The sequence below is a fragment of the Diabrotica virgifera genome, chromosome 1 (genome assembly GCF_917563875.1).
Source record: "Diabrotica virgifera virgifera chromosome 1, PGI_DIABVI_V3a".
Classification (NCBI taxonomy): domain Eukaryota; kingdom Metazoa; phylum Arthropoda; class Insecta; order Coleoptera; family Chrysomelidae; genus Diabrotica; species Diabrotica virgifera.
In genome coordinates, this window is record NC_065443.1 from 77,786,033 (window position 1) to 77,895,042 (window position 109,010).

Below are 109,010 nucleotides of genomic sequence, written 5' to 3' on the forward strand. Positions count from 1 at the left end.
AAAAGATCTGATATGAATGTTACGTGGCGCGAAAATGGATTTTCATTTGATGCAAAACAAAATTCTAGCTTTATTTTAAAAGATTTTTCCATAATATTTGCTAAATTTGAAGTAAACGCGCCACAAAAGAGTAACTTTGATACAGTTTGAATTTTGAAACTCTTTTGTGGCGCGTTTACTTCAAATTTAGCAAATATTATGGAAAAATCTTTTAAAATAAAACTAAAATTTTGTTTTGCATCAAATGAAAATCCATTTTCGCGCCACGTAACATTCATATCAGATCTTTTGTAGCTGGAATATTTTATGCGCCACTCATTTTTACGGCGTTTAGCGGTTTTTTATTCTTGCATCAGGAGTTTTTCAAAGTTATTTATAAATTAAATGTATGAAGTTGAATGCAATGTTCCTCTATTACACGTCAAGCTTTATAAATGGTCACCTTTGTTGCATTATCTCCCAAATCATCTAGTGTCCATCGAATGTACACTAGATTTTTTTCTATTCGAAATAGATTGAAAAAAAAATATATTGAGATGGCCGGTAAATGAAGTCGGATTGCCCGTTGCCAGATCAAATTTAGCGTCTTAACCACTACAACTCATAAACCATTTGGGGAATAATCGTTAATTGGATTATACTTTTGTATCTTAATAACTTCTCTAAACGGCTTAACCGATTTTGATCAGTAAACATGAGTTTGAAACGTATTGACCAGTAGTATCTGATGGATCTAAGGTCAAGTATGATAACTGAAGCTATTAGGTACAGAAATTATTTAGCTTTCGAAACCGTTTTTCCCACAGAAAATAGGTTTTATCATATTTATGAAGCCTATAACCTAAAAATTTGAATTTTCCCGGATATGAGGTATACATCGTTAGATTCGTCTTGAGTCCTTATACAAACGCTAAGTTATTGGCACAATTCGTACGTTGAAATGTTGAGTAATTGTCGAAAAACCAAAATTTTCAAAGTTTAGTTTTTCAGTTTTTCGGCTATACTGAGCCGTGTGTATGTCTGATCCTGACGGCTTGGACACCATTTGAAAGCTTAAGTCAACACTATTGATTTGATATATTTGCGGTTCTCATGCCTCTTCTTGATCCGAATATATATATACCCCCAAAAAATATGCCGTTTTGTAACTACAAAGTCCTATAGCTGGCTTATGGGTAGTCAAAAGTCACAAACTACACCGGTTCTAAATCGGCCCTGACCCCCTCTTTAAATACAGAGAAAAAATATCAAATCGGTTTAACTTTCAAACACACATACATACATATCCACAAACATTTTCCCTTTTTTAAATAAAAATTGAGTCACATTTCTAAGCTCTATAACTTTTGAATGGTATAACCGATTTTCAAAATTAGACATGCGTTGGAAAGGTAATGATCAGTTCTATTAGAAACCGCAAAGTTTGGACTTAAATTTTCGAAGTTTTTGGGAGTTTTGAGGACCAGAACGAAAAACAGACCCTAAATAGGAAGGGCCGTAAAATCGACACCCTTGGACCAAAATGGATGGTTGACATATGAATGGGCGAGTCTTTTTCTGAACTTGAAGATGGGAGTTGGCACAATTTTCAATTCAGTCAGATTTAGAAAATTGAAAATTTCGTGTATATAATAGTGTCGCGTGTAGGGGGGTGTATTTCTGCGACACTGGCGAGAACTGCCGTTATCTGGTAATCTTTCCGATATAAAACTAACAGCTTCGATAACTAATAAATCGAAAACTATTAATTTTATCAAAAAAATGTATAATGAACATTTTCTGTTTATAATTAATATTTTTACCAGCATTTGCGGTCAAAATATAAAAAAAAAATTTCCACCCTCGAGATGAGGTGGCAACTACCCCCTTGGTAAAAGCGTCTTTCGGCATCATATAGATTTTGATCCTTGGACTATCCACTACTTATTGTCAAATTTTTAAACAAATCTATCCATTCTGTAAAAATTGCTAAGTGAAAAATTTCAGTTCCTGGACTAATTATACCTTTGGAGCTCTATAATTTCTGAACGGCTTACCTGATGTTGATCACTAAACATGAATTTGAAACGTATTGACAAGTAGTATCTGATGCATCCAAGATCGAGTATGATAACTGAACTTATTACAGGAATTATTGAGCTTGAAAAACCGTTTTTCCCATAAGAAATAGATTTGATCATACTTATGAACCCTATAACTTAAAAATTCGAATTTTCCCAGATATAAGGTATACACCGTTAGACGCGTCCTGAGTCCTTCTACAAACGCTCAGTTATTGGCGCAATTCGTAGTTTGAAATTTTGAGTAATTGTCGAAAAACCAAAATTTTCAAAGTTTAATTTTTCAGTTTTTTGGCTATGGTGAGCAGTGCGTATGTCTCAGCTTGATCGCTTAAGGTCCATTTGAAAGCTTAACTCAACCCTATTAATTTGGTTTATTTGCGGTTTTCCTGTCTTTTCTTAAACCTAAGATATTTACGTCCAAAAAATATGCTATTTTGTATCTACTTAGTCCTCTAGCTAACTTATGGGTAGTCAGAAGTCAAAAATTAGACCGGTTCTGAATCGGCCCTCACACCCTCTTGAAACACAGAAAAAAAAATTCAGATCGGTTTAACTTTTCCACATACATACATACAAACATACATATCCACAAACATTTTCCATTTTTTAAATAAAAATTGAGTCATATTTCTGAGCTCGATAACTTTTGGATGGTACAACCGATTTTCAAAATTAAACATGCGTTGGAAAGATAACGATCTATGCTATCCGAAGCCGCAAAGGTCGGGCTTAAATTTTTGAAATTTTTGGGAGTTTTGGGGACGAGAACGAAAAACAGGCTTTAAATGGGAAGGGCCGTAAATTCCACACCCTTGGACCAAAATGGAGAAGTAACATATGGATGGACGAGTCTTTTCGTAAACTTTAAGATGGGATGTGTCCCAATTTTCCATTCAGTCAGGTTTAGAAAATCGAAAATTTCGTGTATATATAGTGTCGCTTGTAGGGGTGTTGTGCGCCACTGGTGAGAACTGCCGTTCTCTGTGGATTATCACACGGATTATACGACATTTGACAGAAGCTCGAAACAAATGACAATCGATGAAAAGCCCTATAGAAAGACGTTCAGTGGAAAGTCCACGAAAATAATGGAACGAAAACTTACTGGAGGTACATTGAAAAACATACAGTCATGTTTACATAAAAAAAGAAGAAAAGTCTCGCAGTATGTTGATTAATTTTAAAACATTTTTATATAGTATGTGACATGACATTTTTGCAGAGGGAAAGATAATAGACTTGGGTTTGTTGTATTTTTGTGCTTTATTTGCTTTGTAGCAAACTAATTTTACTGCATTCCTGCAACCTGCAAACCTGAAGATTGTCCTGGTTGTTTTTAAAACCTGTATTGTAAAGTGAAAGAGGTGTAGTATAAATACCTATATTAAGGTTAAATAGGTTAGACTGCTCAGGTCAAATATGTTTTAATATTGTTTAATAATAAAACTGGAGGTACAAGTTACTATTTGTTATTTACACTTATGTGCTTAAATAAAATAGATTTGACTTAAATTTATTTGACTTGTTAAGAGAAAACTATACTTCCTAAATATCAGTTAAAAGTTTTAATATTTAAAAGAATCACTTTTATTTAACAGCGATTTTATTTTAAAACTATCGTTTAGATAAAACACCACACTATCTTCTTTAATCCTAGCGGCTCTACAACTTTCCAATAAAACACTCGTCTTCCTAACTACTTCCTTCCCGTTCTTTTCTGTATCTTCTTTAACCTTAATTCCAGCACTTTCCTCCTTGGGTGTGTACTTCTGGATGGATTCGCCCTTTGGTAGATTTTTGCATTTGTGGTGCACTTGTGGAATTGTACCGGACCATCGTTTGGCCGCCGACCTTCTCGCCTTTGATGTTTGTATGCTTTGAATCAGCTCCAAAATTTCCAGACGCTCTTCGGCTGGCAAGTTTAATGCTGCCTCTTGAAACATCTGAAATAAAATAAATCATAAAACTCATAAAACGAAAGAAACACATAAGATTAAACAGTGAGCGTATACAGAGTTGGGATAAAGTATGGAACCAAGCAAATATCTTTGAAACGAAAAGAACAATATTTATGAAACTTTGCATGCAAGAACAATGACAAAAAAGTTTTGTTACTACTCCACTTCCGGTTTCACCGGAAATACCCTTAACTTATTTACTTTAAATGGGACACCCTGTATATTTTTGCAGATTTTAAAAGAACTTGTTATTTTTAATTCATACATACCAAGTTTGGAAGAAAAAACTATTAAATCAAGAAATAAATCTCTTTATAGTTAAAAAATAGGTTAATTTATTTATGTTAGACCAATGATATTAAAAATAAAAAAGAAATAATTTCAAATGTTGAAAATGTTTGCTGTTCACATCTTGACAACGTGCAAGCCTATAAATAAATTCGTGAGTCACTTTTTGCAAGATTTCTCCACGTATTAGTTCACATTCATAAATTATTATTCTTTGTCTCAAATCCTGCAAGCATGTTGGTCGCCTAACGTAAACACGTAATTTTAGATAACCCAAAGAAAAAATCTAACGGGTTGAGGTCCGGAGAACGAGCGGGCCACTCCATGAATCCTCTACGTCCAATCCATGGATTTGGAAAATTCACTTCCAAAAAATGAAAATTCACCATAACCTATTATCATTAATATTTCAGTACGATCTTTTCCACTTAAATGAACCATTTTTAATACAACTTATTTCTGTCAATTAGTTCAGTAACAGTTTTACTTACTATACTAAATTCAAATAAGTCATGCCGTGCATGTAAACAACAATTTTAGTCTACAGTATAGATGGTACTCGTTTATTTCCTATTACGTTATATTAATACAAAAAATTATCTACAGACACGTTTTAACAAATTTTCTCTACCAAATTTGGTATGTATGAATTAAAAATAACAAGTTCTTTTAAAATCCGCAAAAATAAATAAGGTGTCCCATTTAAATTAAATAAATTAGGGGTATTTCCGGTGAAACCGGAAGTGGAATAGTAACAAAAAATATGGCAACAGATGCCTTTTGCGTCACTGTACTTGCATGCAAAGTTTTATAAATATTGTTCTTTTCGTTTCAAAGATATTTGCTTGGTTCCATACTTTATCCCAACCCAGTATATTGAAACACTAGATACTTAATAATAGCGAAAATAATATTTTCATAACATATTCCTATGTTATCCCGATAGAGGAGAGGCCTCATCATCATCAGTGGTATCACAACTCGTTATGAGCCAAAGCCTTCTTCAGAACAATCCTCCATGCATTCCTGTCTCTGGTAACTATTCTTCGTACTCTCACTTCAATAGATTTTAAATTGTGTTCTAAGATGTCTTGATACCGCCTTGGTCTTCCTCTGACTCATTATCCCATCGGCCCTTCTTAGTTCAAAAACTTTTCTGACTGTTGCACCTTATTCCCGAAACTTCTATAGAACTAAAAGTTGCAACTCCTGAGCCACAAATCTTGCTCTTTTATTTCTCCATTAATTCTTCTTAGGATTTTTCCTAATCCTAATGGTGTAGCACCAATCGATGCCAAAATGATGAGAGAGCATAGGTTGAGATGGTTTGGTCATGTTCAACGTCGAGACGTTAATCACCCAATACGAAGAATTGCTGAAGTGCAGATTCCTGGAAGGAGTAGGAGAGGAAGACCAAAGAAGACCTGAGGGGAGACGATTAGGCAGGACATGTTGGTAAAGGGGATTAATATTGATATGATCCAAGATAGAATTGTATGAAGAAATGCAATTGGAGAAGCAGACCCCGCATAGGGATAAGGCAAAGGGAATGGTGATGAGGTTAACATTGGTCTTAATAATGTTTTATAGATGGTCACTTTAAATTTTTTAGGTAGTTTTGAGGCTATCTGCCTTCTCAAGCCATAGATTAAGAGGCACTATTCTTCTATTAATTTCTTCACTGACAATATTTTTAGTCAACAGCGTGCTTATCTACGTATATAAAGGTTTCCAGTTCTAAATAGTCAATTACTATTCTTCTAGGTGTCTGGTTGTTTGGTCTAGTCTTCTTCTTCTTAAGATGCCTATCCGTTCCGGATGTTGGCGATCAGCATGGCTATCCTAACTTTGCTTGCTGCTATTCTGAATAGTCCGGTTGTCGATGTATTAAACCACTTTCTCAGGTTTTGGATGTCCAGTGGATGGAAACCACTGATCTAGTACAACACATATGGTTTTTGGGCACTTATATTTAGTGCCATTCCCTATGCCGATACTATTAACGACCGGAATGCATCGGTGAGAGACTCTGTGGACCTAGCTATGATGTCGATGTCATCTGCATATCTGACAACTTGTACAGATTTTTTAAAGATAGTGTCATTTGTGTTAATCTGGAACTCACGAATTACCTTATCTAGAGCAAGATTAAATAAAAGGCACTTCCTTCCTAAAAAGCAAGCCCATCACCCTGGCTTAGTCTATTTTTGCAATGGAAGTATTTTGAAATAGCGTTCTGGATTCTGACCGTGCTCGCTGTTCCTGTAATTATACTTTCAGTTAGTTGAATACTATGAAGAGGTATTTGGAATTCCACCATAGCCAGAAGTTTATATCTGTTAACTGAGTGCAACTTTGAAATCCACGAATATGTGGTGGGTGTCGACGTCTAGATTTTTTTCAAAAATCCTCTTCACTGTAAAGATTTTGCTAAGGTCGGAAGCCGCACTGATATCCTCCCACTATTCATTCGGCGTAGGGAAGCATTCTTTTGAATAATACGTTGAACAGTATTTTCTTTGCAATATTGAGTAGAGTGATAGTCAAGGGCGCATCTGTTTTGAGATGGACGTTGAGAGGTGACTCAAATTTTTTTGCAGAAATTGCTTGAAAATAACTCAAATAATAATACTTAAGTTATCCTCCCACTAAAAATGGTCCGGAACATTGTTTAAATAATCAAAATGTCAAAATATGAATGAAAAATTCGATTTTTTTATTGGTTTTTTGATTATACAGTGGAACCTTGATAAACCGGATTAATCGGGACCGCGGCCGATCCGGGTTATCGAAAATTCGAGTTAGCCGGAGAATATGGTAAAACTTAATAAAAGACATAAATAATAAACAAATACACATTATAATTACTGTACAACTGTAAAATGTAAATACATATTGTGCAAAATGTAAATACATATTGCACAGTACAACTAAATTACGTACAGTTGTATACAGTATTGTTTATTTCTTGGTAAAAACTCAGTCAAAGTGAAAAAATGTTTGTTTTGTTTGATGAAAATCGGTCCGGGTTAGCCGGACTTCCGGGTTATCGGAGGCCGACTTATCGGGGTTCCACTGTAACTTTAAAACTATTCATTTCTGAGAAAAGTTGTACTGACATAAAAGTTGCGTAATTAAATTAATTTCCTACAATATACAATTGGTTAAAAATTTTAAAAATAGTCACCCTTGTTTCAAAATGGCAATAATATCGAAAAAAAACCATACAAAAACAAGTATTCGCATTTTACGTTTTTCAACCATTTATGCTACACTTAGGACCTTCATATTTTACCTAGAAAAACTTTATGATATAGTAAAACAACACTGTAAATTTCATTAAGATCGGTTTAATAGATTTTGCAACATAAATTTTGCAATCCAGCTTTCGCAAAAAAAATTATTTTTTTTTTTAATATTGCAGGACTGAAAATAAAGCAGATATGCTTCTTTCCATGAGCATTTTTCAGTGCGTCACAAATGATAGAAAAAAGGTAAGTCCGTGATAATACACATTTATGACATTTATTCTAACATGACATTTTAGTTAAATCTGACAATTGTCACATTTTATTTGCAATTTGGCATAAAACCAAATCAATTGAGTTTATTGCATTTATAAAATGGTATTTTCTTTGATTTGTATAGTCTTATAAATTGTACAGATTATATTCGTAGATATATTATATAATTAGTAAATAATTTTTTTCGATTATAGCGCCATCTATTAACAACTAGAATAAATGTTATAAATGTCTCCGACGAAATGTAATCACCGACGTGCGTTTTTCTGTCACATACAATTTAATGCGTTAGAAAGAAATCTAAAAACTGTGACGCACTGAAAGATCATCATGAGAAAAAGTTTAGCAAGTTGAATTTTTTTTGCTTATAGAAGTGTACTGTACCTTTTATTTACAATTTGCAAAATTAAAATCGATTAATGACCACGGCGTCAGGAAATTTTTTAAATAAACATTAATTTTTAGTGCTACGCGCAGGACAGCGGTGTTTTGATTTCATACATATATTTTGTTGTATTTTAATATTTTAATTTCACAAAAATCAAACTAATTTTATTATTGTTTGCGAAATATTGTTTAAACAATTGCATATGTTTAAAAATAATAAACTTTTATTCTCTAAGTTAAAATATATGAACAAAAAAATTTTTGCTAAAAAAAGTGGTATTTCAAAGGAGAGTATGGTTTTTATTTTGCAATAAACAAATTTATTTATTTACATCGAAATGTAATAAAAATTAAAATGAATCAATCATTATCGAAGGTCATTGGAATGCCCAATCAGAGCAAACTATCCGCTGCCCTGCGCGTAGCACCAATAATTAATGTTTATTTAAAAAAATTCCTGACGCCGTGGTAGTTAATCGATTTTAATTTTGCAAATTGAAAATGAAAGGTACAGTACACTTTTATACGCAAAAAAAACATTTAACTTGCTATCTGCTTTATTTTCAGTCCTGTACCATTTTGAAAAAATGAATTTTTTTGCGAAAGCTGGATTGCAAAATTTATTTTGCAAAATCTATTGAAGCGATCTTAATGAAAAATTACAGTATTGTTCAACTGTATCATAAAGTTTTTCTGGGTGAAATAAGAAGGTCCTAAGGCAAACCGCACACCAAAGAAACATGAAACGAAAAACATGAAACATGAAGCGTGAAACATGTTTCATGAAAATAAAACACTACTAAACAAATCTCAAGGTCCGCCTACCAATGAAACGAGTGTGTTTTATTTCCATGAAACGTAATTTACGTTTCATGTTTCTTTGATGTGCATATATGTCTAGCATAGATGGTTGAAAAACGTAAACTGGGAATACTTGTTTTTGTATGGTTTTTTCGCAATTATTGCTATTTTGAAACAAGGTTTTACTATTTTTTAAATATTTAACCAATTCTATATTGTAGGAAATTTAATTACCTAACTTTTATGCCAGTACAACTTTTCTCGGAAATGAATACTTTTAAAGTTATAATCAAAAAACGAAGAAAAAAATCAATTTTTCCTTCATTTTTTGACATTTTGATTATTTAAACAATGTTCCGGACGTTTTTTAGAGGGAGGATAACTGAAATATTATTATTTGAGTTATTTTCAATTAATTTCTGCAAAAAAATTTGAGTCACCTCTCAACGTCCAAGTGTACTAATATTTTTACAGATGCGCCCTGGCCTATGATATTTCTATAATTATCACACACCATTATGCCTCCATTTTTGTAATTTGGGAACCGTATGCCTAATTTCCAGTCTGTGGGTGTTTATTTCTGTTGCCATATTTCAGTTATTAGGAGTGGCTGCCGATCATTTTCATTCAATTGAATCTTGTGAGTATCCATCTCGTTTTCAAGATTTTCATTAAGAAGTTTTTCAAGTGATTCGTCCATCTATTTGGTACCTATTTCTTGTTACTTATAAAAGAACCGTCCTTGTCTCTACATGCTATTATTCTGGATTTGAATTCCTTTGGACAGCTCTTTATCAGTTGGTAGAATTTATGTGAGTCTTTTCTGTTTTGGTGGTTAAAAATCCCGTTTAGAATGTTTTCGCAATATTTTTTTCTTTTCCTTCTCAACGTTCTATTTTCTTGTCGTCGAAGGTTTTCATAGTCTTCCAGAGTTAGTCTCGTTCTGCTGGAGTCTCTTATATGCTTAATTTTTGTTGGTTACTAGATCTCCATTCTTCCTAAAAAAACCAATTTTCGTTTCTTCTGGCGTAGTTAGATTTTAAAATGCCTTCAGCTACTGTGTGAACAGCTTTTTTAAATTTAGTCCAGTATTATTCTTTTATGCTTAGATCTTCTTCGATTTTTGATGATGCTTCGTTTAAAATTTACATGTAGGTAATCCTAGCAGTTTCAGATTTTAGCATGTCAGTATTAGTTTGCGTAGATTTTGTGCTGTGGCCTTTTCAGCGTTAGATATACGTGCTGTCAGTTTTTCTTTTACAAGGTAGTAATCAAAATCTATATTAACTCATCTACATGCTCTTACGTCCAACAAATCGGATAAATGTCAGCTATCAATAAGTAGGTACAGGATCAATTTGGTTAGATCTGACCGTTTGGTGATTGCCACGTGTCTTTATAGATATTTTTGTGGGTGAAACACGTACTTATTACCACCAAACCTAATGATGCGGTGAGTTCAATCAAGCGTAAACCATTGGAAGGCTATGTTCGCCGATAGTCTTGACCAACTTTAAAATTAATCTCGCCAATAGTACTTTCTATGATTTCAGGTATTGGCGCCCCTATACACACGAGCTCCTTATTTTGCCTACCAACCCATAACGGAGAAGATAAGGTCAAATAATAGTATTGTTGCTTCCAAACTTTTAAATCCTTCTCTACATCGTCACTACCTACCAATCCGCATAGGCTAGGGAAGTATATTATAAGCCAATTTCTCTAAATGAATTTAAGTTAGAGTAGTAAGGCAAGCCGCACACCAAAGAAACATGAAACGAAAAACATGAAACATGAAACGAAAAACATGTTTCATGAAAAGAAAACACTGCTAAACAAATCTCAAAGTCCGCCTACCAATAAAACGAGTGTGATTCATGCTCATGACACATTTTTATTTTCGGAGAGTTTCATAAATGGCCGGACGTATATTTGTTTAGCAGTGGTTTAATTCCATGAAACGCAATTCACAATCCGCTTATTATTTTGGTAGCAACCAAATAATATGAAGAACGGAGGATACCAAAAATTGGCCAGACTGGATGAGGCTTCTAAAGAAGACGATCATTGAATATAATAACAACATATAATTCCAGTATTATGTCATTGTAAAAAAAAAGATAAAACTCGGCAAAGAACAACTTACATTATGATCAGGAGTTTTTTAAAATAATAATATTTTTAAAGATACTAGATGCAATTTTTTGAAGATAATAGATTAAAAGATGCAGTGAAGTTTGATGTCGGAATAAAAAACAACCTATCAAAAATATATTAACTTACACTGAGTTTTTGCATTGCAGCTAAAGCTTTAAAGATATCACCACTACCTCTATGTTCACCTTTTCTATGTTTCTTATTTAATATATAATTTAGAGGGCTAGCTATCTTTAAATGATCGTGCTGTGGTACTATGTCTTCGCCTTCAGGTTCTGATTCTGAAAAATAACATCGTTTGTATAGAACTACAATAATTTATATATGTCATTTCGTATTTTAACAGTTTAATATTTTAACATATTAATGCAAAAATAACAGCAACAGAGAGATAACGGATAGCAGCAGAGGGAAACAAAAAAAAATCAAAAAACTTACGTTTTATTTGCGATGGAACAAAATAGAAAAGCCGAAAACGGCGGGTTCGTTGGGAAAAATATTCCCATGAGATTTTTTGCATAATTACATTCGTGAGACATCCCAGAATAAGGTTCAAGAAGTCGCCTACTTGAAAAGTGGGCCAAATTTTTTTAACAATTTTTTTTATTCAAATTGCAAATATCAATATATTTGACCCGGAGAATTTTTTTGTAGGTTTTTTGGACCATTCTGGATAAATCCAGAATCAAATTGCAAAAATCAATATTTTTGACCCGGAGAATTTTTTTGTAGGTTTTTTGGACCATTCTGGATAAAAAGGTTTCTTATGATTTTTCTCTAAAGTTGATCGTTTTCGAGTTATAAGCAATTTAAAATTGAAAACAAAACGAAAAATGGCGATTTTCAAGGCTTAATAACTCGGTTAAAAGTTATTATTATGAAAGTCAGAAAGTGACTAAATCAAAGTTTAATGCCCCCCTACAAGATCCCGAAGAAGTTTTTGTCATTATGTTATTACTAAGCTATTATTTTTAAGAAGTAATAATATTGAGCGCCATGCACGTGGTAGGCGGCCGTAAATGTGAGTGCATGTAAGATGCACAATTGGACTGCCGGAGTGGCATCTCTCTCGCACTCAGCATTTACGGCCGGCTATCACGTGCATGGCGCTCAATATTATTACTTAAAAATAACAGCTTAGTAATAAAATAATGACAAAAATTTCTTCGGGATCCTGTACGGGGGGCGTTAAACTTTGATTTAGTCACTTTCTGACTTTCATAATAATAACTTTTAACCGAGTTAAATCGCCATTTTTCGTTTTTTTCAATTTTAAATTGCGTATAACTCGAAAACGATCAACTTTAGAGAAAAATTATAAGAGATCTTTTTTATCCAGAACGGTCCAAAAAACCTACAAAAAAACTGTCCGGGCCAAAAATATTGATTTTTGCAATTTGATTAAAAAAAATTTTTAAAAAAAATTTGGCCCACTTTTCACGTGGGCGACTTCTTGAACCTTATTCTGGGATGTCTCACGAATGTAATTATGCAAAAAAATCTCATGGGAATATTTTTCCCAACGAACCCGTTGTTTTCGCCTTGTCTAAAATAGATTGTGTTGACTTTATGTTTTCCATAGCTACTACCGATAGACAAGATCCAATAACGTTTTTCTTGGCCTTTAGGAATCGTTCATAAAATCTCCTTGTAGAGGGGCAGTCAAGCAAGCAGCCTTTTCTGCTGCTGCCTAATGGTTGACCGCCGCAGTAGCTTCAATTAGCTTGAGGTAAATAGACCACAAGACCTCCTATCAACAATGGCAATTTCAATCTCATGTCATGTGTATATTCTTCTCTTGTCCACTCTTTTTCGCTATCAAATCTACTGCATCTCTTTATGGCTCAGTTATGGTAGGGGGTAGGGGAGCCCAAGCGGAGATTTTTGCAGTTACTCGAGCGCGTCTGATTATCATATGGGGAGAAACTTTGTACCCTGTAAATGTACCTCTACCATATGTTGGCTCTTAACACAGGGGAGTTCGTTAAGGGGGGCCGAAAAAATATCTATCCTTAGAAAAACTCAAAATTGTCAGATTAAGATAAGGTAAGTTAAGTGCATGCAAAAGAGTGTATATTTCAAAAATCTGACGATTTGAGCAGGGCGTAAGGAAATAGGAGAGTCAAAAATTTTACAAAATAAAAGCAAATATTTCGCGAAATAAACGTCAGATCGAAAAACTAAAAAATATGTGTTCAATATTTTTTTAAAAATCTATCGAATGATACCAAACACGACCCCCCACGGAGAGGGGTGGTGGGGTAAATTTAAAATTTTAAATACGAAACCCACGATATTTCGAGAAATGAACACCAGATCGAAAAATTGCAAAACACCTACACTTATTCAATATTTTTGAAAAATCTATCGAACGGTACGAAACACGACCCCCACGGAGGTGGGGTGGGGGGTTACTTGAAAATCTTAAATAGGAGTCCCAAATTTTTATTGCAGATTTGGATTCTTTAAGTAAAAATTAGCATTTATTCGAGACATTTTTTCGAATTATGGATAGATGGCGCAATAATCGGAAAAAGTGATTATTGGAAAATTAAATTAATAAATGGAAAGTCCCCACTAAAATGAAAAACTTTACTTAACTTTTTTGGTTTTAGGACCTAATAATCACAACTCAATAGGTGCCCATAACGCTCGAGTAACTCCAAATTTAGCATACTTTCCTCCCCTACTATTAGTGATAAAACTGTCGTTGTCGTTGAGACTTTATCAGTTATCAACATTTCCAGTTTTTCATATGTTTCTCTTTTTCTATAATATGATCAAATATGTCATATGATAGATAATCTATATTTTTCTGTATTATATTGATCATTTCTGAATTGAAGTTTTTTCGACAATTCTTTCTTCCTTTGATTCTTTTAAAACCTTAATCAATTTTGCTCGATGTTTCATCAATTTTACTGTTTAAACGATTTTTCTCATGATGTTTAAAGGACAACCTACTACTCAGCTTGACTCGAATTCAAACATCTCTAGGTTATCTCTATTGCTGATCAGGAATTCCTTAAACCGTCAATGAAGGTCTTTCTTGGAAATACTAGATTCTTCATCTCGTTCCTCAAGTTGCTCGCGCAACTACTTCACAGTAAAATGTTTTAGCTGCATCATCTGCGAATACATTAACGCTGCTGTGAGAATACACCGCTTCAAGGGTACACCGAGGAGGATAGTTTCTGCATGTAAGAAGATCATAATTTTGTATTTATCCACAATCATAATCTACATCATCTTGATGTATTTTCTGGAGCTGATTTTATAGTCTAGAAAAGCACAGTGCCTGTGTACAGTGACATACAATCTATTTACTTCCCGTTAGCTTTCGGAGTATGTTGTTTCCAGTTATTACTTTCCCTCAGATTTTAGAAAAATTGTGTCTCAGAGAATTCTGCAGATAGTACGTGTAGAGTCAGCTCAGTATGCAACCACTTATACGTTTCCTTCAGAAACGTAGTCGGTACTTGAGACAGAACCTCTTTGGGGAGAACGACAGGATGTCAAGATGGTAGTAGAAGTTAGGTTAATAATATGGATGGTCGCTTGGAAATATAATTGTAATAAAGTGCTAAATAAAGATTGTCTCAATAATTCTACATGGTGGCAGCGAACTTGCAAATACTCCGAGGAATATTTGGCAAGTAGAACCTTCTTCGAAGAGCAGAAATAGAGTTAAATAATTCCAGGGATGGCAGAGAATCAAGCAGGAAGCCATGTGCTTGCCAACATGGCAACAGTATCAGCTCCTTCTGAGTTTAATTTCTCCCTTCCAGGATCATGGAATCAGTGGAAAAAGAGGTTAGAAAGATATATGTCGGTTAGTGGTTTTATAAACAAACCAGAAGCTAAAAAAAATTGATATGCTAGTGTATCTAATGGGGGCAGAAGCAGAGGAAATTATAACTCAATTTAATCTAACACCCGCACAGCAAGTATATAGTATTATTATCGAGAAGTTTGACGCTCATTTTATACCCCAAAAGAACGTAATATTTGAACGATTCAAGTTCAACACACGTAGTCAACAGCCAGGGGAGTCGGTGGATGCATATATCACTGCACTTCATAGCCTGGCAGAGCATTGTAGTTATGGGGCTCTAAAAGATGAGTTAATAAGAGACCGCATAGTAGTAGGAGTTTTAGATGTAAAAGTAAGTGAGAGGTTACAACTCCAAAAGAACCTAACATTAGGGGAAGCTGTATTAACAGTACGTCAAGCCGAGCTGCAGAATTCTCAAAACAGGATTCTTAGGCAAGAACGAGTACAAGAAGTAGCTACGGTCAATGCACACAGAGGTAACTACTGGTCACAATCACAAGCAGAACCAAATAAATATGGACAACAGAACACATGGGGGAAATCCAACAAAAACTACAAATGTACATACTGTAGTGTACCAAGCTGCAACAGCCGAGAAAGATGTCCAGCAAAAGATAGTCGTTGTCGATTATGTGGAAAGAAAGGACATTGGCAAGCTAGATGTAGATCCGGCAGGAATGTAAGAGTAGTTGAAGGTCAAAACTGTGCTGAAAGTGAGGTAGGAATAGAAAATGAAATGGAAAACTTACAGGTAAATAACTTTGATTTTCATCTAGGACACATTTACACTAATGATAAAGATCAGTGGTTTGCAAAAGTTTTAGTTGACAATAAATATGTTATGCCTTTTCTTGTTGATACAGGTGCTGATGTAAGTTGTGTCTATAGAAATATGTTGTCTGATTTCTACAAAAATAAAATGTATGTTTGCCAGGAGTCCATAGGGGGCCCTGATAATAAAAAACTAGAAATTGAGGGTAAAATTGATGTTAATTTGACTTATAATGACAATATGTGTTCAGAATCTTTATATGTTGTAAAAAATCTAAAGGTGCCTATCCTTGGTCGGCCTGGAATTATAAAACTAAAAATGCTTAATATTAATAAAAATAGTTCACGTTATATTAATAACTTAGTATCTAAAAATATAAATGCATTTGGGGCAGAATCAGAGACCTACAGTGCTATCAAGTACTCATTAGAAACGATAGCTGAGTCATTTCAAGGAATATTTGATGATATTGGGGAATTTAAAACAGAAATGAAACTTGAGCTAAAATCTAATGTTCAGCCATTTGCTCAGTCAGTACCACGAGTAGTTCCATTACCACTCATGCCCAAGTTAAAAGTTGAGTTAGACCGTCTACTTCAGTTGGGTATAATAAAACCAATTGAAGAACATACCAGGTGGGTAAGTCCTATTGTTTGTGTACCAAAGGGTGACTCTGTTAGGTTGTGCGGAGATTACACAAAACTTAACCAAAGTGTATTAAGAGCTTATTTCCCACTTCCAAAAATAGAGCATACTTTGGCTCAACTGAAAAATTCAATAATATTTTCTAAGCTCGACACAACTAGTGGTTACTTCCAAATTAAACTGAAACCAGAAAGCCAATTGCTAACTACATTCATCACACCATTTGGTCGATACTTTTTTACACGTCTTCCCTTTGGAATTTCATGTTCTCCAGAATATTTTGCACTTAGGTTTTCTAAGATTCTTTCAGGTATGAAAGGGGTAGTCTTTTATATGGATGATATTTTAATCCATGCTAGTTCAGTCAAAGAACATGACGAAATTTTAAACCAAGTTCTAATAAAATTACACAGTGAAGGTATAACCCTTAATAAAAACAAATGTGTCATGGCTGCTAAGTCAGTCAAGTACTTGGGGCATATCATCACTACTTCTGGGGTTAAAATAGATCCTGAACGGGTCAGAGCAATTAGAGAATTCCCAGAACCAGAAAATAAAACAGAACTTTTAAGATTATTAGGTATGATTAATTTTGCGGGTAAATATATTAAAAACAAATCTGAAATTTTAGAACCTTTAACATCTCTTCTAAAAAAGGACTCAGTATTCTTATGGGGACCTGCTCAAATTCAAGCTCTAAATACTCTAAAAAAATGTTTAGAAAGTTCCCCAAATTTATCATATTTTGATGCGAACAAAACTATTGTTGTAAATTCAGACTCTAGTTGTTTTGGCATAGGAACTTGTCTGATGCAAGAAAATCTAGATAAATCTCGCGAAATAGTGGCATTTTCATCTCGATTATTAAGTCAAGTAGAGGGTCGATACGCGCAGATAGAAAAAGAAGCCCTGGCAATTACGTGGGCAGCTGAAAAGTTTGCTGATTATATAACAGGGGTCAAAGATTTGATTTTTGAAACAGACTCAAAACCCCTTGTTCAAATTTTACAGACGAAAAATGTGGATGAATTATCTCCTAGGTTGCAGCGGTTTCGGATGAGATTAATGCGTTACAATTATAAAGTAGTTTACATCCCAGGAAAACAGTTGGTTGTGTCAGACGCACTAAGTCGAAGTCCCATAAAAAATTCTGTACCTAGTAATGATGAGTTGACAGGTATTGAAGTCGAGGGGTATGTTAAATCGGTAATCCGTAATTTACCCATAAAAGATCGGTTTATAAAGCAAATAATCGAGGAACAAAGCAATGACCCTGTTTTACAAATAATAAAACAATATACGTTGACTTCATGGCCAGAAAAGTCTAAAATTCCTGTGCATGTTTTGCCATATTTTCAATTCAGATATGATATATCATTTTGTGAAAATTTGTTATTAAAAAGTTCTCGAATTATTATACCAGCAGCTTTACAACTTAAATGTCTAGAATATATTCACACAGGTCATCTGGGGGTAGTCAAGTGCAGGGACAGGGCTAAATCTACAGTGTGGTGGATCGGGCTGTCTTCTCAAATAGAAAAAATGATTAGAAATTGTCCCAATTGTGTGGAAAATCGTGAAAATATAAAAGAAACTTTTTACAAAGAAGAATCATGTACACGACCTTGGGAAAAGATAGCGCTAGATCTTTTTAAACTGGATAAATGGTTCTTGATTGTCGTGGACTACTACTCCAGATATTTTGAAATATTTGAGCTCAGTTCCATGACTGAAATTGTTATTATAAATCACTTGAAAGGTTTATTCTCTAGATATGGTATTCCCAATATTGTGCGTAGTGACAATGGACCACAATTTTCAACATTATTTAAGAAATTTGCTTCAAATTATAATTTTATTCATGTAACTAGTAGCCCATACTTTGCACAGAGCAATGGATTAGTTGAACGGGCAGTTAAGACTGCTAAAGAACTAATCAAAAAGAATAGTGAAGATATATTTTTAGCGCTCTTAGCCTATAGGGCTACACCTTTAAGGTGTGGACTTTCACCAGCAGAGCTGTTTTTCTCTAGAAAATTAAGAACTAATCTACCACAGTTGTCATTAAATTTGGAACAATCGGTTGTTAAGGGGGGAGTGTCATTAAGAGAAAGGGAAAATAAGGAAAAACAAGCAGATAATTATAATAGTAGACACCGAGCCAAGGATATGCAACCTTTATATGTGGGCGATTCTGTCTGGATTATTGATATTAGGCAATATGGAAAGGTAATTGAAATTTGTGAAGAACCACGCTCTTATGTTGTTCAAACTAATAGTGGTCAATTCAGACGTAACAGATGGCATTTGGTCCAGGCACCTTACTATACTCCTGATACCAGTAACCAGTTAGTTCCTAAGAAATTTGTTGACGGCAGCGACTTAGCAACTCCAGGCTTCTCCCACAAAGAAAAGGAGAATGAGAATATAAATAATTCCTCTGATACTTTAGAGACTATACATGGGAGTCAGAATTGTGGAGTCGATGCTTCACCAAATAAAAGTGATGTCCAAAGTGAACACTTACCTGTACAGGAACCTGATCTGTTATTGAGGCCTAAAAGGAACATTAAAAAGCCAATTTACTTGTCCGACTATAGTTGTTAAGTTATGTATATTATGTTATGTTATGTATTCATTCTATATTTGCTGGGGTCCTGGAATTCTCATAGAGAGCTCTGTGGCTTACCTCATTTAAAAAGAGGAGAATGTAGAGTCAGCTCAGTATGCAACCACTTATACGTTTCCTTCAGAAACGTAGTCGGTACTTGAGACAGAACCTCTTTGGGGAGAACGACAGGATGTCAAGATGGTAGTAGAAGTTAGGTTAATAATATGGATGGTCGCTTGGAAATATAATTGTAATAAAGTGCTAAATAAAGATTGTCTCAATAATTCTACAGTACGCAGTCATTGTAAAGTAAAATAAAATAGATAGATCAGTAAAGTATTAGATATTTTGCTCATGTGTGCTTTAAGTAATCTCTTTTGCTGTGAAAGAAGAAATTTTATAGTTTTTGATATTACGCGTAACTTTGATACGAGAATTATAAAAAAAAATATGCATTGAAATCCAGATCCCGTAATTCGTTAAGCGTGATAAAGTGAGTACAAAGACATACATATTTGTTTCTTTGTAATTATAGCTTCAATTTACCGTACACTTCTCGTAGACTCTGCCGATAAGGTAGAGTCGAGTTGGGGAAAAGTCCGCACCCCGGTCATAACAGATAATAAAATCCTTAAAATACAAATGGAAATAAACTACTTAGGGCCAATATCTCATATCGAGTTCAACTCCAGTTTAACCTGAACTTCTAGTAAACGTCAGTTTAAAGTCAAAATCGTCTTTCTCAATTCGCACGTTCAACCGATGGCAGTTTAAACTTGAACGATGCGTGAACGGTGGAATTCGGCCGTTCAAAGATTTCAGAACTCAGTTCAGATGATTTCATGGACTACGCATGCGTTGTATTAACACGAAACGCTGTCATAATATAAATGTATCCTATTTGATTATATTAAGCCTAACGATAAACAATAACATTATTTTTGTTTTTATAATATTTATTTATAATTATTAAAATGCCTATTTGACTATAAATACTTAAATTTAACTTTATTCAAAAACAGCATAAAAAGGTAGTTCAAAATGGCGACAGTTTTTTACCTTTTGCCATCTATTGGCATTTCTCGAAAGCTGTAGAACGAGCACTGACATGAACGTGCAATGAGAAATGCATTCCAAACAAAACCGAAAATCACGGGTGAACCTGGTTCAACTGAACAATAGATTACCGCAGGTATGAGAAATCGACCCTTAGGGTCGATTTCTCATACCTGCCTTAATCTATGGTTCAGTTGACCGCAGTTCACCGGTGAACTTCGGTTTTGTTTGTTCTACAGCTTTCGAAAAATGCCAATAGATGGCAAAAGTTAAAAAACTATCGCCATTTTGTACGACCATTTTTATGTTGTTTTTGAATAAAGTTAAATTTAAGTATTTATAGTCAAATAGTAATTTTAATAATTATAAATAAATGTTATAAAAACAAAAATATTGTTATCGTGTATCGTTAGGCTTAATATAATAAAATAGGATATATTTATATTATGACAGCGTTTCGTGTTAATACAACGCATGCGTAATCCATGAAATCATCTGAACTGGACTCTGAAATCTTTGAACGGCCGAATTCCAGCGTTCAAGCATCGTTCAAGTTTTAACTGCCATCGGTAGAACGTGAATTGAGAAAGACGATTTTGACTTTAAACTGACGTTCACTAAAAGTTCAGGTTAAACTGGAGTTGAACTCGATATGAGAAATTGGCCCTTATACTTATATACTTACTTTCATTTAAAATTGAATTAAAATAGCTTCTGTTCGGCAATGTTTTCTGTCTTCTGATCTCTTTCTTATCGTTTGGTCCCTCCAAGGTTTTACTGCCACTTTCAACATTTTTTCTCTGATAAGATGGAAGAGACAAAATATGCCGGTAAACTCTTCCCCTTTCCGAGATGTAAATAACCCTTAAAGTATTTTTCTGTACCATAGAGAGCATATTTTTAGCCCAAGACCAATTTTTATTGACTGAATCGATAAGACCTTGCGCTGGTGTTATTTTTCCGGAATTGACGAGTTCAGCAAAGGAACCTAAAGCTGCTAGCTCATCGTTACTCATTCTGTCTTTAATAGATTCTAAGTGCCAAGATATGGCGTGCGAAGATGCAAAAATATTATTTAGGTATGGTCTTAAGATCGGTCCCAAATACCTTTTACTTTGGTCCATTCCCCTATACAACCATTTGAGTATTGTTTTTACTAAAGATAGATCATCTTCGAATGTAACCAAAGAAATTAATTCTTTATCTTTTCTCATTATATCGACTAATCTGGAAGTGTGATTATTAAAGTTGCTTTTAATTTTTAGTCTATTTTTTAAGATCGCAGGATTGGTTTGGCTGGATAAATATTGGTCTCTAGCCTGGTCCATGATGGTTACTAATATAAATATTATGTCCTCCAAGGGATGATCGTGGTGGTAATTTTGATTATTTAAAATATCTTCCACTGTGTGATCCACCTAAAAAGATTGTAACATTATGACAGTATTAATGATTGGAATTTATAAAACGTTTAAAATTATAAAGATATTGAATTTGTTTGGGATAAGGGACATGCAGGTATGGCATTGGCACTGGCACTGAAGAACTTGATGTGGCAGCCAAAAGTGCTTGTGATACTCAAATAGAAGCAAGGATTAAAAGTAATAATGATTTCTTGTCACTAATAAAGGAAGATACCAAGATCAAATGGTAAACCTTATATAAAAGTATAACAAATGCTCATAACAGTCACTGTTCATCCAACTCTACTGAATAGCATTCCTCATCTAACCTTTTCTCCCTCTAAATCCTATGCTACACTATTACAGACGAACCCGCTTCTTAGAATACCTGTTAAAGGAATATCTCGGCTTAAGGAATAAAATTTGAGGTACCAAAACGTTTCTACTAGTTATCAATGATTGGTTATTAGAATATCCCGGTTATAGGAGTATTTTTGCTTGGCACGAAGGCTATTCCAATAAGCTTGTTCGACTGTACAAGAAGAACCACGAATGAAGAAGTCTTGCAAAGACTTTCAAAACAAACAGAACTAAATAATGACATAAATATGCGAAAACCACAATACCTTGGCCGAGTGATGAGAGTAATAAAATATAGGCTTCTGCAGAATATCAAGCAAGGAACTATTTTAGGAAAGCGTAGCGTTGGAAGGCGATGAATATCATAGTTGTGCAATATCAGGCAGTGCTTTAAGTACCCGTCTATCCAGCTTAGTGATGTGGATTATAGTTACTTTCGACTAATCTTTACAAATCGTTACTTTTGTATAAAGTAATCATTTACAGTATTCGTTACTTTGATTACTTTTGTTACTTTTGTACTTGAGTATTTGTTACCTACCGGTATTCATATGGAGAATCGCATTTCTCAGTACATATTTTGTATTAGTAGGATAATTTGATTACTATAATTACTTTTGTATTTGAGTACCGGTAATCATATCGAGAATCGCATTTCTCAGTATTTCGTATAAGTATACGATCCGATATAACAACGAACTTCACCGACCTATTTAATGGAGAGAAATAATGATATGTAATCAATTATGTTAAAAATTATTAAAACAAGGGGTGCCCGACATAATTTTGTCCAGACTAATTAATAATTAAAAATGATTTTTTTTTATAATTTCTACTAATTTTTTTGGCCCGGGCAGATATTTTTTTAGATTTTTGGATCATAACTAGTGTGACCAACTACAAATCAGTCGAATTCGGGACAAGGCTAAAAAAAATACCTAATATCCGGGACTTTTCAATGAAAATCGGGCCATTTTTTTTAATATAGAACTTTAATATCATTTTATTGATTGTTTAACATTTTTATGTCGACAAAAATTTTTTATGGGATGTGTTGTAATGGTAATTACACTTATGTTAGTTTTTGACGTTTCGACTTAAAATCCGGTAATCGTTCTCAAGAAGGAAAAAATTAGAAAATCAACTGATGTTGGATTTCCATGTAAATACGACCTTAGGTTAATATAAAAAAAATAATTATCAATATTTGATATTCATGTCTTTAAATCGTCTTTTCAGAAGACGAAAATTAAAATAGAGGAACGGGAAAATGTCCAGAGTTTGAGTTTTCGTAGACCTATAATACCACAATATAAAATGCATGCGTTCTGGATGTGGTAATAGGTATTAGTATCGTATTACACTCTAGAAATTGTCGACTTCTTTTCGTTTCACCAATTAAATTTGATGTGAGTTCTTCGAAAAATAAGGTATTCAAAATTTCAAAATAGAATTTTACCCAAACGTTAAAAATTCGGCTGGCCCGGAAGCCTTGTCCGGGACGCCGGGACACAACTTCGTAATTCGGGTCATGTCCCGGATTTTTCGGGCTAGTTGGTCACACTAATCATAACAATAAAATACACATAGACCAAGGCATTTAGGAAAATATAAATGATTTTTAGGGAAATAGTGAAACAGGGAAAGTTTTCAATAGAAAAATGGGTAGAAATGCATAATAGTTGCGGTATAAAATGCATTTAAAAGTACATAAACATTCATCCATGCTTAAATTGAAGAGCATAGGACTCTATGAGTCTCCCTGTCTTATGCCGCTGCCTATATCTATAGATTCTGTAAGTTGTTCATCTATTCTGACTTCTATTTTGTTGTTATGGTAGATTGTTTCACTAGTTTTTGTGATATCTAAGGGAAATTCTCTATTATACAGAAGATGGATTACATATGTGCGGCTTACTCTGTCAAATGCTTTCTTTAAGTCAATCACATAGAAATGCTGGTCTATTATACTCTACTGATGTACGAAAACCCTGTTGTTCATCTGCTAAACTTTTCCTCTGATTCATCAGGTCTTGTAAAAATTTAGTTTTAGTGGTATTTTAGTAAAATTTAGGGTAGTATTTAACAAGTTGATACCTCTGTAGTCTTCTGGCTGTTTTTTATCTCCTTTTTGAATAGTAGAATTAGTTTGCTCGTTCTCCATTCTTCCGGTATTTTATTGTGGTTTATGATTTTGTTAATTAATGTTGTTAATTGTTCTGTTATTGCTGCTCCACAATACAAGTAATCTCGAGTAATCTGTTTGCATCAATTAAGTGCCAAAAACAAACCCTCGAAACTCTAGATGACGTACCTTAGCAGTAACCCTGGGCACACAGGTGCTTCGGAGGTCGGTTCTGATTGCATATTCGTGTTCAGTGACCCCAAATACCCCGAAGTAAGAAAATCTGGCCCTTATTATACTGATTTTAACATGTTTATGCATTTTTCAATGCGTTTTATACACTTTAAAATGTAATAATGCATTTGCACCCATTTTTCTATTGTAGACTTTTTTCCAGACGTCATCATAAATCATAATCCTCAATGCAATGCAAAACGTTGCAAATCTCTAGGTACCTACTAAATTTAAAAATAGATTTATTCCTGTGTTTTTAGTGTTAAATGCCCTGGTCTAATAAAAACAATGCCATAACTACAGACATGTAAAATTAAAGTTGATGATCATAGTCTAGAAATATTATCATTTCTACATTTTTTCCGGTCAATCTAAGCTAGGTATCTTTTTCTAGGCCTGATAAGAATAGTGTGTTTTTATTATTAAAACCTAATGTGTTGCATTTTTATTTTCAAAGGAACAAACATCTGTGAATTATCTACCTCGACAAATCGTATTTTATCGTATACACATCTGTTTTTGGGTGCATGTTTTGTTAAATGATTTACCTCCCTCGGTTTCAGCTACTTCTCAGCGCCCTGTAATCCTGTAAAACTCTTCATAGCCTTGGCCCTTCATAGATAAAATTTTATTTAACTGTACTGATCCCGAACACTCGTGGAATACCGGTCGGATTCCGATGTCAACCGATTGTAGATACAATACTCAAATAGGTACTCACTCTGATACGATTGGGACGAAGTAACAAAGTAATCAGAGTAATCAAAGTAATCAAAGTAACGAGTTCTTTGCAACGAGTATATACTTTTTCAATATCACTAAATCCAGCTTTTAATATACCATGTTTAATTCCTAATCCAACAAATCAGTGTATGATCTATGAATTCGATTTCTCAAAAAAAATATTATTATTAATTTAGCATATAAATAGTTTAAAAAATTTTAATGTAGTCAATAACATATAATCGATACGTTCAACTTCAATAAAATGAGAATGGTAGTCTCTCACGAGGTAGTTTCTGTTCACTTTTAATTTCTGTACAAGAGAAGTGAAACTGAGAGTTAGGCCAGCAAGATGCTATATTTTCTAGATTCTAGAATACGGAATCTAAGCCTAGACCCTTAACGCGACAGCTACTAAGAAGCTAAACACATTCGAAGTCGTGAGGAGAGATAACAAAGAAGGGAAACCATCAAAATACGAAAGCTGGAATACTTAAAGCATGTCATATGTGGTAAGAGATACCACGTACTTCAATTGAGTATACAAAGGAAGATCCAGGATAAGGCAGGAGAAGTATAGGAAACAGAAGAATCTCATGGCTACATAACTTGAAGGAATGGTACGGATGTCGACAAATGAACTATTCAGAGGTCGAATATCAGTCATCTAGATTGCCAAGTACCCCGTCGCAAGAACATGGCATATGAAGAAGAAGAATTGGAAAGTAAATGAATAATAAAAAATATCACAAGGAAAAAATTTAATACATGGCTGATCCTGCAGACTAGAGGAGGTCTTCTGAAAGGAGCAGGGATGGCGGCACCAGCTTGGAAACGGAGACGGCGAAGATGGACCAGGACGAAGATGGACAGGAAACCCAGTGAAAAGACAAAGTGGAAATAAAATGTAAGTAAGAATGTCTATCTTTATTAAAAATGCTTCCCTCGTTTTTATATTTTTATTGAAAATTGAATATTTATTTTTGCTGATTTTTGAATAATTTATGAAGTATCGATTTTTTTTAAGAATATCTATGAATTTTGAAACATGAAGTGATTTTTGAATTGAATATTTTTATCGAAGTTTATTATATATGCTATTCTTGAATTTTTATTGAATTTTGAATCTTTATTGAATTTATTTGAAAAATCTCTATCCGATTTCGATTTTTAGTACGGTTATTTTTGAATATTTTATGGAATATCGAATTTTTTCAAAAATTTCTATCGAAGTTTGAGATATAAACTTATTTTGAATATTTTTATCTAACTTTTGCATATGCTATTTTTGAATTTTTATTGAATTTTTGTCGAATATGTATACTATTATTGAATTTTTATTAGCCAGTTGTTTTTATTATTGATATTTATTGATTCTATAGATACATTTTAATCGATTTTGTGTTAAATTTTGTATGATATGAACCTGAATTAATATTTTTTGAGTGATAAATGATATTTTTTTAATGAATAATGATTAGTGATGACATACGTTGATAAACATTGCTATAAGCAAGAGATTTATTTTTAACGAACCGACCTGATGCGTCGAGATAAGGAATTTGGAGAAGAACTATATAGATAAGAAGAAGAACTAACAATAGTATTAGCTAAATATTATGAGACAACTTGAGACAATAAGAAATCCACTGCTCTTGTCAAATTGGGAAGGTACTAAGTGATTTATAGAAGCTTGAAAGCTTACTAGAGACCCACTCTGTGTTTTGAGAGTACCTATTTTATTCATGATTATTCGTGAATAAACAACGGCCTCAAAGCAAGGGATTGAGGTTGTGAAATTTGTAAAAGAATTTGATCTAGCCAACGATGTTATACCCGCTTCTGTTAAGGTAGATTGTAGAGGTTTCGTGGCTAGTATTGAGTATTATGATTGTTATATGGAATATGTAGAAGAATTGGAACTTTTCTCTCGAGTAAAGCCACTTTGATTAGTCGAACGTAGGCATTGAGGGATAAGTAAAAGAAGTGATTATTATGATGTTATATTATGAAATGATATATTGATGATTAAATGACAAATGATTGTTATATGAAGATGAATTATGTACACTGTAGAAGTGTTATTATGTGGAGAAAAATGAAGAAATATAGTTATAGTACCAGACAAGAAGAAGAAGAGAAAAAAGAGAATTTTTAATAAAATATGTGGGAAAAATGAAAGAAGAAACATAAAAAATGCCAAAATAAACAAGCAAAATTAAGAAGATACTAAGCAAATAAGTAGCTAATCATTGAATTATGTCTAAGAATTAAAGCTGTAAATTTTTTTCTCTAAAGTAATGTAAATTATAAATAACTTATTTTTTGTATATAATGAATTCAGGTTAAATTTTCGTGGAAAATGGAAGTGTTTGAATTAAGGATAGACAATATCTTACAATAAGTGTTAGTAGATAGTAAGCAAAGGGACACAAAAAGTGAAGTTCTTAGAGAGATTAAATCTTTATTATAGGTACAAGAGAGTTATTAGAAGTTTTTTTAGAGACGCATATTAAAAGTTTAGAGAGGTTACATTTCTATTATAGGTACAATATTTTAAAGTTAGTAAGGCGTATATAAATAAATCAAAATAAGACTGAAATAATAAGATGAAATAGTAAAGTAACGTTAAATTCTTTTTTATATACCATTTAATAGAGGTTTACGTAATATTAGCTTAGCTTAGGACTTTTAGGTAGATACGAGATTTTTAGTTAGGTATTCCCCCGCTTATATGAGATGCCTATAGGCACTAAAAGACTATTAAAAGTAAGGATCAATTTCATTCACTGTGGACACTGTTTTGATGAAGTGAATTAGTGAACGAAAAAAAAAAGGACGAAAAGACACGACGTGAAAGTACGTGAACTAGTAATAGGTTATAAAATACCAGTTTTAGTATAGGGAAAATATGAACTTTTGTGTAAAATAGGAAAAAGAATATACATGTTTAGGGAAAAATTGATTGATCTGAAATGTACCATGTTACAGTTAGTTAGCATAGTTAGGAAATTTAATTTTTGAAAATAGTATTAGGTAACCATAAACATTTTGTAAAAGGGAAAGAGAAATATATCTCATTTTAAAACAGGGAGATGTAATATAGTGCGGACAACCTATATAAATTAAGTTGTAAATATCTTTATCAAAATATAATGTAGTGTATTAGCCATGCTCGAAGATAATGACTCCTGACCGTGAATTAATACGTGAGGTTTACATATTATGTCGTGTATAAAAATGCAGTGTAGGTAAATTCAAGAGTTGTTATAATTAGATACTTGATATTTACAAATGTGTGGTATAGGTAATGATTTGTATTTGTAAACAACTATGGTTGAATCACCGTTTATACGATGTAAATATAAAGTTATCCAAACAATAGAGTTTTAATTAGTTTGGACCAAAAAGACATTAACATCACACTATTTAATACATGGCGTAATCCGTAAATACCGTAAATCACAAAAATAAAAACCTGAGCTTGTAAGAGGTATATTTAAAATCACTAAAAAGGGTTATATCACAATAAAACGTTTTCGGAATCAATACTCCGTCCTCACTAGTTATCACAGGTCATAGAAACCCCTTAAGTTGTTTTAAATTGTGAAGTTTAGATTATATTATAAAAATTTTAAGGGGTGTTAAAAATATTGCCAGATTAACTTCCAGCATCACATGACATGAACCATATTGGTTGTAATATTTAGAGGTAGGACCTCACATGGCAGAGCTTAGGGGAAAACTCAGAGAGCTGTGATAACACTGATGTAGAATTGTAAATATTTTACCTTAATTTTTAAGACTCCTGTATATAATTTTTCTTAATTATTATTACGAAAAGGAAATAAGAGTCTCACGCGTAAGAACTCATGTGCGGATCGGCTTGGGGATTTGGAATCGGAGTTATCTGATACTCAAGATAAAATAAGTAGCCGCCTTGACTAATTTTAATAGTTTTCGTTTATTGGAAAAAGTCGGTACATACTTTGATCCAATTTTAATAGGTTGGTTCTCAGGGCAAAACGGAAAAAGGAGATTAGATATAAGAGAATTTGTTTTAGCGTAGGGGTTGTATAGTTAGTCGATTTTAAGATCAGAACCGCGACAGTCGTGTTATTGGGGATAAGACGTAAAAAGACGCCTTAAGACGAATATTAGGACAAGCCGGTTATAATATGAAGAGTACGGGGGAAAAACAAGAAATGTTACATTTTGTACATATTGAGATAAATACCAATAAAGGTTTAATTCTTATGATACCTAAAAACTACTTAGGAGATTCTTAGCAGAATTCTAGCAATTCTTATTGTATCATCTTAATAGAATATGAATCTATATTAACTTATTAATTTAATGACGCACCAAAAAACTTCTAATATTCCTTATTTTTGTTCAGTGGCGTGCGGGCAATCCTGGTCCTTCAATGGGCAAAAATTTATTGCCTTGAATCGATAGCCCAGTGGGTAGTACTCGGTTTTTGCTACCATATGGAGAGGAAAGCCAAAATAATGAAAAAGTGACATTCCTTGTTTTTCCACTGTACTCTTCATATTGATTAGACGCAATGACCTTTAAATACATTTCTTTTTGTAAGAACAAGGACACGTAAATTTTAGTCGCAATTACACAAACACTTTTACCATTACATTTCGTCAATTTAATAGTATCTGTAATTTAGTTATCTATTTTATTAATTAAAACTGTTAAACATCACACGGACTTTTATTACGATTGTCTTTAACGAATCCTACACTGATGATGAAATATTGATTCCGAAAACGGTCTGTTGTGATAAAACCCTTTTTAGGGATTTTAAATATACCTTTTAGAAGATTATTTTTTATTCGTTAAATGAATAATAGTAGGTAATATATAAAGTTTTATTGCGAATTAATAAAAATAAAATAAATAATGGGCATAATTCTGACAGTAAATATATTTCTCAACAAAATAGGATAAACATAATATTTAAGAGCGTAGGCGCAAAATTTTGGGCCAATGGGTTTTAAACGCATTCATTTTTTTCGAATCCTAAGAAAACTAATAATTATTTTTGGGAAATTTCAACGCAGAATGAAAGATTACATTATTACCGAGGGTCGAAAGTACTTTAGAATAAAAAAAAGTTTCTTGTGAATAAAATATTTGAAATTAAAAATCACACTAAATTTTCCCTTTTTTTTCACCCCTGTAACTTATTAAAATAAACATTATAGAAGTTTTCACGTACTTTCGAGCCTCGGTAATAATGTGTTTTTTCATTCTGCGCTTAAATTTTTCAAAAATACTTATTAGTTTTCTCAGGATTCGAAAAAAATTAATGCATTTAAAAAGCATTGGCCGAAAATTTTGTGCCTACGCTCTTTTAAAATGGGATAATTAACTATTGGTATTGGGAATTAACCACAATTTTAATGTTTCGATTTCCACTTAGAATCAGGAAAGCTGTTTTCCAATTTATATACCCAAGACCCCCTAATGATGGTGGTATGCTTAAATCTTTAAAAATTTTCAGATGGTACGCAGTTGCTAGAACGTTGGGAACTCCTGTTCAACAGGATCAAAATAAAAGAAAATTGTGGCCGCAAAAACTGCTCCCCACTTATTTGCTACACATTTTTTAAGAAGCTTGGAAGCAAAATTAAATATATTATATCAAAGGTTAAATTTCAGAACGCCTAAATCCAACCCGCATTAAGAATAGTAGAAGAAGAAAAAATATATTTATAACGATTTTTAAAATTTTGGATTTACTATCAAATCAGAACACTTACCCTCAATATATTCTGTTTAACCACCAACATTTTGTTGAGCAGCATCCCTATATACTCTAATTGTCTGACTGTATATTGAGTATGTGCAATTTCTTGTTGATTTTTTGATCCCGCAAAACAAAATCTTCTACCTCTGGTACCAGGTGGAGGTAATAAACCTTCTACAAGGTCTTTCCATTTATAAAGCAGGATCATCTCGCTTTCTTGTGCTTGTATGATTCTGTTAAAGTCTTCATTACCTGAAAATAAAATTTTAAAATATTGATATGTTATGACTGATCTCATAAATCTGATAGCCCAGAAGCTTAGACCAAAGGGCATAGCCGGGTAAGATGATGAAAAATGTCCCCAACTCGATTAAAGTTCCATATAGGCCACTTTTTAGCACATTATAAAAAAACTCACTTTCTGAAATTTTTATTCTCCTAGGTGGTCACTAGGTTGTAGCATTCAAAAATTTATGTGTGATTTTTTTTTTATTTTTGGCGGGAAATTTGAATTTTTAGAACGATTTTAAAATTGTAAATGAGTCTAAAAAAACTGAGACACTCATTCTCACGAAAAGATATATAACGTGTATTTTTGCACTATATTTTACCAAATGCACTGTATTTTTACCAAAAGTAGCCTATATGGAATTCGAATCGAGTTGAGGGTATTTTTCATCATCTTATCCGGTTAGACCTTTTCATATAAAAAAAATTATTAAAAAAATGTTGGCTCCAATATCTTCTGAAGGCAGTACTTTTTACTAAATTTACTTAAGTATATTTAGATAATATAAACTTTATAATAAATAAACCTATGTTAATTACAAGTTAATTACAATTGTAATTATTGTAATTAATGGTATACAGCCAGCTACAGGAAATTCTTCCTAGTGGATTTCTATGTTAATTGGTATTGCAGTTTTCATTAATTGAATGAATCCGTTCATTTACTGGAATTATCGACATTTTTATATAAAATCGACAAACTCATTAAAAGCACTTTATTTTATGGTAAGGGAGCCCGAGCGGGGATTTTTGCGGTTACTCGAGCACGTCAGAAAATCACATGGGACGAAACCTTATTAGTCAAAGTACCTAATGAAGCTTAAAATAGGACAAAACCTCGCAATTTTTACAGAATGTATCAATTTGCTTGAAAATTTGAGAATAAGTAGTGGATAGTCCAAGGATCAAAACCTATATCATGCCAAGAGGCGCTTTTACCATGGGGAGGGTTGCCACCCTATCTCGGGGGTGGCAATTTTTATTATATTTTGACAGCAAGAGTTGGTAAAAACATTCATTAAAAGCAAAAAGCGTTCTATACATTTTTCGCTATCGAAAGTGTTAGTTTTATATCTAAAAAATCAATGTTTTTAATCAGTTTTCTGCTAATAACTCGAAAAGTTTTATAATAACTCGTTTTATCAAAACAACTTTACTTAACAAATAAACAAAACCTTTTTTTTTATTTTCTTTAAGACCAATAGTAATCGAGCTATACTTCATTATGTTGGCTCTTCTTCGTCAAATGCTAAATATTGTAGTTTCAAAGTCAAAGGACGGGAAAACTATGCATTTTTCGAGGATAACTTGTTGAAACTAATTTAAAGTATTTAAAAACATGTATCTCCAGAAATAACAAAAATCTTTAGCTAAAAAATTAAGTGACTTATAATGAAAAGAATGTCAGTCCCTATTTTTTTTTCAGCAAAAAAGTGATCGTAAACAACCGCCTAATCACCACCCTAATTAAAATTTGTCATTGACCTGATTTGATTTTCTTGATTTATGTATAGTTAATAGGTTCTAGAAGTTTGATCGGCTTAGAATGATTCGTTTTAAAAAAATGGAGTTAAAAGCGAATAACGAGTTTTTGTAGTTTGCAAAAAAATTTTTTTTGCGGCAAAAATTAAGTGAGCTTTTGACAATTAAATCTTGTAATATCATGCAAAAACCACCTTTACCAACCCTTTCAAAGCTACCTCTTTTTGTGACGGAGAACTTTAAAACGATTTAATATTAACAGCCTTATAGATCTTATAAAAACCTGCAAAATTCTTTTTTAACGAACTTTCTAAGATAAAAAATAAAAAGTTACGGTTAAAAAATCAATATATTTTTTTGAAAAAAAAAGGAGAAATCCAATTGGAAGCATAATATTGTAAGTTGGCGGTGTTTTTAGTCATTGGCTTTATTTATTCTTCTTTATTTATGTATTATTAATAGATTCTAGAAGTTTGACTGGCTTATAATGATTAGTTTTTAAAAAACTGAAGCTTAAAGCGAATAACGAATGTTTTCAATTTGGTAAAAAATGCCCTTTTCTTAAGAATAGAAAGATTAGCGTCAGAGATACGAAAAAATGTTTAAATATGAAAGTGTACGTAATTTAATTCCCAACAATTTGGTTTGATAAAATTTGTTCTACGGCAAAAATTGAGTGAATCGTAAATGAGTATACCATCGAAAAACATTGACTTTTTAGATATACATAAAACGAACACTTTTGATAGCGAATAAATCAAAAACTATTAATTGTATCAAAAAAATGCATAGAACATTTTTTGCTTAGAATGAATGTTTTTATTAACTTTTGCGGTCAAAATATAATAAAAAAATTTCACCCCTGAGATGGGGTGGCAACCACCCCCATGGTAAAAGCGCCTGTCGGCATCATATAGATTTTGATCCATGGACTATCCACTACTTATTCTCAAATTTGCAAGCAAATTGATCCATTCTGTAAAAATTGCGAGATGAAAAGTTTTGGTTCCTGGACTATGTATCCTGTAAATATACCCCTGACCCCTACCATATTTTGGACTCTAATACAGTGGCGTTCGTTAGGGGCAGTCCGTAAAAAAATCTATTCATAGAAAAACTTGAAAACGTCAGATTAAGATAAGGTAAGTTAAGTATATGAAGAACAGTGTATATTTCAAAAATCTAACGATTTGAGCGTAAGGAAATGGGCGAGTCACAAAGTTTTACAAAAAAAAGCTAATATGTCGAGAAATTAACATCATGTCGAAAAAATGAAAAATACGTGTTCACCATTTTTTAAAAATCTCTCGAATGATACGTACCAAACACAATCCCCAACGGAGGGGGGTGGGGAAAAACTTTAAAATTTTAAATGGAAATACCGCAATATTTCGCAAGATGAACATCGGATCGGAAAACTGAAAAATACGTGTTCAATATTTTTCAAAAATCTATCGAATGACACTAAGTCACTCCAGGGAGGTGGGGTGGCGGTTACCTTAAAAATCTGAAATAGGAACCCCTATTTTCTTATTGCAAATTTGGATTCCTTGAATAAAAATAAGTAACTTTTATTCGAGACATTTTTTATAATTATGGATAGATGGCGCTATAATCGGAAAAACGATTTTAGGGAATGGAAAATTAAATTAAAACTGGAAAATCCCCACTAAAATGGAAAACTTAGCTTTTTGGTTTTAGGACCTAATTTTCACAACCTAATATCACAACAATCACAACATTTAGTATTTAGTAACAATAGCATTTATTGCTCCCCTACTATTACATAATTATTGGATACTGCAACAAGTAGGGCCGGTCTGCAGGTCATCTAAATGAAATTTTCTCTTACTTGTTCATTCACTGGTCGCATCCTTATTTTGTTACAACCATTAAATTTTTGACATATTAGTAATTTAAAAGTTTTAGTTGTCAAAATCGATAACACTAACCTAATTTTTGTAAAAAGGGGCGCGGTTTTAATCATTTATATTTATTTTGTGTTACTTAGTAGGTCTAAAGGCATGCAAATGTTGGCTAAAAACGAACACAATGTAGAACCTGAATTAAAATCGAATTTATTGAAAGAAAATTTGGAAGTGCAACGATTAGATAGCGATACGAACACCAACAAATTAAAACGCGATGATGGCAAAACCGAGATATCTACAAAAGAAATTTCTACAGAACGAATTTCCACATCAACATCATTAATAGTTCATGGTCCATCAAATAGATCTTCCTCTACGAGTTCAGAGTTAGAGTGGGTAGACAAAATTACTGTCATTAATAAAATGGATAAACAGATGATCCTATATGAATACGCAAATTCATTGGCAATTCAAGCATTTCTAAAAATGTGCAACTTGGGGTATGAAATCGAAGAACGAGAAAATGCTGCTGATATGTCCCCTACACGAACTATTCCATTCATCAAGGTTGAAAAGTGTATAGTTGGGGAACTAGAACATATCATTCATTTTATAAAAAATAAGAATATAAATTTATCAGATAAATTATCACATGGTCAGAAAATCGATTTGAATTCCTATATGGCGTTGGCTAACAATTTAAAGTTAGTTGAAATTTATGTTTGCTGGAGAGATAAGAAAATTTATAAGGAAGTAACAAGGTACTATATATATTTTCTTTTACTTTCTATGTTTTATTATTTTACGTTATAAGCTCTTTCACGTAAATTAATAAATAACATATTTTTCGCTTGGATAAACTATATTAACTTGTATTGAATTCGAGAGAGATATTGAAACTGCAGAAAGTTTCAAATATGTTTGTGTTGTAAAGCACATACGGAATAGAAAAACCAGAAATTCAAATAGAGATCGAAAATGGGGGTCTACAAAACTATTATCAGACAAAGAGTATGTTATGGATCCGAGACATGGGTGATGATAGAAAACAGAAAAAGAACGCTGGAAAAAAAGTCTTTGAAAGAAAAGTCCTAATAAAGACATCTGAAGCTATTAACGAAGACGGAGTATGGAGATCCAGGTACAACCATGAATTCTACCAATTGTTCAAAGAGGGACCGATCTTAGAATTCGTTAAACTTCAGAGACTTCGATGGTCTTCAAAAAGAAAACGTCTTAGGTTACAGAGGCATGGACAAATAAAGACAGCAATATTAAAAAGAGACCTAACTGAAGAAGATCCATCTTTTCTCCTTCGTAAAGGTGCAGCGCCGTCATGTAATTTGTTTGATTATTTCTATCCAATTATCTCCTCCCTATGCATGTTGTTTTGCTTCGGAGAATGAGTAACCAGTCATATCCTTTATTTAGTCCGAACCCGTACTGGCGATCTTCCTCTGGATCTTTTGCGCTTTACGTTGCCTTCAACTATTATTGGTTCCATGCTAGTTGTATGTCCAAAATAGCTCAGTATATTTTGGTTGGTAGTTGTGGTGAGTCTAGTTTTTATGTTAAGCTCTGCTAGTATTGAATTATTTGTGCAGTCATAATGAATGCAGTCTTTAATTGATTCGTATTTCATTTCTGTCTAATGTCCTTCATACACACTGTCCCGCAGTTTTGTAGCCAAAAAAATTGTATATAGGAATTACTGCTGCTTGGGCTGTCTAAATTATATTTCTCGGTTTTTAACACATCTTTATCATTAGTTTATCCAATTTTATGTTTTGTCCGTCTAATGGTAGTTTACCATTACTTTTGATATGTATTAGCAAATCGTGGTCAGATTCATACTATCAATTGTTACGAAATTCCCTTACGTCATTAGTTTTAAGCCTTGAATTTTGTTTCTGAATAAAATAGTCAATTATTGATTTCAATTGCTTTAATTGATATCATTGTGCGGGAAGAATCAATTCATTATTTTTAGAGATAGACTTTGACATAAGTCTCTAAATCGCATTACGTAGTTGATCACTTTTTCCTCTCTATATTTTTCTATTACTGTGCCCTTATTCTTTTTACTCTACTTAAAATTCTACCGTTAAAATCACCCAGATCACACAGATGCCGTCTTTGTTTAATACTAGTTAAGTATAGTATTTGTTAATTCAAATGAGCTACCACACGACCCCTATTTTAAACAAGTAGGGATTTTATGTTGAAACAAATCATCGATTACGTCATCATGCCCAGATGGATGACGTCACTAGTATGATATATGAATATGCCAACCATATCATAATTTAAAACTAAAAATCGGCCTATTTCGGAATTTATTTCCAAAATCTCCCATTCACGAAAAAATTAATTTATGCATCCTCACTGTATGTAAATAATAATTTGGGAGATCTAAAAGATTGTTCATTGTTAAAGAAACATTTAAAAATTTCCTATCAAACTTTTTAAGCCCATCTTCTATTTTAGACTAAAAAATGGATCTGTGTACCCATGGCCATTAAACTGGATTCATACCCTCATGAGACGAAACCAAGCGAATAAATACCTAAAGAGCTTCGAGTGGAACGATAAAAGTTTATCCGAGGTTCTTTATGAATTCGAACGCACTTGTGACGCTTTAAACCGGAGATTAGACGGAAAAACCAGGTTTTTTGAGATTGGCGATACAGAGCTTGATGCCTGCGTATTTGGACATTTATATGCCGTTTTGTATACTCCTTTTCCAAAGAATTATCTAGTAAATTATGTAAAAGGATTTCCGAAATTGATCAAATTTGTTAAAAGAGTTAAAAAAGAGTACTTTTAAAATGTACATTAAACGTTTTGGAAATAATACTTAGTTGTTAATCTAAAATATAGTCTACTATTTTCAATGGGACTAAACCACAATTTTAATTTAAAATACGTTTATTTAGATGGCCATTAAACTGGATCCATACTCTCATGTAGGGATGGGAAAAAACCTACCTAACCGAAAACCGGTTTTTTACTCCGCAATAATCAGTTTTTTCGTTTGTTTTTTGTCCCGGTTATAACCGGTTTTTGCTTTTTAACGTAATAAGCAATGAAAAACCGGATAAGTTACCTCTGGAAAAAATAATTAATTCAGAGAAAAAATAGGGAAGTTTTTTATATATTAAGCTGACATATTATAGCGTCTATAAGCTAGAAGCTAGACAGCTCTCTCTCTTCAATCCTGACCCCCCGGAGGGAGTGTAGTGGTCGACGTGATGTCGTGTATTGTCCGTCTCCAAAGATCTCTGTCTCTGGTCATTTCTTTTAACTCATTCATAGGTCTTTTGCATATTCCTGTAATCTGAGCGATCCATCTTGTTGGGGATCTTCCTCGTGATCTTCGGCCTTCCACCTTTCCTTGTATAATGAGTCTTTCCATGTTTTCTGTGTTGGCTCTCATAACATGTCCTAAGTATTTTAATTGTTGGAGATGAACTTTACTGGAGAGCCGTTGGCTAACTTTTAGCTCTCTTAAAATCGAATTATTTGTTCTATGGTCGGTCCATGGAATTCGTAGCATTCGTCTCCAACAGAACATTTCAGTGGCGTCTATCTTTCTTCTTTCTGAATTTATCAGGGTCCAAGATTCACATCTGTAAGTCAGTATTGGGAATATTAAGCAGTTGATCAACCTCATCTTTAACGCTCTTGAAATTTGACAGTCCTTCCATATTGTGGTCATTTTTGCTGTGGCGACTTTTGCTAGATCACATCTACGTTTTATTTCTTCCTGTAGTGACCCTATGTTTGTAATTAATGATCCCAGATATAAGTATGAGCTCACAACCTCAAACCGATCAATTGTGGTTATATGTGGATGATTGTTATGTAGTCTATCCACTATCATGATCTTTGTCTTTGATATGTTTAATTGCAGACCAAATATTTGACTTTTGTTTTCAACCAGTCGTATAAGATCAATCAGCTCTGCTTGACTATTTGCAAGAAGGGCTGTGTCATCTGCGAAACGTAGGTTGTTTATTTTATGACCATTAATTGAGATGCAATTTTCCCATCCTTCAAGTGCTCTTCTCATAATATGCTCTCCATATATGTTGAATAATTGTGGAGAGAGTATACATCCCTGTCTGACACCCCGTTCTGGATGAAATTCGTTTGAAAGTGTGTCAAGCACTTTAACTGATCCAGTAGTGTGTTCGTATAGTTCAGTTATAAGCGAAATAAGGTGTTGGGGTACGCCCACTTCTTTTAGAATTTGTCATAAGTGTCTCCACTTGACCCTGTCGAACGCCTTACGATAATCTATAAAGCATATGTACAGTGGAATATTGAATTCCCTAGATTTTTCTATTATCTGTCTTATATTTAACAGGTGTTCTCTAGTACCTCTACCTTTGGTAAATCCAGTTTGCTCTTGTGGGATTTCTCTTTGAAGGAATGTTTTTAGTCTCTCGTTGATTATATGTAGCATTATTTTACTGGCATGTGATATAAGAGAAATAGTTCTATAATTGTCGCATTTATGGAAGCTGCCTTTTTTATGAATTGTGGTTATTGTAGATTTTGTCCAGTCTTCAGGCCATTGTTTTGAATGCCATATTAGGTTATAGAGTAGATGAAGTAATTTTACGCCACTTTCTTCTGTGGCTTTGAGCATTTCTGCTGTTATCATATCTGGACCTGGTGCTTTATTATATTTGAGCTTACAGATCGCGAGTCTTACTTCATTTTCAAGTATATCAGGTTCTTCTTCCACCTCGTCAGAGATTTGGTTAACAGGTTCTTGGCGTTGATCATCTTTGTATAGGTCCCTGCAATACAATCTCCATGTCTCTGCTATATCTTTTCTGTTTGTTCTCAGAGTCCCAGTGTTGTCTTCAATGGCCCAAGTTCTGGCTTTAAAGTCTCTTGTTAAGTAACGTATTTTTCTAAATAGATCTCTCGGCTGATTATTCTGATCCATCCATCCATCCATCCAATGGCACTACAGCCCAAATCGAGCCTTGGCCTCCATAAATAAGCTTCTCCAATCATTTCGATTTACCGCTGTTGTTTTCCATGAACGCGTTCCCAGGAAGTTCCTGGCATCCTCATCGACCTCGTCTTCCCATCTCTTTTTAGGTCTTCCAACCGGTCTTCTTCCCTGCATTCTTGCATTCAGCAATTTTCTGGGGATTCTATTCTCATGCATGCGGACCACGTGCCCTGCCCACCGTAATCTCTGCAGTTTAGTGTGTTGTGCTAGAGTTGGTTCGCTATATTGCTCGTATATTTCTCTATTATACCTAATTCGCCAGTTGTTATTTTCCCTTATTGGGCCCAGTATCCTACGTAATACTTTTCTTTCAAACACATCTAATGCATTGGCAGATTTCTGTGTCACCACCCATGTTTCGCAGCCATAACTTACTATAGGCCTGATTATTGTTTTATATACCCGGAGTTTTGTTTTCCGGTGTACGTCTCGCGATTTGAATATGTGGCCCATCGCGAAATAGGCTTTATTTGCCAGCACAAGCCTTCTATTTATTTCCGGTTCTTCTTCACTGCTTGCAACCAGATCCATTCCTAGGTACGTGAATCTATTCACATGTTCTATATCGTCAATAAAGTGTTGTTGCGCCGGTTTATTTGATCTGGTTTGTATGAGTAGTTTTGTTTTATTTGTGTTTATTGCTAGCCCTACTGCTTCTGCACTCTGTTTCAACTCAACGTAGGTTTCTTTCGCTGCAGTCATTGTTCTGCTCATTATGTTTATATCATCCGCGTATGCTGCTAATTGGGTAGATTTGTTTGTAAGTATGTTATTTCCGCTTACCGTCAACCGTCTAATTACATATTCAAGAACAAGATTAAAAAGCATTGGAGCCAGTCCGTCGCCTTGTTTCAGTCCTTGCGTTATCGCAATAGGCAAAATAGATCAATGATTATTCTGATCATGTCTCTCAATTTCTTTGCATATACCCTGGTAGTACTGGTTTTTGTCTGTCTTGCATCTTCGTTTTATTTCTCTATTGAGGTTTCTTAAACTAGCTTTTTTTCTTTCACTATGCACGTCACTTTGACAAAGATTTCTTCTATTCTCAATGATTTGAAAGGTTTCATCTGTTATCCAGTGTTTCCGTTTCACAGGATTATTTATCTTTGGATGATCAATTGGTGTTGTTACGCAATGTTTAAAAGTCTCCCATATTTCTTGTGATGTTCCGTTACGATTAGAGGGTATTATTTTATGTACTTCCTGGAGAAGGTCGTCCTTCTTTCTTAGTTCTATCCTATTTGTCTCTTTTCGTTTGTTGGGCGCTTTAAGTTTAAGCTTTACTTTAGCTACGAGTAGAGTATGATCGGATCCGCATATCGCCCCTGGATATGATCTGACTGTTTGAATTGACGATCTCCAGCGAATATTGGTAAGGATGTAATCTATTTGATTTCTAGACCTATCTCCAGGACTTTTCCAAGTATAAAGTCGACGTACAAGGTGTTTAAATCGACTATTCATGATAAAATAATTGTTTGTGATAGCCAACTCGATTAAACGGTCACCTCTTTCATTTCTCTGGCCTATACCGAACTTCCCCAGTACATTCTTTATGTCGTCATTCTGTGTAGTGTTGCCAACTTTTGCATTGAAGTCGCCACATATTAAAGTAAGCTCTTTATTTGGTATGTTGGCGATTGTCGTTTCCAGTTTTTCGTAGAACTCCTCGATCTTTATGTCATCTGATGTGCTGGTTGGCTCATAAACTTGTATGATATTAAGTTTATGTGGTTTGCCTTTTAGTTTAAGGAGAACTATCCTATCGCTCACAGCTTTAAATTCGACGACAGACTTTTGTAATCTTGGTGAGATCAGAATGGCAACACCTGTATAGTTCTGGGTCTCAGCACCAGAGAAGTAAATATAATTGCCATTATGTGTTCTGAAATGGCCCTCTCCTAACCAATGAGTTTCAGCTAGTCCAGAGATTTCTATATTGTATGTTGCTAGCTCGTTATCAATAATTGCTAGCTTACGTGTGATCGTCTTTAGCCCTTGTACGTTCCACGTACCGACCTTCAATATCTGTCTGAGTTTTAGTTTTTCTTTTTGCAGACCAGTAGCTGAATTTCCACACGATGCCTGGTCATTAACATTTGCGTGGCCGGTGGCCAATTTTGCACTACTTGACCCGGACTCAAGATAGCGCCGGTCGTCAACCGGGCTGCGTGACAACATCCGAGGCATTTCATTCGACGACATCAGGCATAACTTTCTTGGGAATGATTATGCAATGGTTTCCCCTGCCCTATTGCATCGCAGTATCACAACCTTTCTGCTGGTACAGCTCCGCTTGTGAAAATCCAATGATAAGCCGGTTCAGGATAATTTCCTATACGCCTTAACTTGGTACTGGCGGTCGCTGCTGCCCTCCGTCAGGAACGGTTATCGACCTTCCGGTCAAAGTTTGAGGAATTTAGGAGTGTGTGAATGGGGGGAGGCGCAAGTTACGCAGTTTGTGTGTAGGGTGCGCGACATGTATATGCCACACACCCCCCGCGCAAAATGGACCCCATCCACTCGAACACGGTCAAAAGGACTCATCCAACACTCGGGGTGTGGTTGAGATAGGTTTTAGGTAAATAGGTAGGTAAAGGACGAGATGGAAATTTAAGTGGGGACAACGGTCAGTTGCTCCTGCAGTCGCTTCTTACGACAAGGAGGAGATCCTGTGGGTGTATTCTACTTAGTGGCCCGCATCCTACACGGGGGATAGACAGCTAGTAAGTGCATAATACTATTCTTTAAACCTAGTATTGGCTGAACGATAAACACGGATTTCACTCGTATAGATCAACTGTCTTTTGATCAGTATGCCAAAATTGTGAATTACCTACTGTAAGTATAAAGCACAAAGATCATGATAATTAGCAAGAAAAAGATAATAGAACGTCAAGTCTACGTCAACCAAACCCCAGTAGCAAGAGTGATGAACTACAGCTACATCGGTACCATAGCGAATGAAGATTGGACGAATGGACCAACAACCAGGATATATGAGCGCTCATCAGAAAACCTATATTCACTTTCAACCGAATAAGGACATCTCTCAAGAGCCACAACATCGCTCTTAGTATAAAAGTAAGAATGCGACGATACTACGTCTTTTATGTCCTTTTCTACGGTGTTGAATCGTAGATTTTGATAGAGGCGGCTTTAGCCCATGTAGCGCCCGTGTGCAGTCGATGCCCTGGCGCCCTTTGGTAGACGCGCAGTCAAAATGGAATAGTCGAATAGGAGGTACCTACCTAGTACTTGTACTTAGGGTATTAGGTAGTCTTATAATCCACAGAGAACGACAGTTCTCACCAGTGGCGCACAAGACCCCTACAAGCGACACTATATATACACGAAATTTTCGATTTTCTAAACTTGACTGAATTGAAAATTGGGCTAAATCCCATCTTAAAGTTTAGGAAAAGACTCGTCCATCCATATGTTACCTCTCCATTTTGGTCCAAGGGTGTGGATTTTACGGCCCTTCCCATTTAAAGCCTGTTTTTCGTTCTCGTCCCCAAAACTCCCAAAAATTTCAAAAATTTAAGCCCGACCTTTACGGCTTCTGATAGCACAGATCATTACCTTTCCAACGCATGTTTAATTTTGAAAATCGGTTATACCATTCAAAAGTTATCGAGCTCAGAAATATGACTCAATTTTTATTTAAAAAATGGAAAATGTTTGTGGATATGTATGTATGTATGTATGTATGTGTGTGGAAAAGTTACACCGATCTGAATTTTTTTTCTGTGTTTCAAGAAGGTGTGAGGGCCGATTCAGAACCGGTCTAATTTTTGACTTCTAACTACCCGTAAGCCAGCTAGAGGACTAGGTAGATACAAAATAGCATATTTTTTGGGCGTATATATCTTAAGTTCAAGGAAAGACAGGAAAACCGCAAATACACCAAATCAATAGGGTTGAGTTAAGCTTTCAAGTGGCGCCTAAGCGATCAAGCTGAGACATACACACTGCTCGCCATAGCCAAAAAACTGAAAAATTAAAGTTTGAAAATTTTGGTTTTTCGACAATTACTCAAAATTTCAACCTACGAATTGCGCCAATAACTGAGAGTTTGTAGAAGGACTCAGGACGCGTCTAACGGTGTATACCTCATATCTGGGAAAATTCGAATTTTTAAGTTATAGGCTTCATAAGTATAATCAAATCTATTTCTTATGGGAAAAACGGTTTTTCAAGCTCAATAATTCCTGTAATACGTTCAGTTATCATACTCGATCTTGGATGCTGGTCAGATACTACTTGTCAATACGTTTCAAATTCATGTTTAGTGATCAACATCAGGTAAACCGTTCAGAAGTTAGAGAGCTCCAAAAGTATAATTAGTCCAGGAACTGAAATTTTTCATTTCGCAATTTTTACAGAATGGATAGATTTGCTTGAAAATTTGACAATAAGTAGTGGATAGTCCAAGGATCAAAATCTATATGATGCCGAAAGACGCTTTTACCATGGGGTGTTTGCCACCTCATCTCGTAGGTGGAAATTTTTTATTATATTTTGACCGCAAATGCTGGTAAAAATATTAATTATAAGCAAAAAATGTTCATTATACATTTTTTTGATAAAATTAATAGTTTTCGATTTATTGGTTATCGAAGCTGTTAGTTTTATATCGAAAAAATTACCAGAGAACGGCAGTTCTCGCCAGTGGCGCAGAAATACACCCCCCTACACGCGACACTATTATATACACGAAATTTTCAATTTTCTAAATCTGACTGAATTGAAAATTGTGCCAACCCCCATCTTCAAGTTCAGAAAAAGACTCACCCATTCATACGTCAACCATACATTTTGGTCCAAGGGTGTCGATTTTACGGCCCTTCCTATTTAGGTCTGTTTTTCGTTCTGGCCCCCAAAACTCCCAAAAACTTCAAAAATTTAAGTCCGACCTTTGCGGCTTCTAACAGTACTGATCATTACTTTCCAACGCATGTCTAATTTTGAAAATCGGTTATACCATTCAAAAGTTATAGAGCTTAGAAATGTGACTTATTTTTTATTTAAAAAAGGGAAAATGTTTGTGGATATATATGTATGTGTGTTTGAAAGTTAAATCGATTTGATATTTTTCCTCTGTGTTTGAAGAGGGGGTCAGGGCCGATTTAGAACCGGTGTAGTTTGTGACTTTTGACCACCCATAAGCCAGCTATAGGACTTGGTAGGTACAAAACGGCATATGTTCTGGGGGTATATATATTCGGATCAAGAAGAGCCAGGAGAACCGCAAATACATCAAATTAATAGTGTTGACTTAAGCTTTCAAATGGTGTCTAAGCCGTCAGAATCAGACATACACACGGCTCAGTATAGCCGAAAAACTGAAAAACTTAACTTTGAAAATTTTGGTTTTTCGACAATTACTCAACATTTCAACCTACAAATTGCGCCAATAACTTGGCGTTTATAGAAGTACTCCAGACGAATTTAACGGTGTATACCTCATATCCCGGAAAATTTGAATTTTTTAGGTTATAGGCTTCATAAGTATGATAAAATCTATTTCCTGTGGGAAAAACGATTTCTCAAGCTCAATAATTCCTGTAATAGCTTCAATTTTCATACTTTACCTTAGATCCATCAGATACTACTGGTCAATACGTTTCAAACTCATGTTTACTGATCAAAATCGGTTAAGCCGTTTAGAAGTTTTTAAGCTACAAAAGTATAATCCAATTAACGATTATTCCCGAAATGGTTTATGTAGTTGTAGTGGTTACGACGCTAAATTTGATCTGGCAACGGACAATCCGACTTCATTTACCGGCCATCTCAATTTTTTTTTCAATCTATTTCGAATAAAAAAAAATCTAGTGTACATTCGATGGACACTAGATCATTTGGGAAATAATGCAACAAAGGTGACCATTTATAAAGCTTGACGTGTAATAGAGGAACATTGCATTCAACTTCATACATTTAATTTATAAATAACTTTGAAAAACTCCTGATACAAGAATAAAAAACCGCCAAACGCCGTAAAAATGAGTGGCGCATAAAATATTCCAGCTACAAAAGATCTGATATGAATATTACGTGGCGCGAAAATGGATTTTCATTTGATGCAAAACAAAATTCTAGTTTTATTTTAAAAGATTTTTCCATAATATTTGCTAAATTTGAAGTAAACGCGCCACAAAAGAGTTTCAAATTTCAAACTGTATCAAAGTTACTCTTTTGTGGCGCGTTTACTTCAAATTTAGCAAATATTATGGAAAAATCTTTTAAAATAAAACTAGAATTTTGTTTTGCATCAAATGAAAATCCATTTTCGCGCCACGTAATATTCATATCAGATCTTTTGTAGCTGGAATATTTTATGCGCCACTCATTTTTACGGCGTTTAGCGGTTTTTTATTCTTGTATATGTATAAACAAAAAATATATAAACAAAAATCCAGATGCAAATAGTGCAATATTAATTGATGTCGGGAGCCAATAGATATTCATGGCGTCAGAACAACGTCAAGTACCCAAATCTGTTAAAAATATTTAATTAAAAATGAACTTTTTATCTATGAGGTAAGGTTGAAAATTGGTTAAGGTCGATAAAATAATGAACTACATACTACGTATTTTCAGTATTACTTAAAAAACCAACAACAAATTGTTAATATGGATAATTTTTGAGGAGCTCTGACTCCGCTGAAAGTCGCAATAATTGTAGTAGTTTTCTTCTTAGGGTGCTTGTCCGTTCCGAACGTTGACGATCATTCTAGCTATGATGACTTTATTGGTTGCTATATGGAATAGTTGTGTTGAGGTCTTTCTATACCATGCTCTCAGGTTAGCAAGCCAGGATATTCTTCTTCGTCCTGGGGTACTTTTTCCTTCAATTTTACCTTGTAAAATGCATTGGAGTAGCTCGTATCTGTCTCGATTTCTCATTATATGTCCCAAGTACTGCAGCTTACGGGCCTTCACGATGTTTACTAAATCTGCGGTTATGTTCATGCTCCGTAGTACTTCTTCATTGGTGACTTTGTCTGTCCATGGTATCTTCAGGGTCCTTCTGTACAACCATAGCTAGCAAGCCTGAAGTTTCGTTAGAGTTTCTGCCTTCACTGTCCACGTTTCTACTCCGTGTAGACGCACTGAGTACACGTAACATTTAAGGAGCCTTATTTTTGTTTTTAGGGTGAGTTCATGGCTCTTGAACACAGAGCTCATAGTCAAGAATGCACTTTTTCCCTTTCCGATGCGACATCTAATCTCTTGAGTATTTTCCCATGACTCATTGATTACAATTGCCAAGTAGTTGTATTGTGAGACACGTTCAATTCTCATTTGGTTCACATACAGATTTGCTCCAGTTATGTTTTGCTTGCTGATGATCATAAGTTTTGCAACCCTTCTATGGTACTGGAAAACACTATTGTATCATCTGCATACCGCAGGTTACTGAGCTTGATTCAATTTTTATTGAGATGCCTTCATTAATAACTTTTAGAGTTTAGAGCCTCTTCAAAAATGTGTTTTGAGTACAGATTGAACATCGGCGGTGAAATTATGCATCCCTGTCTCACTCCCCTTAAAATTTTGACCTGATCTGTATATTCTCAATCTATTCGGAGTACTGCTGATTTATTCCAATACAGGTTAGCTATTATTTTCAGGTCTCTTCCGTCATCCCTGTCCTCTTCAGCACTTCCATAATTTGTTCATGCCTGACTATCGAAAGCCTTCTTGTAGTCAATCAGGCATGCAAAAACATCACAGCTGACGTCTCTACATTTCTGAAACAATACCTGCACGCTAAATAAAGCCTCCCTCATACCAACAGCGTTCACAAATCCAAACTGATTGGGCGGAATTTGTTGTTCGCATTTTCGGTAAATTGTGGTAGTAATAAAAGAAAATCTTCCTTTTAAATAATTTTAATCAAATGAAAAGCCGCTTTACTTTATATTTACATGTTACTTAAACATGTTACTACAACTTAAATAAAATACTTAATCCATTTCGTCAAAGCTCATTTTGCAAAATTATCCCGCGACACCTGTACAAACGCCTTTGAAAATGCCCAACAAGTCCCGAACAATGGTTCGGGTAGAAACCGAACACTGGTTTTTGAAATAACCGGTTTTTTGACCGGTTATAATTGCCAGGTTAAATCATAAGTGAAAAAACCGGTATAACCTAAAACCGGTGTTTTGTCAATAACCCCCATCCCTACTCTCATGAGACAAAACCAAGCGAATAAATACCTAAAGAGCTTCGAGTGGAACAATAAAAGTTTATCCGAGGTTCTTTATAAATTCGAACGCTCTTGTGACGCTTTAAACCGGAGATTAGACGGAGAAACCCGGATTTTTGAGATTGGAGATACAGAGCTTGTAAATTATGTAAAAGGATTTCCAAAATTGATTAAGTTTGTTAAAAGAGTTAAAAAAGGTACCTACTTCTAAAATTAATATTAAAATTTTTGGATTTAATATTAATTTAGTTGTTAATCTAAAATACACCCTTTACTATCTATCGTCAATGGAAATAAACCATAATTTTAATTTAAAATACATTTATTTTGACGTTTTGATTTTTACTTCGGAAATCGTTCTCACAATGTACCATCAGGTGGGATGAAAAGTTTGTAGACTAACACATAGACGGAACTGCTGGTATTAAATCCATATGAGTTTTAGTCAGCTCTCACCTTCAAAAGCTTCGTGTATAAATTTGACAGCTCTGGAACGACTAGTTTATGAGTTATACCATTTTAAGTGAAGCAACTTGTGTTAGTTAAAAAAGAATGGATAAATCGTGTCTTATTAAAGCATTGCTTTTTAGCGAAAAAAAAATATTGCTGAAGCCAAGCCTTGGCTTGATAAACTATATTTGGACTCTACACCAGGAAAATCAACCGTTGAGGAGTGGTTTGCCAAGTTTAAACGAGGTGAAAGGAGCACCGAGGACGATGCAGCAGTGGACGCCCCAAAGAGGCTGTAACCGACGAAATCATCAAAAAAGTCCACAAAATATTTTGGATGATCGTAAAGTGAAGTCGTTCGAGATAACTAAGACTCTAAAAATATCAAATGAACGTGTTGGATATATTGTGCATGAATATTTAAATATCCGAAAGCTCCTTGCAAATTGGATGCCGCCAGAGCTCACAATTGGTAAAAAACAACAACGAATTGATGATTCTGAGAAGTGTTTGAGCTGTTCAATCGTAATAAAACTAAATTTTTGGGTCGATATGTTACAATTATTGATGAAATACGGCTCCATTATTTCACACTGGAGTCCAATCGACAGTCAGCCGAGTGGACTGCACGTGATGAACTGGTGATGAACTGAGTCCAAAGCGTGGAAAGACGCGGAAAAACAGTCGGCTGACAAGGTTATAGCATCAGTATTTTGGGATGCGCATGGTACAATATTCATCAACTATCTTTAAAAGGGAAAAACCATTAACAGCGATTATTACATTGCGTTATTGAAGCATTTGAAGGACGAGATCGCGAAAAAACGGCCCCATTTGAAGAAGAAGAAGACATTACGCGAAGTATTTTTATAATTCTGCTTAAATAGACAGCTTGGTTTCGTTTCGATTCATTATGAACACCTATGATAGGTGTTCATGTAGCTCCACTAAAGAGGTCTGGAGAAACCAAAACGGACGTATGGGGATGGAGGATCCTCTCTGGACCTAAATGAAACATAAGCTATCTTTAATTTTTCAAAATTATTTTGTTTTATTTGTATTGTGTATGGTGATACGATCACAAAGTAAGTGATTTGTGCAATTTAGAATTGGGTATTTCCGTAAAAAATCCATTTTTCACTAATTATTCTTCTTCTTCTTAAAGTTCCGCTCCTATCGGATATTGGAAATCATTCTGGCAATTATAATTTTGTTGGTTATGCGCCGGAATAGTTACGCCGGAATTAACTAATTATTAGATTTTTTTATTTATGTATAGGCAGTGTTCCACTTATATATTTTTTGAATACTGTGACGCTGCAGGCTGCTCACGACCTGGCCTATTTATTATAATTTTAATGTAAACAAGACCCTTCCTTTATTATGATTTATGATGTTCGATTGTTTTAGACTTCTAAAGTAAATTCTTTTAAAGTCGTAAATATTATTTAACCTTTTTCAAGATGTTGTTGTTTATTTCTAGAACATTGTAATAATGTATAAATAGGAGTTTTTGGAATTAGTAAGTCAGTTGTGAATTGGAAAATGTCGGTGTACTTTGATATGTAACGGGCGCGGTATATTTTTGAATTCGTAATTAGATAAATCATTAGATTTAGTGCAATAAATAAATTAGATATCGTAGTTTGTAAAATAAAGGATATAAATTCAGTGATTTTCATTTGTTTAGTTGTAAGTTATTAAAAATAAATAAAGTCAACTAAAATTAATCATTAGTGCCTAAAAGATCATAGAAAAGTAAAGTTCTGTAACATTGGTGCAGAAGTGGATAATAAAATTAACATAAATTCGCATTAAATACACTAAATACATATTTAAAAATAAATAAATATAAATCGTAATAAAAGAAGGGTCTTGTTTACATTAAAATTATAATAAATAAGCCAGGTCGTGAGCAGCCTGCAGCGTCACAGTACAATATTTAGATAATCCTCAAAACATACGTCAACGACATAATTTCTTCCTATGTGGGATCCGTGATATTCATAATGTTTAACTGTTATAATAATAATAAAAATATATACTAACTTAAAGTTAACTTACCTCTGGTAGACATTAAGGATTCATCAAAGAACCTTGCCATAATAAGTTTTAGATTGTTTGCCTCTATAATGTAGTCATCATCAGACAAGTGACCAGGATTTACTAATAAATTTGACTTTCTGAAAAAATAATTTGGCTGTTTCTCTAATAATAGTTTGGCTACTCCTTTGTCCAAAAGTCTTAATAGGTGAGTCGATAGGTATAAAGGTGCCCAGGATAACATATCGGTAATTGGATTCCTTGAATTACATTCCAAATCTTCCAGTAATATTGTAAGCAGGAGATATTTGGAAAGGATCTTGTAAGATACCTAAAATGTTGTATTTAGTAATGACTTCAGTAACTGTCAAGGCAAGTATAACACTGCAATAGTCGCATAATTTAATATAAAAGCAGAACACAAATATCTTCTCTTCTATCTATCCAAAATATAGGCGATCGTCATGGCAATCTGATCAAGAGAGATTGTGACAATTTGGCACAGCCGTCATCCGATTGAAAGTGGATCTAACTTTTCGGATGCGCGTTTTTCTTCTTGTTTGTGTGCCGTGCTTGATTTTAAGCGTTGACTGTCGTCATAATAACAAGCTGATGAAATTTTTCTCGGTCGGCAGCTACATGATACAATAACCCAAGATACGACACGCAGCGTTCCTAATTTCGTTCAGGTCGCGCATGACATCACGTTGTGAGTAGATCCTTGACATTTCGAATGCATTGCCATTATGATTTGGGGATTTTAGCTTTTAATATCAGTTGTGAAATTTTCGAGAAGTGCTGTTTTGTTTAATATGATTAAATATAATTATTGAGAACATAATCTAATAGTAGAAATCAATTACAAACATGATTTTTTATTATTAGGCAAGATAGGTCTTATTATACTGTATAATACACAGCGTTGCTCTCTACTGTCGTTCTGAAGCTATTTTCTTGTGGCATTTTTCTAATTAACTAGTTTTAATGGGAAATAAGCCACAATTATACCAAAAAAATGATTTTATTAACGTTTCGACGCGACGTCCAAATCGGATGCCGTTCTCAAAATACAAAAAATATTAATGAATTAAACAAAAATGTTGTTGCTTACTAAAAAATTGTTATTATAATTTATTTAATCTGACTCATTTATATCGGCAATTCACACATATATTATACATTTTAAAGTAGAAGACTTTAAAATGATATTGCCAATTGTTCATTCGATTACATGAAATCAACCCCAACTCAAGAATATCCGTCACAAAAAAAATCATAGCATGTAATCTGTCTTTAAAAAGACAACCACGTGAAACGTGACAGTAAAATTCTCGTGTTAGAGATTCCGTACTAAATCACGAGGGAAAACCAGGAAAAAACCTCGTAATACTATCATGACATCTTAAGTATTAGGTCTTACTATTATTATCGTAAGTATTATATTAGAATCTGGTATTAGTTTTGAGAGTAAACTAAAGTAAGACCTCCCGTGACTTACTATGGAATCTCTAACTCGAGAATTTTACTGTCACCGTTGCATGTGGTTGTATTTTTAAAGACAGAACCCATGCTATGATTTTTTTCTGTGACGGATATTCTTGAGTTGGGGTTGATTTCATGTAATCGAATTAACAATTGGCAATATCATTTTAAAGTCTTCTCCTTTAAAATGTATAATATATGTCTGAATTCCCGATATAAATGAGTCTGATTAAATAAATTATTAGAATAATTTTTTACTAAGCAACAACATTTTTGTTTAATTCATTAATATTTTTTGTATTTTGACAACGGCATCCGATTTGGACGTCGAAACGTTAATAAAATACACTTTGCCTTTTCCCGCTTTGGCTAAATTTTGGGATGGGATAGCTTCTTTTTTAAGGCATCGAAAATTTTTAGGAGAATATCCAAGCAGCTCGTGTTTTAGATTGCGTTCATAATCGTCGCTGTTACAATGTGTTGAACAGATACGAGCGTTGTTAACGTTAAAATTGTCTGCACGTTTACGTTTACATAATTGTTTTCACACACATCGCACTTTTTTGTCTTTTGGGAAACTAAAAAACTTGATATTCGTATCGAAACCTTGTGATTGATTGTCCACATTACAACCAAACACGGCACACCTTATTTTTAATAAAAGTTTAACAAATTATAAGTAAAATTCACCTTAAACAAAAAAATAAACACCGTTTACTATACGACAACACTGAATTTAATGCTGTTCTACTCACAGTGTGACGTAGCTACATAGGCCCCGCCCACCGACTCCATGTCATATCTTCAGTTATTGTATCATGGGCAGCTATATGAAACAATTTCTCGACCGTTCGACCTGTTCGTTGTCTAATATTACGAAGACAGAACAGTTGTTTTCTTCCATCCCAGCGTTTTTCTTCGATTTTGCTCTGAATGATCAACCGGAGTAAGCGATATTTAGGTCCTCTCATTATAAGTCCTCTCATTTAGGTTGATCATATTATGATCGAAGTATTGAACTTTTCTCATTTTTATGATGTTGGTCAATTCTCGCTCTTTGTACAGGGTCTCCAGCACACGTTCGTTGGATTTGTGTGATGCGCGTCCTTATCACCTACTTGTTAGTCCATTCTTCATTCATTATGGTGCCAAGGTAGTTGTAGTGTTTCACTCTTTCTACTGGGGTTTGGTTGACAGTAGTTGACAGAGGTGGAGTTAGCTTGGAGAAAACAAACTTCCAAAATAACTATTGAATACAAGAATGCAGCGGAAGAGACTTATTAGAAGATCGACAAAGCGATGAGGGATGATTTCGATGAGGGCTTAAGAAATCTCCTCGGCAGTCGATCCTGGAGTAGATTTACGGATCAGTATCAGTATATTACAGACAGTAATTAATGGAGAGGTTTGCTGATGGAGGCCAGGGATCGAATTGGGCTGTAGAGCCCTAGGATGGAGAATTTATTTTCTGTTATCTTTTTCTTGCTAATTATCACGAGATTTGTCTTCTTTACGTTTATATTAAGTCCGTATTGTTGACTGTGGTACTTACGTGATTTTGTTCATAAGAACTTGGAGGTTTCCTAGGTCCTAGGTTGTCCGCAAATACTATGGTGTCATCTGCACATCTGCTTTATTTCTTTAGCCTGTACCCATTAAGTAGAATCATCATCATCATCATGCTGAACATCAAGTGGCTCGAAAATCCGTTGTGGATCTTGGCCTGCTCACAAAGAAGTCGCCACTCCTGTCGATTCCTGGCAACTTCCCTCCATCTTCTGACCCCTAGAATTTTTAGGTCTTCTTCAACATCATCAATCCATCTTCTTCGTGGTCGTCTTCTACTTCTTGTACCCTCTGGTTTTGAAAATGTTAATCTCTTAGTGTATTCGTGGTCTGACATCCTATCAATGTGTCCAGCCCATCTAAGTCTCTGCACTTTAACGAATTTCACAATATCTGGATCGGTGTATAACTGATACAGTTCAAAGTTGTATCTTCGACGCCATAGCCCATTTTCATTTACTGCCCCAAAAATCTTTCTAAGAATTTTTCTCTCAAAAATACCAAGAAGTCTTTCATCACTTTGAGATAGGGTCCACGTTTAAGCTCCATATATCAAAACCGGTCTTATTAAGGTCTTGTATATATTGAGCTTTACTGCACGTTTTATATTTTTATTTTTTAAATGTTTATGGAGACCGTGAACAGATCTGTTTGCTATTGCTATGCGTCTTTTTATTTCATCGCTTGTCGTGTTTATTGAGTTTACTAGCGATCCAAGATATGTGAATTCCTTGACTTGCTCAAAGGTGTGATTCTTAATTTGAATTCTCTGTTGGATATTTCGGGAGTTTTTAGAAACCAGCATATATTTGGTTTTTTCCTCGTTTACCACAAGTCCTAATTCACTTGCCGCGTCCGCAAGCCTTGTAAAACACTGCACCATGTCTCTCAAACCCATTAAGTAGAATACCCTTTATAATTTCTTACAAATCTTAACTATTAGAGGAGACAAAATAAAGCCCTTCCTCACTTCACGCACGATTTTTAGGTATTCTGTATGTTCACCTTCAATTCTGAGATCTGCGGTTTCATTTCAGTAGAGATTTACAATTATTGCGCATCCAGCAAAACTGGATTCAGGGTGCTCAAGATCGGATGCAACGAAATTATTTACGGCAGTCCTATGTCCAGCAGTAGACTCATCAATGACGATGATTATGTATTTTAACGAAACGACTTTAAATCATTATGTATTACCATTATGACTTCGTATTTGATTGATAAGATGAATAATTCGTCACACTTTGATTGGTATTTGCTTTGTCCTACTTGCCTTGAAAATAAATACATTGTTTACATAATAAGTTATTTAGTACCTGATGTTTTCTCGTACCTCTAGATCGATCTATATCATCTAGAATGAGATACATCATGTCGAGCACAGTCCTTACAGTACTATTGGTCCCATAGTGTGACAAAATCACCTGTTCAGCTGCTGGTACTCTGATTTGCCATGCGGAAGAATGAACCCCGAAACCAACAAGAAAAGTTCCCTAAAAAATTATATTTAATATTATTGTACACAAAATAATTAAATACTACAAAATATTACAAATGTGTTAATACAGCGTTTTATATACATACTTTAATGTCCGACTGGTCTATTATTTGACAAATAATGACATTATTTCGAAGTTTATTAAGTACGATATAACGCCCAAAGGCGTGTTATTGAAAAATAACGCCCTAGGGCCTATTAAATTTAAATAACGAGTAAATACTGTCAAGTTGACAAATAAAACTCGAAGTAAAACTATGGTTACCACAATTACGTATTTCTGATAAATGTACTTACAGTTGAGTCCGCGAGTCTTTACCCGTGCGTCATCACTTAAAGCCTACGAAATAAGTCGGAAATCTATTTCACGCAACAACTGACAGAAAGTGGCTACTGTTCCGATTACGGGTTTTATTATAAAATTTGACGTTATCAAATATATAGAATGTCAAATGTAAGTTTTGCTTCAAAATTTTTGTGCAGAATTGGAGCTACATTTGAAGTAGCTTAATAAATTCTTTTATTATTATTGAATAATAAATAAATAAACAATTTATAAAAAATCCAATAACATATTTTATTTTTGTTATTTTATTCACTTTGACGGAAATCTAAACACAGTCATTTCTTTACTGTGTGAATGACGTTAGTTTTGTATGTTTTAAATTAATTGCCTAAATATAATTATTTACCTTAAAATTTCAAAGCACAATATAAAATTAGTTGTGAAAACAACTGTTTGTGTAATATAAAGAAACTTCAAAACGCAAAAATTCGACAAAAACCGCAAAAAGTTCAACTGACTGACAGCCACAAAATTAAACAAATCAGAAACGTCAAACAAATTGTGCTTAAAATATGAAAACATACCGAATCGTCTTTTTTTGTACCTATCTCTTTTCAATGCACTGAGTCTAGATGGTTCATAAAAATAACATGTGTTGTAACTTAATAACAAACGGCAGCTGGTTTGTCATGAGTTTCATGCATGGAAGAGAATGATGCTAGATAAAAAGTATGTGTTTTATCTCGCCAGGTATTAATGACGCACGGGTAAAGACTCGCGGACTCAACTGTATTTGATTATTTCATTCATAGGAGATTCTGACCAATAGAAAGCTACAGAAATCTAAATTAAACTGATAACTTTTTTGATAATTGCCCGTCGTCAAGCATATTACGTCAGATGCCCTTCGTTGCTACGAAAAAATACATTCAGTGACAATAATGACAAATGTTTTAAAAATTATAAAAGTGATGACTTTCAACCGTCAAATACATATTTATAACAACTGTGTGTTTAATTGTACTAATTTGTACTTACATAAATAAATTACAATAAAATTTTGGTTTTGAACAGTTTTATTCATGAAATAATCGCAACAAATTGCACTCGATCTCTAAAATTAATATAGAATTTTAGAGCTCTTGTGCAATTACTACTGATTATTTCATTCATAGGAGATTCTGACCAATAGAAAGCTACAGAAATTTGAATTAAATCGATAATTATTGATAATTGCCCGTCGTTAAGTATATTACGTCAGATGCCCTTCGTTGCTACGAAAAAATACATTCAGTGACATTAATGACAATTAATGTTTTAAAAATTATAAAAGTGATGACTTTCAATCGTCAAATATTTATAAAAACTTTGTGTTTAATTGTACTAATTTGTACTTGCATAAATAAATTACAATAAAATTTTGGTTTTGAACAGTTTTATTCATGAAATAATCTCAACAAATTGCACTCGAACTCTAAAATTAATATAGAATTTTAGAGCTCTTGTGCAATTACTACTGAAAACTAATTAATTCAAAATACATTCAAATGTTTTGCATATAAAGAATAATTTAGTCGGACATTAAACGTTGAAGGCACCACGGGTATTATAATAGTAACGCTTTCGGTCAACGTATATACCTCTGGCCGAAGGTCCTCGGTCTATACACCATTGACCTCAAGCGTTATTATCAGTAGTAATTGTTTAATTTAATTTAATTTGTTGCGATTATTTCATGAATAAAACTGTTCAAAACCAAAATTTTATTGTAATTTATTTATGTAAGTACAAATTAGTACAATTAAACACAAAGTTTTTATAAATATTTGACGATTGAAAGTCATCACTTTTATAATTTTTAAAACATTAATTGTCATTAATGTCACTGAATGTATTTTTTCGTAGCAACGAAGGGCATCTGACGTAATATACTTAACGACGGGCAATTATCAAAAATTATCAATTTAATTCAGATTTCTGTAGCTTTCTATTGGTCAGAATCTCCTATGAATGAAATAATCCATATAATACCCTTGGTACCTTAATAACTATTTGTATATTTAGAGGTTAGTAACAGAGTGAGATTGCATGGATTTTTGATTATTCATTTGAAGTTTATTATTATACTAATTATTTAGAGTTTAAATTTTGTACCTTAGGTATCGTTAACAATTTTTACAAAAATGCTTTTTCGAAGCTGCCCTCCTTAATCAGAGAGAATATGGAATCAAACTTTGTAGGTTTTTTAAAATACACCTTTGTGGCTTTCGGTTGAATACCAAATTTTTCATTCCTCATTATTTTGTTTTTTGAATATATTTTTAAATATGGGAGTATTTTTACAATAATTGTTTATTATTTGATTATGTTTTAAACCTGTGCGCTTTAATCCATGCTAGCTTTATACGTTTTCCTGTTATTCAATTTGATAATCTTCTCTGAACTCTGGACTTCTCTGATTTTGCACCTCCTTAAGCCGTCTTTAGACTACTGGGTACTCTCAACAATGATTGGGTGTGTGTAAATTTCACCCTTCTCGAGGTGGCCCTGTTGAAACTGAATCCAACGTATCTAAACGATCGGGATTGTCGATAAAATAGCCTCATGTCAAGCAGTGAGACATCGTGGTGAATACTATAAGCCACTAGGGTAACCGTGACGCAAACTGTTCCTTTGGGGCAACAGGTGGCACCCGATCTTAGTTAGGTCTTACCCTCGCAAGCTAAGCTCTGCGAGAGTAGACTGTCTTTCTCTAGCAACTCGTGGGACCCATATCGATAAATAAAAAAAATGGCAAATGGTTTCCAAGGTCAAATTTTAAGGTTTTAATTTCAAAATATATATTTTATTGCTCTTTATTTAATCCGAACGCCGAACGGTCACGAAAATCTAAAAAAATCTCCGAATCTAAAAGGTAAGGGGTAAGGGCCCTTAAAGTATAGAATAATAGCGATGAAAGACGTTGATCTCACGACAGACGCAGAGATTAAGGCTGCAAAGATATCTGGCATCACTAAAGCCAAAATCAGTAAGCTATAGAAACAAGGTTAAGATTACATATTAGCCAAAAGGGATGTAATCAAGGCCAATTTCACTAAGGCTACCGAACGGACAAAATAAATGTCGTCAAAGCCAGTAGAGATCATGAAAAAAATAAAAACAAACTCAGAAGGCCAAAGGTCCAAAAAGATCAATTCGTAGATTTGAATTTCAAAATATATATATATATATATATATATATATATATATATATATATATATATATATATATATATATACATATATATATATATATATATATATCGATAAAAGGTACGTTGTCGCCTCGCGGTGAAAACTATGACGACCTCGCCTCACCCTTTTGTAGTTCTATTTTTCAAAAAATATATGCATATATACAATGAGGGGAACTTTCTAATTAAGAATCTCTAAAGAGGGGAAACGATTTTAAATGTTTTTTTTATATATAAATTTACGATTAAATCCAATGCGCTGTCGCCTCACAACTATATATGACTAAGAATGAAAGCCGGTACGTTGTTGCCTCAGACGGCGTTGCCAAATATTCGAAAATGAATAAAGGATTGAGTGGGTCGAACTTTGGTGCACAGCGAGAGGTAGTATAGGTATTTATTACGGATATAGGTAAAGAAATAGTGGGAATTTGTTCACATGTTCCATTGTTGTTTACATTAAAAATAAAGGATGGTTATTTTTGATATTTTAACCTTCGGATGACCAAGCGGGGGAAATTGTGACCCCAGCGTATGTTTTTCTTTAATAAATTCAAAAGTATTTTCAATTTTTAACTCATTATTTTTTTATTTGACTTTAATATCATTCTAGATATCCTCATATTTTGAAATAAAAAAAAATTCCCTATATTTTACGAATAAAAAATATATTCTGAAGTTGATGTTTAGTAAAATGGCGTCTATTATGTGTAATTACAAGTAGTTTTACGCTAGTGACGTCGACTTTGCAAAGTAACAAGACACTTACTCAACATACACACTACACATGACACTAATACTCATGTTGTGACTGGCTGAAAGACATAAAGTCCATGCAAAAAAAAACTAAAGAAAAAAAACTTTATTTTTTTGTTAATTGTCATTTTTGACCTGGGGTCATTCCCCCCCCCCCCTTGGTCATCCGTGTAACAGAAAAAGGTTGGTCATCGGAAGGTTAAATAAGCTTAAGATATGAACATGGCTTGTTTGGATTATATGTTTAAAAATTTTTTATTAGTAGATATTCCAAAGCTAGTATTTTGCAATAAATTAAGCTAAGCCAAATTATTTTGTGTGAATTATTGCTCTTATACAGTAAAATTATAAAGGCTCTTTACGATATAATTTATTATTTGCAGTAAACATATTATTACCTATCTCACAGAAAAAAGTGTCAACGGTTTATTTAAAAATTTTAATTAAAAACCAGTGAACTAGTATACATAGCTGTAAAAATGTTCCAACAAAACGTATTCTTACAGCAAAGTGTACGAAAATAATCCATAAGGTGGTGAAGGTGGGGTGGTTTTAAGGGCTAAAATGGTTTTCTGAAATTTCTGGCTAAACATTGCATCGTTTAAAAAATTCAACGCAAAAGCTGTGGGCGATAAAAAAATCTACAATTTGTGTAGTGGTCTTTTTATCCTAATCTCAAAAAATTTTGAGAAAAACTCAAAGGTAGGTTTTTAGGTACCTATTTAATTTTTTTCTTCTACAAAAATGATTTCATTATGTTTTGCTTAAATGTCAAACCCTTTAATTGAGGCGTTGGTTAGATGTTTATTATATCTAAGAATAAAAAAAAATTATAAAAATAGCAACAAAAAGTAAAATAAAATATTTCTATATTTTCACTTAAGCATCATATAAAAAACTTACATATGATATAAATATTTTATTTTTATAAGATGTTGAATTTTTGATTTTATAATATTGGAATTCACCTTTTTATCTAGATGGATATACGCCATATTGAATATAATTTGAAAAGTGTTGACACACATGAATAAGGCACATATGAATCTCATATGAATCTCATTCGGAATGTTCCCTTGCTTAGTTTTTTGATGCTTTGAGTAGTTTTTTATTTGCATAGTACTTATCGTCACTGTCCATTTTAAATTATTTACTTGTTTGAGCCAGAACGTTATCTTTTGCAACCAACGCTTTACTTTTTTTAACTTCTTGCATACCTTCAATATTTGGAAAATTAATATTCGTATTTTGAAGATTGCTTTTTTTATTTTCTTCCGCATTTCTAAATCGTGGTGAAAATCTAGTTCTTCAAGCGATTTTCCTTTATATTCTAAAGGAAGAGAATCCCTTTCCATTACTATTAAAAATTTTGACAATTTTACGGTTTGATAAATGTCAGCATGTAATTCATGTCATTCATCATGCATTTTTTCGTCATGCCCCATAAACTTGACAAATTCTTTAGTTTAATTTTTGGACATACTTAAAATTTGTGCTACTGGTGCAATATTTTTGCGTAATTTGTTGCTTGATATAGCTTCAGGGTTTGTTAAATTCATTTTGCTTGTCAATTTACGGATCGAAACATCCCCTTTGTCCCATTTTAGCTTACTGCCTGGAACTGCAAATATATAGTTATTAACGTCGGACGACGTCAGACATGTATTTATGTCTATGTTTTATTAAAGTTTCTATGAAACCTTGCAACATTTTTGGAAGTAAAATAACAACAGCTCAAGAACCTTTACCAGAACACACTGGAATTTTTTGTCCTCTCGTAAGTGCCTTTTCTCCTTCAGTTAAAACATTTTCAAAATCACTGAAGTCCGTTTATCTTTCGTTACTAGTGCTGAATTTTTAAATACTTAACATTACCTATTCGTCTTCTGTTAAAAATAATGGCTAATGCTAGAGCATAGTTAACTAAATTTTTATGTTTCAAAATTATCAATATTGCTCTCAAACGTCTTCTGACACCTCACACCAATTTTAATACTTTCTTCTCAGAATATTTTAATATCACGTACAAGTGGTACTAGCTTTGGCAATTTTTGTTCTTGAATATCTTTGTTAGCGAGAGAAGCAATTTCCAAACTCCAACGATTTGTCAGCAACGTTTTCAAATTATGTATTTATAGCCCTTGGGCAATTCCTGTATTTGTCTTTCTGTTGAACACGTAAAATCAGCTGATCCTTTTAGTATTAAATGGAGGTGTTCATAGCAACATAGTTTTAGATACGTACCCAAGTGCAACGCGATAATACGAGTAGGAGAACTGAAGGTCTTTTTAAAACTATTATATACATATAAAACTAAAGACTAAGTAGTTTCGTGTTGCAACGAAATTGAAAATGGTTATTCATTGTTCTTTATTTAATCCGAACGCCGAACGGTCACCAAAATCTAAAAAAAATCTCTCAATCTAAAAGGTAAGGGCCCATAAAGTATGTCAGAATAATAGCGATGGAAGACGTTAATCTCACGACAGACGCAAAGATTAAGGCTGCAAAGATATCTGGTGTCTCTAAAGCCAAAATCAGTAAGCTGGTGAAACAAGGCTGAGATTACTTATAAGCCGAAAGGGCTATAATCAAGGCCAATTTCACTAAAGCTGCTGAAAGGACAAAAGAGATGTCGTCAAAGCCAGTGAGGCCATGAAAAAACAAAAACAAACTCAGAAGGCCAAAGGTCCAAAATGATCTTTCGTAGATTTGAATTTCAAAATTTATATTTTGTTGTTCTTTGGTTTACTCTATTAACATACATATATAACATACGTATAAAAAACTTTTTAATAATTTACCGTTTGTGTTGCTTGGTGATACAGCAAACAATCTGAATGGCCCAAAGAAATTCTTGAAGGAAAATCTGTCGATGACGGCCAAGAATCAATCCCGACAGCAACAAGAATTGTGACGTCTATTGTTATGTTTGATAAAGCTGGTGATAAGAACTCTATTTTTAATCTAATGCCACTCGGCTCATCTACTATGGCGAGTCTAAAGTCTCTTGGATCTGGAAATCTTGGAATATTTCCTCCTGCAATTATTATTTATTTATTATTTAGCATATATGGGATTTCGACAAAATTTATAAGATTACAATAAATAATAAATAAGTTAAATTAAAATTGGCTGTATATAAAAATACTTAATGATATCCAATTTATTGGCAAAAATCTAGATTGTTTACGTAGTTAATTGACTCGGCCGTCGCAAACAGGAAATCTTAGGAACTGCCCTCGCAGCTCGTAGGATCGCTGGTGGTACTCCTCCGTTATGTGCTTGATAGATTGCACCTCGCCGCAGCTGCATAACGGTGATAGCTGCATACCCCATCTGTGCAACATAGACGCACATTGACCATGTTGAGTTCTGATGCGGGTTAGTGTGCACTAGGTCCTACGTGGTAGGTTTAATACAGGACTGTCTCTATTATGCAAGGTATAATTGAATTTGGTTGAGCTTTCGATCATTCATGAATCCATTTGGTAATCATGTTGAACTCGGTGGCTTCGGCCGATTCTGCTGTTTGTATGGGAGATTTTCTCGAGCGCAGTCGACTTTTGGTTGTATCTTCTATATTATGAATCGGCAGCGTCGTGTTGTTAAGGATCATTTTATATTCTTTGGTTAGCAGATTAAGTCGGCGAAGGTGTGGTGGTGGAATGTCGCTCAGCACTGGTAGCCAACGGATTGGTGTAGATTTGATGACTCTATTAATAATTATCATGGTATTATTTAGCTGAACATCTTTTGAACGTGAGCACGGTTGATTCATATTGGTGCGCAATATTCAGCTACAGAATAAACAAGAGCTAAGCCGGAAGACTTGAGTGCGGATGCCGATGTCCCTATGCTGTGCCTATTGTTCTGAATGATGTTATTTCTAGTTTTTAGCTTCCCAGCAACTGTATTTAAATGTAATAAAAAATAGTTAAAAAGTTAAATCCCTGTATTAAAATGTTTTACTGGTTCAAATATTAATTTTTTTTTTGTCATTGTGATTTTCAGATCCATCCATTTCAGATCAAAAGTGTTTTTTGAATTGATAGGTAAGTACTATTGATACTGCATATAGGTGTAAAACTTACCTGGACCGTAGTAAACATGTTTATCTGGGGGCACTTTTAAAATACTGTAAAGACTATAACTGTCAACTACTTTTCCTGGTATTCCACAAAGGACGGATTCATCAACATGCAATGGAGTACTTGGAACTTCTTTAGACGCTGCTATGGCAAGTAACTCCACTAGACGAGCTTGTACTTTATCTCTGAAATTGAATAGATATTATATAATTTAATTGAAAATCCTTTATAAAAGGTATATCATTTGTCAAAATCTTTTAAAGTTTGATGTAGATCCCCGACATCGAAATCACAGAACGTTTTCAATCTAAAAAATTCGTCATCAGTGCTAGTAGAGGTTAATTACATGCTGAGTTGCTGAGCCACTAAAAATACTTAGGTATAAACCCTTTAAATGTTTTAAAAATATGTTAAATTTACATTATGTATAATTCCAAGCTATAGATAAATTTATCCTAGATATGGCCCTTAGGCATGGCATGACTCCCCACTCGACAAGTGGGTTGCTGATCTGAAAATTCTGTCCTTACATTACGGACGATGGCTGGCAAAGTTGTAAAGTTAACTTCGACAAGGCAACTTCAGGAGGACCAACTTCCTGTGAGGAGATCAACAGGTAATAAACAAACAGAAGGTACGTGCAAGTGTAAGTAATCTAGAGTTAAATACTTCTATTACTTATAGTTCTAACCTTCACCATCATCATCATCATGGCATCTACATCTACACTCCTAGTGGAGTGAGTGGAAGAGTGGAGGACTGCCGCCCTCTTTGGGCTCTTCCGATTCATTTATCGCGGTGAATCGGTCCGCATTAACATTTTGGTTTTACAATTAGTTGTGTGACTTGGCATCTTCTACAATTTTTCTCCATTCATTCCTGTTTTTGTTTGTGGTTACCCATTCTCTAACTCCTATTTTCTTAAGATCCTCGATTATCTGGTTCTCCCATCTGGTTTCTGGTCTTCTGCGTGGTCTGCCTGATACAGGTCGCCATTTGATAATTTTCTTGATAACGACTTCTGGATTTCTCCTTTCTATATGTCTCATCCATCTGAGTTTTTGTGCCTTAATAAATCCGACGATGTCTTCCCCTTTCAAAAGTTCTCTTACTTCGTAATTCATGTTACTTCGAGTTTGCTAAACTTATTTTTACCTAAGTTTGGTGTGCCTCCGAATTATTTTTCTCTCTAGAATCCTCAATTTTTCTTCGTCTTTCTATGTCAGACACATTACTTCCGAACCATATGTGATTACTGTACTAACCAGTTCGAACCTTAGGCTCATTAAAACTGACCTTCTTCCATCATAACGTATTGGTAGAAGTAGTCAGTAAACACAAATGATTTTGACGCCTCTACAAGTCTACAATTTGGTCAATTTGGATACTGCATATACGACTACTCTCATTCCCGTCTGTTCTCAAATAGTAAACCTCCAAAAGTTAAAACCGGTAAGACACTTAGAGAATATAGTGACTGCTAATTTTCTAAATGATGGCTCCAAATATTGTTTCAAACACACTCTTACATTATGGTAGGGGATCCCAAGCGGGGATTTTGTGCGTTATTCGAGCCATCAGAAAATTATATGGAAAGAAACCTTGTACCATGTAAATGTACTCCTACCATATATGGACTCTTAATACAGAGGCGGGCGTTGCGGCAGTCCGTAAAAAAAATCTATCATTATAAAACTTTAAAACGTCAGATTAAGACAAGGTAAGTTAAGTATATGAATAATGGTGTTATTTCAAAAGTCTGACGATTTGAAAGGAGCGTAAGGAAATGGTCGAATCTCAAAGTTTCACAAAAAAAACGAATATTTTGCGAAATTAATACTAAATCGAAAAACTGAAAAATACGTGTACAATATTTTTCAAAAATCTATCGAATAATACCAAACACGACCCCCAACGGAGGAGGGTGAGCGATAATTTTAAATTTTAAATAGAAACCCCGCGATGTTTCGCGAAATGATCATCAGATCTAAAAACTGAAAAATACATGTTTGGTTACTTCAAAAGTAAAAATATGTTACATAAAGTATGTTACCAAAGTCGTGTTCGTTTTTTGGAGTTCGTCCCAAAGAATTATTAATTTTGGCAGTGTTTTGGTACATTCCGGCCTTGTTTCCACGTGCAGAGTGTTATCAATAGTTTCTGTTTTGTGGTACTTTGTGGAAAACTAGAAGACAGCTTTGTTTTACAGAAAATGTCAGGTAACGGGGGCGGTCCTGGCCCGCCCTCGGTTAATTTAAATAATAATAATCAAATGAATAATAATGATAGTCAAATTAATGTTTCTTCAATGGATACAGTATCCTCAAATTTCGAAAAATATGACTTTGATAATAAATATCAACCGACGGATGCAGGTCCTTATCAGGTATTTTTGGAACATACCGATAAGAATCTTGGTCGTCTTTTTCCTGTCAGAATTGGCTTTTATTTACAACAAGTAATTGAATTTAGAAATGATGTTATTGATATTCATTCTGTAGGTTTAAAACGTGTTAAGGTAATTTTTAGAACATACAAAATCGCTAATTTATTAATTAATCACGAAATATTAACAAAAAATAAGTTGATGGCTTATATTCCAAAAATTTTCACGCATAAACGAGGCATAATACGCGGCGTTGATACCTTTTTTACTGAAGAATACTTGAAAAAAGCAATTAATTCCATAGTTCCAGTGGCGGAAGTGAGAAGAATGAAACGAAAAATTATAAACGCTGAAACCAAAAAAGAAGAATTTGTCAATAGACAATTGGTAGTAATAAATTTTAAAGGTAATAAAATTCCGTCCTTTATTAATATAAATATGGTTAATTTTCCTGTAGAACCATACATCCATCCCGTTGTTCAATGTGTAAAATGTTTACGTTACGGTCACAATATCGTTCAATGTAAAGGCAAATCACGTTGTTCTCGATGTGCAAATGAGCATTCTTCCGCTGAATGTAATTCCGAGTTGCAAATGTGCGTTCGCTGTAAATCTTCTGATCATCCTTCAATTTCAAGAGACTGCCCAATGTATAAAAAACAACAAGACATAAAAAAGTAATGGCTTTCGAAAATAAAAGTTTTAAGGATGCTGAATTATCGATTAACAATCCAGCTTATGCCAAAATTAATACCAACAATAGGTTTGATATATTAAATAATCTTGAAAACTTTCCCGATTTAGCACCAGCAAACAAAACAATTTATTATGCTCCTTTAAATAAACCAAAATCAAATTCAACCGCATTAGAATCAAAAACAATTAAAAGGCGAAGAACTGAGACTTCTTCTCAGACTCCAAGCACTAGTAATTCAGATTTAGAAAATTTCCATCAAAAAAGACAAATTTCTCTTCCCCCATATACACCCGCTCCACAACAGAATAATTTCATGTTTTGTCGAGATAAACTTATCTGACATATATATTCATTAATTACAAATATAATTAATAATCAAGGAAAATTTGAATTAAATAAGATCAGGGACAATATCATTACAATATTCGATAATAATGAAGATAATTTAGAATCCATTCTCACAGATAGTGAAAATGGCTATTAAAAATATTACATAAAAACTAACCATATTACAATGGAATTGTAGATCCATTTATAGTAACAAAGGCAGTCTTATGCATCATATTAACAACTACCATACAGATATAATAGTTCTATCAGAAATATGGCTCACATCCGGTCATCATTTTAGACTTAAAGGATATAACTTTATCAATAAATGTCGTGAAGATGGTTACGGTGGCGTAGGTATTTTCATCAGACAGGGAATAGATTACCAAGAATCCGAAATTAATAATAATTTCGATGACAGTATAGAAGCATGCGCAGTTTTTTTGAACAAAATTAATCTCTCATTAGTATCAATCTATAGATCATCAGATGTTAGAATAGAAATAAATGACTGGATCAACCTATTCCTTCAGTTTAATATTGCAAAAACTATTTTTCTGGGAGATTTTAATGCTCACCACGGCATGTGGGGGCCAATTGCAGACGACAGAAATGGTAGAATATTAGTGGAGGACATGGATTATTGTGAAATAATTACATTAAATGACGGAACACCAACAAAAATATCCCCAACTAGTAATCATTCAGCCGTTGACTGAACTCTAACATCTCCCTTCTTAGCCGACCGTATAGCTTGGTCAGTAGATTCAGATTCATTAGGTTCAGATCACTACCCAATCAATATAAAAATTCAAATCAATCCCTCCTCCTTTGTCATCAACCCATCAACAAAATGGAATGACTCTCGTGCTGACTGGTCTGTTTTTGGAAATATTTTTGAATTAGAAATTAGTGAGCTCAATAATTTAGATAGGAATTCAAATTATGTAGACAAAATCGAATTTTTCCTCAATGCAATCACAATCGCAGCATCGAAATCTATGCCTATTAAGAAATCTTTCACACCTTCTGTACCAAGACCTTATTGGTGGGATGAGGAATGTTCTGCGATTCTTAAAAAACGAAAAGAAGCTCTCAGCGAGTTTAAAAAACAAGGTAATTTTATCAATTATCTACAATATCAAAACATTTCTGCTAATGTCAAACGTACGTTTAAACTTAAACAAAAAAACAGTTGGAAAATGTTTTTGAATAAACTAAATAAAAAAACTCCTCTGACTGAGATATGGAACACTGTAAGATCTATTTGCAATAAACACCATCAAAAAAGAAAACCACAATTAGACGAAAGCCTTATTCAAAAAGTTCTTGATACATTGGCTCCTTCATCTGCTGCAGGTCCAATTTTTAACGACAACATTAATCAATTTCACTTCCATCAAGACTTAGACACCCTTTCAAAAAATTTTAGCTTTTCGGAATTAGAATTAGCCTTAAAAAAATCAAAAAATACTGCACCTGGACTTGACGGGTTCACTTATACGATAATAAATAAATTGCCTGAAAGTGGTAAACTTTTTCTATTAGAAATTTTTAATGATTGGTGGTTGAAACAAAAGTATTCAGATAGTCTTAAAAATATAATTGTGTGTCTTCTAGCGAAACCTAAGAAACCACCTGACTTACCTTCGTCCTACCGACCTATTTCATTTTTATCGTGTATTACAAAAACTTTCGAAAGGCTTATAAAATTTAGACTCGAACATTTTGTCGAAAACAGATCAATTTTACCAAAAAATCAGTATGGATTTCGTAGAAGTATAGGTACAATTGATGCAATCTCCCATTTAGTTACAGATGCTCAATTGTGTCTATCAAAAAATAATTACATGTTGTGTCTTTTTGTGGACCTTAAAGGGGCTTATGATGTGGTAAATTTGGAAATATTATATTCAAAAATGGTAACGTTTGGTATCAATAAAAGAGTCTCTATAAATATTTTAAATTTGTTTGCTAATAGAAAAATATTTTTGCGAGATAGTCATAACGTTTTACATGGTCCAAGAGTACTTTACAACGGGCTTCCACAAGGCTCTATTTTAAGTCCCCTTTTGTTTAACTTATACACTGCAGACTTGCATGATTTAATGAGCGATCACATACAAATTATTCAATACGCGGACGATTTATGCATTTATGCCACCCATAATGCCTACGATCGCTGCATGATAGGCTTAAGACGTACTTTTGACAGGTTACAAAACTGGTTCGACGATATGGGTTTTAGTGTTTCACCAGAAAAGACAGCTGTGATGTGTTTCACAAGGCACAGATATCAGTTAGTCGATAATTTCTCTATAGGTAAATACACTATTCCTATCGTAAAAGAATATAAATATTTAGGTATAATTATAGATAGTAAACTTCTATGGACCAGTCACATTAAATATGTCAAACAAAGATGTGAAAAGGGAATTAATCTTCTGCGCTTCCTCTCCAAACAGAGCTGGGGCGCGGATCAACAAATTTCCTTAATGTTCTACAAGTCTTATATTCGCTCGATTTTGGATTATGGGTGTACTCTCTATGGTTCTACCTCCAATACGAACCAACTTACTCTTGATCGAATACAATATAGAGTTCTGAAAATATGTTTGGGAGCCATGGCATCTTCACCAAATCATGCCATTCTGGCAGAGTCTCAAGAACTTCCTCTTAGTTTTCGAAGACAGTTTTTAGCAAATAAAAGTCTATTAAAATATGGATGTTACAACAGTGATTTGATCGCAAAAATAACTTTCTTGTAATTGAGAATTTGACAAATCATTATTGGAAAAAGAAAAACTCTCCTCCTTTGGCAGATGCATTTATTGATACAAACTTATTTCAAAATGATATTGTTAAACTTAATAAAATACCATTGTATGCACACAGTTTCGATTCTATAATTGACAAACCTATCACCATATTCCCTCGGTATTCAGATTGTAATATCTTAAACCAAGCCATGATAAAATCCATTGTGAATGGTCTCGGGTCGAACTTAACTAAAATATATACAGATGGGTCAAAAACGGAGCTAAATACAGGTTCGGCATTTTTTGTTTCAAACATAAATCATATTGAAAAGTACAGAATCTCAAATTATTGTTCCATTTTTACCGCCGAGTCCTTTGCTATTGAAAAGGCACTAAAATGGTGTGCAACTCAAACATGCACGAATGTGGCAATAATTTCAGACTCAAAATCAGCATTACAAGCTATTAGCGGTCACCCAATAAACCAATTCCGAAATGCCTTAATTTTGAACATTAAAAAATTAATTATGGATCTTAAACAAAATAATGTAACTGTTTCGTTTATTTGGACGAAAGGACATTGCGGAGTCGAAGGTAATGAAATTGCGGATATAGCCGCAAAAAGTAGTCACAGTTGCCACCATATTGACAAAGTATTTAATTTAAAAGATTTGAATAATGCTCTCAAACCTAATATCACAAGGAAATGGGAAACTGCTTACAAAAGCATTGCAAGTAAATCTACAAACCATTATTTCAGAATTCACCCTACACTTCCAAAAAAACATTCCTCATTTCACCTTTAATTATAATAGAGCACACATGTTAGTATTGACTCGTTTAAAATTGAACCATGCTCGCTTTCCATCTCACTTATATAAAATTGGAATACTTAACTCCCCTGTCTGTAGTTGTGACAATATATCCATTGGTGATCTAAATCATATATTTCTAGAATGTTCTCTGAACTCTCAATCTTCTTCAATTCTGTATCAAGAACTAATTCATCACGAGTGTCCATTGCCACTAAATATTACAGCTCTCCTTTCTTCCTCAGATAAAGCGGTACTAGATTCCATCATTACCTAATTTTATCAGAAATTCAAAAATAGCGATATAGTTAAGAAATAGACAATATGAAATCATTTAATGTAATTAAGAATTTACATGTTTTGTGGCAAATAGATTTTGTCTGATGCCAGGATCTCACACACACACAAAGTATGTTACACAAAATTTATTAATAAATTACGTTAATGTCTCTTAGGGGAGTGCAATTAGAACGAAAATATGCATTGTTTCGGAAAAACTCAAACAAGCTTATATTTTCCTAAAACTTTTTAGTTAGTTTATATACTTGTTAAAGTAAAAATTGTTTATTAATTGTTTAAACAATAACAATTGTTTTAATTACGTATTTTTTATGGGAAATAAGCCACAATTTTATTAAAAGATGAATTTATTAACGTTTCGAAGCCCAAATCGGGTTTCGTTGTCAAAATACAAAATACTATTGATTATTTTGTATTAAAACACAAAATCAATAGTATTTTGTATTTTGACAACGAAACCCGATTTGGGCTTCGAAACGTTAATAAATTCATCTTTTAATAAAATTGTGGCTTATTTCCCATAAAAAATACGTAATTATAAAAATGCCACAAGGAAATAGCTTCAGAACAACATTAACAATTGTTTTGTATAAATAATTATAAAAATATCGTTAAATTCATCATTTTACTTTGATCAAATATGTTTCTATTTTGTTTTTGATTATGCTGAATCCAAATATGGCATTGCCAATTTGAAAATTCTTATACAGAAGCTCTTATACAGTATGTCTGCGTAGCTAGGAACCACATGGAAAACTTTTTTATTATCAATTTTACGAAAAAAGTTATTCTTCATAAAATGCTCTGAATAGTCAAAAATCTAAAACTCCATCATCAGATATCAAATTTTATCAATTTTATACGAGTTATGTCAGAAATATGAATTTCGTTAAAGAATAAAGTTCTTTATATTCAAGAATATCAAAAAATTATATTATGAAAAGTTGTTTGAAATTAAAAACTATGTTTAAATATACAATTACATCATTCTCATCGAAAAAAAAAATTTCAATTTTTTCTCAAATTACGGATACTCATCATTTTATTACAATTATGATAACTATTTTATTATCACTTTTACGAAAAAAGGTTATTCTTTATAAAATGCTTTCCCTGGTCTAAAATATAGGATACATCCATCAGATATCAAACTTTTTTAATTTTATACGAGGTATGTAAAAAATATGAATTTTTCTTAAGAGTTAAGTGCCTTTATTATTCACAATATTTTAATTAGAAGGATGTAATTGAACACTAAAACAAATTTTTTAATTCCAAACAACTTTTCTTAATAACAATTTTCGATATTGTGAAATATAAAGGTACTTTACTCTTGAGTATTTTTTGACATACCTCGTATAAAGTTAATTAAATTTGATATTTGATGATTGCATCTTAGATTATATACGATGCAGAGTATTTTATAAAGAATAACTTTTTTTCGTAAAACTGATAATAAAAAAGTTATCAATAGGTTCCAAGTTACGCAGACATACTGTATAAGAGCTAAAAAAAATTTTTTTGCTGAACATTTATTATTGTTGAAGCTTATTATTAAATGTATTTTAGATAAGTTTTACAGAAAAAAGTTTTGATCACTTTGTATAAACATTTTTTAGCTGGTATTCTTTAATAATTTTCGGTTTTTGTATTACATTTTTCTTATCTTTCTTAATTTTCTCAAAAAGAAATAGTATATTTTATTTCTAAAGTAAAATAATTTAGTGCATTTTAAAGATTACATCCTAATATTTAAAAAAGCACTTGTAAAACTGTAATAGATCTGTTCAAACTTGAGTAATACCGTCTTAAAGTTGTGGTAATTCTATAAAACTACGAAGATTGCAAAAATTACATTTTTTGAGACGTCATATCATTTGAATTAAATTTTTGAGATTTTTTTTAATCAAACATCATTTAGTAAGATGCTTGAAAGGTAAGTTGTTGAAAATTTAGAGTTTTGTAAGGAAAATTGTATTAGTTACAAATTTTTAAATCATGTTTAAACAAAATTCATGTAAGGCTCACTTTCCGCCCACACCGTACTTATGCACCGCCCATACATTTTATTTCTTTTTATTATAACCATAAGATAGCTTAATTATTCTTCTTTCACGTTCAATTTGTAAAATTTCATTTGATCCATTAGTTAAAGAATTTCATTAAAATAACTCAACCGTGCACTTTGCCGTACACTAGTTTACAGTGCGCCAATGTTTGTGAGAAGCGTGACGTTAGCGTTATAAATAAAAAATTATAGAAGATACAGATTTAATATTAGACAAATTTTTAAATAAGGTTTTTTTGTAAAATTTTCTGAATTTTTTAATGGTCAAGTCAGTTTCTTTCTAAAATTTATATTTTCAGTAGTAATTGCACAAGAGCTCTAAAATTATTGAATTTTTCCCGAGTGTCACTTTGGCAGTTTTAATTTCACGAGCCAAAGGCGAGTGAAATTATGTCAAAGTGTCACGAGGGCAAAAATTCTATATTAATTTTAGAGTTCGAGTGCAATTTGTTGCGATTATTTCATGAATAAAACTGTTCAAACCCAACATTTTATTGTAATTTATATATGTAAGTACCAATTAGTGAAATTAAACACACAGTTGTTATAAATATGTATTTGACGGTTGAAAGTCATCACTTTTATAATTTTTAAAACATTTGTCATTAATGTCACTGAATGTATTTTTTCGTAGCAACGAAGGGCATCTGACGTAATATGCTTAACGACGGGAGATTATCAAAAATTATCACCTTAATTTGCATGTCTGTAGCTTTCTATTGGTCAGAATCTCCTATGAATGAAATAATCGGAGTTATTTAAAAAACATATAATTTCGTAGTTCATTTGTTTAATGAAAACTGAAGCACCCACTTCTCGAGTAGAAGTTTTTGATATGTTGTTTATTAAACATTTCTTAATGAAATTACAAAAAGTTCTATCTTGTTTGATTTTTTCCGAAGTGAAAATCTATATGCACTCCCCTATCTAATAACCTTAGGTTAGATAATATGACTTTAATCTCCACATAAAAAACTATGTTTTACCTTCTTAGATATCCCTGAGAATTTGTAAAATCACCCCATATCTTAAAAGTGGATGTGTGTAGCTTAATCCTTGCATATCCAGCTGGGTAGTCTGACTCTGATTCTGTTATAGAGTATTTTGGATTGTTGTCTGCTTCATATAAAGTTGGTAACGATAAGGTATCCAATCTTATAATATAGTCCAATTTATTTGACAGATGGTTCTAAAAATATAAAATATTTTTTTTGTTTTTAAGTGCTTAGGCGTAAATGCTTATAAACAATAATTGCGCTATGAATTAAAAAAAATTTAATTAAATAAAAAAAAAACTTTTTTTGTAAAGATGTGATTTTTCATAACCTTTCAGGTGATGTGTTTCGTTTTTCTTTAAAGGTAAAAACGGTGCATGTAATTAATTGTTTATGATGCAAAAAAGGGTAGTTCATTGTGTTTCAATTATTTGTAAGTAAACAGTTAAACATTAATATAGGTTTTAAAAACATGAAAATCTGTAACCTTGGAAAGAGAATGAGATCAAAAAATCCTGCTAAGTATTGACAAAACATCTACAGAACAGAGCCATTTAAAAATGGGATAAACAAATATAGCCTAATAAAATAAAAAAAAGTCAATATGTAAATTCGTACAGGTTAAAACAAATTTTATATCAAAGTTTAGGTGGGTACAAAAGTTATTTTCAAGAAAGTATCCAAATCATGCAAGGGGATCATTGTTTAAATAATTAAAAAGGGGTCATTTTTGCAAAAAAAATACTTTTTTAACTGCTGAGGTCATTCAGTTACTAATGAAGGTCTATAGGATTTTTTCCGCAAAGTTGAAGGGTAAATTTTTCACATAAGACTTACTAAATTAAATTTAACCCCCTATTTATTTAAATATTTATACATAAAACTTTAAAAACAAATTTGCAAAAAATTATTTTTAGCGTTTTAAATAAGCAATATAAAATATCTTATTTTACAGACTAAGTTGCGCTATGTTACCAGTATTAAGGAAAAAAAATTGGTCGAAAAATATTTAATATTTTTTGAGATATTGAATTTGTTTATTAAATGTTACTATATTTTCAATTGCAAAAACGCGGTTGTTACCAAAGAAATATTCACCTGCTTAAGATCTCATTATTTTTATTTTTATGTATATTTTCGATAAATGTATTGGTAAATTAAAATTTCAGTTAAACTCCCCACTAAAATGGCATTTGAAAATTATTCAAATTTGTTTATAATTTGTTTTTTTAATAACGTCGCGGGGATTAAGTATTTTGAAATGCCGTTTCCATAATTGGGTTCCTGGGAATTTTTTACTAATTAACAAAATTTTTTGGTTATTTTTCTTCTTCTTTTTTTTTCTTTGAGTTATATTACTACGGGCCCTTTTAGGGTTAAATTTTATTAAGAATGTCGAATCTCTGAGTTGTAGATTCTAGACCTAAAAATATTAAGATTTAACTAAAATCTCTTAAATAAAATGTGGCTACTTACTGAGTTACAGGGTGTTTTATTTAAAAATTTAAAAATTATTGTTACCAAATACTTTAAAACTATTTGACGTATCGTTATCATACTTGGCAGAAAGTGTGGCTATTATACACCCTATTAAATTGTGATTAATAAACGTTTCTAGCTAGTGCCAAAGGCGTACGACAGGGGATAGAGAATGATTGACCCTTCCCAAATTCTACGCCACTGAGTGAATTACTATTGTAGCGAAATTTTTCGATTCTCCAATACTTTGTATGTAAATAACTTTATTGGTATCGATAAAGTCATCAGTTTGAGAGATATTGGAAATTTAAAATGAATGAATGAATGAATCAAAATAACTATGCCGTTTTATTTTTAACGACCAATATCTCGAAAACTAATGACTTAATCGTTACCAGTAAAGAGTATATTATTCACATAGAAAGTATTGGAGAATCGAACAATTTCGCTAAAATAGTAATTCCCTCAGTGGCGTAGAATTTGGGAAGGGTCAACCATTAACTGGCCCCTGTCGTACGCCTCTGGTGGTAGCTAGAAACTTTTATTTATCACAATTTAGTAGACTGTATAGTACCCACACTTTCTGCCAAGTATGATAAGGATATGTCAAATAGTTTGAAAGTACTTGGTAAAAATAATTTTTAAATTTGTAAATAAAACACCCTGTAACTCAGTAAGTAGCCACATTTTATTTAAGTGATTTTAGACCAATCATATTGATAAAAATAATAAACTTAAAGATAAAACCCATAACTAAATTAAAATTCATGGTGACGTTTCAATTATTACTTTAATCATCGTCAGAATAATAAGCTTCTTGAGCGGATGCTTTTAAATAATTTTAAAGGAACAAACATAATTAATGAAAACGTAAAAAATGACATTGACAATCATTGGGTTAAGTTAATAATTTCAAACACGCCATGTCTTGTTGCGTGTTTAAGGGTGGCTTCAAAAGAAATATGGATAATGCCTCCTTGATGCTGAGTTCTGTTGGAGAACTTGCATGACCAATGATTGAGAAGTCCTTACGACTAATAGGGTGGTCAGAATAAGTCATATGTTGGAATACTGCTGAATTTGGAACTGTTCTTGATCGTCTTCCTAAGTGAGGAGTGATACCTAAGTGTTCGCAACATCTGACATTAAAGTGACGTCGAGTCTTCCCGACGTACGTAGCTGCACAGCTACTACATTTGAATTGGTATATAATGTTAGATGCGAGATCACTAGGAATCATGTCTTTCACATGGAAACGAGATCCTATCCTTTCCAAAGTCGTGAAAGCAAATCTTAATTCTATAGAGGGAAATGCTTTTTTAATTATTCTACGGATGTTGCGTCGGATTTGTAAGCTGTGGTAACCAGTATATGGAAGTTTGATATAGATCTTTTCTTTGATTTTTTCTACTTTGTTGTTTGGTTGGAATTTGTTATTGAAAAAACGTCTGATGTATCTTTCTAAGAAGTTCAACGAAAAACCATTTTTACTTAAGATCATCTTTATGTTTTCTAATTCTTCATGTAGGAATTGCCAGGTTGAACAGATAGTGAAAGCGCGGTGGACAAGTATATTGATTAAACTTGTTTTGTATTTGTTGGGAATGAAGCTATCTGCGTTTATATACAGGCCGGTGAAGGTTGGTTTTCTGTATATTGAAGTGGAAAAACCTGAAGGTGATCTGAATATGTTAATTCCTAAGAAGGGCAGATTTCCATTGATTTCAATTTCACTAGTAAATTTCATATTGTGGTGTTTCTGGTTGAGATAATCTAAAAAATGTTGAATGTGATCGGTATGTTTGAAGATGAGAAAAATATCATCCACGTATCGTCTATAAAGAAGTGGCTTAAAATCAATTGGACAGTCAGCTAACCATGTTTTCTCATGGTGACATAGAAAAGTGTTCGCGAAAACTGGTCCTAAAGGAGAGCCCATTGCAACGCCATCTATTTGTCTATACACTTTTCCGTCAAAACTGAATAGACATTCTTTGGCAGCTAATGTCAGTAGATCTTTAAATTTTGACTGCTTCATTCCTAAAAAGCTTGAATTGGAACTTGGAAAAAGTGAATTTATTATTATGTTGATGGTTTCATCTAAGGGAACGTTTGTAAACAGACTTTCAACGTCGAAAATTCGAAGAAGAACAAAAGGTCCAGCTATTGTAAAAGAAAAAGGTAGATAGGGCAGTCACTGAGGGTATTTGGCTCCGAATTCCGTCCTACTACATCGATTTACTTGATATGTTCACAGTAAGTAGGGAATAGCCCAAGAAACAAAGTCTACCCTATGCCGATGTGTGTTTTTGTCTTGAGGGCAGTTCCCACCCCTCCTCGGGGGTGGAAGATTTTTTGCTTAAATAACTACGGAAGTTGCTAGGGAAGCTAATACTAAGCAAAAACTGTTCTATAATTTTTTTTTTCGAAAACTCAATACTCTTTGAGTTGTTCCTGGTTGAAAATTGGCCATTTTCATTGAAACATAACACCTTTTCAAACGGTTTTTTGGGAATACCTTAAAAACTATGCATCTAAAAAACTGTATAAAACATTTTTGCATCTTATAAAATAACAAAGAGATTCTTTCCTTTATGAGTCTTCTAGTTATAACACAAAAAGAGATATGGTAAGTGAAAAAAACTTGTTTTCTTGGTGCATGCTCAAATCAGTGTATTTAACTTGAAATAACAGAGAAACGGTCGATTTTAGGTGTATAATGCTACCAATAACTTTTGTTGTGCTTGAAAAAAACCTTTAAAATAAGCAATATTAAATGTCGATTACATTCAAACTATGCGAGATAAACTGTAAAAAAGTTGATGACTAACGTATTTTAAGAAAAAAATGAGAAGTATATTTAACCCTTCATCTTTAAGAATTTAAATGCATCGTTTTCCTTCTACAATACATTTTACTATAGTGTTATTTTTATGTTCAAAAAGTTGGGCGGGTTTAAAATGAATGGTTTTTGAAAAAAATAAGATCAAATTATTGAGCGCATTTTTAAATTTCCTTAAAAATCTTCCTTTTTCTCCATATAACTCGAAAATGATAAGAGATGCCAAAAAAATATGCCATACAAAAATGAAGGTTTCTTCTAGATAAACATTTTGATTTTATTTTTTATAACAGTATCTCTTATCATTTTCAAGTTACATGGAGAAAAAAAGATTTTTTCTACGAGCGTGCAAAAATGTCTACTTTCGCGCACGCATTTTAGTTTAGAAAGTTTACCTTTTCCGCACGCGTGTTACTTTTCCGCACGCGTGTTACTTTTCCGCACGCGGTTTTTACTTTTCCGCACATGTGTTAATTTAGATATGTTAATATTGCCTTAAAGTAATTATAATACATGCAATAAACTAATATTTAGATATTATTTACTAATTTATTTCAAATATATCTTATTGTGTTCCTGTTTTAATGAAATTAATGCGACAATTCGATGAAATAAAATTATTTTGACATAATATTCGAAAGTCAAATCGGTAGACAATAACAGTCGTTTTGAATCGTCGTCATGGAAACCAAGATCGTCGTCAGGCTAACTAATTATATTGAAAGTTTGGTTTTGACAACCTTGTCAAAGACTTAATTTGTGCATGTATTTTCATATTAATTAAATTAATTGATTAAGATTTGGTAATTTTTTAAAGACCCTTAGAAAAAATATTGTTCCTAACTCTTGCAGAAAGTCTCTTTTCCGCATTCGACTGCTTGCCGAACTCCCGCTTCGCGTCGTTCAGCAAACTGCAGTCGCGTGCGGAAAAGAATGACTTTCTGCACTTGTTAGAAAAATAACTATTTAAGAAAATTTAAATATGCGCTCTATAATTTGATCTTATTTTTTTCAAAAACCGTTCATATTAAACCCGCTCAACTTTTTGAACATAAAAATGATACTGTAGTAAAATGTATTGTGGAAGGAAAACGACGCAATTAAATTCTTGTGGGTGAGGGGTTAAATATACTTCTCAATTTTTTTCTTAAAATTCGTTAGTCATCAATTTTTTGCAGCATATCTCGCTTAGTTTGAATGTAATCGACATTTAATATTGCTTATTTGAAAGGACTTTTCAAGCACAATAAAAGGTATTGGTAGCATTATATACATAAAATCGACCGTTTCTCTGTTATTTCAAGTTGAATGCACTGCTTTGAGCATGCACCAAAAAAAACAAACTCTTTTTACCTGCCATATCTCTGTTTGTGTTATAACTAGAAGATTGAAGAAGGAACGAATCTCTTTGTTTTATGAGCTACAAAAATGTTTTATATAATTTTTTTAGTTAGATGCATTGTTTTTAACGTATTCGCAAAAAACCGTTTGAAAAGGTGTTATATTTCAATGAAAATGGCCAATTTTCAACCACGAATAACTCAAAAAGTATTGAGTTTTCGAAAAAAATTATAGAGCAGTTTTTGCTTAGAATTGGGTTCTCTAGCAACTTCAGTAGTTGTTTAACCAAAAAAATTTCCACCCCCGAGAAGGGGTGGGAACCGCCCCAAAGACAAAAGCACACATCGGCATAGGGTAGACTTTGAATAAGGAATATTTTCAGGCTATTCCTAAAATTTCATTAAAATACATGCCGTAGGATATAATTCGGAGGTAATAACCTGTTCTTGCTCTCATTGACTGCCCTATAACTACATAAAAACTCAGATTGTGAAATGTGTTTTAAATATTGTTATTGTTTATTTTAATAATTATCAACAATTGAAAAATGCTTACTTTCGGGTTTAATTTGCAATAACTTGTCTATTAATAAATATTTTTTAATTTGGAAAATTTCATTAAAGAGAAAATTCGCACTTTTGCTAAAATTTTAATAGAAAAACATGGCGCAGTAAACATTCCGATACCAACGAGATTGTACGCCTTTTGTATTGACCTACCCCAGACGTTCCAGTTAAAAAATAGCGCCCAGTAATGTTTTTATTTTTAAATATAGTCGGAAAAACGAAAGAATACCCATGAACGAACATATAAAACACGCTGTATTTTCCTGCCACTGTGTCACACAAAAAATTGGCCAGCACAAGTACATGTAATAATTATTGTTACATGTACTTGCACTGGACAATTTTCTTTGTGGCACGGTGACAGAAACATACAGGGTGTTTTATATGTTCGTTCATGGGTATTCTTTCATTTTTCCGACTGTATATTATTTCATCATATAAAGGAAAATTAGGAAACACGTCAACATGAAATCAGTCATAACTTTAAATCAAAGCATAATATACTATGTATATTATATTAGTTATGAAGTCATTTATTCGATTTAACTTATTTTCTAAACTTGTTTGATCTTTTTCACTTTCTGATACCTGCCTAAAATCTAATAAATCTTCATATGTATATATCGTCCTCGTAATTTCTGAGTTATATCTTCATATTAGGTGGATCGGATAGCTCAGGCGATAGGATATCTGACTTCCACGTACAAGGCCGGGGATTGAATCCCAGCGTCGTGGTTGAGAACATCTAGATATTTTTAAAATATCTACAAGCCCCAGGTCGACTCATCCTGAATAGAATGAGTACCTTGGGTAAAACCAGGGGTAATAATAGGTGGTTTAATCGTAGGACTGGCACTGTCACCTTCCTTGTATAGCGTGGGCCCAAGAGATAGCAGATTTCTTCTTCTTAAATGCCATCTCCGCGACGAAGGTTGGCAATCATCAAGGCTATTTTGACCTTCGAGACAGCTGCTCTGAACAGTTGCCTTGAGCTGCAACCAAACCATTCACTCAGGTTCTTCAACCAGGAAACGCGTCTCCTTCCTACGGTTCTCCTACCCTCTATTTTTCCTTGAATTATGAGTCTCAAGATGTTATATCTTTCGCCTCTCATCACATGTCCGAGGTATTGAAATTTCCTTTTCCTTTTCCTTATAGTGGACTACTCTGCTATAATCCCAATGCCGCGTTAACGGTATAAAAGGAAGACTATTATTATTTATATCTTCATATTCATTTTTTATTATTTTATACACTAACTAGCTGAGCCGGTGAACTTTGTTGCACCTTAGATAATGTGTCATAATTAGATAATGTGTCATAATTTTAATTCTAGATCAATTGGTCGAACGCAATTGCTAGAGATCAATAACTCAAAATCAACTGCTCGAAAATGAATTGCTCGATATAAAAATTGATCGAAATACAAATTGCTCGAATAAAAAAGAAAATTATATGTCCAAATATTTATTCACAATAATGCAAAATTTGTAGGTATATAAGAGAGGTACATTTAATAGGACAAATTATGTGATATTCCACGTATATAATCACAGATATTAATTTGTGGTTCATAATATGTAATTGTTTATTAAACGCAATAACCTATCACCACTATCTCTATATCTCATATGACCATTTTGAGGTTGTTTGCCACTAAAGGTACGATTCCGAACAAGACCGCAAACCGCAAACTGCAAACCGCAGACCGCAGACCGCAGCGACAGACCTATTGGTTCATATGGTTTCTTATGAGCTTGATGTCGAGTAGAGCGGCACTGTCGCCGCCGCACGCAGAACGTCGCCACCGCAGACCGCAGGACTGCACCAGAACCAGTAGTGTCGCCGACCGCAGAGCGACAACACGTATTTTTGCTGTTTCTAAATTGACTGAAACGTGAAAAGAAATGAATTTCTTTTGAAAATGAGTTTTTCAAATGAAGAAGAAGAGCAATTAATTAATTTTGTAGCAAAATATTCAGTTATTTAAGACGCAAGCTTCCTTCAAATTGTCTATTTTTGAATAGACACCTAGTTGACTTCCTTCAAATTGTCTATTTTTGAATAGAGACCTAGTTGACTTTATAATGCAAAAGTAAAAGATCGTCGTCATCTTCTTCCATCAAAAGATATAACATTAATTCATCGTTGTTCATTGAGTCTGACATCCTACTTATGACTTATACGACTTTTAATATTATACTATTATAAATTCCTATCGTGCAATGCTGTTGTCGCTATTATGTAGATGCAGTGCAGTTCTGCTCGGAATTGGTCTAACCGCAGACGACAGTGTCGCTGCAGTCTGCGGTTTGCGGTCTGCAGTCTACAGCCACTTTCGGAATTGTACCTTTATGGATACTCGTTCTCAGAGGCATCTTTCAGTGCATCACAGTTTTTCGATTTCTTTCTAACGCATTAAGTTGGAAGTGACAGAAAAAATGGTACGTCCGTGATCACAGTTTGTTATAACATTTATTCTAATTGTTGATAGATGGCGCTATAATCGAACAAAAAATGATTTACGAATTATATATACGACTATAATCTGTACAATTTATAAGACTATACAAATCAAAGAAAATACCATTTTATAAATGCAATAAACACAATTGATTTATTTTTATACCAAATTGCAAATTAAAGGGTTAAACTGCAATACCCTTTTCATATTTGGCTGATTACGATTCTGACAACTGTCACAATTAACTTAAATGTCAGATTATAATAAATGTTATAAATGTGTATTACCACGGACTTACCTTTTTTGCGGTCACTTGTGACATACTGAAAAATGCCTCTGAGAAGGACCACACTGTTCAATTTTTAGATCATTTAAACTTTGTTCTTGTTCTAGAGCGGAAATAAATATCTGCCGTTATTTTTCTTATATTTCCAAAGCTCAAACATATTTAAGATTTATAATAAATATGTTTTCAGCATAAATTAATATACGATTATATACGTGGAATATCATATAATTTGTTCTATTATACTATCTTTCTTATGTCTATATTTTGCACTATTGTGAATAAATATTTTAGATACACAATTTTCTTTTTTATTCGAGCAATTGACTTTGAGTAAATGTGGCCTTTCGGCAGTTGCTTTTCTCTGTAATAATTGTATAAACTCTAAAAAACGTAGGTGTTCTACAAAATATTTTATAGAAAAAAATTTGATCAACAATAGCCTTTGATTTTATGCTTCTGTATTTTGGTAAAATTTTAAAAGCATTAAAAAGAGTAAACTGACGGACGGACCTATTGAGACAGAGAGCGAAGTGTTCTTGCGCTAGTTTTTTGGGGAAAAATTATTATTGTAGCAGAGATACACGCCTTCGCCAAAATTTTGATTATTATCCAGAGATGCGCCTCCATCAAAAGCATCTGTCAAAATTTTGATTATTATACCAGAGACATGGTCCTTCGGCAAAATTTTGAAATATTTTTTGTACATTAAAAATAGTAATCGAAAAATTAAAAACTTCATAATTTCACGGATTTCAATTTTCGCTCGTTCTTCTCGTGTGCTTAATGTCGTCTCTCGTGCTCTCGTGTTGTCCTACGGGCTCGTTTTGTTATCTCGGAAACTAATTGAGCTAGAGAGACGATTTATATACCGTTGGATAGCAAATTTCATAAAAATCGGTCAAGTAGTTTCGGAGGAGTATGGCACAAATACTGAGAAAGAGAATTTTATATATATAGATGTTAAATATTTAAATGGCTATTAAAAAATAACGGTTGAAGATAAAAAGTGAAAATTTAGGATTGTATGTATATTTTGGTTCTACATCGTATAAAATTAAGAAAAAAAATTTGGCCAAAAAAATTTAAAAAAATTTCGGGGGGGCAAGCCCCCTTTTGACTTAGGTAGACCGTACCACTTCAGAAACCATCCCGGGTTCATGCACAACAATTTTGATTAAGGTCATTATACGATCAAATGCATAGTTTGCGAGTCTATACGGAACATACATACATACATACAAACATTCATTTTTATTTATATAGATTATAAAATAGTGGTTTTGCCTTACTGAACTATACTTACTGATTTATGTTGACTGTTGGAAATTAAATATTTGGAAGAAAACCGAGGATCTAACATTCCAGCACCACACATCAGCCTTTGAATCAATCGTTCGCTAACAGATCTTGCCAGCAACAAAGTCTTTTCTGAAAAAAAAATATAATAAACAATTTAATTTGAAAGAAAAATATTGAGAATAATACTTGGCCACAATGTAACAAGAGAGGGAGAAATGAGAATGAAAACAAATGCCGAAATTAAAGAAGAATTAAAGAGAGAAGATTTAGTCAGGTACATAAAATCTCTTAGCTTAGAATGGATAGGACATATACAGAGACGCCCACAATTAGATATGTTGAGAAGGATAACTAACTGGACATGTCTATGGACCAGGTTTAGAGGAAGACCCAGAAGAAGATGGCTGGATGATGTCCTCCACCTCTCTTGAATGCGTCCTCCACTTCTCTTTGTGGTTTTTGGTCCCATTCTGTGATTTTCTTAGTTAACTTTTGATGACCTGCCCATTTCACTCTACCTTTTTCTTTTACAATAGCTGGAACTTTTGTTCCTATTCGAATTTTCTCGTTCAGAATTTTATCTCCCAAGAAGACATCCTTTACTGTTCAACCTGATCATTGATGAAATAATAAAAAAAAGTGAGAACTAAATGGGAGAAAAACAATTTAAAATAATCTCCTATGCAGACAATGCAATACTAATCTCTCAAAGTGAAGATAACTTTCAAAGTATGCTGCACCAATTTAATATAACCACCAGAAAAATTTAGCAGGTTAATTTTCCCAAAAAAAGACAAATAAAAGTGTGATGTCTAGATATTTAAACTCCATCACTTGTTCTATTATCTGACCCTCCAGCTCTTATTTACTTCTTATTGGATTTGCTGTTATAACTATGCATGTTGTCTTTTTTGGAAAAATTAACCTGCTAATTTTTTCTGGCGGTTATATTAAATTGGTGCAGCATACTTTGTAAGTTATCTTCACTTTGAGAGATTAGTTTTGCAATGTCTGCATAGGAGATTATTTTAAGTTGTTTTTCTCCCATTTAGTTCTCATTTTTTTTTTATTATTTCATCCATGATCAGATTGAACAGTAAAGGATGTCTTCCTGGGAGATGGAATTAGAAACGAGAAAATTCGAAGAAGAACAAAAGTTCCAGCTATTGTAAAAGAAAAAGGTAGATAGGGCAGTCAATGAGGGTATTTGGCTCCGAATTCCGTCCTACTACATCGATTTACTTGATATGTTCACAGTAAGTAGGGAATAGCTCAAGAAACAAAGTCTACCCTATGTCGATGTGCGCTTTTATCTTGGGGGTGGTTCCCACCCCTTCTCGGGGGTGAAGAATGTTTTGGTTAAAATAGCCACGGAAGAGCCTAGAGAACCTAATTTTAAGCAAAAACTGTTCTATAATTATTTTTTGAAAACTCAATACTTTTTGAGTTATTCGTGGTTGAAAATTGGCTATTTTCATTGAAAAATGACACTTTTTCGGACGGATTTTTGAGAATACCTTAAAAACTATGCATCTAAGAAAAAAACTATATAAAATATTTCTGTAGGTTATAAAAAAACAAAGAGATTCTTTCCTTCATAAATCTTCTAGTTAAAATACAAAGAGGGATATGGTAGGTAAGAAGAGTTTGTTTTTTTGCTGCATGCTCAAATCGGTGTATTCAACGTGAAATAACAGAGAAACTATCGATTTTAGGTGTATAATGATACTAATAACTTTTGTAGTGCTTGAAAAGACCTTTAAAATAAGCAATACTAAATGTCGATTACGTTCAAACTAAGCGATATATTCTGCAATAAATTTGATGACTAATGTATTTTTAAGAAGAAATGAGCAGTATATTTAACCCCTCATCCATCAGAATTTAAATACATCGTTTTCCTTCTACAATAATTTTTATTATAGTGTTATTTTTATGTTTAAAAAGTTGGACTGGATTAAAATGAATAGTTTTTGAAAAAAATAAGATCAAATTATAGAGCGAATTTTTAAATTTTCTTAAAAATCTTTCTTTTCCTCCATGTAACTCGAAAAATATAAGAGATACGAAAAAACCACCCCACACAAAAATGTAGGGCTTTTTCAGATTAAAATTTTCTTCTTATTTTTCATTACAGCATCTCTTACCATTTTCAAGTTACATGAAGAAAAAGGAAGATTTTTAAGAAAATTAGAAATGCGCTCTATAATTTGATCTTTTTTTTTTATCCATTCATTTTAAACCCGTCCAACTTTTTGAACATAGAAATAACACTATAATAAAAGGTATTCTGGAAGGAAAACGATGCATTTACGTTTTGGTGGATGGGGGTTAAAATTACTTCTCATTTTTTCTTAAAATACATTAGTTATCAATTTTGTTTGCAGCATAGCTCACTTAGTTTTAACGTAATGGACCTTTAATATAGCTCATTTTAAAGGCCTTTTCAAGCACTACAAAAGGTATTAGTAGCATTATACACTTAAAATCGACCATTTCTCTGTTATTTCAAGTTGAATACACCAATTTGAGAATGTACCAAAAAATAAACTATTTTCACCTGCCATAAGTCTTTTTGTATTATAACTAGAAGATTTATGAAGGCAAGCGTCTCTTTGTTTTTTTATAACTTACAAAAATGTTTATTTTTAGTTTTTTTAGTTAGATGCATAGTTTTTAAGGTATTCGCAAAAAAACCGTTCGAAAAGATATTATGTTTCAATGAAAATGGCCAATTTTCAACCACGAATAACTCAAAAAGTATCGAGTTTTCAAAAAAAAAATATAGAACAGTTTTTGCTTAGAATAAGGTTCTCTAGCGAATTCCGCGGTAATTTTAACCAAAAAAGTGTCCACCCCTAAGAAGGGGTGGGAACCACCCCAAGATAAAAGCACACATCGGCATAGGGTAGTCTTTGAATTAGGAGATAAGTAGATGCTAGGCCCAAATTTTCATTAAAATCCACGCATTAGGATAGAATTCGGAGGTAATATCCTATTCTTGCTCCCATTGACTTGCGTGAAATGGCGCTGGGCAGGCCATCGAAAGTGAACTAAGAAAATCACAGAATGGGACCAAAAACCACAAAGAGAAGTGGAGGACGCCATCATAGAGGTGGATAGGCGACATAAGGGAAATAGCAGGTAAACAGTAGAGATACGAATCACGCAGTATAGAAATCAGTGTAAAGAAATAAAAGAAGGCTATGTCCAGAAATGGGTAGATACATGCTGAAAATAATGAAGTAGAAGTATATAGAATTGAGGTCATAAATTTTCTGACACGCCTATATGCCCCAAGAATCGGTTTGTAATAATTAGAAATTGATTAAATATTTCTAACATCTTAGAAATGCCGATTTTTTATTGCAACTTGTTCAGGGATGGAACAACGGCCTTAGCTCTTCCATATTACACGTGCATATTGATGAAATTTTTCTTTACCAGTTGGAAAATTAGTAAAACAAGTGTCTACTATATACAGGGTGTTTCAGAAAAAGGTAACACCGTCTCTAGAATAGGTAAATAAAAGACTGAAAAATAATTGGATTTGCTTAGAAAAAAATTTTTGTAACGCCATCCGTTCTCAAGGTACAGGGTGTTGGTAGGGAAGCCCAAGCGGGGATTTTTGCAGTTACTCGAGCGCGTCAGATTATCATATGGGGAGGAACCTGATACCCTGCAGTTGTACCTATACCATATATTGGCTCTTAACACAGGGGAGTTCGTTAAGGGGGACCCGAAAAAAGAAATCGAACTCGAAATTGTCAGATTAAGATAAGGTAAGTTAAGTACATGCAAAAGAGTGTATATTTCAAAAATCTGACGATTTGATCTGGGCGTAAGGAAATGGGTGAGTCCCAAAGTTTCACAAGAAAAAAGCGAATATTTCGCGAAATGAATGACATATCGAAAAACTAAAAAATATATGATCAATATTTTTTAAAAATCTATCGAATGATGCCAAACACGGCTTCCTACGGAGACGGGTGGGGGTAAATTTAATATTTTAATATTTCGCGAAATGAACACCAGATCGAAAAACTGTAAAATACACTTATTCAATATTTTTGAAAAATTTATCGAACGGCACTAATACTTTAAAATCTTAAATAGGAGCCCCCATTTTTTATTGCAGATTTGTATTCCTTACGTAAAAATAAGTAACTTTTTTTCGAAACATTTTTTCGAATTATGGATAGATGGCGTTATAATCGGAAAAAACGATTGTTGGAAATGGAAAATTAAATTAAATAATGGCAAGCGCCCACTAAAATGGAAAACTTTACTTAACTTTTTTTGGTTTTAAGACCTACTATTCACAACCCAATAGGTCCCCATAACGCTCGAGTGACTGCACATTTAGCATACTTTGCTCCCCTACCATGTTGAAGAACATTCAATATAGAAACTTAATTATAATAGTCGACCGGAAGGCGTGGAAGAAATGGATAAAAGATGGATAGGTGATACCAAAGTCCGACGCTCTTAGGACAACGAGAAGAAAAAGAATTAGAATAGTTTGGAATTTGGAAGCGTTAAGATATTTAATTTTTGCGCGAAAACGGCGCGTCGCCGTCGTATGAAAAAAAGGGAAGATAGATTTTTTGTCACAAATTGAACGAGGAATTCAAAAATGATTTCTAAATTGAAAAAAATTTCAACTGTCTCTTAAAATCCACCAAAATCGTAAAAAATGTGTAAAATTTTCTTTTCTTTAACTATCGGTATCTTGAAAACGGATTTCGTTACAAAAATTTTTTACTAAACAACCCCTAATTATTTTGCAGTTTTTTATCTATTCTAGTGACAGTGTTAACTTTTTCTGAAACATACTGTATGATAACTTCGTTAAAATCCTTCAAAGCAGAATTAATTTTATTTTAAAAGGAAACTAAGACATAATTAAATTATGATAAAGACATTTTATTTTAAATATAATATTTTTTAAGTCTGATGTTGAAGCAAACATTCGTCATTGCCATGCCATAATCTGTGGCAAATTATTTGTTTATTAAAAAATTTTCTACTTGAGAGCACTCGTTGATGTCAGTCATTACTAGAAAATGTGCTACATTGTCAAAGTCGCGTGATCTACCGTTGTTAAATTATTTAACGTCAACTTTGAATATGGTGATGGTAATATTTAAAAACTATATACTAATAATTCTCTTATCGTGTGTAGTTTATGAAGGTTTCAGAGATGTTTTGTTTACATATAATTTATATTTTTAACACTACTTTAAACTTTACATATTTACTGTTTAATATACGGTAAGCGACACGCTAGTAGACACACGTGAACCTAATTTCTAGGCGTGGGCTAATCCGACCCGTTCTCACCTGTGACTTTTATATCTGTCATGTCATGTGACTGTCATGAAACGATTCAAAATAATTGTTTTTCCATACAAAATAGTTATTTATCTACTCTATGTCATATTATGTATAAGTTTTTAGTTTGTGAAAACTGTCATTATAGATAGCACTGCGTGAAGGGTTTAAAGTGTGCGTGAAGTAAATAACAATGTATTTTAAATGGGATTTACTTTTTCGCACATTTTCAATGGGTTTTTTGGCACACTTTCATTATAATCAAATATTCTTAACTTTCGCGTTGTCATGGTGATGACAATATGAGCAATGACTTACAACAAAATTTTTGACAGTGTTGTGGTTTGAAAGTAGTTAGGGTTTTTAAATGTCAAAGTTCTAAAAATTGTAGAATAGAAATGAATTCCATTGACGAAGAGTTAAAGTTTTTTTATTTGTTTATCGTAGATAAAATATTCTATGAAACTGTCCGTGAAGTACTTTTTGCGAACTTACGCGATGTATAGCAAAAATCGCGTGCGTTCGCAAAAAGCATACTTCACGAACTGTTTCATAAATAACTATTATGAAACAGTTAGTGAAGTATGCTTTTTGCGAACGCACGCGGTGTTTAGAGCACGAGCGACAACGGAGCGAGTGCTATACACCGCGAAGTTCGCAAAAAGTACTTCACGCACAGTTTCATACAATATTTTATCTACGATAAACAAATAAACAAACTGTAACTCTTCGTCACTGGAATTCATTTCTATTATACAATTTTTAGAACTTTGACATTTAAAAATTCTAATTTATTTCAAACCACAAAACTATCAAAATTTTTGTTGTAATTTATTGCTCATTATGTCATCACCATGACAACGCGAAAGTTAAGGATATTTTATTACGAAAGTGTGTCAAAAACAGTGTGAAAAAGTAAATCCCATTTAAAATACATTGTTACTTCACACACACTTTAAACCCTTCACGCACTGCTATCTATAATGACAGTTTTCACAAACTAAAAACTTATACATAATATGAGATAGACACTGGCGAAGCGTCCATGTAACCACTGTTGCCATTGGTAACAGTTAAAAATCTTGCAAATAAATATGTATTTTATGACGATGAATAATTCCATTTATTATTTTATTTTATTTTTACCAATAGAAATATATTATTATATTATGTGTTAATAGTACCTAATTCAGTAAATAGCCAGACACACGAAAATATTGGCGAGTTTGTGTGACTCAGTTGCACTTTATTATATTCTGTTACTAGTCTCATTTGTGGTGAAAATGAATGGTTATCTCGCTGTCGCTCGGGCGGCTCGGGACCGGCTAGTGTGAAAATTTTGAAGGAGCGATGGGCGTAAGCGCGCTGTGTATATCAGTAGGGCTGTTACCAGATTTAAATTTGCTAACAGTACATATAATAAAAAGTGTGCGTGTAGTTCACCATGGATGAGTGTCGCTGCGTAATCGATCAACTACTTGGAAAGTAATTCTGATTGAAAAATAAAATGAGATTATTGAAAATGAAAGACCTATTTTAAACAATTTAAAAAAGGAATTTAAAAAATTAGCTCGATATTTTAAATTTAGTTGGTACAGTGAAAATCATTGGTTATGTGGTTGCAAGAAAAATAGACCGTATTGTTGGCCATGTCTTCTGGTTTTTACAGAAAAATGGGTGGACCAGGTTCACGATTTAAATAGTTTTAGAGTTTTAAAAAAGAGACATGAAATTTCTCCGTTACCTACATGTAAGATGTATACCCAATTTGATTCAGTTTGGCAAAACAAAAATCAAAAGTTCTCTTAACCAAGCATTTCAAGCAAATATTGCTAAACATAATGAGTTTGTTAAAAAAATAGATAGGTACTCGTATATCCTTAGCTCACTTAGAATAGATATGTACCGTATGTTTTTTGGCCGAACAAGAATTAGCGTTTCGTGGTCATTTTGAGGGCGACGGCTCTGACATTCGAGGCAATTACAGGGAATTGTTAACATTAATTGCCAAAAAAGATCAAAAATTTTGCCAACATCTAGAAACATTAACTGTTTTTTCGAGAGTTTCAAGTGATATACAAAATGATATTATTGAAGCTATATGTATATACATTTAGCCATATCTTCATTTTTTTAAATAAGATTTTTTGCATCTGGTTTTGGTAACACTTTAGAAAAAGTCACGCGTCGCCACTGGACATAGAGTAGATAAAATACATTAATTGATACTATTGTTACTCTGCTTTCAAAAAAAAACTTTATTCAAACACCAAAAATATTACGATGCTTTATAACTTTTACAACTTTAATGCAATGACAACTGTAAACTTCAAATACAGCTGTTCTATAATCTGTCAAATTTCTATGTTTATATTGGTTTCTATAAATTTTCTGCCGTTTTAGACGTCACTAGACATTGGCATAACTAGACCCAAACATCCAAACACAGACATCCAAAGTGAAAGTTATCCTTCAACACCAAATTGTTCTATATGGTCCATGTAATGTTCAGAAAAAATTCACACCATTTTGAGCGTCGGGTTTGGGGGAGAGGGGGGAGAAATCGGTAAATTCGTATTTTTTTACGTTTTTCTTCAATATTTCTAAAATTATGCGGTTTGGCATGAACAACCTTCCATACAAAATGTTATACATTAAATTTGAAATAAAAAAGATTCTATGCATAATTCTTCTAAAATGAACGGTTCCAAAGTTACGGAGGTAGTATAGTATAATTGGTTCAAAAAAGGCCTAACCCAAATAGAATGGTATAACTAGACCCAAACCCAGACATCCAAAGTGAAAGTTATCCTTCAACACCAAATTATTCTATATGGTCCACATAATGTTCAGAAAAAAGTCACACCATTTTGAGCGTCGGGTTTGGGGGAGAGGGGGGAGAAATCGGTAAATTCGTAGTTGTTTACGTTTTTCGTCAATACTTCTAAAACTATGCGGTGTAGCATGAACGATCTTCTATACAAAAATGTTCTACAAGGTTACGGAGGTAGTATAATATAATTGGTCCAAAAAAAGGCCTAACCCAAACATCCAAAGTAAAAGTTTTCCTCCAAAACCAAATTGTTCTATATGGTCCACATGTTGTTCAGTAAAAAGTTACACCATTTTGAGCGTCCGGTTTGGGGGGGGAGATGGGGGAGAAGTCGGAAAATTAGTAGTTTTTTTACGTTTTTCGTCAATACTTCTTAAACTATGCTTTAGCGTAAACAATGTTCTATACAAAAATGTTCTACATAAAATTTAAAACAAAAAAGGTTTATACATAATTGTTATAAAATCAACGGTTCCAGAGTTACGGAAAAAGTGGACGTTTTCGACACTTTTTATATTTTTGCATTGAATAATAATGGGGACAGTATAAATCCCTGTCGCACACCTATTTTGATCTCTACCTTCTCGTTCTATGCTTTTAAAATGTAGATTAAATTAATTAGTATTCTTTGAAATATTTATCAAATATATAAGACACGTGTAATAAACGCAAATAAATATTTAGTTCAATTTAAAAATCCTTCCTCATACCTGTCCCTGTAGATATATTTTGCTGCAACCTCTTATTAATGATGTAATTCAAATTTTGCAATTGGTCCGGGCAAAACTTCAATTTGGAATTTGGCAACACCAATTCGTCCAATCTACAGAACCTGGCACTCTTCTTTCTTGACTCCGGTATTTCTTTATTGAACATTCTGCACCACTAAGAGCGCTTTTTGCAATACCAAAACCGATCAGATCTAACAACTAATTCCACTCGCAGGTAAAATATTAAGACGGTTAATAAATAAATAAGTTTTTATTATTTATCATTGAAGAGCAATTCCAAGCAAGAATGGAAGGGAACTGAACAAGAAGGAGCAATAAGAGCTATCGAAATAAAAGGTACAATAATATAACATCGACGTCGCAACTTGTAGCATACGCTGACGACATAATAACATTGATTACTAAAGACCTAAACATTTTAGAGGAAGAATTTGCGAAGTTGTGCAAGGAAGCATCCAAGAGGAGTTTTACAATAAACCAAAATAAAACAAGAATTCTAGTATACTCAAGAAAAAATAAGTTAATATAATGAGGTTAAATATTGGCGAATGTGAGTTTGAAAAGGTAGAACACTTTAAATATGTTGGGGTCTCAATTAATGGAACGAATGATAGAAGCATAGTAACTAATGAGCAGAAATTTTTGTAGGAAACAGAACCTATTGGAAATACAGCAACCTCCTCAAAGATACGAAGCTGACTCAGAATACTGCACTGAAAATTTAAAAAGCATCAATTAAACCAGTAATCACATATGTTGCTGAATAGTCCAGAGAAATAAAATTTTTCTCGTGACACATCCCCATCCAGGCCGAAACCAAAAAAAAAAATACGTCAAAATAATTGTCAAAGTTAATTTAAATTTGGAAATCTCTCCGAAAAATATTAATTTTTGGCGGATTATTTGATTTATACCGTTCTAATTTAGTTTGTTTAGTTTTGTTAAACTTTTCCTTATTTAGTTTACATTTTGAAAGTGTTCATAAGTTAAACGTTACTTGAAAACTCCTCTATGGAGTCATCTAGTGGAGGCGAACCGCCTGATATTGAGAATTCGATGGATAGTAGCTGTGCTTTACAAGATTTAAATGGAGTTCTACCCAACCAGCCTCAAAATAAGATAAGTAGTAGTATTAATCTTAACAATATTAATGAAAAACAAAATACTTTAGTAAACTCAGATCAACCAGAAAAAACCAGGCCTGTTTATTTATACGAAAAAATTGATTTAGGACCTTTTTACATTTTCATTGAAAACTCCAGTTTAAATTTTACAGGAAAATTAAACGCTGTTAAAATAGGCGAGATCCTATTTACGTTACATCCAGAAATTGACAATTATATAAAAAAAATTGACTCAATCGGACGCAACCGAGTTAGGGTCTCATTTAAAAATTATAGTAGCGCAAATGCTTTAGTTACTTCCAAATTCCTTATTCAAAAAAATCTGACCGCATACATTCCAAAATTTCAATTGTTTAAACTAGGTGTAGTAAGGGATATAGATTCAGATATATCGGAAGAATATCTTAAAAATAGAATAAAGGAATTTGATCACCATTGCAAATTCTCGGTTGAGTATGTGAAACGAATAACAAGAAAAATAGTAGCAGATGACAAAGTAATATTTAATCCAACAAAATCAGTTATTGTGTCTTTTAAATGCCAGAATATACCAAAGTATGTAGTGATTAATCATGTCTTACACACTGTTGAAAAATACCAGCAAAAGGTAATTATCTGTTACCACTGCTATAGGTATGGACACATGAGTAAGCAGTGTAAAAGTAATCCTCGCTGTTTTAAGTGTCATGAATCTCACCTTTCCGATTCTTGTCCTTTATCATCGTTTAACAAAAAATGTCTATCCTGTGAAGGTGAACACTTCACTAATGAATGGGAGATATGCCCAGAATTTGATCGCCAAAAGAAAATAAAACATTATATGTCTGAAAACAGCTTATCTTTTAAGGAAACAATTAAACTCTTTCCTAAGATAACTTATGCATCTATAGCAGCCAATAATTCCTCAATAAATTCTCATCAAACTCCAAATATGAATGCACCATCCTCTTCATATTCCTTTACTCAATTGTCCACGTCTCAAACATCTTCCAATCAGTTCGCTCTACCTTCAGTTTCAAATAGATATACAATAATAAAACCACCAAAATACAAACGACCTATCTCTTCCTCACCAGACCAAGTAACAATGGAACATCAAAAAATAATAAAGTTAAACCCCATGTCCAACAGACCTGGTGGTATTATCACCTCTTCTTCGTATCAATCTACATTTAATCCAGAACAAGGATCTAAAATACATGAACCATCAAAAGAATTAACAGAATTAATATCAAATATAGTTACAAGTATTATCTCTAATATAAATCACAAAAATTTTGAAATTCCAGAAAAATCAGTTCTAGTAAATTCAATTCAATCAGTTTTAAGTTCTCTCTTATATAATAATGAATAGATTGGTAATTTGTCAATGGAATTGTAGATCGGCTAACTCTAATAGAGAAAACCTTATCCACCTATTAGAAGACCAGAAAGTTGATATCGCATTATTATCAGAAACTAGATTTAAACCAGAAAAGTATTATAACTTTCACGGGTACAATATTGTCAGAGACGACCGCTTTTCAGTAACTGTTGGCGGTGGCTCAGCAATTTTAATAAATTCAAACCTATATTACGAGGAAGTCACCATGAAAGTAGATTTAATAAACGTCAATAAAGTAGCAATAAAAATAAAGTTTAAGTCATATACTATCACATTTATATCTATGTATGTTCCCCCAGGAACCAAGTTATTGTTACAACAATGGAACAATTTCATAACATCTATAGAAAGACCATTTATAATAGGAGGTGACCTTAATGCTCACCACATTGCCTGGGGCCTAGACAACCAAACAGATATGAAAGGTAAAATCTTGATGGACTGTATAGACGATAATAATTTAATATTCAAAAATGATGGCTCTCCTACTTTCTTTAGGAACTTCTCGAAATCGGCAATAGACCTGACCATTTGTACTCCTGACTTAAACCACCTGATCACTTGGAAAACACTTCAAGACCTATTTGGTTCAGACCATACACCTATAAGAGTAGAGTTAGAGGATCAACCAACTCATACATATAATCCATATTCACAAAAGTGGAATTTAAAGAATGCCGACTGGAAATTATATGAACAGTATTCGGAAGATGTATTCTCTCAATTTAAAGATATAAATTCTTATGAACAAATTTTGCACAATATAAATACAACTGCATCCTACTGCATCCCCAAATTTAAAATAAAAAAACCGACTTCCAGAGGAAAATACTGGTGGGATTTAGAATGTGAAGAAGCAGTCAGAAGAAGACAGGAAAGTTTTTGTATATTCAAAGAAAATCCAAACCATGAAAACCTACTTAAGTATAAAAAAGATGATGCACATGTCAAGAAGATCACTAAACAAACTAAAAGAAATAGCTGGAGAGATTATGTCGGATCCCTAAATAGGTCAGTCCCTATTAAAGATGTATGGTCAAAAGTTAACCGAATAAAAAATAGAAAAACAAAGAACAAAGTCCCTGTTATTCTGTCGGAAGCTTCGTGGATAGAAGAGTTCCATCAAAATATCACACCGCCGTCTGCAGAATTAGTAATTCCTGATTTACAACTAAATGCTCTGTACGACTATCCAGAACCAATCCGTTTCCTAGTCAAACCATTTTCTGCCACTGAACTAAACTTTGCGTTGAAGAAAAACTCAAATTCAGCACCAGGTGCCGATAATATCCATTACTCGATGCTATCAAATCTTTCAAGAATTGGTAAGGCTGCACTACTAAATATATATAATGAAATTTGGATGCGCCGCATAAAGATTCCTGACGATTGGCACGTTTACACTATTATCCCGGTTTTAAAACCAGGAAAATCATCAAAGAATTGGGATTCTTACCGTCCAATCGGTCTGGCTTCCTGTATACTAAAAACATATGAGAGACTTATTAAAAACCGTCTGGAATTTTGGCTAGAAAAGAACGACCTATTACCAAGAAGTCAGTTTGGTTTTAGAAAAGGTAAATCCACACAAGATAGCCTCTGCCACTTTTTAATAGACATTTATAGTTCCTTTACTTATAAGAAAGCAGTTAGTGCTTTGTTCTTAGATATAAAAGGGGCTTACGACAACGTTAATCTTCACATACTATACGCGAAAATGTTGGAAATAGGAATACCCGAGATAGTAACATGGAACATCATTAACTTATACATTAATCGAGCAGTTCACGTTAGATTAAATGGAGATCAATCTAACTCCCGATACACATCTTTGGGACTACCTCAGGGTAGCATCCTAAGTCCTATATTATATATACTGTATACTGCTGACTTAGAAACTAAACTTCCTCAACACATAAAAATCCTACAGTACGCTGATGATGTTGCGATATATGCAGAAAATAAGTCAATAGATAGATGTAATAACTACCTTAAATCGACATTGAATATTATAAAAAAATGGGCTACCGATAATAACTTAACAATATCAGAGAGTAAATCAACCATTGTTACCTTTACTAAAAAACGATATGTTCCTCAAAGCCATCTACAATTTGATAATACTAGTATTCCTTATAAAACTTCAATAAAATTTCTTGGCGTATTTTTAGACTCCAAATTAAATTGGAAAGAACACACAAATTACATATTACGAAGAATGGAAAATGCAATGAATATCATGAAGACTGTAAGTGTCAGTAACTGGGGAGCTGATCCAAACATATCAATATTACTATACAGAAATTTGATAAGATCAATCTTAGACTATGGATCTATTTTTTATGGCTCAGCATCAAACTCTGTACTCCAAAAAATCGAGAGGATCAAAAATAAGGCACTTAGGTTATGCACTGGTTATCTTCGTAGCACACCTATATTGGTCATGGAATGTGAGCTTAATGAACCTCCACTTTCATTACGCAGGGAATACCTAAGTGAGAAATTTATAGTTAAAACAGCGGTTAACGATAAACTGCTATTAAATAAAATTGTTCATTTAACCACCTCATACCTAACTCATTATTACTGGGAAAAAAAGAAACTGCTTTTAGTTGTGGAAAGCTTCCTCAACGTTTCTAATTCCATTGGCGACATACACCAAATTGAACAAAGCTCGTCTCGAAAGCTAAATTATGAAGATTATTTATCTCCAGTTAACTGTCATTTAAGTAATATTCGTGCGACAGGCTTCCTTACTAAAATAGACCACCTTCAGTGTGTACAAAAAAACTGGGGGAGTTATCAGAAATTATATACGGATGGTTCAAAAATGGAAGGAAAAGTTGGATATGCTATATATTACCCACAAAAAAGTATAAAAATAAACAACAGATTACCTGATAAAATGACAATTTTCACAGCTGAACTCATTGCAATCAAAGAAGCATACAAAATATGTATTAATCAAAAAGAACTCAATTATGTTATATTTACAGACTGCCAAAGCATTGTAAAGACATTGAAATATAATGTACATAATTTTGCAGAAAATTATATCATCAGTGACATCATAGCAATGAACAGTGAAGCTTTGAAATCGGGCAAAAATATAATATTGTGTTGGATAAAAGCACACATTGGTATAAAAAACAACGAAATAGTAGATGATCTGGCTAAAAAAGCAACAACGAAGGAATCCACTCTGCATACTTATCAACTTCCTATGGGAGACATAATTTCTATTATGAGATCTATCAAACGGACGAAATGGCAGGAACAATACAATAATTCAGACAAAGGAAATTATTACAAAAAAATCCAGCCTACACTTCCCATCAAGACATGGTTTAATCAAGTTTCCAACAAAGGCTTTATCAAAACTATTTGTCGAATAAGAAGTAATCACTGTCTGACTCCAGTCTACAAAAGAGAAATAGGACTTGTAGATAATGATGAATGTTTATGTGGAGAGCTAGCTGATCTACAACATATGCTATTAGAATGTCCTTTACATTTTATTGAAATATCAAACTTTTTTGCCAATCTAGTTCAAGTTAATGTACAATTTCCTTTTAATCTTATATACCTTTTACAATCAAACAATCTAGATGTTTATAAAATTTTGTACAACCATGTTAATTGTTTAAAATTAAAGCTCTGAGAAAAAAAGAAAAAAAAAATAAAAAAAAAAATAATTAAATAAAATAAAAAGATACTAAGATCTAAACCTCCGCGAGGTTGAATCGGGTTTAGGTCTTAGCGCGATCGATAAAAAAATATACAAAAAAAAAAAAAAAAAAAAAAAAAAAAACTAAAAAAAAAATAAAAAATGTAATAAAAAAAATGTTAAAAAATATAATAAAAAAAATAATAAAAAAAACAGAGTAAAAAAAAACAGTAGTACTAATAGTTTTAAATTTAGATGCTAAGCATATATTTTGTAAAAGAGAGAATTCAAAACACATTGACTGGCCAGTTGGTTGCTTAAACCAGTGCCAATAAAACATAAACACACACACACATCCAGGCCGAAACCAAATTTTTTAAGTAGGTAGTATGGACATCTATATTAATAACCTATATGTTTCCTGCAGCCGATTTTGATGATATACATAGTTATAAACAAAGGAAGATCAAAAAACGGTAAATTTTCGCTTTTTATGTCTAATAATAAAAAGAAATTTCAGAAAAAGAAACTCATAAATCATATAAAAACTTCAATATGGCGTACGCTAAATATGTCTATCCTTATTTGTTGCTTAGAAAATTGCAAAATAAGTCATAAATTTTGAGATTTTATAAATGTTCAATGTTCATAACGTATGTAAAAATTAAGTTAGATCCATCCTATTACATGGAATGCTGAGACTCCTTGTGCTTAAATTATATTTTAAATTTCAAAGCTATTGGTCAAATAGTTTAAAAGTTATTTAATTTGTTTATCCCAAATTCATTTTTTTGCAACACTATAAGTCAGAAAATTATGAGGTTACAGTAACACTTCGGACAGTTTATGAAAGAAGAACATTTATACTATTAACTCAATTAAAAAATATGACAAAAAGTAATTTTAAACAGTGTAAAATTATTTTGCAAATCATGTCGATTTTTTGCTTACTTATAAACAATTAGAATATCTTTTTAACCGTTACCCGTAGAAAAATTATTTTTTCTACGAGCGTGCAAAAATGTCTACTTTCGCGCACGCATTTTAGTTTAGAAAGTTTCACTTTTCCGCACGCGTGTTACTTTTCCGCACGCGGTTTTTACTTTTCCGCACGCGTGTTAATTTAGATATGTTAATATGGCCTTAATTAATACATGCAATATAATACAAGTAAATAATACATGCAATAAACTAATATTTAGATATTATTTACTAATTTATTTCAAATATATCTTATTGTATTCCTGTTTTAATGAAATTAACGCGACAATTCGATGAAATAAAATTATTTTGACATAATATTCGAAAGTCAAATAGGTAGACAATAACAGTCGTTTTGAATCATCGTCATGGAAACCAAGATCGTCGTCATGCTAACTAATTATATTGAGGGCCGGTTGTTCGAACGCTAATCAACAATGATCATTATCAAATATTTGATTACTGTCACAAAAACTGTCAATGTCAACTTTGTTTGGGTTGCTGAAAACATAATTAATTACAATTATGAGATTTATTATTAATTATGTTAATAATTACTGTTATATTAATTGATTATAGTCTCAGAATTGTAATTAATTATGTTTTTAACAACCCAAACAAAGTTGACATTGACAGTAATTAATTATTTGATAATGATCATTGTTGATTAGCGTTCGAACAACCGGCCCTGAAAGTTTGGTTTTGACAACCTTGTCGAAGAATTAATTTGTGTATGTATTTTCATATTAATTAAATTAATCGATTAAGATTTGGTAATTTTTTAAAGACTCTTAGAAAAAATATTGTTCCTAACTCTTGCAGAAAGTTCATTTTCCGCACTCGACTGCTTGCCGAACTCCCGCTTCGCGTCGTTCGGCAAACTGCAGTCGCGTGCGGAAAAGAATGACTTTCTGCACTTGTTAGGAAAATAACTATTTTCATATTTAGAAAGACTGAATTTTTATACACATTTAGAAAGAAAAACAATTGTTCTAGGACAATTAGAGACGAAGTTAGCCCCCCCCCTTTTTTTAATAAACATGTCCTTGCAAAATAATTTTGCAATATTTAGAATAATTTTTTGTCATTTTTTTTAATTAAATTAATAGTGTAAATTTTCTTCTTTCATAAACTGTCCAAAGTATTACTGTAACTTCAACATTTTCTAACTTATAGCGTTGCAAAAAAAAATAATTTGGGATAAACAAATTAAATAACTTTTAAACTATTTGACCAATTGCTTTAAAATTTAGGGTATGATTTAAGCACTAGAAGTCTCAGCATTTCGTGTAACAAGAAGGTTTTAAGTTAATTTTTACATAAGTTATGAATATTTATAAAAACTCAAAATTTATGAGTTATTTTGCAATTTTCTAAGCAACCAATAAGAATAGACATATTCAGCGAACGCCATATTGAAGTTTTTTATACAATTTATGAGTTTCTTACTCTGAAATTTGTTTAAAATGCTTAATTTTTTAATAATAGACGAAAAAAGCGAAAATTTAACGTTTTTTGATCTTCATTTGTTTATAACTTTATAACTATGTATATCATCAAAATAGGCTGCAGGAAACATATAGGTTATAATTATAGATGTCCATAATACTCAAAAAATTTGGTTTCGGCCTGGAGGGGGTTGTGTCACCAACAGGATATTTTTTTTCCTTATTTCTCTGAACTAGAAGTAATGTGCTTGACTGCTTGACACAAAAAGACGAGGAAGAATTGAGGATCCCAGGGAGAAAAAGTATTCGTTGAATAGCAGGCCAACTAAACTTAGGTAATAATGAATTTAGGAAACTGATGAATCACGAAGTAATAGAAATCTTGAAAGCAGAAGACATCCTCAGATTTATCAAGGCTCAGAAACTCAGATGGATGGGACATATAAAAAGGAGAGATCCGGAAGTAGTTATCAAGAAAATCACCAAATGGAGATCAGTATCAGGCAGACCGCGAGGAAAACCGAAAAGCCGAAAACGAGATGGAACAACCAGATAATTATTGTAGAAGAATATATAATTTTTACGAGAATTATTACAATTAGACGAAAGGTAGAGCGCTAGTATGCAAGATTTAGGTAAGGATACTGTACTAATGATTATTTACAAATGCTATAAATAATTACAGGAGAAAACTATGGTACAATAAACCTATTTGTGGGTTATATAGTTTTAATTTCACTATTGTAAATACTACTCATTGTGTATAAATTACAATGAATATTGCTATAGAAATATTTTATTATGCTTTTAAAATGTTGATTAAATTAATTAGTATTCATTGAAAAATATATCAAAAATATAAGGCACGTGTAACAAACACAAATAAATATTTAGTGCAATTTAAAAAATACGTGCTCATACCTGTCCCTGTAGATATATTTTGCTGCAACCTCTTATTAATGATGTAGTTCAAATTTTGCAGTTGGTCCGGACAAAACTTCAACTTGGAATTTGGCAACACCAATTCGTCCAATCTACAGAACCTGGCACTCTTCTTTCTTGAGTCAGATCTTTTTTTATTGAACATTTTGCACCACTAAGAGCACTATTTGCAATACCAGAATCGATCAGATCTAACAACTAATCCCACACGCAAGAAAAATATTAAGACGGTTAATAAATAAATAACTTTTTATTGCTTATCATTGAAGAGCAATTCCGAGATAATTAAAAAATAAAGCAACGATCGTTAGTAGTCAAACACTTGTTCACAATAGAATCAATTGAAATGTATATCGTATAGTCGACGTATGGGTTTCCGTGTTTTCCTGTAATATACCGACAATGTTTGAATAAAGTCGCGTCCCTGCCAATAGACCGAGCAACATTGGTTTTATTATCGCGGAAAACAAATTATGCTTTACGGATTGGGACAAACACTAAATTTTATAAACAAAGCACTGAATCCTAAACTTATTTTTTTACCGAAACTGAGCAGGTACCTACAAATATTTTGTTGTCGACACGCATTTCCCGAAGTCTAGCAAAGTGTGTCCTAATTATAGGGTTCTTAATGAACAGATTTGGGATAATAAATCATTCATACCTTGTAATTTATTAATAGCTATAGATTTTCATAACATTGGGTCAAGGCTGTTATTTTTCATTTACTAAATGTAAAAATTATTCTTAGATGGACGCCAGCTTTCTAGTTGATGACTAAGTTTTTTTTTATTTAATAATGACTATGGATTCTCAAAGTATTGTCAGGCCAGCGCCGGACAAAAAGGACGGACAAGCTGGGTTACCGCCCGGGACGGCAAATTTTGAGTGGCGCAGATATAATAATAAAATAATTTTTCACATTCAACATACCCGTTGATAAAAACAATATGAAATATGAAAACTAAATTGCTAAAATTATGACTGAATTTAAAAGAAAAATGTTTCCACGGGTTACGCACAAATCGCTTACCTTATAATGGTGTTCTGTAGGACTCGGATAACTAGGCAGATCAAAAATGTGACTACTCAATTAATCACTGCCTAATCACTTAAACCAGCGGTTCTCAATATTTTTGAGTCTTGTACCACCAAACACTTTTTATTATTTTTGGTACCACCTAACTTAAATACGTATCTAGCTTAGCTAGTTGATCTAGTTAACTATAATAGTGGTGCTGATTTTGGCTGATTTTGCGTTTTGTGTACCACCTCAAATAATGATATGTACCACCAGTGGTACATGTGCCAAGGATTGAGAACCGCTGACTTAGGCCTCCTCTACACATCGGCAGACGCGTCTGCATCTGCCGATGTATCATCACGCGCTGACCACACATCTGTAGGTACACATCTTTAAATCGTTCAGTTTGTGTTAATTCTCGGGTGACGCAATATCTACTTTGAATTCACTGCGAAAACTAATGCGTCGTACTGGTCCGAGCCCAGATGTGTGGAGAGGCATCGGACGTTCGCTTCGAAACCCTTTGATCTGTGCTGGGAAAACCGACAACAATCGGATATTTCGCAGACGCGTCCGCCGACGTGATATGTAAACAACAGACGATCAAATTACCCCATCTACACATCTGCGGGTGCATACGCAGATGCCGTCCGCGGACACGTCTGCCGATGTGTAGAGGAGGCATTAGACAACTTCCAGAAAGAGTGACGGATTCTTCCATGAAAGCACGCGTGTGAGACGGTACCGTCACAGATTCACGAAAGTTCGGAGGTTGAACTTTCTCCGTAGATGGTTGGAATCGAACTACCTTGTCGGCTTTGAAATGTACTTATTTTGAGTCTGTCCATTTCGATATATGCGTATAACGATTTGTGCGTACATAGATTAAAAATTCATATATCGCGATTTTGCATGAAATACCACAAATAAGTACATAAGGTACATAAAATAAGTACATAAGGGTGTTTTGCATTATTTTAAGAAAGGTACAACCAAGCAAACTAAATACTTATTCTAGGCGAAATAAATTTCATAATAAAATAATACATATTGAATAAAAAATAAGCAAACTATTTTAATAATGAATGGGTTGCATGTGTGAGTCCATACTAAATTAGTAATGAAATGATTCACGTTATCAGAATCAAATTATTTACATTGGACGACCGGTTTCGCTGTCTATAATTTACACAGCATCCTCAGGTCCCGGTAAATTACATGATTCCGGTATAAAGGATGATTTTAGTGGAATTCGCTGTCATACTTATTCCGATGGGTGAGTTACTGGAATTTAATTAAAAATGAATATAATAAAACAAACGGTAATTTTATTGTTGTAACGAAAATGTGTTTTCGTTTAGGTCTCTCGGAGAGGGTCGAGTCGGTGTGTGTGAATCGTTCGAATGCTGTGTAGTGACTAAAGAAAAAAACCACAAACGATGAATATGTTTGTGTTTCTTTTACTTTGACCAGCTGTCAATAAATCACTAGGTCTGGCGTACACTTTCGCAGTTTTAAGAAAACAATTTCGATGCATTCTTTGTTGACATAATGGTCTGATATGATAACTAATTTATGTGGGTGAGGAAACAGACGTTGACAGAGTAAAGCCATTTCACTCTTAGCATTTTTGTGTTTAATTTAATGTGAATTTCGAATGACTAAGTTGTTTCGCTTTTGAGAAAAAATATTAAAATTAAAATTAGCGAAATAGTAATTAAAGCGTATCGCTATATACTTTTTGCTCAGAATTTTGCTAAAAGAAGAGTTGGTAGCTAGGGTGGATTTAACTGCATTAAACCAATAAGTTGGCTGGATCTTGAGGGGAGATCAGTAATAATAAAAACCAACACGACATTAAACCAAAATGATTGTTCGTTATACATATATAAAGTTATGTTATTTAATTAATTATTTGTATCGATTTTATTTATATAGAATTCTGGATGTTCAATAAATTTAAAAATATAAATTTGGATGTGCAATTTTTTGCCGGATTGGTCAAAAGTGTATAGGATGTAATGTTCTGAAGCTATTTCCTTGTGGCATTTTTGCAATAAACTATTCTAAATGGGAAATAAGTCACAATTGAATTAAAAAATGATTTTATTGACGTTTCGACGCCCAAATCGGATATCGTTTTTGACAACGACATCCGATTTGGGGGTCAAAACGTCAATAAAATCTTTTTTTAGTTAAATTGTGGCTTATTTCCCATTTAGGATAGTTTATTGTATAGAATGTAATTTATTGTGAAACAAGAAATTTATTAAAGACTGTTGAAAATCAAACAATTTGTTAAAATTTTAGTTAAAAGGGGTCAAACAATAAAATCATTAAATTAAGAAATGACAACTAATAGCAGGGCCGGAACTAGGGGGGCACAGGGGACACGTGCCCCCGGCGGCAAATTCGAGGGGGCGGCAAATTTTTTTGCAAACGGCAAAAAAACAGATTTAAACGGTATCAAATAACTTGAGTAGTAAGACAAACAACATTATGCTAAATTAGTAAGTACCATAAATTTGTTAAACAGTTGTACTGACCGTGAACCTTTGCATTTTAACACATTCAGACGGCTGACATTGCCCCTGCCCATACGTAGACAGGCCTATTGGCGGATACTTACAAGAAAGACATGAACAAAAAAGACTTTGTATTTGAAATTGAAAGTTTCAAGAACCATGCTTAGGCAGTAGATCCTAACTTGAAGGATGCAAATGCTTCTACAACTCTTGACATAATTTTGAAAAATAAACTTGAGGGTTATCCCAATATCACAACAGGACTACAAATATTTCTAACTATCCCAGTATCAGTTGCTTCGGGAGAAAGAAGTTTTAGCAAATTAAAAATAGTAAAAAACTATCTAAGAAATTCAATGGAGCAACAAAGGCTCACTGATTTAAGCATCTTAGCTATTGAGCACAAACGTGCATCTTCCATTAGTTTTGGTGACGTAATACAAGTATTTGTTTCTAAAAAAAGCCGTAAAATACAATTACCTTTGTAAGGTGGTTTATGAATACAGAAAGTTAGTATACCTAGCCCTATTTTTTGTGGACTTGCCGTAATGAAGTATATAGTAATGTTGCAAATTTGTAATAACTAAGTATATTTTTGAAACTCAAAATGTACAATTAAATCTATTTTTTGCAATAAAACTATATGTACTATTTTTTATTTACCTACACATATGCTATGATCTACATCCATTTTTTCAATAAAGGGGGCGGCAGGTTTAAACTTGCCCCCCTTACGGAGTAGCCTAGATCCGGCCCTGACTAATAGTATAGTATGCAAGGATAGGGATCCCTAAAAATTTAAGTGTACATTTGTTATGCCGAATGAGGTCATATACTGACGTCATTTTAGCAAAATTCTGAGCAAAAAGTATGACAGTGAATTCTACTAAAATCATCCCTTATACCGGAATCATGTAATTTACTTATAACCGAGACCTGAGGATTCTGTGTAAATTATAGACAGCGAAACCGTCGTCGGATGTAAATAAATTGATTGTGAGAACGTATTTTATTTCATTACTACATAATTGCGAAATATTTTAGTACCTATTATTTTACATTGTACTAAGAATTATACTAAGAAATTGAAGAATCAACAGGCCTCCCATTGTATGAAATAATAAAACAATTAATTAACAATTTTCAGGTCGAGATAATGGAGAGAGCGCAGGCTTGTTCCGATGAGATTCCAATAAGAATCGAAAATCGCGATTCAGAGAGCTGGATTGCACTCCGTATTCTAATAGAAAAGTAAGATTGTTTTGCCTTCGCATTGCAACTGAATAAAAATGACATACATTTTTATTTTATAGTCGTATTACTCCGTAGAGTAACTAGGTGCATTTTCCGTTGGAACTTTATCAAGCTGCAGACGGGGGATGTGAATTGCATAGTGTAGAATCCTTCCCTTTGTCTTCACTGCAGCATCCATTTGGCTGGCAAATTGTAGAAGCCTTGGAGGTGTCACCAGGAAAGTGTACCAATAAGTTTTTCAATTTAAAAATCTTTTAGTAATATTTTTAATATTTTCAATATTATTAATGTTGCTATTAGGATTGAAAAACTTCATCTTTCAACTGCCAGATGACGCTGGTCACCTACCCTATTTGTTTCAGTTGCAATGTGTGGGAAAATCTCTCGGTGCTGGTCAGTTAGGATATGGAGAACAAGCCTGCGCTCTCTCCGATGAAATTCCAATAAGAATCGAAAATCGCGATTCAGAGAGCTGGATTGCACTCCGTATTCTAATTGAAAAGTAAGATTGGTTTGCCTTCGCATTGCAACTGAATAAAAGTGGTATACATTTTTATTTTATAGTCGTATTACTCCGTAGAGTAACTAGGTGCATTTTCCGTTGGAACTTTACCAAGCTGCAGACGGGGGATGTGAATTGCATAGTGTAGAATTCCTTCCCTTTGTCTTCACTGCAGCATCCATTTGGCTGGCAAATTGTAGAAGCCTTGGAGGTGTCACCAGGAAAGTGTACCAATAAGTTTTTCAATTTAAAAATCTTTTAGTAATATTTTTAATATTTTCAATATTATTAATGGTGCTGTTAGGATTGAAAAACTTCATCTTTCAACTGCCAGATGACGCTAGTCACCTACCCTATTTGTTTCAGTTGCAATGTGTGGGAAAAGCTCTCGGTGCTGGTCAGTTAGGATATGGAGAACAAGCCTGCGCTCTCTCCGATGAAATTCCAATAAGAATCGAAAATCGGGATTCAGAGAACTGGATTGCACTCCGTATTCTAATTGAAAAGTAAGATTGTTTTGCCTACGCATTGCAACTGAATAAAAGTGGTATACATTTTTATTTTATAGTCGTATTACTCCGTAGAGTAACTAGGTGCATTTTCCGTTGGAACTTTACCAAGCTGCAGACGGGGGATGTGAATTGCATAGTGTAGAATTCCTTCCCTTTGTCTTCACTGCAGCATCCATTTGGCTGGCAAATTGTAGAAGCCTTGGAGGTGTCACCAGGAAAGTGTACCAATAAGTTTTTCAATTTAAAAATCTTTTAGTAATATTTTTAATATTTTCAATATTATTAATGGTGCTATTAGGATTTAAAAACTTCATCTTTCAACTGCCAGATGACGCTAGTCACCTACCCTATTTGTTTCAGTTGCAATGTGTGGGAAAAGCTCTCGGTGCTGGTCAGTTAGGATATGGAGAACAAGCCTGCGCTCTCTCCGATGAAATTCCAATAAGAATCGAAAATCGCGATTCAGAGAGCTGGATTGCACTCCGTATTCTAATTGAAAAGTAAGATTGTTTTGCCTTCGCATTGCAACTGAATAAAAATGGTATACATTTTTATTTTATAGTCGTATTACTCCGTAGAGTAACTAGGTGCATTTTCCGGTGGAACTTTACCAAGCTGCAGACGGTGGATGTGAATTGCATAGTGTAGAATTCCTTCCCTTTGTCTTCACTGCAGCATCCATTTGGCTTGCAAATTGTTTCCAGGTGTCACCAGGAAAGTGTACCAATAAGTTTTTCAATTTAAAAATCTTTTAGTAATATTTTTAATATTTTCAATATTATTAATGTTACTATTAGGATTGAAAAACTTCATCTTTTATTTTTGAAAAATTTAAACACAGAATAAAATATTGCATTATAACTGACGGCCGAAAGTCCACCTGACCTTAAATCGTGCTCTAGGCCTGCCTCTTCTCTTCACTCCATCGGTCTCTGGCTATAAATGTGTTTCGACGGCTCCGCCTCATTAATTCTCTCTAAGGGGCCTAGCCACCGCAGCCTGTTTATTTTGATAGATCTGCTAATACTAGGTTTACTATAAAGGTGGTAAAGTTCAAAATTATAGAGTCTACGCCATAATCCGTTTTCCTTCTCACTTTATAGATATGTCT

General features: G+C 33.2%; 2 protein-coding genes across 3 annotated transcripts; one reads left to right on the forward strand and one right to left on the reverse strand.

Moving 5' to 3' along the window:
* Positions 1 to 3,500: 3,500 nt before the first annotated feature.
* On the reverse strand, positions 3,501 to 102,436 carry LOC114349380 (uncharacterized). Of its 2 annotated transcripts, XM_050657055.1 has the most exons (11): positions 102,062 to 102,434; positions 83,643 to 83,767; positions 73,350 to 73,552; positions 63,015 to 63,196; positions 61,725 to 61,960; positions 54,464 to 54,640; positions 50,121 to 50,430; positions 30,720 to 30,958; positions 20,783 to 21,515; positions 11,305 to 11,459; positions 3,501 to 4,006 (listed from the first exon to the last, which is right to left on the reverse strand). In XM_050657055.1, exons 1-11 carry the CDS (start codon positions 102,225 to 102,227, stop codon positions 3,629 to 3,631), a joined length of 2,904 nt encoding a protein of 967 aa, XP_050513012.1. In that variant the 5' UTR covers positions 102,228 to 102,434; the 3' UTR covers positions 3,501 to 3,628. The 2 variants fall into 2 exon arrangements, with proteins under 2 accessions (XP_050513012.1, XP_050513017.1); XM_050657060.1 differs by lacking the exon at positions 11,305 to 11,459 and having other exon boundaries at positions 3,650 to 4,006; positions 102,062 to 102,436.
* LOC114349405 (metaxin-2-like) lies at positions 34,405 to 37,201 on the forward strand. Its single transcript, XM_028299767.2, has 2 exons — positions 34,405 to 35,108; positions 36,835 to 37,201. Exons 1-2 carry the CDS (start codon positions 34,501 to 34,503, stop codon positions 37,172 to 37,174), a joined length of 948 nt encoding a protein of 315 aa, XP_028155568.2. The 5' UTR covers positions 34,405 to 34,500; the 3' UTR covers positions 37,175 to 37,201.
* Positions 102,437 to 109,010: the final 6,574 nt, after the last annotated feature.

Coding starts and splice junctions, on each gene's coding strand:
- LOC114349380 (XM_050657055.1), bottom strand. CDS start 102,227: ATGTTCAATAAAAAAAGATCTGACTCAAGAAAGAAGAGTGCCAGGTTC. Junction 63,197..73,349: donor TCTCAGGGATATCTAAGAAG/GTAAAACATAGT, acceptor ATTCAATTTCAG/AGATAAAGTACAAGCTCGTC. Junction 30,959..50,120: donor ATCCTTAATGTCTACCAGAG/GTAAGTTAACTT, acceptor TTTTATTTTCAG/GTAATGAAGACTTTAACAGA.
- LOC114349405 (XM_028299767.2), top strand. CDS start 34,501: ATGCAAATGTTGGCTAAAAACGAACACAATGTAGAACCTGAATTAAAA. Junction 35,109..36,834: donor ATTTATAAGGAAGTAACAAG/GTACTATATATA, acceptor CTTCTATTTTAG/ACTAAAAAATGGATCTGTGT.